Raw genomic sequence first — 144,179 nt, 5'->3', positions numbered from 1 at the left:
TTTGTTCTCCCAGAGCACCTAAACTGGAGGTCATCCACTTAATCACTTTAGCCTTCCAGGAAGAAAAATATTTAGATGAATCAATAACTCAATTCAAACATAGTACAGGTAATGTAAAATGTCACTAATTTTCCATGTTAGTTTATACAAGATTATTTTGGAGTTGTTCCTCAAAAGATGTTTACTCTTAAAACATGTTCCCTTTTTCAGAATTCTCAATGACTTTTGGTTATTGATGGTGAAGTTTTTTTTTTTTTTCTCATAAATTATTGATTGTGAATCCTTAGTCAGTATCAACCCTGATTGATTATTCTTTAATACTCTTTCGGGTGAGGTACTTTTTTTTTTTGTTTTCCACTTTATTTCCCACATGACTTTCAGAAAAGATGCTTGCCTTCTGGATTCCTCTCTCCAGAGTCGCTACAAGCTAGGTAGAACTGATTATTGCAGTATATATTCAAATACTTTCCTCTTTCCTTCAAATCAAAGGCATTGCAAAGTCTCCTCTAGGTCCATGTTTAGAAACTATGCTGATGTGAAAAAATAGAAATGTTATCTCAGATATGAAACATCTGGATAACTACTAAATTCATTTGAAGTCCTCTTTTAAATAGAAAGATTTCTCAATATTTATTTAATATATATTTTGAACTTAAATGTTAGGAATGTTTCTGGAATTAATTCTGTACTATTACTTGGTGCAGAGCATATGGAGGATAAACAGCCCAATTCTCAGAACTATTCAGATGAATTTAATAAAAAAAATTTCCTTTATTTTTTATTTTCAAAATACTGTATAGAGGAGTTACAATTACATGGGCAAGATAATGAGTACATTTCTTATCAAGCATTGTAGCTTCCTGCTTTTTTTCCCCTTCCCATCCTTTCGCATCCCCCCCACTCCTCTCCACCTAATTCTCCTCCCCTCCAACCAATGGTGTAAAGTTCATTTTCTACATAATGACTTGTACATCTCATTTTTACAATGAATCCACCTGTATCCCTATTTAAACGATTTGTTTTTCCCTAAATTTTTAATATAATTTTATTTTAAAAATGTATATTTTGTTTATTGAATTTTGTAGAGCATTTCTACTTTTTGGATCGCAGGTTGAATTATGAAGAAAAATGCCCAGGAAGCTACTGAAAATGTATAGTCATATAGTTTCTGTGCCTCGATAATGTCATTTTTTGAAAGTATACTTTGATACTTACCTGTGTGCTATTATTAACTGTTAGGAAACAGTTCTAAAAGTTTCATAGCAAAGACAAAGGTCTAAATTTGGAGACTTAATGGAATATTGGCCAGAAATTTAGAGAGCACGTCTACAATTATGTGATAAGAACAACATTGCAATTCATTGTGTAGTATCCGGGATTTCAATCAAAACTAGAGAATATGACAAGAGAATGAACGTGTAGGAAGACAACCAATGATATTCAGAAAATCTCTGAATATGAGTAATGTTCTGAAAACATTGTAGGATGGAATAGGAGAAACCCTAGGTCTGCTTGGCTCAGGCCGAAATTTTCTGAATAGAGACCCGGATACACAACAAATCAAAGAAAGGTTGGACAAATGGGATTGCATGAAGTTACAGAGCTTCTGCATGGCAAAGGAAATAGCTAGCAAGATCAATAGAAAGTCCACAGATTGGGAGATGATCTTCACTAGCCATACAACAGACAAGGGTTTCATATCTAAAATATACTTGGAACTCAAAAAATTAAATCCCCCAACAACAAATTCTCAAAGAAACAACTGCCCAATAAATAAGTGGGCTAAAGACTTAAAGAGAAACTTCTCTGAAGAAGAAAGAAGGAGGACCAATAGACACATGAAGAAATGCTCAACATCCCTAGCCATAAAAGAAATGCATATCAAAACAACATTGAGATACCACCTCACTCCAGTTAGAATGGCAAAAATCAAGAACTCTAACAACAACAGATGCTGGAGGGGATGTGGACAGAAGGGAACCTTACTTCATTGTTGGTGGGAACGTAAACTTGTTCAACTACTTTGGAAAGCAGTATGGAGGTTCCTCATAGAACTTCACATAGAACTCTCCTATGACCCAATAATTTCACTTTTGGGCATTTACCCAAATGTTTACAAACAAGACCACACTAAAGCTACCAGCACAACAATGTTTATTGCAGCATTATTTACCATAGCTAAGATATTGAACCAGCCCAGATGCCACTCAGTAGATGAATGGATCAAGAAAATGTGGTATATATACACAATGGAATTCTATGCCTCCATCAGAAAGAATGACATTGCCTCATTTGTTAGGAAATGGAAAAACTTAGAAAAAATTATATTAAGTGAAGTAAGCCAGGCCCAAAGAAACATACGTCCCATGGTTTCCTTTATTTGCAATATCTAGTGTATGTATGAGTCAAGCGGAAAAGGTCAGATAATGTGATGTTAGGAAAATGAACCCTTAGATATGTATTTTAATGTTTTTTTTTCCTTTGATGCATTTGTTTCTAACGCATTTATAAGATTATCTCTTTGTAGCTTTGTATGTCCCTCCCCCACACTATAACCCCTGCTTTCACTATATTTGATGTCAGTATAACTTGTGGAGGAGATGGGGAAAAACCAGTTGTTTAAGGATACAGGTGGACCTGTTGCAACAATGAGAAGTACAAGTTGTCGTGTTGAAAACGAGCTTTACAATGTTGGTGCAGGGTGGGGGGGAAGGCGAGGGGGTGGGATTCGGTTGAGGGGTGGGGGGGAGGCTGGGAAGGAATGTGAAGTGTAAACAAAGGAGGAGGCTGCAATGCTTGGTAAGAAATGTACGCATTATCCTGCCCATGTAATTGGAACCCCTCTGTACAGTATGTTCACAAATAAAATAAAATAAAATTTTAAAAAAAGGAACAAATGCCAAGTTTATAGATGAACTACCGAGCATATGGTGATTGTATTTCCTGAGGCAGGGAACACAAACAGGACAGTTTTAGGACAAGTTCAATTTCAGACATCTGATGTCACCTAGTTGTAGACACTCAGTAGACCTTAAATACCTAAGACTGTTGTGAATGGAAAAGAGTTGAACAAGGAAACAGATGATTTCTGGGTAACACTAAGGACTCAAATAAAACTGGAGGTCATAATGGTGGACCCAATCTTCACAGTAGCACACATTACCTCTTGTAATTCGTTCTTAACTTTGTGTGGCGTATCATTATTTTCTTCTCTGTTTTTTCTCTTACAAAGAAAAATGGCTCGTTCAAGAAATTTGCCTAATTTATAAGATGATTTCTTTGTTGCTTTGTATGTCCTTCCCTCACGGTATAACCCCTGCTTTCACTGTATTTAATGTTTGTATAATTTGTGGAGGGGAAGGGAAAAAACAAATCTTTTAAATAATGATACAGTTGGACCCATTGCAACAATGAGATGTTGAAAAATGAACTTCACAACTTTGGCCGGGTTGGCAGGGGGAGGGAAAGAGAGATGGAAAGGGATGGGAAGAGGAAACAAAGGAGGAGGCAACAAATCTTGATAAGAAATGTATTAATTATCTTGCCCATGTAATTGTAACTCCTTTGTATGATATTTTCATAATTAAAAAATACATTAAAAAATTTATCCGTGAAGGACTTACTGACAGCAGATATGAACCAATATACAATGGAATATTTGATAATAATGAGACACCAACAAGGGATTTGGAATTATATCTCTCCAGATAATGCAAAAGTTATATGACTGTTTTGTCCTGCAATGACAGGGACAAGAGTTACAGAAAAATTTCAAGGCAAATAGAAAAGAATCAGCTTTTTTCTGATTTAGGGGGAGTTAAATATCTTGACTATTTTACATAATGAATAATTGTGCCTAATGCCAGAACAGTCAATGAAACAAAATGTGGAACTGAAGGGCATAGAAGACAAAAGCACATCTTTCAGGGACACATTGGACATAGCGAAGTGCTCATTACTTAGCAATCCCAGGTTGTTGGGTGAAGAAAGATAACTGAGGAAAGTACTGTTTCCTAAGTTCTAAATATAAGTGGACCCATCACAATATTTATGTTTTTCTTGGAATAATATGTTCCATTTCACAAGTTATTGCTGTAGAATATAATAAAAATATAAGAAAAGTATACTTATGTTTGGTTCCTTATAAAAATTTCAGATCAACTTCTGTGTTCCAAACACAAGAATGGGTAGGGAAAGTTTATGGGTTTGTTAAACCATCTAATTTTGCAATGTTTTTCACAAGTCACAATATTCTAAATCTTCTGAATATTTTTCATGTGTTATGTAATTTGCAGATTTCTGTGACTTCTTCCCATTGTTTGTAGCAAAGAAAAAAGATTTTTGCAAGGGTGCATAAAATATCAACCAATTTTTTTTTTGGTTTTGGGGGGGCAATGTGTACTTTTTGAAGATACCATATTTTGTACAGAGGATCTGTGATTTATCAGATAAGAATACGTGTTTAATTTGAGAGTTTTCTGGTACATTTGTAATCTTTTGAAAAAAGATTAATCTGTAACTTTGGATTATAAATTCAAGACCAGTTCACAAAACCATATCCAATGAATGTTTGTTTTCAACTTGTGGGTAATTTGCCCCTCATATTTATGGGCCCACCACAACCATGTTATGGTTCATTTGGCATTCCTGGTCCACAGCATTCCTACTGATAAATGGAATAGCCTTTGAAATATATTTTAGGAAGATCTCTCTGGCCAAAAAATATTTATTAGTGGTTAGGATTCCTGTGTAATCAAAAAAGGTGAAATATTTGACTGCAGATGAGGAAATTTCACATGTGAGAATCTTGCTCACATTTATGATAGATGTGAAATTGTAAGGGTTTCTGATCTGAGCATATTTGAGCCTCAGGATTTCTCCAGGTTTGCAATTTCAAATGAGTATTGGGATTTGTACAGAAATATTTGAACAAAAATGATCTCAACATTCATTTGTCAACTTTGCCTTGCATCCTGGTGACAGGAAAACCTGTATCTTTTCTATGTTTTAGGAAAGTCAAGAGAACAAAACTATTTCCACAAGTGTGTGTATGTACTACAAACACATCGACTTAAGTTTCTATGTGTAAATTTATGAAAATTGTGGTGTATATATCAATACAGTTTTTTAAATAGAATCTTGTCAAGGTGATGTACAGAGAGAATAGTTTACATATGTAAGACAGTGAGTAAGTACTTTTCTCATTATATGTTCTTACTTTATTTTTCCTACACTGTTCTTCAGCATAACATCTCCATTTTTTCCCACTAAATGTAATGTGTATTTCCAAGGTATTATTTTGTTGGGATTGTTCTTAATTTGTTTCTCTCTCCTTTGTCTCATATTTTGACATTCCCTCTCCCATGCCTAATTCTGATTAACTTAAATGTAACACACAGTTTACCAAAACCAAATACAATGACAGCATTGTACAAAACATAGGAAAGTAAAGAAAAAAATGCAACTAAAAAGAAACAGATCCACAGATCCTTTTTTTAAAAAATGAAGAAAGAAAAACCAATTTATTTTGTATCTAAAATTCATTTTGCTTAGTCTAAGCTTCTATAGTCTTATGTATATTATATTTAAGCTATTATGATCCTCCTTTAGTACCAAAATGGACATATACCAGATTTTACAAAATAGAGAAACCATGGACGTTAGGTTTGTTTGTGTCTGCACTCCTTCAATTCACAGTTTTTGTTTTGTTTTGTTTTATTTTGTTTTGTTTAACTCTTTCCATTTCGTTACAAATGGGACTGTGCCATTCTTTCTAGTGGAAAATCGAATTCCATTGTATATCGAATTCCACATTTTCTTGCTCCATTTATCGACGCTCAGGCATCTAGGGTGATTCCTTATTTTCCCTATGGTAAATAATGTTAGAATTAACGTGACTTTTCCATTCTAATGTAATGCATTGCAATCTCGATGTTGACTTGATTTGCATTGTTGAGCATTTCCTCATAGTTCCTTTAGTCATTCTCCATTCCCTATCACTGAAATCTCTCTTTAAATATTTAGACTTCTTGCCATAGAGGGTCATTATCGATTGGATTTTTTTAGGGGGCAGGGAGCTTTAGCTGGTTGAATTTTCATTATATTTCAGCTCTAAAACCATTTTCTATTTCTTGGCTTCTGAAGATCTTCTCCCAGTCTTCTGGCTTTATATATCTTTCTAGATGTGTCCTTGGTCATGAAGCAGCTCTGCAGGTTCAATCAATTTTGTCTGGCTTTTCTTTGACTTAATGTATTTACGCATCTATAATCAGAAAGTTGCAACCTCTTCTATTGAGCCCTAGTATTTTTGTATTCCTTTCATTCACAATATTTTCCATTACCTCGACATCTTTGATTCATTTGGAACTTGATCTGAAGAGGGTGATATAACTTTTAAGTTTTTATAGGCCTTTAAACAGTATTACAAAAACATTATTGTTTATTTCTTTTTTAATTTTTCTGCATTTATCTTGCTTCCTAGTGAAGGGCCATAATTTTTTCTTTAGAAGTGACATTTAAAATATAGTTGCCCTGGTTTCTCTTCTTGTATTCATTGTTATATGTCCTGTTCCATCCTAGAAGAGTACTGAAAGATTTTAATTGCTTTGCCATATGAACAAGAAGATTAGGGTAAGCAAAATGAACACCAGCATACTGAAACAAGAGGTTTGTCATTGTTATTCTTTAATATATGATGAAAAACTATTTCTTTTTTCTTACTTTCTATTCCTTTTTTCTTACTTTGTATTCCTTTTTATAGGGATTCTCCCTTGTCATTATATTTTGTGACCCTGGAAGGACAAGTTTATTCTAACAATTACAGTTCTTTAAACAATCTCATAAATACTCAATAAGCTACAATACCTTTTGTAGTTACACATCTAATTTTGATTATCCTATCTAAACCATATCCAATGTGTTTTCATACTTTATTCGGGAATGGTAAATGTGATATCCATGTATGTATTGATGATTAAAAATAGCTCTAAATACATTTTATTAATATATATGTTTGCAAAGTGCAAATTGTAAGTCATCTCAAGAATATCCTGAAATAATGCAGGAAGACAATTCAAACCAGATAGTTATTTTTACAATAACAATCAATTTCAAAATGTGGACATGATACCCCCATGCAATTGTATACATTCTTCAATTACAAGTTGAAAGTATTCCCACTTACAATTTCATAATTGGTGAGATGAGTGAATCCTGAAACCATGAAAAGGGGGAGAAAGTATTGGTTAAAAAAAAAAAAAACTGCTATGGATGCATTCCCTGATTGAAATTGATTGTAAGTGAATGAGAAGATTTTTTTAGATAAGATAATTCTGATCTTCAGTAGTTTGGTTGATTAAATTTCTTTTTTTTGTTTGTTTGTTTGTTTTATTGTGAAAATACTGTACAGAGGAGTTACAATTACATGGGCAAGATAATGAGTACATTTCTTATCAAGCATTGTCGCCTCCTCTTTGTTTCCCCTTCCCATCCTTTCTCATCCTCCCCCATCCCCTTGCCCTATCCTCCCTGCCCCCCAACGCCCGCATGAAAGTTGTAAAGTTCGTTTTCGACATAAGGACTTGTACATCTCATTGTTGCAATGGGTCCACATGTATCCCTATTTAAACGATTTGTTTTTCCCTTTCTGCTCCACAAATTATACTGACATCAAATACAGTGAAAGCAGGAGTTATACTTTGGGGGTAGGACATACAAAGCAACAAAGAAATAATCTTATAAATGTGGTAGAAACAAGCGCTTGAAAGAAAAAAAAAAACATTTGAATACATATGTTAGGGTTGGTCTTAGTGAAACTATACTTCAGTTTTACCATCAAGTCACCAGGTCAAGGAGTAATCCAAAACTTCATTTGTAGTGAGCAAAATACATGTTTATGCAGACCAGAAAGTGTGTTATTCATTCATCCTATTTCTTTAACTTCAATTATTACAGAAAGTTATATATCATAAGAAAATCGCATTTTCTTTACCTGTTGTTTCCAAGGTTTTGATTGTGCCCGAAACAAAACTTGGGATATGATCTTCTAACAATTCTTCCAATGAGAGGAATACATTCTTGGTTGAGGAGTTAGACTAAATTGCCTTTAACCTTATCAATATAAAGAACAATAACAAAATTGACAGCATTATGAACCTTACAAGAAACATTTAGGTGAATTATAAACATTGAAAAGAACAAATTATTTTAGAAATATGTTAAAAGCAATAGCAAGAAAGAAATAAAAACGTATTTGTTTGACATGGCTTTTGATCATGTAGGACTGCATATCTCCATATATGTATTGATATTAGCATAGGAAACAAACAAAGTTGAACAAAGAATTTTAATTTTACACTTAAAGGAACAAATCATACATAAGCACCACATAAGTTGAGATTCAATCACGGAAAATTCAGAAAAATACAACAAACTCTTTAACTTTATCCTAGACTTCCTCTGAGATAACATACTGCCATGTATTTTCAGAACTCTGTTTTTTTTGCGGGGCTGGGGTGTTTCTGGTCGTGGGCCTGAACTCTGGGCCTGGGTGCTGTCCCTCAGCTCTTCAGGTCAAGGCCAGCGCTGCCACAGCGCCACTTTCGAATTATTTTTCTGCTTATGTGGTGCTGAGGAATCGAACCCAGGACCTCATGCATGTAAGGCCAGCACTCTATCACTGAAACTCCTTCCCAGCCCAGTACTCTTGCCTTGTTTCTGGTGCTAAGTTATGTTGACTACAAGCAAAGAGAAATCTACCATCAAAGTAGATTCGAGAGCAACTGGCCTACATTGATTGGGACTGTGTTTTAGATAGCAGATTTGCCTACATCATCTTCAAGAGAAGTTTTGTCTATACAAGTTGTAATATATTAACTGAGTTAATCTCACAGAACCAGGTGGCAAGCATTTAAGGGACAAGTAGCAGATTTAGAAGCAATATGAGAATCATTCTGTGTAACAAAAGTCCAAATGTGAAAAAAAAATATTCAAATTTTCCCTTTTTAGGTTTCTTTGGGCACGATGCCTTATGTGGGGCTTGACACCACGATATGGAAGATATGCTAGTACATTCTTTGGCAGAGGGTTAGATTTCTGCAATTTTAGCCATGGCATCTCTTCTCTCTGTTGTCATTTGATAGTCGAGTTAAGATTTTCAATGACTTCCCTTCCTAGGCTGGCATCAAAAAATAATACAGAGATCTCAATATCTCAGATTGATATGATTGCAATAGAAGGAATCAGTGCCAGGCTTCATAAAATTTTATTATGAACTTTAGAAACGTACATTTAACCAAATTTGGCCTTTATTGGTAAGTAACCTATAATATTGGTTACTTATGCACAATTTATAAACCCATAGAAAGGGTGATTGAAAATATATTTGAAAATATCCAAAATGGAGGCTCATCAAATGTCTGCTTTACAAACTCAACGCAGAAGCTTTGTTTCCCTTGCAGCTCTGGAAATTACTGTAGTAGTGTTACATTGAGAAAAAAAAAAGCTATTCTATCAAACTTCAAATATTGTGAAATTTTTGACCAAAATAAAAGAACAATTTTGTACTCAATATCCTAAATATAGATAAGAGACATAATACGTGTCTCATGTTAACAGTTGTTGAGCACGGTCTGAAAACTAAAGTATCCAAAATGAATTATAGGCCATATGATAATACAGCGTGTGTCTTAACAAAATGATTTATTGTTGAAGAATGACATTATTTTACATTTTGGCAATTATGATATGGGAAAGGAAAGGAAACCACCTCTAAAATTTGTGAAACATGGCATACACAGTTTGACCACACAAAACATTTTGCTTATGTTCTGCTTTAAATGGACATGTAGAAATCCAACTGGAGAAGTACAGAAGTTGGACTTCCATTGTCTTGCGTGCTGCGGAGATTTCAGAGGGAATACAAATATCTCTACATGACATTTCTGCCACACACATTCTCTCACATGTTTCACAAATATTTCCAACAATTTATCTTAAAAATAATCAAGTTTATCCATGAACTAAAAAATTATGGACTATCTACATGCTCCAATGAAACATTACCTTTCTACATTCCACCAGATGGTATGGGAAACTGCATGATCTGATTTTGTGATTTTTATCATAGGGACACTGCAATAACCTCTCTGGATCCACAAATTCCTGTGGAAATAAAAAATACCTCAGGAAAAATCAATATGTTGGGAGAAATACAAATCTTCCTTGTTATTTCTCTTAGGGATTATACCAAAACTCAGAAATCCCTGTTCAGAGAGTGAGATTCAAAATATGATGAAGAGTAATACTCTGGAATTTAATTTCTCATGTACTCTACTCTCAGTTCCTATTAGGTAGTCCATATTTTCACTATTATGAATAATATTCACTTTAGTTAAATAAATATTGTTTTGAGTCAGATGGAACTGTTAGCTTGTGTTATCTTCTGAGAGCACACATCCATTGAGGGGCACTGATTTATTTGCATTCTTACATTCCAATGTAGAAAATGCCCATAAGTTACACACTGTTTTACCTTTCAATCTACCATATGAAAAGTTCAAGTTGTAATTACCAGCAGGACTAAAACTTGAGATAATATCATGACAAATCCCACTATCATTTTCTCTCTATTCCTGTGAATAAATCTTCTCTGATTCCCTAAAAAAATGTTAACTAGACCATTTAAAATAATTTCCCAAAATAAATGAGTACACATGTTTCCCTTCCTCTACTGTGACAGGCAGGTAAATATCAACAAGTTCTCCATATAGAAAAATTCTCTGAGGGAAAACATAACTAAATTCTTCAAAATCACGTCTTATGTATGGTGATTTCCTCAGTTATATGACAAACAACCTGGTAGAAGGGATTCATCTCTAATACTTTTTGAGGCTAGGCAAATGTGAAATGAAAAACATTTATATCTCTGTATACTTCCAAGATTAGGGTCACTTATAGCAGTAGAAATGTATAGCTTTTGAACTCAACAAATTGCATATTCTCCAGGCATTAATTTCTCCGTCATATGAAACAATTAGCGGATGATGCATCATGACAATTTTTGAGCGAATTTGGAAGTTTTTTTAAATTATGGGAGTCTGGATTAACAATTTTCAAATCCTTTTTACAAATATGCAATACAGATTGAAAATATATAATGATCTTAAGGAGAATTTCCCACTCTTATATATATGTCTTGCTGTGTCTTCATATTATAAGGTGAGTAGGGATTATTTTCAGGAAACTGCTTCATAGAGAAGTTGTGCATTGCAGAGGAAAGGAATCATTGAGATTTTTGAGAATCAAAGTTCAAGATTGGGGCTTTGGTTCAATATTTATTAAATTTCAGTAGTCCAGTGTCTAATGGTCATGAACAAGAACCAGAAGACATTTAGCATATGATTGTTTTGACCAAATTAAAAGTGTCTTGTACATGTCATTGTTGCAGTAGGTCCACTTGCATCCCTATTTAAAGAATTTCTTTTTTCCCTTCACTTCCACTAATTATACCAACATCAAATACAGTGAAAACTGGGAAAATGCCACGGGGGAGTGACATACAAAGCAAAAATAACTCATGAATATATTAGAAATGAAAACAAGAAAAAAACACTTGAGGCCTTATATTGATGTCATTTCAAATAACAGCAACTTACCTGAACGTTTCTGCTTCTATCAAACATATACCAGTTATTGCAAATAAGGTAATCCATGGGACCTACGTTTCTTTGGGCCTGGCTTACTTCACCTAATATAAGTTTTTCCAAGTCTTTACATTCCTAACAAGTGGGACATAGAATGGATGGAGACATGGAATTCCATCGTGTATATATACCACATTTTCTTGATCCGTTCATCTACTGAGGGGCATCTGAGTTGGTTCCATATCTTAGCTATGATAAATAATGCTGCAATAAAGATAGTTGCGCAGGTAGATTTAGTATGGTCTTGTTTGTGATCATTTGGGTAAATGCCCAAAAGTGGGATTGCTGGGTCATAGGAGAGTTCTATGTGAAGTCTTTTGAGGAACCTACATACTACTTTCTAAAGTGGTTGAACAAGTTTACATTCAATGCATAAGGTTCCTTTTTATTCACATCCCCTCAAGCATCTGTTGTTATTAGATTTCTTTATTATACCATTCTAAATGGACTGAGGTGGTATCTCAAAATTTTTGTTGTTGTTGATTTGCATTTCTTTTATGGCTAGGGAGGTTCAACATTTCTTCCTATGCCTATTGTCCAACCTTCTTTCCTCTTCAGAGAAGTTTCTCTTTAATATGTTATTAATTGGCAGTTATTTCTTTGAAGATTTGTTGTTGTAGGATTTAGCATTTTGAGTTCCAGGTATAATTTAGATATGAGACCCTTGTCCATTTTATGGCTATTGAAGATCTTCTCCCAATCTGTGGGCATTCTATTGATCTTGCTAGCTATGTCCTTTGCCATGCAGAAGCCCTGCAAGTTTTTATTTGACCTTTTGTAATGGAGGAGAATTTACTTGGGTACAGTATTCTTGGTTGATAGTTGTTTATGTTTAAGGCATAGCATATGACATTCCAGGCTCTTCTTGATTTAATTTTCTCTGCTGAACAATCTGAGGTGATTTTAATTGGTTTCCCCTTTATAGTTGACTGATCTTATCTCCTAGACACATTAAAAAGGATCTTTTCATTGATCTGAATTGATCTTGTGCATATTATACTTTGATGGTTGGAGGTCCAGTTCTGCTCTATTTGGGGTTCTAAAAGCTTCTTGTATCTGAATGGGCCTGTCCTTTTGCATTTTGGAGAAGTTCTCTGCTAGGATCCTCTTAAATGTATTTCCTAGACCACTGTCTTCTCTCTAGGTGCTCCTCTACAACCATTATCCACAGACTAAGCCTTCTGATAGTGGCGTCCAAATATTGAATGTATCTATCATTTTTCTTGGATTTGTCTTGGATAGTTGTATATTCTTTCTCAACAATAGCTATGCTGTCTTCAATCCCCGAGTTTGATTTTCTGCATGGTCTAACCTACTGTCAAGGCTATGTTTTTTTTGTTTTTTTGTTTTTTTAATTTCTTTTCCTTCTAATTGGTGAGCTTTGATGGCTTCAAATTCTTTGTTGGATCTTTGATTTAGATTTTGTGTGAAATTCTTTACTTCCTTAATTTGGTGTTCAGTGTTTATTCTGAAATCACCTAGTTGATTCCTTCTGTTATGCTCCATTCCACATTCCATTTTTGTCTCCCTGAATTCTTTAGTGGTCTGTTTATGCATCCATGATTGCCTCTATTAATCTCATCCCACTCTCCCAATTCCTGTATTACTCTTGTATTACATTTCTCATGTTCACACCATTCATGTTTTTCTCTTTAAATTTCCTCAGCCTGCTCACTCATTTCCTCTGTTTCTCTTTGACTTTTCTCAACCTGATCATGCCATTCCTGTATTAATCTTTGAGTAGCTTCCTCAACAGCATGAGATTCCTGTATTAATTTTGGGTTGTCTCTTCTCGCTCCCTATTACACTCACACTGAGTCCTTTGCAGGTTTTCAATTTTTCATACAACATGTTTACCAATCGTGTTTGTAGAACTTTTTGGAAACTCTACTCTGGATTATTTATTAACTGTTCTGTCACCTGTTTATCAAGAATAGGAGTTGATATACCCAACTTGCAATTTTTCTTGTGTTTCTCCAGCTTTTTCAGCACATTTGGTATGAAAATAACACCAGTTTTGTGTTAGAGCATTATTTTAAAGCAAGCTTCAACCAGAATTCTGTAGTTGCACAGTAAAAATGGCTGCAGATAAAATCTAGTTCAATAGACACAATCTATTCAATGTCAAACAACTATGGATTAATGGGCTAAGAAAAGGAAAGAAGGATTTAGCAAGTCAGAAATTATTAGGTTAAGGGAGAAGGGTGGCGAAAAATAGGATTAGAGGGATGTGGAGAGGTAAAAGGAGAGTGAATTTAACCAAGTCCTAATGCCAGAGAGGGAAATGGATTGGACAGTATGATAGGAGAAAGATTTTTTAAAAAGAAAAAAAAATAGAAAAACAAAAAATTTAATTTAAAAAGTGAAATACGTAAAATAATGTAAGTCTAAAATAATTATATTGAAGGAAGAAAACGATGAGAGGAGGGGAGGGACACTAAGGAGACATGAAAAACTAAGAAATAAAATTGCTTAAAATTAGTTATTAATGATATTAATTATTATTAATTATATAGTTATAAAAAGATAATACTCTATTAAAGTAGTGAAGCCTAAGAGCTTGTGAATCAAGTAAAAAATTTCTGCATTACGTCTGTAAACAATGCAGGATAAGCTCTAATGTTCGAAGATGGGTGTATATCTCGAGATGAGCAAAACAGTAATTAAGTCATCCAGAAAAGAAAGAAAGAGAAAAACGTGAGAAGAATGAAAAGAAGGACCCAAATGTCAAAAAATAAAAATAAAAAAGTATGCACACACTCATATATAACCTAGAATAAAACTTTTGAAGGAAAAAAACAGATTAATAGAAAACACTTCTTAATTTAAATTTTAAAATGGTACAAAATGAGTTTTTTTTATATATTTTTTGTGGGGAGGGGATGGGAAGATCGTGTATCTCCCCTATGTTCATAAGCAGTCTCTTGGTAGGGTCTTGGTCTGCTTGTGGTGTTTGGTTTTCCTGTGGTTTAATGAGTTTCTTAAGTCAGTTTGTTTGAGCAGGCAGAAAAATGCTCTGCTTTACCCAGGATTTTGTGATCCTCTTCCCAGGCTACTTCAGTGGTAGGGAGATCGGCATTGAGTTTCACAAAAGAGGAAGATGGCTGTTTCCTCTAGTTTGAAAATGCTGTGAAGAGACTAGATTCTGAGTAGGGTTGAGGCCTTTCAGCAAACAGCTTTTTCCTGAGGGGCTATTTCCTGAGACACTCACAGAGCCCAGCCTGTTGTAAATCTCAGAGTTTATGTTTACTGAGTTTCAATTGTTTCTCTATGCTTCTGTAGAGAGGGGTAGTCTCTGGCTTTCTATACCCAGTGAATAAAGTCACTCCTCCAGGGGCAAAGCTATATATTCCTGGGCAGAGTGACTTTCCCCTGTGTGGTGCTGAGCCTGGCAGTCCAGGTTAGGTTCTTGTGTCCTGACTCTTGTTTTCTTCTAAGGCTTGAGTTTGAGCTAGATGCTCAGCTAGGCTTTTGTCAATATTAATGATGGAGTTCTCCGTGGTGGGGGAGGGGCGGCCTTCCCTCCTCTGCTTCCTGAGGAGTGAGGATGTCAGGGTTCTATGTATTCCAGATTCGTGGTTCCTGGGACATCTCTGGTCTGTGAACTGCAAGATGAAAATATCTGCTACTCATCAGTTCTTGCTGGAGTTGAGTAGAATCCACAACCCTGCTATGTCTGGCACCTTTGTCCTGAACTCTCTCTGTTGTATGTATGGAGGCTACAGCTGCCAATACTGCCACCACTGCCTCCACAGCTGGGGCTAACAGCAAGTGGTTCTATCTGTCTCCTTGCCTGGATTTTCCCTCTCTGGCCAAACTCTGTACTGTGATGGCACAATTTGGTGTGATTCTTTAGCCTAGGACTGCTCACTGGAACTCTAAATCTGCTTTCTATGCAAGAGCTTGTTTAGCCTCCAGCTTCTCCTCTGCCATCTTCCTCTCCCTCCGACGCAGTTGTTTCTTTGAGGATTTGTTCTTATACAATTGACATTTTCAAGTTTCAAATATATTTTATATAGGAGGCTGTTGTCCATTGTATAGCTAGTGAAGATCTTCTCCCAATCTGTGGGCTTTCCTCTGATCTTGCTAGCTATGTATACTTTGCCATGCAAAAGCTCTGCAGCTTCATGCAATTCCATTTGTCCATCTATTCTTTGATTTGTGGTGTTTCTGTGTCAAGGAGACCTAGGTTTTCTCCAATTGCTTGCTGTGATGCTTTCAGGGTGTCTGCTTTGACTTTGAGGTCTTTGATCCACTTGGAGGTGATTCTGGTGATTAACCAATTGTGCTAGCACCACTTACTGCAGAGGCTGTCTTTCATTCTATTCTTTTAGCTCCCTTATCAAAGATTAGCTGCTATTGGTCTTTGGATTCATTTCTTGGATTTCAATCTTATTCCATTGGTCCTTAGGTCTGTTCTTGTGCAAGTACCAAGATATTTTGATTCCTATAGGTTTGTAGTAGAGTTTAAAATTTGGTATTGATGTTCCTCCAGCACATTTCTTTCTCTTGAGGATTGTTTTTGCTATTCAGGGTGTTTTATTGTTCCATATAAATTTTTGGATTACTTATTCTACTTCATTGAAGAATGAAGTTGAATATTGATGATTTGCAATGAATTTATAGATAGCCAATGGAAGTGGTGTCATTTTCACTGTAGATCCTTCAAATCCAATAGCATGAGAGGTTTTCCAGTTCCTAAATTCACCTTTGATATGTTTTTCAAATAATCTGTTTTCATCGTAGAGATCCTGCACTTCTTTGGTTAAGTAAACTCGTAAGTATATTATTTTTTGTAACGGTATTACAAAAGGAGTAGCTTTACTGATTTCAGCAGCTCTCTTCTCATTGTTGGCATACAGAAAAGCCATTGCTTTCTGAAGGTTAATTTTATGCACTGCTACTTTGGCAAAATTTCAGATCAGCTTAAATAACTTGTGAGTAGAGTCCGTGAGATTCTTAAATATGATACCATGTCATCCACTGAGAGGGAGAGTTTTATTTTATCTGTCTCTGTTTGGGTCCCCTTTATATGTGCATCATCTTATTGATGTAGCAAGGCATTCTAATACTAAATTGAAGAGAAGTGGAGAGAGTTGACGTCCTTGACTTAATCCTGGTTTTAGAGGAAATGGCTTTAGTTTACACCATCTAGGTAAATGCTTGCTGTAGGTTTGTCTTATATAGCCTTTATTATATTGACGAATTTTGTATGGATTGCAAATTTTTCCAAAGTCTTCATCATAAAGTGGTGTTGGATCTTGCAAAATATTAAATCTACATATATTGAGAAAATCATTTGGCTCTTATCCTTGCTCTTCAGAAGTGATTATTTGTAATAATTGATTTGCATATATTGAACCAGCTTTTCATCCCTGAAGAGAATCCTGTTGTTGATTGTATCTGTGATATTTTTGGATTCTATTTTTTGGATTCAATTTTGATGTAATTTTAATTGTTTCCATCTACTATATTGAAGTTTAGTTTGCTGTTGTTTTTCAAGGAGGTTCAGATATCTCATTAAATTGATGGTTTCACATCTCTCCAAATTGTTGATGAAGGAACTCGGCGCTATAAACTTGCCTCTGAGTAATGCCTTTCCTGTGTCTCAGAGGAACTGGTAATTTTTGTGTTCATTTTTTGTTGAATATCATGAACATTTCAATTTCCTCTCTAATCTTTTACACGGGCCACTGGTGATTCAGCCATGTGTTGTTCAGCCTCCTTGGTTTAAAAGAGAATTTCTATGCTGGGTTTTGGTATTGAATTCTAGTTTTATTCCCCTAGGTATGAGAGAATGCAGGGCATAATTTCAATGTTTGTGAATATGGACAAGTTTGCTTTGTGACCTACAATGTGTTCTATTTTGGAAAATGTTTCATGTCCTCTGAGAAGACTGTGTATTCTGATGTTGCTGGGTGAAACATTCTGTTAAATCTAGTCTGTTAAATGTAGTTGGTCTATGCAGTTGTTTAGATCTGTGGTTTCTCTGCTCAATTTTTGCCAAGTTGAGCTAGCTAGGGGGGATAATGGTGTGTGTTAAAGTCCCCAACAATTAATGTCTTTGGATCTAAGTGAGATTTGAGGAAAAGTAGGTTTTCTTGAATAAATTTGGGTTCTCCGTTGTTTGGCGAATATATGTTTAGAATTTTAATATCCTCATGAAGGAGATATCCCATAACTTTTATGTAGGGACCTTTTTTATCTCTTATCATTAATTTTATTTTGAAATCTTTTTTATTTGATAGATTGCAACTCCTACTGGTATATGGGTACTGTTTACTCACTAGATTTTATTACAGCCTTTCAATTTCAGAATATCTTTGCTTTTATGGGCAAGTTGTTATTTTGAAAGCAGCAGATAGAAGGAGCTTGCTTTTTAATCCATCTAGAAAGACTATGTCCGTTAATTGGAGAGTTTAGTCCATTAATATTGAGTATTAGAACTGATGATCTTTGGTAGTTCCTGCCATGTAACTCACATTCTTGGGGGATGTGACAGCTGGGTTCTTCCTATGGTTCTTTGATTCTCAGTTTGGGTGTGGTTTCTTGGCCTTTATAATGCTCTTGTTGGTTTCCTATGTGTAGGACATCTTAAGTATCTTTTGTAGTGCTAGGTTTTTTTCCATATATTGTTTAAGTTTTTCTTTGCTATGGAAGGTTGCTTTTTTTTAATTCCATTACAAAGGAGAGTTTAGGTGGGTACAGGATTTTTGCTTGATAGTTTGTCTTTAGAGCATGCCATGTATCATTACAGGCTCTTCTATCTTTGCTTGACTCTGCTGTGAAATCTTCAGTTATTCTAAATATTTTTCCTTTTTGAATAATGTATATTTCTCCCTGACAGCTTTAAGGATTCTTTGCTTTCTCTGAATTGATCCTATGTGTATTATACTGTGTTGGTGGTAGGTCCTGTTCTTGTCTTATCTATTTGGGTTCTACAAAGCCTAGGTTTTTGCATGTTAGGTTAGTTTTCTGCCAGGATCCTGTGAAATAAATTTTGTAGAACACTAACTACTGTCTCTATTTGCTCTTCTACATGCATTTTCCTCACATTAGGCTTTCTGAAGGTGTTTTCAAAATATGCAATAGACCTATCATATGTCTTGGATATGTCTTGTATAGTTGTAGGTTCTTTCTCTGTGTTACCTTGGCTGTCTTCAATCCTAAAGATTCAGTCTTCTGCATGGTTAACCCACTGTCAAGACTTTCTATTTTGCCTTTTATTTCCTTTCTTCTAATTAGTCTCCTTTTATGACTTCAAATTCTGTTTTGGAGCTTTGTTTTCGATTTTGAATGGACTTCATTAATTCCTTAATTTGGATTTCATGAATGACTCCATTGAACTTTGTCTATTCTCATCCAGCTTGCACAATTCCTGTATTCCACTTTGATTAGCTTCCTCATGCTCAGGCAATTCCTGTGTTTCTCTTTGGGTATTCTCTGCCTACTCAGGCAATTCCTGTATTATTCTTTGATTAGTTCCCTCAAGGTCAGGAGATTCCAGTATTAATTTTTGTCAGCTTGATTATGCTCATGAAGTGATTGTGTCAATCTTTGGTTAGCCTCTTCTTCCTCCCTATCATGCTCACACTGAGTCCTTTGCAGACCTTCTATCTTATTATTCACCAATCTTATTATTCACCATGTTTCCCAGTGTTTCTAGAACTTCTGGGCAATTTTCTGGATTATTCATTAACTTTTCTGTCACCAGATATCATGAGTGGGAGTTGAGACACCTGGACTTGCCATTTTTCTTGTGTTTCTCTGGCTTGTTCTGCCCACTTGTTATGAACCAATTTACTGCCAGGACTATTTTAAGGCAAGCATCAACCACAGCCCTTTAGTTGTACAGATTGATTGATGCAGTCAATATGGCTGCAGATACAATCTATTTCAACACATACATTCTAATTCAACATCAAACTACTATGGATTATTGGGCTAAGAACATCAAGGGAAAGGGAGCTTTCATGAGAGAAAAGGAGGAGGATAAAAAGGGAGAAGTCTACAATGTTCCAGACTGAGCTTAAGGATACTAAGCAGGTGTTAAAAGAACTAGAGTCCCCTGATGTTCAGGGAAAACACTGAGCTAATTACATAGGTGGGTAGACCACACTAAAACTAGTAGATAACATTGAAAGAAGCAAAAACAGTGGTAACAGGGTATAAATAGGGAGACACATATGTTGTAGCAGAATTTCAATGTAATAAAGTGATAGAATGGTCACAATATCTGGCAGTGTGATATCACAATGGTCATGATGTCACGGTGGGATTTCTGATGTCACGTCATACCTGATATATGAGGTCCAGAACAGATTATGAGCTCAGAAAGATCCTAATATATCAAAATAAGAGCATATCAGTGATGATTTAAAGACAGGAGAGGTTTGTGATGTCTCAGTGGGTTAGTGATGTCCCAGTGGAAATGTGATGTCAGAAGGATTGTGATGTCACAATGTTTATGAGATTACAATGAGTTTCACAGATCAACAAACATGCCACATTTGAAATAGAATGGAATTACAGAATAGGCATTCACAATGGGTCTATGATCTCACAATGACATTGTGATATCCTAATTCTGATGTCATTGTGTTTGTGATATCACATTGAACTGATGTTGTCATATTGACAATGTGATTTTACACTGGTGATGATGTCACAAGGGATTTGTGACATTACAATAGCATGTCATCTCAATTGTCTTTTGTTAAGGAGGACATGGGTACACATGTGGTTTTTCAAAGTTGCTAAGAGGTTATAGTAGGATTGGGAAGTCATAATGTGATCATGATGTCAGAACAGCAATGCAAGTTCACAATAGCTTTTACACTGATGATGAGATTACAATGGGTTTTTAATGTAGATAAAAGTTTGTGATATCACAATGACATGTCTAGTTCATTTTCATCAGTGTCCAGTGCAGCTGATGGGCCCCTCTGATGTATGATCTTCCCAGTTTTCCTCTGATTTGGTGTATTCCTTCTAGTTTCCCTCAGAATTGCACATATATGCCATATAAGGGTCAGCAGAATTAGGAAATTATGTAACAATATAACAAGACGAGTGGAAGTCATTGGTTCTAGGGACCTGTTTATTGTCATATCTCCATGCATTTTGTATTTTACATTCACATGTCAGGGACATTAAACCATTTGTCTCTTTACTCTTGGCTTACCTCCATCAAAATAACTTTTTCTAAATTCCATGCATTTTCCTGCAAATTCCATTATTTTCTCCTTTCTAGTCTCTGTATAATATTCTATTGTATACAATTGAAACAATTTTGGGTCCATCCACCTGCACTGGGGCTTCTGGGGTTCTTTTTATATCTTGGCTATTGTGAACCGTGCGCCAATGAATGTGGAGATGCATGTGTCCCTGCATACTGCTTCCTATTGCTCAGGGTAGATTCTGAGGCATGGTATGGCTGGGTCAAAGGGGAAGTTTATATTTAGCTTTCAGAGGTATCGCCATACTGTTTTCAAAGTGTTTTATTAGTGTACATTCCCAACAGCAGTGCAGTAGGGTTCCTCTTTCTCTGCTTCCATTCCAGCATTTGTCATTGGCTGAATTTAGGCTGTGGACTATTCTGATTGGGTAAGGTGATATCTCAGGGTTGTTCTTATTTGCATTTCCTTTAGATAAGGAGGATGAACATTTCCTCATGTATTTCTTTGCTATTTTTATCTCTTCTAGAAGTCTGTATTGAGTTCCCTTGGTCATTTAGAAATTGGTTTGTTAGTATTTGGAAGGAGCATGTCCTTGAGTTCCCTGTATATACTGGATATATAATGGGTAAATTGTTTTCCCAATTAGTTGTCTGTCTTTCCAGTTTGACTTCTATGTCTTTAGCCGTGCAGAAACTTTTAAAGTAGTCCTATTTGTGGAATCTCTCTTCAAAATATTTTGACCCTGTGACTCTGTTCAGGAAATCCCTGCCTGTGCCTATAACTTCGTGTCTGTCCTTCTCTGTCCTGAAGTAATTTCAGAAATTCACATTTGTTGTTAAGGTCTTCAATTCATTTTGAGTTGATGTAGGGTCCATTTTTAGCTTTCTGCATGTGGATGCCAAGTTTCTCCAGCACCAGTAGTTGATGAAGCTACGGTTCTTCACTGCACGTCTTTGGCTTCTTTGTCTAATATCAGCTGACTGGAAAAATGTGGTTTTATTTCCGGATCTTCTAATCCATTCCAATGGACTTGGGGCCTGTTTTTTTTTTTGTTTTTTTTTTTTTTTGCCAGTACCAAGTTACTCTCTTTATTATCATGGCTCTATAGTATAGTTTGAAAACTGTATCATCATTTCTCCAGTGTTGTTGGGGTTTCTGCATAGAATTGTTTTGGCTATGAATTTTTGGACTGCTTTCTCGAGTTTAATATATTACGTCATTGGGATTTTAATGGGAATTGCATTGAATTTGTATATTAATTTAGGTAGTATGGTCATTTTCCTCATATTAAATCTGCCTATCTAAAAACAGGAAAGATCTTTCCATTTCCTGGATTCCCCTATGATTTCTTTCTTTAAGTTTTTATAGTTTTCATTAAATAGTTTCTTTACATCTCTGGTTAGGTTAATTCCTAAATATTTTATTTTTTTGAGGTTATTGTGAATGGGGATCTTTCCTTAATTTCCCTTCCTGCTTGTATGTTCTTAGAGTACAGAAAGGCAAATGATCTTGTGGGTTAATTTTGTATCCTGCCACATTGCCAAAGTGGTTTAGAAGTTCTAAAAGTTTGAGACTGGAGTTTTTGAGACCAATGAGGAATATTATCATGTCCTCTGCAAAAAGGGATAGTTTCAATTCCTCCTTTTCTATGCAGATCCCTTTAGTGTCATTTGCTTGCTTTACTACTCTAAGGATTCCAGAACTGTAATAAAGGGAAGTGAGGAGAGTGAACATCCTTACCTTCTTCCTGATTTTAGGAAATTTTTTTGTTGTTTTTCCCCATGAAATATAATAGTGGCTATTGGTCTGTCATATATAGATTTTAATGTTTCAAAGAATGTTTCAACTGTACCTATGCTTTCAAGATCTTTTAACATGAATGAATATTGTATTTTATCCAAGGACTTTTCCATGCCCATGGAAATAATTATGTCGTTCTTGAGCTCGGATCTGTTGGTGTGATGGAATACATTTATTGATTTACATATGTTCAACCATAGCAACATTTCTGGGATGAAGTGTACTTGATCATGATATATGGGTTTTTTTTATATGCTTCTGAATTCTGTTAGCTAATGTTTTTGAGGAGATTTACATCTATGCTCATCAAGGAGATTTTTCTGTAGTTCTCTATTTTGTTTGGTCTTTGCCTGGTTTGGGGATGAATGTGATATTTGCTTCATAGAATTCCTTCCATTTTTTTTTTTGTTGTTTTGTTTTGATTTCTGAAGAGTTGAGGTGTGTGAGTAATAGTTCCTGTTTAAAGGTTTTATCATATTCCTTTGGTCCTTGGCTTTTCCTTGTTTGAAGACATCTGATTGTTTCCTCTATATCATTGTAAGTTATTGGATTATTTTAATTGATGTATTTCTTCTATGTTGAGTATAGGAAATTTGTATTTCTGTAAAATTTCATCCATTTCTGCTAAGTTTTTTCTCCCTTACTGAGTTTAGATTCTGGAAATAATTCTTTAGAATTGAATGTCAGTTATTTGTTATACTTTTTCTCATGGAATCTGTGATCTTATTGATTTTGATTTCCTCTCTTTTTCTTTAATCTTGCCAGCGTTTTTTCAGGTGAACAGCTTTTTGTTTTTGCTAAATTTATTTATACTTTTCTTAGTCTCTATTTTGGTAATTTCAGCTCTTATTTTGATTTTTCTTACTCCATTTAGTAACTTTAGATTTATTTTGTTCATGCTTTGATGGAAGTTTTATTTGCAACATGACATTATTTACTTTCTCTGTCTCCACTTTTTCGATGTATGCACTAAGAGGAAGATTTTTGCCCCTCAACTCTTCTTTTGCCATGCTCCAAAGGTTTCTTTGTGATATGTATTCATTTTCATTGAATTTTAGAAACTTTTATTTTTTTCTTAATTTCTCCCGTTACACAGGTGTTCCTCAGAATTATGTGTTCAATTTCCATGTATTTCATTAATTCTATGGTGTGCTTTGATATTGAGAACTAGCTTGATTCCACTGTAACCAAACAGATGACAAGGGAATATATCCATCCACATTTACTTGCTTAAAGCCTTCTATGAACTCTGATATAGTCTATTTTGGAGAAAGTTCTTTGTCAAACCTGTCATTGGTAGATCTGTCCTTTGATGAGAGTGAAGAATTAACATGTCCCAGTATTATTGTATTTGGATCTATTTTATTCTGTAAGTCTGTGAGTATCTAACAAACACACTTGGGTGCATCAATGTTTAAGGAGTATAAGTTGATGAGGTTACTATCTTCTTCTTGAATTGTTCTCTGAATTAATATGTAGTGTTCTTCTTGGTCTTTTTTTATGTTGGTTCTCAGAGTACTGCAGCTAATTTTGTATGCATCTCCTGTTTGAAAATCCTTTATATCGTTTGATAATTCATTTTTTGTTCTTCAAATTTCTGATCTATGTCTTGCTTTAATAATTGAACATTATCTCTATAATCTCTTGGATGTACTATTTGTCTTCCATTTCTGTTTTACTTTCATTGGGTTAGGCTTTCTATCTTGGCACTTGATGAATTTTGTAATTTTTTGATGTGAATTTTGCAGGTGGTTTCAGGGATTATAGAGCACAATTGCAAATTCTGACTGCTTTGGTCAATAGCTGGCTGACTTTGCTTGGTTCTTCGTTGATTCCTGGACCAATTGAGGAAGCTCACTCTGAGCCTTGAGTTGGCTGAGTCTTTACCAGGTCTCAGTTCTGTTAGGAGAGAGGCCAAACTACAGATTATAATCTGATGCACATAGGACTCTCAGTTGTCTTCTGGAGATCACAGGCAGTTCCCATCTTCAACCAATGATTAAGCAACCTACACTGCTCCTGTTCCCTCCTATGGGTGCTCTTGGCTCCAGTTGCTGGAGTCCTCTAGGAATTCCTGAGTATAATAATGTGCTAATACCCTAAGCTGTCCAATCCCCCGCCCATGATATATAGGCCAGGTCCTGGTGAGATTTGTGCTTCTGGTTCTATCTCCCTGGATACTCAGGTTTTTTGCCATCACAGGGATGGTTCCTAGGTATGGATTTTCCCTTCTTTCCATCCTCTTCTGAGGCATGTATTCAGCTTTTCACTTCAATCATGACTGGTGGGTTGTGTGGCTCAAGAACCCTTTCCAAGTCCTGGCCCTGGCTCCTGGTCCCCAGACTGTGACACACTATTTGGGCTCAAGTAGGACCTGTTATGTTGGATTTCCCGCTTTGAGTAGGCAGTTCAGATTTCTTCTGCTGACTGTTGTCGCACATTGGTGCTGTTCCTGGCTTGAGCTTTTATGCTTCCTCCCCAGGGCACCCTTGGTCAAGGTTGGTGGGCTGTTTCTACTACACAACTAATGGGAAGCTTGCACATTTCCCAGTTTAATAGGGCCTGTAGTCTAGATGGTGGGCAGTGGGATCTGGATCAAGTTTGGGGGTTACCACCAGCGCTAGTCTCCCTTGGGGAAAAGGCTGTCCCTGTGGTGTGCTCACTTATCCAGGAGCAGGTTGGGAACTCTTCAGTACTGCTGTGGTCTATCTGTTTCTGTATGCTGTAGGACACTGTTTACTACCGTATTCTGAGATCCATTGAAATAATTGTGAACTGGGCCAGATGGTGGTGGTCGCTCAGGATCTGTGTTTTACAGCATCTCTGCCTCTGTTTATGCTGTGCAGGTCAGTGCCATAGGCTTGTTTTTTGATAGCATGGAACACTCTAGTTCTGGGGGTTGTTGGGTTTGGTGGGAAGGGGAGAAGCTGATCTGTTTGCAAGGAGTGGGTAGTGTCTTCATGTAGGTACTGAACTCCAAGGTTTCTTTCTCTGCACTGTCTGAGTTCATACTGGCATCTTGGTAATCTTCTGCACTGGCATTCTGTGGATAGACCTCTGTGTTTCTGGGATTTCACCACACAGCTGTGAGGCCCAATGGCTTTGGTGGAATTGAGCAGGGCTGCTTCACTGATGAAGTGTGTGGGAAAGGTCTTTGTACACTTTATAAGCTGCAACATTGTTCTGATTGAAACCATCAGGTCTTACACAGGCACCTTGGAAATCTGCTGCACTGGCATTTTGCAGACTACCCACTGTTGCTCTGGGGTCCCTGGCCACTCTAGACTGGACCATGCTAAAGCATGGCATGTAGTTGTGCCATCATCAGGGAATGGGGGAAGGTTTTTGGTGCATGTGCTCTGGACCAATAATTCTGTCTCTGTTTGCAGTCTCTGGGTTAGCACTGGCACTGTAGGAGTCCTCTGCACTGGTTTTCTGTGGTCAGACCCCTGTTTATCGGGGTTCCCCCCATGGCTGTCATGCCAATTGACTTAGTGGGATGGTTGGGAGCTGCTCTGCTAATGAGGGGTGTGCCAAGGGTCTTTGTTCCGGGGCCAAACTACAAGGATTCTCTGTTTATAATCACCGGGGTCACTACTTTGGGATTCTGCTGCATTGGCATTCTGCAGATTATCCACAGTTGCTTTGAGGACTCTGGCAACTCCAGACTGGGACAGGCCACAGTTTATCAAGGATGAGGGAAGGTCTTCATGCTTTTCTGTTCTGAAATATTATCCTTTTGTTTTTTACACCTCCTGTTTTTCTCTGGGTATTCATCATTTTTCTATGTAAACAGTAGGAACTTGAACTCTATTTGGTTGCAGAGAGCTGTGGTGATTCACAACTGTTCTGTTACCATCTGGGTCCTCCTTCCATAATAATATTTTGATGTCACAATTAGTTGGTGATGCAAAATTCGTGATGAGGTCACAGTTGATTTGTGATGTTGTAATGGTTTTATGATGTCAGAGAGACAAACCAAATCTCCATTATCATTAAATCAAAATGATTATATGAGTTCACAAAGGGAATAGGATGTCTTGAAACACAAAATGTGATGATGTCCTAACATTTTTGTGAGCTCCCAGTGTGACACAATGGTCATGATGTCAGGAAGTGTGATGGCATTGTGGTTATGATGTCACAGTTGATTTCTGATATCACATGCTATTCCTGAAATATTATGAGCTTGAAAAGAGGCTATGAGCTCACAAAAGGCCTAAGATACCATGATTATAGCATGCTACAATGTTATGAGAACAGGACCAATTTATGATGTTACACTCTGGTAGTGATATCACCATGGCTATGTGAAGTCACAAATGGATTGTGATGTCACAATGGTTATGAGGTCACAATGGGTTACCTCGATTGCTGTTATAGTCCCAGCTTGGGTTAGTCAAGGGAAAGGCTTATGCCAAGTGGACTAGGTCATCAGTGGGGGAATCATCAGATCCAAGGGTTGCTTCAAGGCAATGTTCCAGATTATTTCCCTTTCCCTTTTACAGGTAAAAAGCACCTGTAAAATTTGCTGACAATCATCCCAGGTGGGCTGAAAAATACTATCCCTAATAAGAAGATGATCACTGGAATTTTTTAGAAAAGGACACATTTTGTTGTTTCCAGTTATACAGCTCACTATTTGCAAAGGAAACATTCTTAGAAAAGGGGCCTTGTCACCATCTCCACCATGAACCCAACTCAAGGATAATAAGGGGACTGTAACACATTGTAGCACCTAAGGATGGTTCAAGGAACCACTGTTCGTTTGGGAGGTTCTTAACATTGGAGGTGCTGATGGATTGATCAGAACTAGAGGGAGAGTAAACTTGTTGGTCTTACTCTGGGAGATCCTGTAATACAGGGGGAGAAGATTTTTCAGTAAGAGAAATTTAGGATATTGTTCTCCAATCCTGGAAAAAGGGAATAAACAAGGATATATATGTAGGACATAGAACTATCAGCAAACACACAGAAAAAAAGCCACAAAATCCTTGTGTCCCAAATTTCTCAAAGATGACCTCTGGAGTTCCCAGATAACCTCTGGAGGAAGAATGTGATGGCCTGGCGATGAAGTCTCTAGTGACCTCTCAATGAGGTCCCAGATGGCTTCTCAAAGAAGCCCAAAACACCACCTGAGGAGTCCCAGATGGCCTCTCGAGGAAGGCCCAGAAGAACTCTGGAGGTGGTCCCAGATGGCAATTCAAGGACAGCCCGATGACCTCAGAAGTATGTCCCAGATAGCTTCTCAAGAAACACCAGATAACCTCTGGAGTAATTATCAGATGGCTGATTGAGGAACCCCAGATGACATCTGTAGGAGGACCCAGATGACCCCGAGATCTCTGGTGACCTCTTAAGGGATGACCTCCAGTGTAGGTCTCACACAGCTTCCAAAGAAGGTCCTAAATAACCTCTGAGGAAGGTCCCAGATGACCTTTCAAGGAGAATCAGCTGGCCTCGCAAGGAAGACCCAGATGACTTTCACAATAGGTCCCAAATGTCTTCTAAAAGAGGCCCAAGATGACCTCCAGAGAAGGTTCCAGATGGCCTCCTGAGGAGCCCATAGACAAGCCCTGATAGAGGCCCCAGATGACCTCCACAGTAAATCGAAAAGACTTTTGAGGAGGCCCCAAATGGCTTCTTTTGAATGAGGCCTCCAGAGGTCCAAGATGGCTTCTCAAAACATCCCCACATGATCTCGGAAAGAGATCCCACATGGCTTGCAAAGGAGGTCCCATATACAGGCTGTCAAACACATCTAGGTTCACCGCAATGGAGTTCCTCTATTACTCTTTTCCAAATGGGTCCTCAGGAAACAATCATTTGAGGGAAACACTCACCTATGAGGGGGTTTTCCAGGGTTCCAAGTCCCAATGCTATGCAGATGGATTACTTCACTGGGACATCCAAAAATTATGACCTCTAAAGCATAAATCTATCAAGGCATATTTAAGATAAAAATATTTACACTAGAATGGGGCCTGTGACTACCTTGTCTTGGGCTGTATACCCAAAGCCAAGTGCAGCCTGGACCAGTATGGTATCACCAACTAATTGTGACATCAAATCATTGTTATGACATGATATTGTGACATCACATAGCCATTGTGATATCACTGTCTCATTGTGTTTCCACAAACCTATTATGACCTTATAACATTTTTAAAAATTCATGGACTTAGGAAGTTCAATCTCTTTGGCGAACTTGTAACCTAATTCTGAAGTGGTAACAACGAATTGGACATGTTATTGTGATATTACAAATTCTTTGTGACATATCAAAACTATCATGGCACCATCACCACTGTAACATACGAATCCATATGTAACATTATATTGCCATTGTGACAACATGACCACATTGTGACATCCCAATCCTTCAATGACACCTTAGCAACTTTGAAAAAACACATGGCCTTTGTAACATCACCGTACTTTGAAGCACCCATATCTTTATTGTGAATGAAGAAAATTTGGATTAGAAATGCCTTTTTATATCATAAACCGTTTGTGATATCATCTCCTCTGTGATATCTCATTATCCTTATGAAATCATCAGCGCATGTGACATCACAAAAGGACAATGACATCATAGCGTTATGACATCACATTGGCATTGTGCTATCAGATACACATTGTGAATACATATTCTGTGATTTCCTTATATTTAAAATGTGGCATGCCAGTTGACACCAGAAACCCATTATCACCTCAAAACCTTTGTGACACCAAAAATCCCTTTGTGACAAAGCATTGTTAGTGTGATATCATAATTGTTAAATAATAATCCTGTCCTGTCCTCATAACTTTTGTGGTATGTTGCCATTGTGATAACTTAGGCATTTTGTGAGCTCATAATCTGTTTGTGAACAAGTAATATTTGAGGTATGACATGTGATGTAAGAAATCCACTGTGACATCATGACTATTATGACATCACACTGCCATCTGTCATGATCATCACATTGCTACATCACAAACCTGTTAGGACATCATAACATTTGTGACAATATATCACTTTGGAAAGTCACAGTCTCTTTATGAACTCATATACTCATTGTGAATTAATGACAATAGAGATCTAGATTGCTATCTTTACATTGTGAACCCATTGTGACATCACAAAAATATTGTGACGTCATTAATACTAAAGCCTCACAATATAACTGAAACATAAAACATTATGATATGATTCTGTAACATGACTTTGCTATTGTGATATTACAGTCCCTCCCTGTTTTCAAAAACAGTATGACTTTATAACTTTAGAAAAGTCATGGTCTTTGGGACTTCAAGCTCCTTCTTTGAACTTGTACTGTCATTATGAACTATTAGAAATTGAAATGGGACGTTATGATATTACAAACGTGTTGTGACAGCACAAACTCATTGTGACCCCATCACCACTGTGCCATCACATTCCCATTGTGACTACATGATTATATTGTGACCTCCCAAACCTATTATGACCTTTTCAGTACTTTAAAAAAACATGGCCTTTCTGACATCACATTCCGTTTGTGTACCCATATCCTCATTAAATACTGGCAATTGAGATCAGAGAGGCCATTCACTGTAACATCACAAACTTTTTTGCTATCAACACTGTGACTTCACATTATTGTTATGACACAATCAGCTCAGTATCACACCACAAAAAAATGACATTACATTATTATGACATTACATCATTCACGTGAAGGCATAGACATTGGAAATACCTATTCTGTGATTTCATTTTTTTTAATATGGCATGTGTGCAGATACCAGAAATCAATTGTGAACTCATGACTTTTATGCTGTCATAATTCCTTTTGATACCAATATCCACATTGTGAACAATTGGCCATTGATATCACAGATGATATTGCAACATCACCAAACTTTTGTGACATCATCCCCCAGTGTGACATCACATTGGAATTGTGACCCAATCGGCTCTTTGTGACATCACAAAATAGCAATGATATCATAGAATTATGATGTCACATTGAGACTTTGATGTCATATGCTCATTATGAATGGATATTCTATGATTTCATCCTATTTCAAATGTGGCATGTGGGTTAACATCAGACCCTGTTTGTAACCTCATAAATATTTTGACATCATAATTCCTTTGGAATATCACAATGCTATTGTAATGTCACTAACTCACACTGACATCATAGGCCTTTCCTGTCCTCCTAACGTTTGGACATACTGTAATTAACATATGATAGATCCTTTGTGAACTCAGAACCTGTTCCAACATGTCAGGTATGATATCAGAAATCCACTGTGACATCATGATAATGACACAATGGTACAGTGATATAACAATGCACAAGTATCAAAAAATTATATCCTAATAATGTTTCTTGTCAAAAATTAGTGGTAATGCCATAATGTTGAGGAGATCACAAAAGTTTTTGTGGCCACAATGGGTTCTTGATGTCACAATGACATGTAGTATTGTCATATCTCAATTGTCATTACCAAAGAATATTTCATTTCAGAGTGTAACTATGATGACTCCCAAGTCATGTGTTGGCATAAATGTGATGAAATATGAGTAGGTTTTGATATCACATTGTGACATATTGATCATGATATCTGGCAGTATGATGTCATATAGTTATGATATCACAGAGGATTTCTGATATCACATATCAGAAATATTATTAGTTCAAAAACATGTTATGATCTCACAAAGGGCCAAACACATAACAATGGCAGCATGTCACAAAACTTATGAGAACAGGACAGATTTGTGGATTGGTGATACCACAATGGTGATATTATGTCACAAAGGGATTTTGATGTCACACTGTTTATTAGGTCCCAATGGGTTTCTGATATCAATCCACATGCCACATGTGAAATAGAATTAAATCACAGAATAGTCAATCACAGTTACAATGCTACGACATCATTATTGTTTAGAGATATCACAATAATCTTATGGTGTAATATCGCAATGTGATGTCATAGTGGTGATGAGGTCAAAATAGTCCTGTGGTGATAGAATGGAATGTCTGACTTATAGCATATAGGTCCTTTTGTCTCAGAGAATGGAAGAACCCTAAATATGGCCTTCATTGCCCAGCTGGCATCCAGGCAGTAGAAGGAAGGTTCAAAATTAGCTTTTGAGGAAAATATGAGTGGGTAGCTGTGCCCAGATAGTGTTTGATAACACAGATACCCTCGAAGAAAACCAGGCAAAGATGGGGACAGGTATCAAGAAACCCTTGGCAAAGACAGTATAATTCATATGTAAATGGCAGTAGGGAACCTCTAGGACTAGATCAGTGAGATTATTGCAAGAAAAATGGGTAAAGGAATCTCTAAGAAGGACAAAGAAACAATGACAGGTTAAGTAAGCATGTTAGCCTATTGGATACTGTCTTCATATCTCTGGAAAAACATGAGGAGCTTCGGCCTCTGAAATCCACCTGTATTCAACTAAAAATTTAGTTCTGAACTTCACAACAAATGAGGCAAAGAAAAAAAATTACACATTTCTGTCTGAAACAGGATTTAAAAAGACTGAATCTCCAATACCTACCACTCAAATAGCAAGAGGTTAAAAACACATTGAACAGCATGCTAGAGAAAAACAAGAATTATGGAATGTGAATAAATGTTTTAAAGACATAAATCAGGAAGTTGTGAGAGTCGAAAGTGAGAACAAAATCCTCAAAATGAACCTGGAAAACATTCAAATTAATTCCAAGTACATCAACCTCGGTGAGCATTATGCAAAGATGGGGACCAAAGTTCAGAGGCTGAAGGAGGAACAGGATGCCACTACTACTATCACCATGGTTTTGTGATATCAAAATACATGCCACATATGAAATAGAAGGAAATCACAGAATAGGAATTCACAATGTGTATTTGAGGTCACATTGACATTGTGATGTCCTAATGAAATATTTTTGTGATTTCACAATGAGCTGATGGTGTCATAAGTACATTGTAATGTCACAGTGGTAATGTCACAAAGGGTTTGTGATATTACAATGGCATGTCTGAACTCAATTGTCATTAAAACAAGGATATGGTACACAAATAATTGTGATCTCACAAAGACCATGTGTTTCTTCAGAGCAACTCAGAGGTCCTAATAGTTTTGGGAAGTCACAACATGATCATGATGTCACAGTGGCAATGTGATGTTGAAATTAGTTGGTGATGGGGCTGGGAAGGTGGCTCAGTGGTAGAGTGCTTGCCTTGCATGCATGAGGCCCTGGGTTCGATTCCACAGTACCCCATAAACAAAAAGAAAAAACCTGGAAGTAGCGCTGTGGCTCAAGTTGAGCTGAAGAGCTAAAGGACAGCAACCAGGCCCAGAGTTCAGGCCCCGTGACCGGAACCCCCCCAAAAAATTAGTTGCGGATGCCATACTTCTGATGTGGTTACAATATGTTTGTGATGTCATAGTGTGTTAGCAATGTCAGAGCAAGTTTGTAATATTACAATGGCATGTCCAATTTCAATTGCTACTAATTCTAAATGAGGATATGAGTTCACAGGAGATGGAAGTCCCAAATGCATCAATTGTCTAACATGTCATGAGATCATACTAGGTTTGTGAAAACATGATGTGACAGTGATATAAAACGTTAGTATGATCATGAAGCCACATTGGCCATGTTATGTCACAATGCATTGGTGATGTCACAATGGTGATGAGTTTACATGGGATGAAACAGTCACAATGGGTTCGTGATGTCACAATGAGTTTGTAATATCACAATGACCTGTCCAGTTTGGATTCCTACTAATTTACAATGAGGTTACAAGTTCAAAGAAGGAGTTGAAAGTTCCAAATCCCATGAATTTTCTAAAATGTTAGGTGTTTATATTTTTTTTGTGAAAACACAATGGAACTGAGATATCACAATGGTAATGAATTGTTAGAATATCAGGTCACTTTTCCAAGCTGGGCTGAGGCATTCCTGACAAAAACTAAAACCACTCAGGTAACAGCCAAAAATTTATTCCATGAACCTATTTCCTCAATTTGACTCACTGACAGCAGTGGGGTCCTACAATGGGCAGGACTTCACAGCCCAGGTTGCTCAATTAGCTAAGGCCCTAGGGATAAATTGGAAATTACATTATATTATTGACCTCAGAGTTCATGACTGGTAGCAATTTAAGGAAACTTTAAATTAATTACAGAGACTAGCCATGACTGGGTAAACAGGCTACCGTTGGCTCTCTTTGAGCAGGAATCACCCCATAAATAAAGAATTCACTCCCTTTCAAATAATTTATGGTAGATAACTGCCTTTGGCTCCTAAATTTGGGAAAGCTATAGTAACATAAATGTCTAACCACAATCTTGTATAGTCCCTGCAGGTTTTGCAAGAAGTTCATTTATGTCCCTCTACTTTGGTAGCTAAGGCCTATCCTGAGTAAAACTCCACCAACCCTTTCTTGCCTGGACAGCTGGTATGGGTTAAAAGCTTTTGTGCTCCTGAATTGGAACCTATGTGTCAAGGACCTTACTCGATCATGGTAACTAAACCACTGCCTATTAAATATGCATGAAAACAGCTTTGGATCCATCACTATCAAGTAAAACAGGTAGTGGACCAATATCCAGAGAAGACTGCAAGATGGACAGTTCAAGACACTCAGGATCTGTTAAGGATAACACTTACCAAGTGTTAACTGTTCTTAGCTAGTGTGTTTCTATGGTTTCCTCCATGTTATCTGTTAAATTTGCATTTCAAGTCAGTTCAATGCAGGGAGAGAACGGACGCTTAGGTTTTGGTCTAGAATGATTCAAGGATTTGATTGGACATGAAAACCAGTGGAGAGTGTAATAACCAGTGGGGACCCAATAATTGATGGGACCTGAGAATCAGCATGGCCCCTTTGCAAACACATCTAAATGACATGATATCATAATGCTATGATGCTATTGTAATTTGGTGAGGTTACAATTAGCAGATGGTGTCATAAAAAAAACTGTGATGACACATTATAGATGATGGAACAAAGGGTTTGTGATGTTAAAACTGCATGTGTGATCTCATTTGACATTAGCTCAAAATAATGATATGGGTACACAGAGACTGTGATGCCAGAAAAGTGCTAAGAGTACATGAGTTTTCAAATGTCACAATGTGATCTTGATGTCAGAACAACAATATAATATCACAATTGGTTTGTCATGTTACAATGGTGATGAGGTGACATTGGGTGTGTGATGTCACAATGAGTTTGTAATATGGTATTTGCATTGCAATTGCTACTAGTTCACAATGAAGAGATGAGGTCACAGGAATTTAAAGTTCCAAAGACAATGAATTTTGTAAAATATTATCAGGTCAAAATATGTTTGTGAAAACACAATGGTATAGTGAAATCACAGTTTAAATATGATGTTACATCATGTCATAAGAATATTTTGATTTCACAATGAGTTGGTGATGACACACTGGAGATCAGGACACAATAGGTACGTGATGTCACAATGGATTGGTGGTGTAACAATCACATGCCAGATCTCAATTTTCATTACCTCACAATGAATATATGAGTTCTCAATGTGAGGTTGATGTCTCAAAAGGCATGTTTAGTCATAAATATGATGCAGTTTTAACAGATTTGTGCTGTCAAAATATGACACAAAGGTCAGGTGTCTGTATGTCACAGAGTATGTCACAGTGATCCTTATGTAACAATGGATTTCTGATATCACATACCATTCCTGACATATTATGAGGTGGAAAACAGACTATGAACTCACAAAGAGCCTAAGATATCACATTTGCAGTATTAATTGTCATTGGGACTTTAAGCTCCTCTGTGAATTCATATCATCATTGTGAACTACTAGCTATTGAAAATGGACATGAGATTGTGGTATTACAAACTTGTTGTAAAGTCACAAACCCATTGTGACCTCACTACACTTTGACATCACAAACCCATTGCACATCACATTGCCATTGAGACATCAGAACCACATTATGACATCCCAATCTTATGATGGCTTCTTATTACCTTTATAAAAACATGTAGCCATTGTAGCATCACATTTATGCATTGAACCAATATCCTCATTGTGAACTAATGACAGTTGAGATCAGACATTCCATTGTAACAACACAAAACCTTTTTTACATCATTACTATTAGGACATCACATTGTCCTTTTCACACCATCTGGCTAGCTATATCCTTTTCCCTGCAGAAACACTGCAATTTCATGCAATCCTATTTGTCCATTCTTAGATTTGTTTGTTTCTGGGACTTCATTAAAAAAATTTCAGCCTGTGCCAAGGAGCCCTAGAGTTTCTGCTGTTCCTTCCTGTAATGTCATGCAATCCCATTTGTCCAAACTATCTTTGATTTGATGCATTTATGGGTCTTTATTAAGAAAATTTTGGCCTGTGCCTACAAGCACTAGTTTTTTTCTCCTATTCCTTCCTGTAATGTTTCCAAGGTGTCTGCTTTGACTTTGAGGTCTTTGATCCATTTACAGTTGAGTCTGGTGCAAGGTGATATATATGGATCAATCTTCATTTTTCTGCGTAGTTTACCAATATTGCAAGCACTGTTTACTGAAGAGGATGCCTTTCTTCCATTCTATATTTTTTTGCTCTGTTATTGAGAATTAGGTGTTTTTAGGACTATGGGTTCATTTGTGGACCTTCAGTTTGGATACATCGATACTCAGGTCTGTTTTTGTGCCAGTACCAAGTTGTATTAATTACTATGACTTTGTAGTACAGTGTGAAGGTTTGTTTTGATATTATTCCAGTAATTTTCTCTCTGCTAAGAATTTTTTTTTGCTATTTGGGGTCTTTTGTTCCATATAAGGTTTTGGGTTGCTTCTTCTATTTCATTTTAGAGAGAGGTTCGAATATTGATGGGTATTGCATTGAAATTGTAGATAGACTTTGGCATTATTGCCATTTTCATGGTTAATCCTACCAACCCAGGATTATGGTAGATATTTTCACTTCCTCAGTTCTGTGTTAATGTCCTTTTTCAGGTTTCAAAAGTTTTTTTATCATAGAGGTCTTTCCCTTCTTAAGTTATTTTAGTTTTGTGTGGCTATTATAAAAGCAGTTGCTTTCCTGATTTCAGCCTTGCCTTTCTTTTTATTGGAATACAGAAAAGCCATTCATTTTTGAGGTTCAATTTTATATCCTCCTGCTTTGCTAAAGTTATGGATCAGCTACAGTAACTTGAGTGTGGAGTCCATGGAGTACTCTCTATACTAGATAATGTCATCTGCAAAGAGAGGTGAGTTTACTTCATCTTTCCTTTGGGATCTCCATTTCTTTTCATCTTGTCTTATTGCTCTAGTGAGGCACTCTAATTCTAAATTGAAAAGAAATGGAGAGAGTGGACATTCTTGTCTCATTCCTCAATTTAGAAGAAATGGCTTTAGCTTTGCACCATTAAGTATAATGCTGGCTCTAGGTTTGTCATACACATCCTTTAATATATTGAGGAATGTTTCATGGATTCCTTGATTTTGAGAGCTCTCATAATATAGGGAGGTTGTATGTAGGTAAATCTTTTCTATATCTATTGAGATAATCATGTGGTTCTTATCCTGGCTATTGTTTACATAGTTAATTGCATGCATTGACTTGCAAATATTGAACCAGCTTAGCGTCCCTGAAATGAATCCTGTTTGATCACGATGTATGTGTTTTTTGTTTTTTGTTTGTTTTTTTGCTGTTTTTGTAGTCCATTGGTTCAATTTTTTTTTGAGAAATTTTGCATCGATGTTTATCAACGAAAAAGGTCTCTTTCTTTGATGAGTTCCTCCTTGGTTTTGGAATAAGGGTGATTACAGCTTCAAAGAAATTCTTAGGTAGTGAATTTTCAATATCAATTTCATTGAAGAGTTGGAAAAGTATTGGGTGAATTCTGCTTTGAATGCCTTATGTAGTCCACAAGGAAATCCATCTTGTTCTGGACTTTCCTTGGGTTGGAGGTCTCTTATTGCTCTTTTTATTTTGATGCTTGATATGATTCTGATAGTTGCTTTAAATCATCTTGGTTTAGTTTGGGCATTACAAAATTTGCTAAAAAATCAACCATTTCCTTCTGATTCTCGAACTTATTAGCAGCAAGGTTTGAGAATTATTTCCTTAGAATGTTCTGAATCTTGTTTTTTTTGTTGTTGTTGTTTTATTTTCCTGTGGTGATGTTTCCATTGTCATCTGAGTTTGTTTATTTGGGTGTGTTCTCTTTTTCTGTTGTAAGATTTGCTAAGACTGTCAATTTTGTTATTTTTCCCTCCTAGAACCAACTGTTTTTTGATGATTCTTTCTATGTTCATTTTGGAACCTGATTCATTTAATTCTGATTTAATTTTGATTATTTTTTCTGTATAGTGGATTGGGGTTTATGTTATTGCACTTTTTCAAGAGTGTTAGGTATCTCATTAAATTTTGGTTTCAGATATCTCCAATTTGTTGTAATTGGAACTCAGAGCTATAACCTGCCTTTGCTGTATCCCAGAGGCGCTAGTAATTTGTGCGTTCATTTTTGTTAAATATCATGAACATCTGAGATTCCTTCCTAATGAATTCTAAGACATACTGGTGGTTCGATTGTGTGTTGTTCTGCCTCCATGTGATGCAGGATTTCTTTTTCTTTATTTTTTTGCATCCTATGGTGGGGCCTGAACTCTGGGCTTAGGCGCTGTCCCTCAGCTCTTCACCTCAAGGCTAGTCTTCTACCATTTGAGCCACAGTGTCACTTCTGGATTTTTTTTCTGCTTACGTGGTGCTGAGGAATCGAACCCAGGGCCTCATACATGCAAGGAAGGTGCTCTACCACTAAGCCACCTTCTCAGCACTGTGATACAGGATTTCTTTGATGGCTTTTGTCATTGAATTCCACTTTTATTATGCAAGGGATAATTTCAATGTTTCTGAACTTGCACATGTGGTTTATTTTGGAGAATGTTCCATGTGCTGCTGAGAAGTGTGTATTCTGCTCCTTGTAGGTGAAATATTGAGTAGATGTCAAGTCTACATGAACTATTTAGTTGTTTAGATGTGAGATTGCTTGAGTTTTTCCTGGGTTCATCTATCTAGCAAGGATAATGTTGTGTTAAAGTCTGCAACATTTAATATCTTTGTATTTATGTTATATTTAATGGAAAGTAATGTTTCTAGAATAAATATGTGTGCTCCGTTTTGGTAAATAGATATTTAAACTTGTAATATCCTCCTTAATTAGAGATCTCTTAATTAGTATGTAAGGATGTTCTTTATCTCTTCTCATTAACTTTAATTTAAAGTCTACTTTATCTGATATTACAATTGCAACTCACACCGGTTTATGGGGACTGTTTGCTTGGTAGAAATTATTCCAAAATTTCAGGATTCATTTGGTTTTGGGGGGCAAGAGCTGTCTCTTCAATGCAGCAGATAGAAGGATCTTCCTTTTTGAGCCAAGTAGAATATCTATGTCCCTTAATTGAAAAATAAAATCCATGAATATTTAGAGTAAAGAAAGAAGTTTTTTGGCAGTTTCTGCGATGTTACCCATGTTCCTGGGGGTTTTACCAACTGGCAACTACCTATAATTCTTGTGTTGTTTGAGTAGGGGACATTGTTAGGCCTTAATTTTGGTCGTGTTGGTTTTTAATGTGTAGGACATTTTTCACAATCTTTTGTAGTACTGGTTTGGTAGAGATATATTGGTTCAATTTTTCTTTGCTGTGGAATTTTTTATTTGGTCTGTTATGAAGAAAAGTTTAACTGGGTACAGTGTTCCTTGTTGATAATTATCATTACGGCATGACAAACATACTTCCAGACTCTTCTTGCTTTCATTGTTTCTGCTGAGCATGTGGAAGTTTTTCTGATAGGTTTCCTTTTATAAGTGATTGACTTTTTCTTTGGACAGCTTTAAGGATCCTTTCCTTTCTTTCCATTGATCTTTTTGGGATTACAATGTGATGGTGGGATGTCCTGTTATGCTCTGATCTCTTTGGAGTGATAATGGCTTCTTGTATCTCAATCGATCTATCTTTTTGCATGTTTGGGAAGTTCTCTGCTAGGATCCTGTTAAATTTCCCAAAGCTTTCACTTCTGTCTCTATTCCCTCTTCTATAACCCTCAGCTTTAAATTAGGCTTTCTGGTGGTGTCTTATAAGTGTTGAATAGATCTATCTTATTTCTTCGATTTGTCTTGAATACTTGTCTGTTCCTTCTCTCATGTCTAGACTGTGTTTAACCACAGAGATTGGATCTTCTTCATGGACTGACCTACTGTCAATGCTTTCAACTCTTCTTTTTCTTTCCTTTCATTCTAATTGGTCAGATTTGATGGCGTCAAATTCCTCGTTGCAGCTTTGTTTTAGGTATTCTATACACTTCTATAACTCCTCAATTTCTTTTCAGAATTAATGCTCAAATCTCTTAGTTGATTGGTTATAGTTTTTTGGACTGCCTTTCCTTCAGTTGGCTTCAATCAGCATTCCATTTGTGGCCTCCATACATTCCTGCAGCTTCCTGTTTGTGTGTTCCATGATTATCTATTATTTTTTTGTTTTTTTTTCATCTCTCACTCACCAATTCCTTTATTTATCTATCATTGGCCTTCTAATGATCATGAAATTCTTGAATTAATTTTTGGTTAGTCTCATCATGCTGATGCATATCCCTATCATGCTTATACCGAGTACTTTGCAGGCTTTCAATCTTCACTCAGCAAGCTTACCAGTGATATTTCTAGAGAATTTGGGAACTCTCCTCTGGATTATTCATTAACTGCTCTTTTGCCTGATTCCCATGTTTGGGAGTTGCCATTTTACTTGTGTTTCTCTGGCTTGTTCTGCCCATTCAGTCATAGAACACTATTTTAAGTCAGGCAAAATACAGATCCCTCTAGTTGCACAGATTGATGCAACCAAAATGAAAAGAGATATAATCTTATTCGACAGATAAAACCTAGTTCAACAAAAAACAACTAGGGATCCATGGACTAAGAAAATAAAAGCTAAGTCATCAGACAAGAAATTAATAGGTTTAGGGAGAATTGTGAGGAGAAAATATTAGAGGAATGTGGGGAGGGAAATGGAGAGAAGGAATATCTATATAATTGATGCTCTCCTCTACCTAGTTGCCAGATGTCAGAAGTAGGCAGCAACATTTCTGCCAACTTCAGTACAGATTAGAATGCAGGAGATATAAAGTAGCCATTTTAACCAGGTCATCCAATATATAATTTCGTACCCCAAACTCTTCAACTTGCCTTTTGCTCTCTAGTAGTTGTTTTTATGGGCCGGTCCTTCCCTGCCGCATGAGACTTGACTTCACCCAGACTTCATTGAAGGACTACCACCAAGGGACAGCTGTTGCCTTCTCCCCGAGGGGACCACATTTCAGCATTTTACCCCTGATGTCAATGCCTCTAGCCAGCAGAGAGAATCTGCACCCTTTCTCATAATTATCAAAAGGCTGGAATATAAGGTCTGCCCAAGGCCATGCAGTCCTCTGTGCAAACACTTCCTTAACTCTTGGATAAATGTCTGTCCTCCATTTCTGTTACATAGGTATCTGGAACACCTGGAAGTAGTCCACCTTGCCCTCTTTTTAGCTCACATCCTGGGTCACCCCAGCTCATGCCTCCCATCTGACAATAAGAATGTCCCTGTCCCTGAGGTCATATCCAGCTCCAGTGTGGCCACAACTTTTTGCTGCCTGGCACCCCCTCTTCCTTTACCTGGCCAAGATAACTCCATGTCCAATAGTAGTACTCCATTTGCTGCCATGGCTCTCCACCATGCAGGGTGGGGGCAACAGTTGGGTATATTCCCTGAGTAGCACATTTTCTTCATCAGGTACCTAAACAAACCTACCTACATAGTATACCTTAAAATCACAACTACATTGTGTTCTCATCACCCCTGTGACATCAAAACCCATTGTGACACCACATTCCCATTATTACATCATTATCATATTGGACATGCCTTTGTGATACCTTTGTGTACTCATATCCTCATTGTGAACTAAGGAAAATTGGGATCAGACATACCATTGTAACATCACAAACCCTTTCTGATGTAATCACCAGTATGACAGTACATTGTCATTATGATACCCTCAGCTCATAAAGACATCACCAAATTACAATGACATAATACAATTACATCACATTATCATTGTGATGTTATAGACACATTGTGAATGCATATCCTGTGATATATTTCTACTTCACATGTGTCATGTGAGTTGATACTAGAATCCCATTGTGTACTCATAACCATTATGACATCACGATCATTTTGTGACACCGCATTGCCATTGTGAAAACACTGTAATATTGTTTTTCACAAACCTATTGTAATTTCATAACATTTCATGGCTTCTGGGACATAAAGCTCCTTCTCTCAACTCCTATCCAAATCGTGTACTAGTAACACTTGAAATTGGACATGTGATTCCTATATTTCAAATTTGCCATAACGAAACTATTTTGACCTCATAACCACTGTGACATCTCAAACACATGAAATCACATTGCCGTTGTGACATCACATTCACATTCTAATACTCCAAATATAGCATGATCTAATATCACCTTTGAAAATGAATATGGCCTTTGTGACATCACTATCCCTGTGTGAACTAATGTCAATTATGATCAGACATACAATTTTAACATCACAAGGCCTTTGCCACATTATTACCAGTGTGGCATCAAACTATTTTGACACAATCAGCTCATTTTGATAACACAAAATTAAAATGACCTCATAGAATTATGACAGCACATTGTCATCATGCTCTCATAGAAACATTATGAATGCCTATTGTGTGAGTTCATTCTATTTCAAATGTGGCATGTTGGTTGATATATAAAAATTATGATATCCTCATAATGATAGTGATATCATATTTCAAAAGTGACATCACTCAAACATTGTGACATCACAAACCTGTCCTGTCCTCTTAAATTTTTTGACTTGCTGCAATTTTGATACCTTAGGTTTCTATGAGATCATAATCTGTTTTGGAACTCATAATATTTCTGTTATGATATGTGACACTGAAATCAACTGTGACTGTCAAGGAGAAAAGATCAATCAGCTCTAAAGGGAAACGAATTAAAATCACCTCAGAGTTTCAGGAGAGAAAAAGCAAGAAGAGTCTGGAATGATGTATGCCATGCCCGAAAGACAAACAACTATATACCCAGCTATATTCTTCTTTATAACTAAAGGTCAAATAAAAATCTTCCATAGCAAAGAAAAACTGAAACAATACTATCTCCATCAAACCAGCCCTATAAAAGATACTTAAAGATGTTCTATACAGAGAAAAGCAACAAGACCAGAATAAAGGCCAAGAAACAGCAGACAAATGGAGAATCCAAGAACCATCAGAAGAACCCAGTTGTCACAGCCCCCAAGAAGGTTGATATGGGAGGAACGACCAAAAACCTTTCAGTCCTAACTCTCAACATTAAGGAACTTACCTCTCCAATTAAGCGACATAGACTGTCTAGTTGGATTAAAAACGAAGTTCCTTATATCTGCTGCCTTCACGAGACACGCATTTCCCATGAAAACAAACACATTTTAAAAGTGAAAGGCTGGAATAAAATCTACCAAGTAAAGGACCCCACACAGAAAAAAGGGGTGTGAGTTGCAATCCTAATATCAGATAAATAGACTTCAGATTAAAATTAGTGAGAATAGATAAAGAAGGTAGCTACATACTAATTAAGGGATCTCTCCTTCAGGAAGATATTAAAATTCTAAATACCTATTCACCAAACAATGGAGCACACAAATTTATCCACGAAACTCTGCTTTCCCTCAAATCTCACTTAGATTCAAACACATTAATTGTTGGGCACTTTAATAAACCACTATCCCCACTAGATAGATCAATTTAGCAAAAACTCAACAGAGAAACCCTAGATCTACTACATAGGTCAAATAGATTTAACATAGATCTCTGGAAATTTCACCCAGATGTATCGCAATACATGTTTTTCTCAGCAGCATACGGAACATTTTCCAAAATAGACCACAATTTAGGTCACAAAGCAAACATCCAAATTCAGAAACATTGAATTTATACCTTGCATTCTCTCAGACCACAAGGGAATAAAATTAGAACTCAACACCAACAGCCACCAAAGAAAGTCTTGTAACATATGGAAGGTGAACAACACACTATTGAATCACCAGTGGGTCATGGAAGAGATTAGGAATGAAATTCAAATGTTCATGATATTCACCAAAAAGGACACACAATTTACCAGCTCCTCTGGGACACAGAAAAGGCAATACCCAGAGGCAAGTTTATATCTCTGAGTTCCTACATCAACAACTTGGAGAGATCTGAACACAACAATTTAATGAGATATCTGAACCTTTTTGAAAAAGAGCAACAAGATAAATCCCAATCCAGTAGACAGAAAGAAATAATGAAAATTAAATCAGAAATAAATAAACTAGAATCCAAAAAAACCACAGAATCAACAAAACAAGACTTGGTTTTTCATTCGCATTGTGACTTCTGAATCCTTTTGTGACATCACATTGTCATTGTGATATAATTAACCCACTGTGGCATCATAATCACTCTTTCCTCGTAACTATTTTGCTATGCTGCTATTATGATATCTTGGGCCTTTTGTGAACTCATAATCTGCTTTAAAACAAATATTGTTTAAGGTATGACATGTGATATCAGAAATCCACTGGAATTTCATAAGCATTGGGACATCAAACTGCCAGAGGTCAGGATCAACATGTCTCTGCTACATTAAAATGCTGTAGGGAATTCATCACATTTTTGACAACACATGCTTTGGAGACATCACAGTCCCATTTTGAAATCATATTCTCATTTGAACTACAGACAATTGAGAGCAGATGTGCCATTGTAACATCACAAATCCTTTGTGATATCATCACCAGTATAATATCTCATTGTGTTTATGACACCATGAGCTCATTGTGATGTCAGCAAAGTACATTGGCATTATAGCACTTTGACATTATATCATCATTGTGACATCATAGGTACATTTTGAATGCCTACGCTGTGATTTCATCTTAATTCAAATGTGGCCTGTGGGTTGATATAAGAAACCAATCGTCACCTTATAAACATTGTGATATCATATTTCCATTGTGATAAAAGTAACCCAATGTGACATCACAAGCCTCACATTTACTAATAATTGTGTGACATGTTGATATTTTGAAATAGGCCTTTTGTGAGCTCATAATTGTTCATCTTCTTAATATTGCAGATATGACATGTGATATTAGAAATCCACTGTGATTTCCTTATCATAGTAACATCACACGCCAGACATCTTGACCATTTTGTCACAATCTGATATCAAAAACCTGTTTGGACTTGATGACATTTGTCACAACACATGCATTGGAAAATATAGTGTCAACGACTAAGGGATTGGGATCCCTGGGTATGGTTCGTGAAATCACCAGGACACAGAGTATGCTGAGTGCAAACAGCAATTGCCACTGCATGCTGTGCTTTATTCCTTGTGGGTATTTAAAGACAAGCAAGCATTATCTTTGCCAAGATTTAGTCAGGAGACATTCACACAAAAAAATGTCAACAGATACATTTTTTCTTAAACTATGAGACAATATCTTTGTATATATTTATCTAAACTATTTTAGAGTAGTTCAATCCACTTCCTCGTACTCAGGAAAATGCTTGACTAGCTGTTCATCTATGTGACTAACTGTTTGTCAATGCTTAAGTAAGCAGAAAAGCTACTTCCTCAGCTCCCAAGAGTCTGTGACTAGTACTTTGAGATAGGTTCCCTCTCTAGCACCGCATGCCAAGAGCTTCCCACATACACAAACACAATCCTCAGATAATCCTGAGGCTGGAGTCTGCATCATTCTGGCCCTCCAACACAAACACTGAGTCTTCACAATTTCCTTCTCTTTTTTTGTTTTAAAAGTAAAAGTTTCCACAGGGTTATCATAGAAGCTTGAATTGGTTTCCTAAAAATGAAACATAACAGTCCAAGTATAAACAAAACAATAGCAATCATAATTCCCATACCACTAGCAGTATGTGAAATGCTTTGTAGTATTTCTTTTGGTTGCAACCCTTCCAACTGTTTAATAAATGCATCAGCAATATTAGAAGCATCATCATTTGCAAAGTGTTTACCAAAAATATCATGTACATTACATTGTAACTGAGCAATCAATTGAGCAGCAGTAGAATTTCCAAATAAATACTGCTGTATTACATTCCAATCACATATAGATTCATTATATTTTTCATTAGTAATGCCAAAGGTAGTAGAATTCCAATCACATTTCAATAATAACTGTTTTTCCACAACCAATAACTTTTTTTCCTAACCATCCCAACCATCTGTTTAACAACATTAATCTGTGTTTGTAACAGAGCATCGATTTCTACCAGTGAAACCCACAATTCATGTCAATCCCGGTGCCAATTTTCCAGTGTTTAGTTTGTAAGGAAGTATGTTGGGCAATTCCAACCACCGCAGCAACAGTGGTAATAGCAATTAAGCTTAAAATCACAGCTACAGTGGCTCCAATCATACGCTCTGTACATTTTAGCAGTTTGTTAAAAAATTGATTAACAAGAGTATCCAGGGGATTTGGGGACTATTCTCTTCCTAATTTAACAGGCAGCCAAATATGAGTTCTTTGTTGAAAACTCATAATAATATCACTGTCTTTAAGATCAAGAATAATTAACGCAATAATACAGGCGACAATTAAAACAAGAAAGAGTAGGAGAAAATGTAAAATTTCATACTAAAAATACTTAAGGCAGAGGTACACAAGCAGTTACATCATAAGATTTGTACAAAGTAAAATTATAAGTGGACGCAATGTTCGCCATTCCCGAAACCATCCTTTTGATAGCATCACGGGTTTCAGCGCTGCTGCGACCTTCCAAAAATCAGTCTAAACAGCAGTGGTGCAGCCATAAAAGCCAATTGAGCATCTGCAATGCCTCCATCTCCCCTGGCCATCAATTGAGCTCTGGTAAGTGATCCATTAATGGCATCAGGCATCCTAGTAACATTAGATAAATCACATCTAGTAATATTCCATTCTGAACATGTGTTCATAAACTGTCCAAAAGGTCCCCAATTAATAAAATTATACAACATTTCTCCAAATATTCATCTACACTCTTGCCACATAAAAGCCTGATATCTTAAATCAATATAAGTAAATCAGGGAACATAGGTAAGGATAACTCGCCATCCAAGGTGATGCTTTCCCAGCTACTATAAGTGGGCCAACTAGGTAACCACTACAGCTGTGTTCTAGAATTGGAAATGCCTTTCCCAGGTAAGACCCAATGTTGCCAATTAATAACTAAGCACAGAGGAGGTCCCAGACAAACAGGCAAGGAATGAGTAGAGTAAGTAAAACTTAAAAAGCTACCATCATCTTTATTGTTAAATGTCAAATTATTCCAAGGAGGAGATGAAACAGCAGAAAAGGTATTGACAGTTATATGCATGTCTCCCCAAACAACGGGTTCCAATAAAGGAGCGTTAGCAACAAAGGCCAAATAACTTACATTGACATGGGCAGAGTTTACAGAAAGAAGGATGCACATGGCCAGGAATAAGTTCTCGGCTGTGACAGGTATACTGGTGCATTCAACATCTTTTGTCCTTCTCCAGTCAACTTTGAAACCTGCCCCCGGTTGGGCAGCGGGGCAGCCCACTGACACTGATGGTGACGTCGTCCCAAAGCTTTAGTGAGCCATGGCCTGCACGGGGGATTTCTTCTTCCTCAACTGGTGGCCGATTCCTTGTAGGATACCGGGCTGTCCTCACTGTGCCGTGTCTGTATTCATCTGGCATGAAACCAGTATTGACTGCCATCCTGTGTAATTACAAAACCATATCCTCGCCCCTTATGCAATAATGTTCCTGGTTGTCATTCAGCATCCAATGTAATCTTAATCCATACAGTAACATTTAAATAAAGTTTTACTAATATTTGTTCAAAATGGCCCTTAGCTCTAATTAAAATACCTCCTTGTGATAAGTTTAAAAAGTTAAGAACAGAAAGAGTTCCGGGAAGATGGCAGAGGAGAAGCTGGAATCTGAACAAGCTCATGCATAGAAAGCAGTTTCAGAGTACCAGTGAACAGTCCCAAGCCAGAGAATCACACCAAGTGTGCCATCACAGGACAGAGAGTTAGTCAAGAGAGGGGAAGCCAAGCAGACACATCTGAGTGCTTGCCAGCAGCTGCTGCTGCGGTGGCAGGATCGCGGCGGTGACCACCGCGCGTATGACCACGGGGTCATACCTGAGACACAGTCCGGGACAAAGGAGCCAGACGCATCGGATGAGCAGATTCTACTCAACACCAGCAAGAACCTACAAGGAGTGGACATCTTCATCCTGCACTTTGCAGACCAGAGACGACCCAGGATCCAAGCCTGATGTCCTCACTCCTTCTCAGGGAGCAGAGGAGGGAAGGCCACCCCTCTCCCCCCCCAGCACCGGTGATCTCCATCTTGGATACAGACAAAGCTCGGAGGAGCTGCTAGCTCCAGCTCAGGCCTTGGAATAAAACGAGTCATTTAGCACGTCACAAGAACTTAACGGAGAAGTGACCTGCCAGACTCAGCTCCATCCAGGGAAAAGTCACCCAGCTCAGGCGCCAGCCATTGGATTGGCTCTCCTCACTGGGTAACCAGAGCCAGAGGCTGCCCCTCCTTCTAGCAGCCACCAAAATCAATTGAAAAACAGAAACCCTGAGAATGGCTCCAGGCTGGGTGCTGTGAGTTTTTTTTTCACAAAATAGCCCCAGGGAAAAGCTACTGTTTGTTGAAAGGCCTCAACTCTACCCAGAACCTAGCCTCATCACTGCATCCCCCTCTTTTGTGATTCTCAAAGCAGATCATCCTCCCATGAAACTAACCTGGGAGGGAGATCTCAAAATCTTGGGTAAAGCAGAGCATTTTTCTGCCTGTTGCAACAAACTGACTTAAGAAACCAATCAAGCCACAGGACCTCAAGCTGACCAGAGACTCCAACAAGACTCTGGTTACAGACAAAAGGGAGATACAGGATTCTTCCGACCCCTCCCCCCCCCCAAAAAAAATCAACGAACTTTTTTTTTCTTCTTTTCTTTTTTTGTTTTGTTTTTTTGTTTTTTGTTACCTTATATATATATATATAATTTTTTTCCTTTTCTAAAACTTTTATTAATCTTTAATTTTTGCCTCTTCTGAAAAAATAATTTTTTTCCAGTAAATTTTTTTTTCTCCTCTTATAATTTTTATTTTAGGAATACGTGAATGTGTGTTTTCCTTTCTTTTCTTGTCTTCTTTCTCTTTTTCTTTCATTCTTAATTATCTTTTTGTTTTTTGTCTAACTCTACTGAACTTCTGATCTTTTCTTCTCACTTTCCTATCCTTTCCACCTTTTCCTCTCTTTTGTTCTTCTTTATATGACTTAACTCTTGTCCTGCACATCCTCAGATAAACCCATAGTTAACTAGTAGACCATATCCCCCAATGTGTACACACTTAATCCCCAAACTTATTACTCAATTCAAAACCTCTGAGACTTAAATTCATTAATAGCAGTACTACCTCTTTATACCTATATAATATTTTAAGGATTTTTTAAAGTTTTTCATATCTCCTCTATGTCCCTCCCTTTCCCTCAATATATTCACATTCCTCTCTAAATAGATTGTCTTTTAATCTCTATAATAACATAAATGTTTAGGTTTCTATTTTTTTTTCTGGTCTCTTTTCATTCCCCTTTCCCTTTCTTCTTTCTCTCTCTCTCTCTACTTGCATCCTACCCAACCTATTTCCTGCAATGTGATTAGGACATAGTTACCTCTCCCTGTGCCTCCCCACAACAATCTATTCCTATTTTTTACCCACATCTCTCCCTAACCCTAATAATTTCTGGTTTTCCAAATTCTTCTCTGCAGTTCGAAGTCCTTTAACATATAGTTGTTTGATGTCGAATAGATGTATCTGTTGAACTAGATTGTATCTGTAGACTATTGACTGTACAAATGCAAACTTTGGTTGATGGTTGCCTTAAGATAGTGTTCTAGTACAAAACTGGCGCTATCTTCATCTCAAATGGGCAGAGTAAGCCGGAAAAACACAAGAAAAATGGCAAATTCGGGTATCTCAATTCCTAATCTTGATAATCAGGGGTTAGAACAGATAATGAATAATCCAGAGGAGAGTTCCCAAATAGCTCTACAAACACTGCTGGCAAACATGATAAATGAGAAGTTTGACAATGTACAAAGGACTCTGTATGAGCGTGATAGGGAGAGAGAGGAGGCATCCCAGAAGTTTATACAGGAATATCATAAGCGTCAGGAAGCTACTCAAAAACTGATACAGGATTTGCGTGAGCAACTTGAGAATACTCAAAGACAAAGGGAGGAATGGCATGAGCAGGCTGAGAACACTCAAAGAGAACTGCAGGAATCCCACTAACAGGAGGAAGCTAATCAAAGAGTAATACAGGAATTGAGAGACCAGGTAGAGAACACACAAAGATCACTAAAGGCATTCATGGAATCCATTAACAAAGAGCTGAAGGAAGTCAGGGAGACCGCAAAGGGAATGCTGAATGGAACCCAACAGAAGGAATGGGAGTCCAAAGAAACCATAACCAATCAACTAAGTGATTTGAGGACAAACACTGAACTCCAAATTAAGGAAGTAAAGAAATTCATACAAGACCTAAAACAGAGCTTCCACAAAGAACTTGAAGTCATCAAAGCTGACCAATTAGAAGGAAAAGAGATAAAAAACAAAGTAGAGAGTCTTGACAGCAGGTTAGACCATGCAGAAGATCGAATCTCAGGGATTGAAGACAGCCTAGATATTATAGAAAAAGAACATACAATCATCCACGACAAGTCCAAGAAATATGATAGATCTATCCAACACCTGGAAGACACCATCAGAAGGCCTAATCTAAGGATAATGGGTGTAGAGGAGCACTTAGAAACAGAGGTAATGGTCTAGGAAATTTGTTTAACAGGATCCTATCAGAGAACTTCCCAAACATACAAAAAGATAGGCCTGTTCATATACAAGAAGCCTTTAGAACCCCAAATAGACCAGACCAGAATAGGACATCCCACCGTCACATTATAATCCAACCAGGATCAACTCAGAACAAGGAAAAGATCCTTAAAGCTGTCAAGGAGAAAAGGGTAATCACCTATAAAAGGAAACCAATTAGAATCACCTCAGATTTCTCAGCAGAGACAATCAAAGCAAGAAGAGCCTGGAATGATGTATGCCAGGCCCTAAAATCAAACAACTATCAACCAAGAATACTGTACCCAGCTAAACTCTCCTTCATAACTGAAGGCCAAATAAAAACCTTCCATAGCAAAGAAAAATTGAAACAATACATCTCCACCAAACCAGCCCTACAAAAGATTCTTAAAGATGTCCTACACATAGAAAACCAACAAGACCGCAATAAAGGCCAAGAAACTGCACCCAAACTGAGAATCCTGGAACCATAGGAAGAACCCAGGTTTCACAGCCCCCAAGAAGGTAGATAACATGGCAGGAACTCCCAAATACCTCTCAGTCCTATCTCTTAACATTAACGGACTGAACTCTCCAATTAAGCGACATAGACTGTCTAGTTGTATTAAAAAACAAGACCCTTCTATCTGCTGCCTGCAGGAGTCACATCTTGCCGTAAAAACAAACACATTTTCAATGTTAAAGGCTGGAACAAAATCTACCAAGCAAACGGACCCCATAAACAGGCGGGAGTTGCAATCCTAATATCAGATAAAATAGACTTCAAATTAAAATTCGTGAGAAGAGATAAAGAAGGTCGCTACATACTAATTAAAGGATCTCTCCTTCTGGAGGATATTACATTTCTAAATATCTATTCGCCAAACAATGGAGCACCCAAATTTATCAAAGAAACACTACTTTCCCTCAAATCCCATATAGATCCAAAGACATTAATTGTTGGGGATTTTAACACACCACTCTCCCCACTAGATAGGTCAACTCGGCAAAAACTCAACAGAGAAACCGCAGATCTAAACAGCTTCATAGATCAACTAGACTTAACAGACATCTACCGAACATTTCACCTAGCAGCATCAGAATACACGTTTTTCTCAGCAGCACATGGAACGTTTTCTAAAATAGACCACATTTTAGGCCACAAAGAAAACTTGTCTAAATTCAGAAACATTGAATTCTCTCTGACCACAAGGGAATAAAATTAGAACTCAACACCAAAGCCACCAAAGAAAGTCCGTTATCACATGGACGCTGAACAACTCACTGCTGAATCATGAGTTTGTCATGGAAGAGATTAGAAAGGAAATTAAAATGTTCATGCTATTCAACAAAAATGAACACACAAATTACCAGCTCCTCTGGGACACAGTAAAGGCAGTACTCAAAGGCATGTTTATAGCTCTGAGCTCCTACATCAACAAATTGGAGAGATCTGAAACTAACGATTTAATGACACATCTAAACCTCCTTGAAAAAGAGTAGCAAGATAAACCCCAATCCAGTAGATGGAAAGAAAAAATCAAAATTAAATCAGAATTAAATGAATTAGAATCCAAAAAAACTATAGAAAAAATAAACAAAACAAAGAGTTGGTTCTTCGAAAAAGTCAGATAATGTGATGTTAGGAAAATGAACCCTCAAATATGTATTTTAATGTTTTTGTTTCTTTCATGCATGTGTTTCTAATGCATTTATAAGATTATTTCTTTGTTTCTTTGTATGTCCCTCCCCTACAGTTAACCCCCGCTTTCACTATATTTGATGTCAGTATAACATGTGGAGGAGATGGGGACAAACAAGTCGTTTAAGGATTCAGGTGGACCTGTTGCAACAATGAGAAGTACAAAATATCATGTCAAAACCAGCTTTACAATGTCGGTGTGAGGGTGAGTGGGGGGGTATGATTGGGTGGGGGGAGGGGGGAGGCTGGGAAGGGAGATGAAAGGTAAACAAAAGAAGAGGCTGCAATGCTTGGTAAGAAATGTATGCATTATCCTGCCCATGTAATTGTCACCCCTCTGTACATTATGTTCTCAAATAAAATAAAATAAAAAAAATTAATAAAAAGTTAAGAACATAATGAGCCTGATGTAAAATTATTTCAGGATTTTGCACGGAAAACGACAAAATATCCATACCTTTGTCCAACCTTTTCCTCCTTCTTAATTTTTTTTCAAAATTTGTTGTTTTAGTGTGCATGAACTCGTTCATCAAACGCTTGTCCATGGGGGTTATATTCTATTCCTGTAAAATGTACCACTTCATAAAGTTCACAAAATCTTTCAAATTTGATACGCTTATAGGCTGGTCCATTTTCAATCTTTATTTTGGCATGTACTCCCTTGATGGCAAAAGCTTCCAATAAGTGTTGTATTACATGGCTAACAGTATCTCCCATAACTGCAGAAGCCCAACAAATTTGGAATAAGTATCTATTGTAACATGTACAAAGGTAAAATAGCCAAAGGCTTGTACATAGGTAATATCTATTTGCCAATGTTCGTTAGGTTGTAATGCTCGAGGATTTACTCCAGCAGATAAAAGTCTCAGATGCATTGGTCTGAAAATAGGACATTTTTAAATAATTTGTTTAGCTTGAGAATAAGGTATTTTGTAATGTATATGTAAAAGGCCATCATTTGTATATAAATGAGTGTAATCCTGTTCAGCAGAAGCAAAACTAATATATCAACCTGATTATTGCCATACACAAGGTACCCAGGAAATGAAGAGTGAGCCCTAATGTGAGTTACAAATATTTTGGCATTACATTGTTGTAGTAATGCTTGTAATTGTTCATTGAATTTGTTTAGCTGGGGTTTAGATGAATATGTAACAGCAGTGACTCTATTAGTCACAACTCCTACAGCATAGGCAGAATCAGTAACAATATTAGTATCTCCCAAAAAAAATCGCACAACACCTTAATAATAACAAAAAGTTCATTTTGTTGAACTGATGTTAAAGTAGTACTTTGCACCCAATATGTATTTGTCGTCCAATAAGCACTCTGTGTTTTGAAGACATCTGTAAAAATGATAAGAGCGGTAGGAATAGAGTCCTTGGCAATTATATCATTAATGACAAATTGTTGTTTATGCAATCAATCCCACAATTTACCATTTCAAAAATGATAGGATAATTGCACAGTAAAATTTCCTAATGCTATTTGCAGCATTTCAGACATGTTTAACATATACTCTACTTGGTCTTTTGGTAAAGGAAAAATGATTTCAAAGAAATCATATCCCAATAGAGTATATACCCATTGCCTCGCCTGCTGAATAAAAATTGCCAACTGTTGTTCATAAGGCATTAATATTTTCTGTAAATCTATGCAACGTATAAATCCATTCTAATGGTAGCACATTTTGTCCTATAATTCCTGTTGGGAATTTCCAAAATGTATACAATTTATGGATTGATCCAGCATTACTCGATGTTAAAATATTTCTTTCATTCTCTGTTCAACAAATTGTAATTCTCTTTCAGCCTCCTTGAAGTTCTTTTGCTATGTAAATCAGGCTCCCCTTGTAACAATGGAAACAAATTATGCAATTGATAAGTAGGGATTTCTAGGGCTGGTTGCATCCAATTAATATCTCCTACTAAATTTTGAAAATCATTTAACGTATGTAATTGATCACATCATGAAGATATTTTTTGAGGTGCCACTGTTTGTCTAGAAAAAACATATCCTAAATATTTTACTACTGTATCTTTTTGCATTTTATCATGTGTATTATTAATGCAAAATCTTTAAATATACAGGGTAAGCACGTAACACCATTTCTAATTCTGCCATATTTGGTCCTGCAAATAAAATATCACCCATATGCTGAGAAATATAAATGTGAAGCCATTTTTGTCTAACAGGTTTTAAGGCGTTATCAACATATATCTGATACATGGTTGGAGTGTTCACCATTCCTTGGGGCAACACCTTCCATTGGAATCGCTGACAAAGGGCTAGATAACTTATTTGTGGTAAAGAGAAGGCAAATCTTTTACAATCTTTTGTATGTACAGGAATGATAAAAAAAAAAAAAAAAGCAATCTTGTAAATCTATTACTATTTTTGGCCAATTTTTAGGAAGCATGACAGGCAATGGTATACCATGTTGTAAAGCCCCCATAGGGTACATGGATGGATTAACTCCTTGTAAATCAGTCAGCAATCTCCATTTCCCTTACTTCTTTTTAATAACAAATGTTGGAGAATTCCATGGTGACATAGACGGCTCAATATGTCTTTTGGTTAACTGTTCTTCAACTAATTGGTAAGCTGCATCTAATTTCTCTTTTGATAAAGCCTATTGTTCAATCCAAAGAGGTTCCTCAGATTTCCATAATATCTTTATGGGCTCCATCTAAAAATGTTAAAATTGAATATGAGCTCCCCATTGTTCCTATACATCTCTACCAAGTATGTTAACACAAATTTCCATAATATAAGGTTTAAGGACAGCTGTCAGTCCATCTTCTGAGGTTATATTAACATACAACACCACTTGTCCTATGGAATTTATGGGAATATTGCTAACTCCTTTAATATTACATGGGATTATTTCATATAATAAATGATTAGGCCATTCATGAGTGTTGATAATTGTAACATCTGAGCCTGTATCTATTAGTCCTGTCAATATCTTTCCCTGAATATTAATTTTAATCTTAGGCTGCATTTTAGTAATAGGAATAGTCCAAAACACATTTTGTTGGTTAGTATTTCCAAATCCCCCAAAACAGGCTGTAAATGACTTTCCAATAGATATATATGGTAATAAGAAAATTTGAGCAATTCGTTCACCCTTTTTAAAGGAAATACATGCAGCAGCTGACATTAAATTTTTTATTTCTCCAATATAGTCAGCATTGATAATTCTTAATTGTACTAAAACTCCTGCATTAAGAGTGGATCTACCGGTCAATAGGCCAAATGTTCCTTCAGGTAAAGGCCCATAAATTCTGGTAGGAATTTTTTGTGGCCTATCACCAACTTTCAAAGTAAAATCTTCTAAGGTTGACATGTCCACTGCAGCGCTGTGGGCTGTGGCAGGGATGAGGGACAAAATGATTGGCTGTCCTTGGTTATTAATCCTGGGCCCCGGGGCTGGCCCAATGGAGAGTTTCCTTGCAAAGGGTAAGCCTTTTTTATAGGAATTCCATTATTGTCTATTTTTGATCTACACTCTCTTGCCCAGTGCTGTCCTTTTTTAGTGAAATTACTGGTTTCTCTTGTTAACATCAGTAACCTTTTTACAATTCTTCTTTATATGTCCCATTTGACCACATCCAGACCATTTTAGAGGCTTTGGTTTGTAAAGCATGCAAGGTAGTGGCCATAGTTTCAGCAAACAACTGCATACGCCAGGATTTGGATGTAATGTCTTTACACACCCTAAATATGGATTTACATACCCAGATTCTTTAATAAGCAATAAGGCTCGTTTACAGTCCTTATTAGCATTATCATAAGCCAACATGCACAACAGTTTTTGCCGTGCAGCCTCTCCCACAACGGTACCAAGGTATTTCAATCGTGCTAAAAATTCAAAATAGGGTTCATTAGGTTTTTTAATTACTTTAGTACAGGAGCCATAATGCTCTCCTACTGACCTAATCCTCTCCCATGCCTCAATATCTATGTCTGGTAACTGCTCAGGGATTTCTTTCGGAGAGTTCATTTGCATATGAGCATCTGCATATCTGTTCTGTTGTTCTGTTCCACTCAACATGGGAAAGGTTATGACCTGCAGGCGTGGAGTACTGCTCTGTGCATTTTGTCTAGCCCTTTCTGTACATAACAAAGTAAACCACATTTTTCATTGTAAGTATTCAGGTTCCTTAAGCAAGGCTTTACAATCCTTGGAAGCAAAATTATTGTAATGTCGGGCAAGCCCATTAAGCAATTCCTTAACATAATGAGACTGAGGACCATACAAAATCACTGCCTTCTTAAGTTTACCAATATCATCGACAGCACACCCTCATATCTGGCTGGTTGAGCTATAACATTCATAGGGGGAAGTCGAATTACAGGATAAGAAAAAATAGGCATTTCATCATCGGTCTCACTGTCTGAGCACTTGGTTTTGTGAGGGAGTGATGCTGTAAAAATTGCATCTGCAAGCTGAGGAGCCGAAGGCTGTTTTACTTTCACTTTCTCAGATTCTCCTTTCACTCTGCAACCTCTAACTCCATATGCTGTAATCTTGATAAAATCAATTCAATTTGCTCTGACATTCTATTTAGGCTTTCAGTTTGTTCCTTTTCAGCCTTTTTTACCTCTTGTTTTTTCTCCGTTAATTGCAATGCATCCTTATCTATTGCGTCCTTAACCTCAGAGTTCAAGTGTAAATCTACAATAGAAGGGGAGGCCTCTTTCTTTCAGTCTGCTGATAATCTTTCCTCATTTAAAGCTTTAAGAAGGGTATGTAAAATAACCCAAAGGAACCAAAATCTAATAAGAATCCTTTCCCCTCCTTGAACAGCTCTTTCTATATTATACTTTACTCATTTCCAGTTATCAACATTTAACGTCCCTTCCTCAGGGAATCAAGGATTCCATCCCCTAAATATATTAATGCACATTTCTATGTCAGAAGAAGTAGTTACACCATAGGCAGCAAGTAAATGTTTTAGCACATGTAAGTACGGAGTAAACTTAACTTGTCCCATCACTCTGTAATTAAAAATACTTACCTGAATATCCCTTCCTGAATTCAACACTGTAGGGTCCTGATACAGTCAGCAATTGTCAGCGTCTAAGTTGTTGGGGTCCCTGGGCAAGGGTTGGGAAATCACTAGGACACAGAGGATGCAGAGTGCAAACAGCAATTGCCACTGCATGCTGTGCTTTATTCCTTGTGAGTATTTAAAGACTAGAAAGCATTATCTTTGCCAAGATTTAGTCAGGATACATTCACACAAAGAATTTCAACAGATGCAATTTTGCTTAAACTATGAGACAATGTCTTTGTATATTTTTATCTAAACTATTTTAGAGCAAGCTCAAACCACTTGCTCTTACTCAGGAAAACGCTTGACTAGCTGTTCTTCTATGCTTAAGTAAGCAGAAGAGCTACTTCCTCATCTCCCAGGAGTCTGTGACGTGTGCTTTGAGATAGAGAGAGAGAAAATATTCCCTCTATAGCCCCGCTTGCCACGTGCTTTCCACATACATAAACACCATCCTCAGATAAGCCTCAGTCAAGTGCCTGGATCATTCTGCCCCTCCATCACAGATCCAGAGTGTTCACAACATAGTCTCTTTTTGAACTCATTTACTCATTTTGAATTAATGACAATTGACGTCTGGCCAGTCATTATGACCTGGCCAACCCATTTTTATTTCTATACCTATTGTGACCTCAACACTAGTATGGAATCACCAGGTATTTGTGATGACAATTTTTTTTGGTCAGTCATAGGACTTGAACTCTATGCCTGGACACTGTCCCTGAGCTCTTAAGCTCAAGGCTAGCCCTCTACCACTTCAGCCACAGAGCCACTTCTGTTTTTTTCTGTTTATGTGGTGATGAAGAATCAAACCCTGGGCCTCATGCATGCAAGGCAAGCATTCTACCACTGAGCCACTTCCCCAGCCCAACAAACAATATTATGACATATTTTCCCATCACATTGCCAATGTGATATCACTGTCTCATTCCATTTTCACAAACCTATTATACCCTCCTAACATTTTAGAAAATTCATGGCCTTTGGGACATGTGTACTCCTGTATTCATTGTTTACTAGGAGAATTGAAATTGGATATGTGGTTTTCATATTACAAACTCATGAAATCATAAGTCCATTTTGAACTCATTATCACAAACCCAAGCAACATCACATTTCTGTTGTGAAATCAAAACCACACTGTGACATCTCACACCTATTATGAAAAACCATATTGCCTTCGTGGCAAACTGTCCTTTAGTTTCCCCATATCCTCATTGTGAACTAATGACAGTTGAGATCAGATATGCCTCTGAAACATCACAAACACTTTGGGAAATCATCATCAGTATGATATCATATTGTCATTATACCATCAGCTCATTGTGATACAAAAATTGTGACATCAAAGCATTATTAAATCATATTGTGATTGTAACTTATAGACACATTCTGAATGCCTATTCTCTTATTTCATTCTATTTCAAATGTGGCCTGAGTTTTGATATCAGAAACTCATTATGACACCATAATCCCTTTGTTAAATCACATTGCCCTTGTAAAATTACTGACCCAGTGTGACATCATAAACCTCTCCTGTCCTCCATTATGTCACATGGTTTCATTGGGCTACCTTTTTTAGTTCAAAGTCTGTTTTTCAATATAACATTTCAGATATGACATGTGAATATAATATTTCACGTATAACATGTGACATCATGATCATTATGACATAACTCTGTCAGATATCATGACCATATATCATGTTGTGACATCACAAACAAGTCATGGCCTTTGTGACTTCATGCACATTTGTGTAAATTGTGACTTCATTTAAACTAGTAGCAATTGAAATAGGACATACATTTTGTGATATTACAAACTCGTAGTGAAATCAAAACCATTGTGACCTCATCAGTGCTGTGGCATCACCAACCCATTGTGAAATCACATTGCCATTATGACACCATGATCACTTTGTGATATCCCAAATCAATTAACACCTCAACATCTTTGAAATCCAAATGGCCTCTATGATATCATAGTCCCTTTGTGTACCCATATTCTCATCGTGAACTAAGTATGGGACAGGTTTTTGTTGTCACAGTGGGTTAGGGTTTTCACATTGGCAATGTGATGTCACAACCACATTGTGATGTCCCAATAGTTATGAGTTCACACTGGGTTTCTTATAATCTATATAAAACATATAAAATACTATGAAATCATAGAATATGCATTCACAGTGTGTCTATGATATCCCAATGGCAATGAGATGTCATGATTCTATGATGCCATTATAGTTTATGATGTAACAATGAGCTGATGGTATCATAATAAGAATGTGGTGACATTCTGATGATGATGTCATGTAGTGTTTGTGATGTTATACTGGCCTGTTTCAAATCAATTGTCATTAGTCCACAATGAGTATATGGGTATATATAGGGACTGTAATGTCATCAAGGCCATGTTTTTTCAAAGAATCTAAGAAGTCGTAATAGTTTGGGGATGTCAAAAGTTGATTGTGATATCACAGTAGCATTTGATATCACAATCATTTTGTGATGTCACAATGAAGATGTGGTGACAATGGTTTTGAGATGTCACAAAAAGATTGCAATAATAGAATGATCAGTTTTAATTGTTATTATTTCAAAATGAGAATACAAGTTCACAGAAAGAGCTTGAACACCCAAAGTCTAACAATTGTGGAAAATATTATGAGATCATTATAGGTCTGTGAAAACATAAATGGGCAGTGACATCACTATGGCAATGTGATGTAGGATATCACATAATAATAATGTTTTGATATCATAAATATTTGGGGATGCCATACTGGTGATGGGGTCAATAGGATTGAGATATCTCAATTGGGTTGGTGATATCACAAGTGCATGTGGGAGTCTCAAGTATTATTAATTTACAATGAGTATATGAGTACACAAAGGGACTTTGATTTCTCCAAAGTTCCATGTTGTCACAAATATGATGACCTCCTTATAGCTTTGTGATGTCACAATGTGACAAAATTGTCATGACCTCTGATAGTCTGATGTCACATTGGTTATGATTTAATAGTGAATTTCTTATATCACATTTTTTACCTTAAATATTATAAGGTGGAAAACAGATTATGAGCTCACAATGGGCCCAAGATATCACAATGGCAGCATGTCACAAACCATATGATGATGAGAAGTATGTGATATCAGAGTGGGTAAGTGATATCACAATGGCAATGTGATCTCACAAAGTGATCATGATGTCACAATGATTATGTGGTGTCAACTCATTTTTGATATTAATCCACCTGCCACATTTGACATAGAACGATATCACAAAATAGACATTAACATTGTGTCTATGAAATCACAATGATATGTTTCATAATGATATGTTGCCATTGTAGTTTGGGATGTCACTATATGCTGATGATGTCATAATAACAATGTGAAGTCACAGTGTTGATGAGGTCCCAAAGGTTTTGTGATATTACAATATCATATCTGTTCTCCAGCTGGAGGAAGGACAAAGGCCATTAAAATTTGGTGTGTATGCTCCTATTGGGAGTGGTGTGACAAGCAACACATAATGTACTGTCAAGAAGTCTTTGGGCAGTAGGTACTTTGGGGTGTGATAGTTGAGAATTGTTAGGGGTCATTGGAGTGGGGGAGGGAAGGGTCCTGTCTATACATAGGCAGAATGATTGGAGAAAAGAGGGGGAGAGAAAGAGAGGAATGACCTGGAAAGAAGGATGTGATGAGACAGCAGGGAGGAAAGATGCAGTAGAGGAAAATTAAAGGAAGGTAAGGATGGCAACTGGCCACCGGACTGCATCAGGGCAGGCTAGTAGAGAGTGAAGTGCCCTGAAGAGAAGGAAGTAGGGGGAAAAAAACGAGAAAGTCCTTGAAGAAAGGAATGGTTATGCAGAAGGAGGGAGGAATGAAAATGGAACAATGCCTTGCCTTTTGAAGTTTGGTGCTTTAGAGATAATAACTTTTTAGTTTGGTGGTTTGCAAACCAATTAACAAAGTGTGGGGCTGCACATTGGTGGTCTGAAGTTTGATGGTTGAGGCTGCTCATGGATCTGGGCATCCAGCCCAGGGAAAATTATTTGCAGGCTACTTTCCTCATAGGTGAGGGTGTCAGCCCTCAAGGGTTAGAGCCTCCTTCGAGGGTTTGTTTGCTGAGGACTAACAAAGACAAGAGTTATTTAGAACTCTGTAGGGTTAAGTCTGGGCAAGCTTTCCAGCATACTTTGGTGGCTCCTTTTGAAGTTCTTCTGAGATTTCCTTTGGAAGCCATCTGTACCTCCTCAAGATGTCATTTAGGGCTTTCTCATCTGAGACATCCCTGAGAAGTCACCCAGGTTTTCCTTGAAAAGGAATCTTGAACCTCTTTGGATGTGATCTCAGAGCGACCATCGGAGACTTCCTTAAGAGGTCATCTGGGACTTCCTTGAGTAGCCATCTGAGACCTCTTTGGGAAGTCATCTGGTACCTCTGAAGAAACCAGTTGTGACCTCCCTCAGGGGTCATATGGGGCTTCTTTGAGAATCTATCTGGGATTGCCATTGGAGATCATCTGTTACTTTTCTGAGGGACCATGTGTGATCCCCTCCAGAGGTCATCTGGATCTTCAATGAGAACCCACCCAGTAGTCCTTGAGAAGTATAATTGGGCCTCCTCCAAAGGCTATCTGGGACCTATTCTGTAGGTCATATGGGCCTCCATGAGAGACTATCTGGGAATTACTCCTCGGGTCAACTGGCTTACCTCCAGAGGTCATTGAGGAGAAGCTATCTGAGACCTTCTCTGCTGGTAACCTGGGACTCTCTCAAGAGGTTCATCTGTGACTTCCTGCAAAGGTCATCTGGGGCCTCATCTGAAGGTCATTTGGGGCTTCCACGGGAAGCCATCTGGGACCATTTTGAGAGGTCATGTGTGTCCTCTTCAAGAGGCTATCTGAGACTTCCTCCAGAGGTCATCTGGCAGTTCCTTGAGAGTGCATCTTTGATAGATGTGGGATATGTGTGTTAAGTGTCTGTGGCTATTGGTTTATGTGTGATGGTTGATATTTCTATCTGTTTACTTCTTTTTTTTGAGGATGGGAGAAAAATATAGTATAGTTCTCTTGAATGAAGATCATTTCCCCTGGTGTTAGCAACATTTACATATGCTGTACACATGGGAGGAAAGGAAGAAAATCCAGAGCAGTGCCTTGAAAGGGGTCCTTGGATGAGATGGTTCCCTGACAAAAGACCCAGTCTGGAGCAAGTCTTTCCCCAGAATAGTCCAGGCTGTGACTACAACAGTGATCGAAGTAAGGAGCCACTTACCAATTATTGCCAGACTCTGTTAGTAGGAATTGCAGCAGCAGCATTTAACTAAGGTAAGTGAGACTGTACAGCTCCCCATGAGTCCCGGATTGCTTTTGTGGAATGGTTCCTAGAGGCATATAGGAACTATATGCCTAAAGATGCTGAGGTCACTGAGAATCGAAGATCCTTAAGTATAAACTTCTTTTCACAGTCAGGCACATCTATTGGGAGAAAGCTTCAAAAGCTAGAAAGTTTTGAGGGAAAGGTGTTATCTGAAGTGGTAGAATTTGCCCAGCAGGTATTTGATATCAGAGATAACCTGGGAGAAAAAAAAAAACAGCCTAAGAAAGGGGTTGGAATTTTTTAGCAGCACCTGGACACGGATCAAAAAACCATCAGCAAAGACAGTATAATTCATTTGCAAATGGCAGTAGGGAACATATAGGGCTAGATCAGTGTACTTATTTATAGCAAAACAGACATTGGAAAAGGGAATTCCAAAAGAGGGGAAAGAGAGAAAATGACAGGTGATGTAAGAATGTTAGGCACTTGGAAACTGCATTCAGATGTCTTACGAATTATGGAAGTGAGCTCAGGGCTCTGAAATCCAAATATGTTCAACTTAAAATTCAGCCCGCTGTACTTAAAAACAAATGTGGTGAAGAAAATATTCACACACATACCTGAAAACACAGGCTTAAGAAGATCCGGAATATCCAATATGTAAAAAAAAAAAAAAAAAAAAAAAAAAAACACGAAGAGCTTAATACTGCATTGAACAGAATATGTAACAGACAGACAGGTTTTGGATGAAAAGAATAGCTTTGAAGTCATAACTCAGTAACTTGTGAGAGTCAAACAGAATAAAATATCAGAAATGAACCAAGAAAAACACTCAGAATCAAATAAAATTCAAGTATATCTGCCAGGGTGAGAATGAGGCACATATGGAGACCACTGGTCAGACCTGAAGGAGAGACAGGAGTCCAACACTGCCATTCTTGCTGACTAGAAGCTTGGCCAGGAGGAGATTCTGATGCAGGATGCAGAAATTAAGGTCCAGAAAAAGGACCTGGACATGTTATAAGGAGGTTTTAGGCTTCTGTACATGCTGATTATGAACATTGAAGAGAGTGTGAGCTGAAATTCAAAGCAACAGAGAAAGAACTGAAAGAGGAGTTAGTGAAACAGGCACAAAGTGCTTTGCATTGAAGAGGAGAACAAGAAAAGTAATCAGAAATATATCAGACTCAAGAGACATTGCTTTCATAGCATATATCTGGGAAAGCGAAAGAGCATTAGGCAAAAAACCACAAGATCTAAACAAATAGTTAAAAAGATCTGCCACAAAAATACAATGAAGTGAAAAATAAGAAAGGGAAGCTGCTACAAGAAAAGTCCAGACTGTTGAGATTCTCACCATAAATGTAATGCAGAGGGAGAATGTCCTAATGAAACAGCTGGAGGTGAAAAAAAAAAAAAAAAAACCCTCTCAGTATTACCATTGAGAACTTAAAGGAGAAACTGAATAGCAAGCAAAGGTTATGTGAGAAGAAACAGCAATTGGATAGTCAAAGGAACTCTCCTATGTCCCTGGTAGAACACTTGCTGGTTGAGGAGGACTTTAAGAAGGTGATTTGTATCATGAAAGCGAGCTTGAGGGAAAAGGAGGAGGATAAAAATGGAAGAACTCTCCAAGCTGCAGACTTAGGTTTTACTATACAGGAGTTAAAGAATCTAAAGGCCCTGAAGTTCATGAAAACAACCAAGCTGATCAGGTAGTTCAGGAGAGTACTGTAAAACCAATGGGGTGTCTAGAGCTACTAGTCATTAAAATTAATGGTAGAAGCAAAAACAAGTGTGCAAACGTGTAGAGTGAATTAAAGAAAATTGTTTACAGGCTTAAGCCTTTTGCCTGTATATATCTGATTATTTGGGGCCCTTGTAAACTGTCCCGGGCCACTGCATAAGTCTGTCTTGAAAACCCCTAGGGTCATGGCCTTACTATCTTATATAACATATATGGAAAATTTCCAAGAAGTAAATGCTGGAATGCTGAAACATATGGAAAGGGCACTTACACTTATGTGAGAAACCTCAATGTGTGAATTTTTGGAATTGGACTTCAATAAGGGAAAGTATGGGTATTACTGTTAGTATTATGTTAGTATTACTGTTAGTAATGTTCACTTTTTCAGGCAGGGTGACACAGTCAATGGACCAATCTCCAAAAAAGGCTGCAAGATGGACTGTTCAGACACACTCAGACGATCTATTGAGGATACAAGTACCAATTGTTAATTTGTGTTAAGTAGTATATTTCTATGGTTGTCTCATTTTCTGATAATTTTGTATATTAATTTGTGTATAAATTTGTGTACTAATTCTGTAGAATGGGTGGGGAGAGAGAAGCAATGTTTAGGATTTGTTCCAGAAGGAATAAAGGATTTGATTAGACATATAAATTAATGGAGAATATAATAACCAGGGGGCTCCAATAATCAGCAGGTCTGCTAATCAGTGTGTTCCCACGTCCAGTCTGCTGGAGTGGATAGGGTGCATGGTGCTGAATGGGGTGTGTCATGCTGCTGGAAGGGCTATCAAGAAGGTACTGGACAGTGGATAGTTTTGGAAATGATGGTTGAAAACTATGAGGCAGTAGACCCTTTGGAGTGGGGGAAGGATACAGAGGATATAAAAGCTGTGTGTTCAGAGCCATGGAAGAGGAGAGAAAGGAGAAAATCCTGGAAGGAAAGAAGTGGTGAGACAGCAGAGGGGGAAACCTGGGAAGAGAGGAACTTCAGGGAGAACAGGAGGGGAAGGTCAGCAACTGGCCACTGGGGCAGAGCAGAGCAGGCATTTGGAGATTGAAGAGGCCTGAAGAGAAGGAAGAAGTGGTGGAAGGGAAAAAGAGAAAGACCTGAAAGAACGGGCAGATTGTAGAGAAGGAGAGAGGAAGGGAAAAGAACTAAGCCTTTCCCTTTGAACTTTGTAACTTTGGAGAACATAACTTGGGGGTTGGTGATTTACAGACCATTTAACAAAGTGCTGGGCTGCCCACTGGTTGTCTGAGGTTTAGTAGTCGAAACTGCTGTTGGCTCTTGGTATCCAGCCTTGGACAAGGAAGATGTAGGCCCCTTTCTAGTGTAAATAATTTTGTTTATTATCATAACTTTACCTCAATGGAATGTCTTGTCTTTTATGGGTTATTCGTTTACAAGTTCAACCAAGAGCTTGATGTCCCAAAGGCCATACATTTTCCAAATTTTTTTGATGTCATATTAGGTTTGTGAAAACCCAATGGAACAGTGATATCACAATTGCAGTGTGATGTCACAATATCATGTCAGAATAATATTTATGATGTCATACTGGTGATGAGGTGACAATAGGTTTGTGATGTCACAATGGCTTGGTGATACAATAATGGCATGGTGGATATCAATTGTCATTAACCCTCTCTGAATGTGTGCATTCAAAAAGGGACTGTGATGTTCCCAAAGGTAGTGTGATGTCACAATGTTTACAAAGTGAAAATGGAGTTCTCTTATTACATGTCATATGTGAAATATTATGAATTTGAAAACAGATTATGAGCCCACAAGGGGTACAAGATATCATGGTAGCATTATGTCACAAAAGTTATCAAGACCAGAGGGGTTTTTGATAACACAGTGAGTTAGTGATATCACTATGTAAGTGTTATGTCACAAAGCCTTTATAATGTCACAATAGTTAAGAGTCTCAATGGGTTACTGATATCAACCCAAATGCTACAATGTAAATAGAATGAAATCATAGACTAGGCACTCACAATATGTCTATGATGTCACAATGACAATGTGATTTCATAATGCTATGAGGTCATTGTAGTTTTGTGATGTCATAATAAGCTGAATGACAATGGGATGTTTCACTGGTGATTATGTCACAAAAGTTTTGTGAGGTTACAATGGAAATATGTAATCTGAGTTGTCATTACCTCACAATGACGGTATGTGTATACAAAGAGGTTGTAATGTCAGAAAGGCATTTGTTTCAAAAGGGCTAAGTGGCTATAATAGGTTTTGGATGTTATTTTATCATTGTGATATCACTAGGGCAATGTGATGTCACAATGGTCATGATGTTACAGTGGATTTCTTATGTCACATATCATAACTGAAATATGAAGTCAGAAAGAGATTATGAATTCACAAAGGGACTAAGATATCACAATAGCAGGATGTCACAATACTCATGAGGATGGGACAGGTTTGTGATAGCCGAGTGGGTTTAGTCATATCACAATGGCAATTATGATGTCACAAATGTATTTCATGTCATTATGGTTATTAGATCCCAATGGGTTTCTGATGTGAACTCACATACCACATGTGACATAGAATGAAACAGCAAATAGGCTTTCAGATTGTGTCTTCAAAGTCACAATGGAAATGTGATGTCATAATTCTGTTGTGTTGTTTTAGTTGTGTAATGTCACACTGCTTTGATGGTGTCATGACAACAATGTGATGCAACACTGGAAACAAAATCAGAAATGGCATATGTTGTTACAATGGCAGATCTGATCTCAATTTTCATTAGTTCACAATGAGGATATGGGTACAAAAAGGACTATTTTTTTCAAAGTTTATAAGAGGTCATAAGATTTGGGATATGACATGATTTCATGATGTCATAATGGCAATGTGATGTCTCAATGGGTTTTTGATGTAATAGCGGTGATGAGGTCACAATGGATTTGTATTGTCACAATGGGTTGTTATATTACAAGAACAAGTACAATTTCAATTGCTGGTATTTCACAATGATGATACGAGTTCACAGAGGGAACTGGTCCTAAATGCCATGAATTATCTAAAATATAATGAGGTCATAAGAGGTTTTTGAAAACACAGAGACAATGGTATCACTATGGCATTGTGATGCCACAACTTCATGTCATTAATAATGTTTTGATATCATGATTAGTTGATGAGGTCAAAATAACATGCCAGATCTCAATTGTCAATAGCTCATAATAAGTATAAGAGGTCTCAATTGGAGTGTATTTTTTTTTTTTATCCAAAGGGATGAGTTATAACAAAATTGATTAAATCCTATGAGGTTTGTGATGTCACAATATGATACAATTATCATGACATCTGGCTGTGTGATCATGATGCCACATCATATTTCTGATATGACAATCATACTTGAAATATTATGAGTTTAAAAACACATTATGAACTAACAAAGGGAGTAAGATATCTCAATGGCAGTATGTGACAAAAGTTTATGAGGAACAGCATAGTTTGAGATTTCACACTGGATTACTTATATTACAATGCAAATATAATATCACATATGAATTGTGATGGTACAGTGGCAATTATGACACAATGTGTTTCTGATATCAACACACTGGCCACATTTGAAATAGAATTAAATCAAAGTATACTCTTTCAAAATGGAACTATGATGTCAAATTAACAATGTGATGTCATTAATTCTCTTGTGTCATTGCCGTTTTGTGATGTCACAATAAACTGATAATGTCAAAATGACAATATGATGTCATATTGGTGATGATATCACAAAGGGTTTTTGATGTTACAATGGCATTTATTTGATCTCAATTGTCATTACTTCACAAAAAGGACATAGGTATACAAAATGTGATGTAACAAAGACCTCGTGTTTTTTCACATGTGCTGAGAGGCCATTAGATGTTTAGGATGAGACAATGTAATGGTGAAGTTGCAATTGCAATGTGATTTCAAAATTGATTTGTGTAGTCACAGTGGTGATGAGGTCACATTGTGTTAGTGTTGTCAAAACAGATTGTAATATCACGATCACATATCCAGAGTATGAGCTCTAAAGGCCTAAGATATCACAATGGCAGCATGTCACTAAAGTTATGTGGATAGGACAAGTTTGTGATATCACAATGCTTTAGTGATATCAAATGGCAATGTGATATCTCAATGGTTATGAATTTTCTTTAGGTTTCTGATATCCACACACATGCCACATTTTAAATAGAATGAAATCATGGAGTAGACACTTACAAGGTGACCATGATGTCACCGTGGAAATGTGATGTCATAATGTTATGATGTAGTTCAGTGAGGTCCCAATGAGATTATGGTGTCATTATGAGTATATGATGTCACACTGGAGAATGTCATGAAGTGTATGTGATGTTGAAAAGATCATGAGGTCAAAATGGGTTCGATATCCACATAAGCTACATATGAAATAGAATGCAATTACAGAATAGGCTTTCACTAAGTGTCTATGACATCACAAAGGCAATGTGATGTCATAATGCTATGAAGTTATAGTAATTTGGTGATGTAGTAATGAGCTGTCATAATGACAATGTGATGTCACATAATGATGATGTCACAAAGGGTATGTGATGGTAAAATGTCATGTCTGATCTTGTGTGCTTAGTAAACAAGAATGATATGGTTACACAATGGGACTGTGACATCACAAAGGACATGTGATTTTTCATAGGTGCTAAGTGGTCACAATGTGGTCATGATATCACAAAGGCAATGAGATGTTAAAATGGGCTAGTGCTGTCAGAGTGGTGTTGAGGTCCCAAAAGATTTGTGACTTCACAATGAGTTTGTAATACCACAATTATATGTACAATTTCAATTGATTCTAGTTCACAATGATGATAGGAGTTCATAGATGGAGCTTGAAGTCCAAAAGGCTGTGAATTTTCTAAAAAGTTATCAGATCATAATAGGTTTGTGAAGAAGAAAACAATGGAACAGTGATAGCACAATGGCAATGTGATGTCAAAATAATAGGTCATAATCGAGTTTTGCTGTCACAATTAATTGGTGATGCCATTCTGGTGAGGAGGTAATAGGTTTGAGATGGTTTGGTGATTGCAAAATGGTCTGCCAGACCACAAATGACATTAATTCACTGTGAGTATAAGAGTTCAAATAAGGACTGTGATGTATCCAAAGGCATGTGTTCTCACAAATGTGATGAAGTCTTAAAAGAATTGTAATCACAACAAAACACATGGTCATGATGTCTGGCAGTGATGTTACAGTGGTCATGATGTCACAGTCATTTCTGATATCACATATCTGAAATCTTATGGGGCCAAAAACACATTATGAGGTTTAAAAAGCCCTAAGTTATCACGATGGCAGCATGCTACAAATGTTGTGAGGAGAGGACAGGATTGTGATGTCACAGTGTGAAGATGATATCACAATAGCAATGTTATTTCACAAAGGTATTGAAATGACACAACTGTTTCAATGTAAGTCAATGAAAATTGAGATCTGGCATGCCATTGTAATATCTCCAATGTGTTGTGACATCACAAACCTATTGAGACATCAGCAGCAGTATGACCTTATCAACTAATTGTGACACCAAATCATTATGATACCATATTGTGACATCACATTGCCATGGTGATATCACTAGCCTGCTGTGACACTGAAAACCATTCCTGTCCTCAAAACATTTGTGACATGCTTATAATCTGTTTTAGGTCTCATATTTTAGGTTTGATATGTGCTGTGGAAATACACTGTGAACTTATAATTTTGACCTCACACTCAAGATATCATGACCATTGGGTCACATTGTGACATCACAAAATTTTTAGGACTTCACATATGTGCCAACTCATGACTATGGAGACCTCAAAATCCTTTTCCGAACTCATATCCTCCTGAGGAAATAAAGGTGAAGGTCTGACATCACCAACTGATTGTGATATCACAAAAATATTGTGACCTCAGCACCCTTATGACAACACCAACTAATTGTTACAACCAAACATTATTATGACATGGTATTGTGGCATCACATTGCCATTATGATATCACTGTCCCATTGGTTTTTCACAAACCTATCATGAGCTCATGACATTTTAGATAATTGATGAACTTGGGGTCTTCTAGCTCCTTCTGTAAACATGAATACTTATGACCTATGAAGCAGAAGGCAATCCATTGAGACTTATCTAAGACAATAAACAAAATTATTTACTAGAGAAAGGTTCCTTCAAATAACTTGTTCTGGGCTGGATACTCAGAGTGAGCCAAGAGCTGCACTGACCACCAAACTTCAGAGCTGCCATGGATGGTCTCAAGCTTTGTTAATTTGTCTGCAAACCACCATCGCAAAATTTATGAACTTCCAAGGACAAGGCTTTGTCCTTTTCCCTTCCTCCGTCCTTCTCTACAGACATGTCCTTCTTTCCAGGTTTTTCCCATTTTCCCTTCCACCACTTCCTTCTTCTCTTCTGGCCTCTCCACTCTTCACAGGCCTATCCTGTTTTATCCTGGTAGACAGTTGCCATCATTGCACTCCAGTTCTCCCTCAAATTCCTCTCCTCTGAAGTTTTTTCCCCTTCTGCTGTCTCTGCAATTCCTTCTACATGTTTCCCCTCTTTCTTTCCCCTTCTGTTGCTCTGAATATGCAGGTTATATATAGACTGTACCCCTTCATCACTTCAAAGGGTCTCCTGCCTAACAGGTTTCAACCAACATGTCCCAAACTTCCCACTGCTCAATCATGTCTTGAGAGCTCACATGTGGGGCATGATACCTCAACCTCTCCAGCAGCATGTCCATCCCCCTTCAGTGGCTTTCCCCATGCTCTCCAGGGCCATGGGGTCATGGTAATTATTGGGCCCCTGCTTGCTATTACATTCACCACTGATTTTCATACCAATAAAATCCTTTATCCCTTCTTGTCCAAACACTAAACGTTCCCTTCCCATCCCTATATTGCACAGGCTTGAAATGCAAATTTAACATATATCAAGGAGGAAACCATAGAAAGACACTAGTTAACACCAATTAACACTTGATAATTGTTATCTGTAACAGATCCTCTGAGTGTGTTTGAACATTCCATCTTGCAGCCTTCCCTGGATATTGTTCCACTGTTGATTCCACTTGAGAGTGATGGACTCAAAGCTGTTTTCCTGCCACGTTAATAGCCAATGGTGTAGTTAGCACAACTGAGTAAGGTCTTTGTCACTTGGTTTCCAGTTCAGAAGCATGTTGCCTTTTTATCCACATCAGCTGTGCAGACAAAATAGAATTGGTGGAGTTTTTCTCAGGAAGCCACTGGGCCTCAGCTACCAAAGGAGAGACACCTCCAAGAACATGTTGCAAAGCCTTCAGGGACTGTATAAGATTGTGGTTAAACATTCTTGTTAATATAGTTTACCAAGTTTAGGAACCAAAGATGGTGTTTTATAATAAATTATTTTGAAAGGAGTGAATCCTTTAACATAAGGTGTATATCTTTCTTGAAAGAGAGCAATAGGGTGGAGGCTTAGCCAGTCATGGCCAGTCTCTGTAATTAATTTAAGTTTCTTTAAGGTTCTATTCATTCTTTCTATCTGCCATGAACTCTGAGACCAATAAATACAATGGAACTTCCAAATTATTCCTAGTACCTTAGCAAATAATTGAATAATTGGGCCATGAATACTGGGCTATTGCTAATGGTAAACCAAATCGAGGATTTATTTCATGGAGTAATTTTATAGCTGTTACTAAGTGGTTTTGGTTTTTGTGTGGAAAGCCTCAGCCCAGCCTGAAAAAAGTGTCCACTAAAACTAACAGATACTTATACCTCTGCTCTCCATGCTTTAACTCTGTGAAGTCCACTTCCCAAAATTCATCAGGTGAGGATCCTTGCATAAGAGACTTCTCCACCTATTCCAGCTTTCCAGTATTTACCTATTGGTAACCTTCTACAGACATTACATAGACTTGTCAGGCTGAGGCCTCACTGGTTTTAAACACAGATTTAGGCAGTGGTACAGGGTAATTTTACCATAGTGCCAAATATCCGATTATAAACAGTCAGAAGGCTTGAGCCTGTATCCATTTTTCACATCTTTACTCTCCACCTTTGCACACTTGTTACCACTGTTGTGCCTTCTTCCTTTAATCTTAATGACCAGCAGCTCTATAAACCCCACTGCTTTTAGAGTGGTTTCCCCTGCTAGATGATCAGTTTGGTTTGTACTGAACTTCAGGGTCTCTAGTTTCTTTAAATCCTGTTTACTACTCTGAACCTCAGTCTTAAGCTTGGAGACATCTTCTATTTCATCCTCATCCTTTAATCTCATGCTCAATTTCAAAATTCCAAGATTCTTCAAATAATGCCTATTCTGTGATTACATTCTATTGCACATGTTGCATGTGGGTTGATATAAGAAACCCATTTTGACCTCAAATAAATGTGGCATCACAATGACTTTGTGTACATAATCCTCATCCTAATGACAATTGAGGTCAGGCATGCCACTGGAACATCACAGACTATTTGTTATCTAATCTCCAGTGTGGCATAACGTTTCTGTTATGACACTATCAGCCCACTCTGACATTACAATTCCTGTGAGATATCACATTGCTATAGAGATATCAATAATCTCAAACCTCTCCTGTCATAAATTTATTTAGTTTTTATTTTTTTCATTATGAAAATATCATACAGAGGGGTTACATTGCATGGGCAAGATGATAAGTACATTTCTTAACAAATATTGTTTCCTCCTCCTTTTTTCCTTTTCCTATTCCTTTCCATCCCCTGCCATCCCCATACTACCCTTTATGTCCCCCCACCCCGCCCCGACCAAGTCCCATGGTTTCCCTTATTTGCAATAACTAGTATATGTCTAAGACAAGCAGAAATGATCAGATAAGTTGATGTTAGATGAAATGAACCCCAAGATAAGTAATCAAATTTTTTTTTTTCCTTTCATGTGATTGTTTCTAACATATATATAGATGATTTCTTTGTTGCTTTGTATGTCCCTCCCCAACGGTTTAACCCCTGCTTTCACTGTATGTGATGTTGGTACAATTTGTGGAGAAGGGAAAAAAATTGTTTAAATTGGGATGGTGGTGGACCCATTGCAGCAATGAGATGTACACGTCATTATGTCCTAATAAATTTTGTGAAATATAATCATTGCAATACTTTAGGTCATTTGTGAGCTCATAATTTGTTTTCAACCTCATAGTATTTCAGATATGACACGTGTTACAAGAAAACCATTGGGATAACACATTGTGACATCACAAACGCATTGGGACATCATAAACCAATTGTCACCTCCTCATCATGCTGGAATTATCAAATATTTGTGACACCAATACATTATTATGACAAGATATTATGAAATTACATTGTCATTGTGTTAGCACTGTTTTATAGTGTTTTCACAAACCTAGTATGACCTCATAATGCTTAAGAAAATCCCTCGCCTTTAAAGCTCTCTCTGTGAACATCTATCCTCACTGTGAATTAGTAGTAATTGAAATTGGACATTATCATGATAATACAAACTCATTGCCCCATCACTAAACTATTGTTTCCTCATCACCCTGTGACAGCACAAACATAATGAGACTTCACATTGCCGTTTTGACATCATGATCACATTGTGACATCCCAGACCTATTTTTAAATATCATGGTCTTTGTGACATCACAGTCCCTTTGTGGACCATATCCTCATTGTAACTAATGACAATTGAGATCAGACGACATTGTAACACCACAAACACCTTGTGACTGTCACCAGTGTGACAGAACATTGTCATTATGACACCATCAGATCACTGTGACATCACAAATCTGTAATGACATCAAATATTATGACATCAAATTATTGTGACATCACTGACACATTGTGAAAGGCCTATGCTGTGATTTCAATATATTTCAAATATGCCATGTGGGTTCATATCAGATGTCACATTGCTATTGTGGTATTTCTAACCCACTGTGATACCCAAAGTGTCCTGTCATAAATTTTATGATATGATGCATTCAGATATCTTAGGTCCTTTCTGAGCTCATATTTCAGGTGAAGCAAGTGATATTAAAAATGCACTGTGACATCATGACCACTCTGGCATCACACTTCCAGACATTATGAAAATTTGCACTCATGTGACATCACAAGCCTGTTAGGAGTTCATCACATCTGTGACAATACAAGCATTTGGAACCATCAAACTCCCTTTGTGAACACATCCCTTCATTGTTAATAAATGATATTTGAAATCTGGCATGCAATTGTAACATCATCAATCTATTATCAGATCACAACTCTATTGTGACCTCATCACCAGTATGGTATCACCAAATAATTTTGACATCAAAACATTATTAGGATATGATATTGTGACATTATGTTGCCCTTGTATTATCACTGTTACTTTATGTTTTCTTAAACTTATTGCAACCTCATAACATTCTAGATAATTCATGGACTGGGGAGTCATGTTCCTTTTGTGAACCTCTATCCTCAATGTGAAATACTAGCAATTGAAATTGGACCCATGGCTTTGCTATTGCAAGCTCCTTGTAACACTACACACCCTTTATGACTTCAGTACCACTGTGACATCACAAACCCATTATGACATCATATTTCCATTGACACATCATGATCACATTGTGACATTCAAAACCTGCTATATATTCTTAGCACCTTTGAAATATCACATGGCCTTTGTAACACCACAGTCATTTTGTGAGCCCATACCATAACTGACAGCTGAGATTAGACAAGTCATTGAATATCAGTTTTTGTGCCAATTTCACCAGTGTGATATCACATTGTTGTTATGACATCAGTTCATTGTGACATCACAAAACTACAATGACAACATACCCTTATAGCATAACATTGTAGTTATGACATCATAGATGCATTGTGAGTGCATATTTTGTGGTTCTATTCTATTTAAAAGCTGGCATGAGTTTCGATTCAGAAAAGCATATGTACTCATTACCATTGTAACATCCAAACCCTGTGGGACATCAGCAGCAGTGCGACATCACATTGTTTCTATAGTACCACAGTTCACTGTGACATCAGAAAATGACAATATCATCATAGCATTATGATATCACATTGTCATTGTGACATCATAGACACATTGTGAATTCTTTTATGGGATTGCACTCTGAAATAAAATATCAGAAACAAATTATGACTTCATAACCATTGTTACATTACAATCACATTGTTACATTACTTCACATCGCTACCACACTGTAACATCATAAACTTACCCTGTACGTTTGTGACATGCTGCTTTTGTGATATCTAAGGCCTTGTGTGAGCTCAGAATCTCTTTTCAAAATCATAATTTTTCAAGTATGATTTACTGTAAAAGATATTCAGTGGAACATCAGGACCATGGTGACATCAGACTGGCAGATGTCATGACCATTGTGTCACGTGGTAACATCATAAACTTGTTAGGAATGCATAAATTTATGACAACACATGCCTTTGAAGACATCACAATCCCATTGTGAACTCATAACTCATTCTGAGTTAATGATAATTGAGATCCGGCATGCCATTATGACATCACAAACCTATTGTGACTTCATCACCATTATGACATCACCAACAAATTGTGACATCACAACATTATTATGACATGATATTTTGACATCACATTGTGATTTCACTGTGCCACTGTGTTTTCAGAAACCTAGAAAAATTCATGGCCTACATGAATTGAAGGTCCTTCTGTGAAATTGTAAATCACTATGAATGAATATTAATTGATATTGGACATGCAATTGTAATATTACATAATCTTGACATCATAAACTCTGTGATCTCATCACCTGTGACATCAAAAATCCATTGTGTCATCACATTGCCATTGAGACATCATGATAACATCATGACATTCCATAGCTATTATGATTTCATAATACTTTTGAAAAAAACATGGCCCTTTTGAGCTTACAGTCCTTTTGTGTACCCATATCCTCATTGTGAACAAATGAAAATTGGTATCAGACATGCCATTCAATATCAAAAAATCTCTGTGATATAAACACCAGTGTGACATCACAATGTCATGTCAGTGTGACATCACAATGTAATGTCATTGTGACATCATAGACACATTGTGAATGTGTATTCCAACATTTGATTCTATTTCAAATGTGGCCTGTGTCCTCACAAGCATTGTTACATCACAATGCATTTGTGACCCAATATTGCCATTGTAATATTACTAACACACTGTGACATCACAAACGTCCTTCCCTTAGTTCATAGTGAGGATATTGGTACACAAAGGGACTGTGATGTCACAGAGGTCATGTGTTTTATCAAAGGAGCTAAAGTGTCGAATGTCACAATGGTTTTGTGATATCACAGATGTGATGAGGTCAAAACTGGTTAGTGATGTCATGTGTTTGTAATATTACATGACATATCCAATGAGAAGTGCTACTAGTTCACAATGAGTATACAAGTTCACAGAAGGAGTTTGAAGTCCCAAAGGCCATAAATCTCTCAAATGATTTCTGGTCATATTAGGTTTGTGAAAACACAATGGAACAATGATATCATAATGGCAATATGATGTCACTATATCAAATCATAATATTTTGATGTCACATGTAGTTGTTGATGCCATTCTGCTGATGGGGTCACAATAAGTATGCGATATCGCAATGGATTGAAAATATCAAAGTGACATTTTAGATTTCAATTTTCATTAATCCATAATGAGTAGATGAGCTCACAAAGGGACTGTGTTGTCTCTGAAGGCATAAATTATAACAAGCATAAAGATTCCAAACAGGTTTCTGATGTAACAATGTGAAAATATGGTCATGGTATTTGAAAAGTTGATGTCACACTGGTTATGAGATCACAGTGTATGTCTTATGTCAGATATTATATGTGAAATATGACGAGTTCAAAAACAGATTATGAGCTCACAAAGGGCCTAATATATCACAATGGCAGCATATCACAGAGGTTCTGAGGAGAGGACAGGTTTGTGATAGAACAGTGGGTTTATATCAAAATGGCAACGTGATTTCACAATTGGTAGGAGGTTGCAATGGGTTTCTAATATAAACATACATGCCTTATTGAAATAGAATGAAAGCATAGAATTGGTATTCTGAAATTGTCTATCACTTCATAATGACAATGTGTTGTCATAATGCTATGATGCCATTGCAGATTTGTGATATCGCAATGAGTTGATGCTGCCTGAAGGACAATGGGATATCACATTTTGGAGGATGTTAAAAAGAATTTGTTATGTTACAATTGCATATCTCATCTGCAGTGTCGTTTGGTCACAATAAGGTATGGGAAGGAATTGGGTGCTATTAGTTTACAACTGTAACCCTAGTCACTCAGGAGACTAAGATCTGGGGATCGCGGCTCAAAGCCAGCCTGGGCAGCAAAGTCTCTTATCTCCAATCAGCCAGCAGAAAAGGGGATTTGGTGCTGTAGCTCAAGTGGTAGAGCACTTGCATTGTGCTGAAGATCTCAAGGACAACACCCAGGCCCAGAGTTCAAACCCCATAACCAGAAAATAAAGATATGGGTAAACAAAATTTCTGTGATGTCAGAAAAGCCAAGTGTATTGTCAAATGTGCTAATAGGTCATAGCAAGTTTGGGATGGTACAATGTGATGGTGATAGCACCATAGGTTTTTGATGTCACAATGGTAATGAGGCCACAATGGGTTTGTAATGTCAGTACAATTTTGCAATATCACAATAACATGTCCAAGTTCTATTGGGACTAGTTTACAGTGAGGATAAAATTCACAGGAAGAGACTGGAAGCCCAATGACCATGAATTTTCTACAATATTATGAGATAATGCCACATTTGTGAAAACACAATGGAACAGTGTGATCACAATGGCCATGTGATGCCACCATATCATGTATTTAATTTTCTTTAAAATATTTATTGTGATTGACCTAAATTTCACAGAATTGTGAGATAGTGATAGTTAAATTCTCAAGCACATTCTAACACTCATGAATCACATTGTAGTCCATAGTTTGAGAATTAATTCAGCTGAGAAAATAAAGCTATTTCTTCCATAACAAATGATATGTACATTTCTTTCCTTTTGCTTACTGTCAGCTTTTCCGGTTAGCTAATTCTCTCCCTCCCATCACTGCCCTTGAGTTGCTTAGTTCATTCTCATTAATGTGTAATGCACAATTTTAGTGGAACCTGTAGTCCAAGTTGTAGGGGGAAGGGTATGGGTCAAGCTATGGAGTTTACTGCACTCACTAGTCTCTCTTGGAAAGGTGTAAGGCTGTTCCTGTTGGGGTACTTAGCTAGAACTGGTTGAAAGCTGTTGAATGGTGCTGGCACAGATCATTGTCTCTGTTCACTGTAGATTGCAGGTTGCTACCAGGGTTAGCATTGTATTGAGATGACTGTGGGCTGGGCTGGGTGATGATGGTGGCTCAGGGCCTGTGCTTTATGCCATCACTGATTCTGTTTATGCTGTCCTGGTAAGCAGCATGGGTGTTTTTGCATTGGCTTCCTATGGGTCACTGTGGTTCTAGGGGTCCAGGAGTTTTGACTGGATGGCATTGAACCACTTTGCTAAAGAGGTGTCTAATAGGATCTTTCTGCATATTCTGAGCTCCGATGTTTTGGTATCGATTTGCAATGTCCATATCAGCACAGGCACCTGGGAGTCTCCTGCACTGGCCTTCTGTGGATGGACCCCTGTAGTTCTTTGCTTACCACCACTGTTGTGAGGCCTGGGGAATTTGGTAAGATTATGCAAGGTTGCTCTACCGATGAGGGGTTGGTGAAGGGTCTTTGTGAATGTTCCAAGCTCTGAGGTTCCTCTTTTAACAATCACTGATTCTGGCACCAGCACTTTGGGTATGTTCTTCGTGGGCATTCTTCACATAGCCTACTGTGGTTCTGGGGGCTCTGGGCTGGGCTCTGGTTTGTCACAGATTTACAAGGACATCAATGGTTGGGGAAGGGTCTTCATGTTTTTCCCATTGTAAGTTTTTTCCTTTACTTTTTTTGCAACTCTTTTTATCTGGGTGGTCATCTTTTCAGTCATGGGTCTTTTGGGGAACTTGACCTTTGGAACTCTCTTTGTTTGTTTAGAGAGAGCTGTGGTGTTTCTCTACTGTTTCGGCACCATATTGGTCCCCCCTTCCATAATTATGTTTGATGTCAAAATTAGTTGGTTATACCATAGTGTTGAGGAGCTCACAATAGATTTGTAATATCACTATGAGTTGATGATGTCACAATGGCATGGTGAATCTCAATTGTCATTAACTTACAATGATTATGAGTTCTCAAAGGACTGTGATGTCTCCAAAGGTATGTGTTGTCCCAATAGTTGACAGGCTTGTGATGTCACAATGTAACACATTGGTCAATGACATCTAGCTGTGTGATGTCACTGTGACCATGATGTCAGAGTGGATATCTGAAACCATACATTCATGAAATTCTATCATGTGAAAAACAGATTATGAACTTACCTAGAATCTAAGACGTCGAAATGGCAACATGTCACAAAAATTAATAGGACCGGACCAATTTGTGATGTCATAATGGGTTAATGATATCACAATAACAATGTGAGGTCACAAAGGGATTGTCATGTCACAATGGTTATGAAGTCAAAATGGGTTTCTGATATCAACCACATGCCTCATTTGAAAGAAAGAAATAATAACATAGGCATTCACGATGTGTCTATAATGTCACATTGACTATATGAATCCGTAATAGTTAATGTCATTTTACTTTTGTGATATCAAAATAAGGCAATAGTGTCAAAATGACAATTATGTTGTCATAATGGTTTGTGGTATTACACTGGCATATCTGTTGCAGTAGTCATTAGTTCACAATGAAAATATAGATAAAAATTAGGATTGTGATATCACAAAAATGATGTGCTTTTTCAAAGGAGCTCAGAGGACAAAATAGGTATGAGATGTCACAATTTGATTTTGATGTCACAATAGCAATTCAATGTCACTCTAGGGCTGTGCTGTCACCGATGTAATGAGGTGATTTCATAATATTAGTAATATTGATTACATATTCCATTTCAATTGCTCTTAGTTAGAAATAAGGATAGGGGTTCACAGAAGGAGCTTGAAGTCACAAAGGCCATGATTTTGAAAAATGTAATGAAGTTATATTAGTTTTTTGAAAACACAATGGTAGTTATATACCAACTATGATATGCTGTCACACTGGTTACTGCATCATAAGGGTTTCTGCTATCAACCCAGAGTCCACATTTGAAATAGAATGAAATCAGAGAATAGACATTCACAATCTGCCTATGACATCTCAATGACAATGTGAAGTAATAATGCTATGGTGACATGGTAGGTTGGTGATGTCACAATGATCAATGTGATGTTACACTGGTTGTGATCTCAGAAAGGCTTTGTGATGATACAATGGCATATATGATCTCAATTGTCATAGTACATAATGAGGATAGGGGTACACAAAGGGATTGTGATGTCATGAAATCCATGTGTTTTTTCAATGATTGTAAGAAGTCATAATAGGTTTGTGATGTCACAATATGAACGTGGCTAAATGCATGAGTGATGTCATATTGATGATGAGGTCACAATTGTTTGATGCTGTCATAATGAGTTTGTAATATCAATTTCAATTGGTACTTGTTATCAATGAGGATGCTGAAATAAGCACCTGGGCCCCAATCATTTGAGGGACCAAATCATCATCATTCCCCTATAGCTTGGCCTATGGGAGAGGGTGGTTTATGCTTCTGAAGGGGCTGAGCTGTCATGTAACACACGGAGATATGTCAAGATGGGATTGGGCTTTGTGCAGTTTGAGAAGTGATAATTGAAAACTTAGCCAAGAGATCTGTTGGAGTGCTGGAGGTGTACAGCCCTTATATAGGCTGTGTTCATATCAAACGAAGGGGAGAGAAAGAGTGGAAATAACTGGAGGGAAGAAAGTGGTGAGATAGCAGGAGGGCAAGACCTGACAAGAGAAGAAATTGAGTGAGAGTAGGAAGGTAAGGATGGCAACTCATCAATGGGGCACAGTCCTTTGGAAAATAGAAAGGCCTAAAAAGAAGAAGGAACTGGTGGAAGAGGAATAGGGAAAGACCTGGAAGAAATGACAGATCTGTAGAGGAGTGAGGAAGGGAAAAGGAAAACCTTGTCTTTTGAACTTTGGAGCTTTGGAGATCATAATTTTGGTATTGGTGGTTTGCAGATGAATTAACAAAGGGCATTGCTGCCCATTGGATGTCTGAGGTTTGGTGCTCAATGCTGCTCTTGGCCTGAATATCCAGCCTAGGACAAGATAAACACAAGCCCCTTTGTAGTGTAAATAACTTTATTATCTTAATCGTACCTTGATGGATTATTTCATGCTTTACAGGACTTAACATTTGGAGGCCATAGAGATAATCCATTATGGATGGAACTGGTCCTTGGAACCTGGGAAAACCTCGTTGTATGTGAGTTTCTCATCCCTCAGGGGTGAAAGCCTCCCTAGAGTTGTTGTTTCCTGTGGACCAACAGGGATAAGAGTCATTTCAGGGCTAGGAAGGTACTCAGTGCTAGAGTGCTTGCCTTGAATGCCTGAGGCCTTGGGTTCCATTCCTCAAAACCACATAAGCAGAAAAAGCTAGAAGTGTCACTGTGGCTCAAGTGATAGAGAGCTAGCCTTGAGCAGATGAGCTGAGGGACAGGGCCCAGGCCCAGAGTTCAGGCACCATGACCAGCCCCCCCCCCAAAAAAAAAACACCACAAAACAGACAACAAGAGTCATTTCAGACTCATGAAGGAGTGAGAGACTCGGCAAACTTGTCAGCCTGATTTTGAAACCTCTTCTGAAGCTAATCTCTGGCATTCTCAAGAGACCATTTGGACTTCCTCTGAAGCATATTTTGGGTAATCTCAAGAGGCCATCCTTGAGAGGCCATCTGGGGCCTTCTTGAGAGTTCATCTTGGGCTTCCTTTAGAAGCCATCTGTGACCTAATCTCAAGGTTATCTTAGCCTGCCTCGGGGTCCTCATCTAGGTCTTCCTCCAGTCATCTGGGGTTTTATTGGTAGGATATCTGAGACTGACTCCAGTGGAAATTTGGGGCTTCTGTGTGAGGCTATTTGGGACCTCTTCTACAGTTTACCTCGTAATTCCTCTGAAGGTCATTTGGGGTCCCTAAAGAGGCCAATTGGGAATTCCTCCACTGGTCATCTGGGCACTAAAGTGAGAAGGCATCTGGGACCTCTTCCAGGGGTCAGGTTAGGCCTTCTCAACAGGTCATATCAGAAGTCTTCAGTACAATAGTTGGAAACTCATCATGAGACTATCTGGGACCTCCTCTGGAGGTCAACTGGAGACTTCCAGAGGTCATCTGGAGAATCCTTTAAAGCCATCTGAGACCTCCTTGAGTGGTCTTTTGTAGCCTCCTTGAAAGGCCATCTGGGACCTTCTCCAGAGGTCATCTAGGATCTCCTCAGTAGCCCTTATGGGATCTCCTCCAGAGGTCGTCTCATACCTCCTCAAGAGGGCATCACTGAGAGATATGGGACATGTGGGTTTAGGGTTTATGGCTATTTGTGTGTGCTGATAGTTCTGTTTCCTGTATACACCTCTGCTTACTCCTTTTTTTTCCAGGATGGGAGTACAATATGTTAAAGTTCCTGTAACTGAAATATCTTCTTTCTGGTGTTACAGGATCTCCCAGAAGAAGACACGTCCTCCTAATCTGTACCATCAGCATCTCTGATGTTCAGTCCTTCCATACCAGAATTAGTTTCTTGAACCAGCCTGAGGTGGTACGCAACAGGCACATTGGGGAGATGGTGGGTTCATTTTGCCTAACATCAACTTATCTGACCGTTTCTGCTTGTTTCAAACATATACTAGTTATTGCAAATAAGGAAAACCATGAGACCTATTTTTCTTTGAGCCTGGCTTGCTTCACTTAATATAATTTTTTTCATGTTCTTCTATATCCTAACAAATGGGGCAATGGCATTCTTTCTGAGGGAGGCAGAGAATTCCTTTTAGTCTATATACCACATTTTCTTGATCCATTCATCTATTAAGTGGCATCTGAGGTGGTTCCATATCTTAGTTTTCATAAATAATGCTGTAATAAAAATAGTTGTGCTGGTAGCTTTAATATGGTCCTGGTCTTGTTTGTGATTCTTCAGGTAAATGCCCAAAAGTGGGATTGCTGGGTCAAGGGGAGGTCTATATGGAGTCTTTTGAGGAATCTCCAATACTACTTTCCAAATTGGTTGAACAAATTTACAAGACAAGCTCTCAAGTATTTTTTTCTAACATATGTTTTTATTTTTTTGTTGAGTTGCACGCCCCTACCAATGAATAACCCCTGTTTTCATTGTATTTGTGCAGGGGAAGGCAAAAACCAATTTTCTAAATAGGAATAGAGGTGGACCCATAGCAACAATGAGATGTACAAGGCTTATTGTCGAAAAATGAACTTTTCAATATTCATGCAGAAGTGGTAGTGGGATGGGAAGATATGGGAAGATGAAACAAAGGAGGAGGCAATAATGATTGATAACAAATATACTCATTAATTGCTTAGGTAATTGTAACCCCTCTGTATAGTATTTTCACAATAAAAATAATATAATAAATAAATATAACAATCCAGAAGAGATTTCCCAAAATCCTCTACAAACACTACTGGTACATATGTTAAATGAAAAGTTTGAAAGCCTGCAAGAGACTCTGTGTGAATGTGATAGGGAAATACAAGAGCATGATTAGGCCAAGGATAGATTAATACAGGAATTAATGAGCCTGAGAGGCTGATCAAAGAGTAATTGAGGAATTGCATGAGCAAGATGAGAAAAAAATGATTAACACATGCATTAATGGAATCTATAAACAGAAAGCTTGGGCAATCCCTAGAGGCTATAAAGGAAATGCTGGGTGAAGCCCAATGAAAGGAAAGTTTGTCCAATTAACTTATAACCAATCAAGAGATTTTAGAATACATACTGAAAACCATATTAAGAAGGTAAAGAAGTTCATACAAGACGTAAAAGAAAGCTCCAACAAAGAATCTGAAGCCATCAAATCTGACCAATTAGAAGGAAAGGAAATAAGAACACAATAGAAAGCCTTGAAAGTAGGTTAGTCTGTGTAGGGGATCCAGTCTCTGGGACTACAGACGGCCTTGACAGTATAAAGAATGTTCAAATCTAAGAAATATGAGATTTATTCAATAGTTAGAAGAGACCACCAAAAGGCCTAATTTAAGGCTAATGGTTGTAGAGGAAGGCTAAGAGAAGTGAAATGTCTAGGACATTTATTTAACAGGATCCTAGCAGAGAACTTCCCAAACATGCAAAATGATAGGTCCATTCAGATACAAGAAGACTTTAGAACACCAGATAGAACAGACAAGAATAGAATATCCCATTGTTACATTGTAATCCACACAACATCAATTGAGACAAAGGTAAGGCTGATTAAAGCTTTCGGGGAGAAAAAGTAATCACCTGTAAAGGGAAACGAATCAGAATAATTTCAGAATTCTCAGCAGAGTCAATGAAAGTAAAAGGGCCTGGAATGGGCTGGAAAGGTGGCTCAGACCCTGGGTTTGATTCCTCAGCACCACATAAGCAAAAAGAAAAAAGCCGGAAGTGGCTCTGTGGCTCAAGTGGTAGAGCACTAGCCTTCAGCTGAATAGCTGAGGGACAGCGCCCAGGCCCAGGCCCCACCACTGCCCCCCCCCCCCGAAAAGGGCTTGGAATGATGCATGCCAAATACTAAAGACAAACAACTATTAACTAAGAATACTCATTCAGCTAAATTCTCCTGCATAACATCAGGACAAATACAAATCTTTCAGAAAAAAACAAACACTTAAACCACATATCTCCACCAAATAGCATTATAAATGACATGTAAATGTATCCTACACATAGAAAACTAGCAAGAACACAAGAAAAGCCAAGAAGCAGCCCCCGAACAGATTGTCTAATAATCATAGGAAGAATCCAGTGTGCACAGTCCCAAACAAGATGCAGCAATTACCAAACATCTCAATCCTAATTCTCAGTTTTAAATGGAATCAACTCTCCAATTAAGCGACATAGATTATCTACTTGGATAAAAAAATCTGCCTTCAATAAACTTACCTTGTCCACACAAACAAATGTCTTGTGAAAATAGAAGGATGGAGTAAACTCTAGGAAGCAAAAACCACCATAAACAGGTGGGAGTTGAAATCCAAATGTCAGATACAATGGACTTCAAGTTCAAATTAGCAAGAAGAGATAAAGAATATCATTACATAATCATCAAGGGATCTCTCCTTGAGAAGTATATTACAATTTTAAATACCTGTTCACCAAAAAACAGAGGACCCAAATTAATCAGAGGAACACTACTTGCCCTAAAATCTCATATAGATTGAAAGACATTAATTGTTGGGAACTTTAAATCACCACTATCCTAGCTGGATAGAACAACACAACAAAACTCAAGAGAGAAACTTCAGATATAAAGAACTGCATAGATCAACCAGAATTAAATGACATGTACAGAATATAACATCCATCAGTATCTGAATACATATTCTTCTCAGCAGCTCATGGAACATTCTACAAAATAGATCACATTTTAGGTCACAAAGAAAATTTGTCAACATTAAGTATAATTCTGGCTGTAGGTTTGTCATATACAGACTTTATTGTATTGAGGAATGTTCCATGGATTCCTAATTTTTCCAAAATCTTCATCATAAAGGGTGTTGGATCTTGTCCAATGCTTTTTCTGCATCTATTGAGATAACCATGTGGTTCGTATCCTTGCTCCTGTTGATGTGATGAACAATATTAAGTGATTTGCATATATTGAATCAGCTTTGCATCCCTGAAATGAATCCTGTTTGATCGAGGTGTATGATTTTTTGGATAAATTGTTGAAGTCGATTGTCCAAAATTTTGTTGAGAAGTTTTGCATCAATGTTCATCAAAGAAATGGGTCTATAGTTGTATTTCGTTGATGAGTGCCTGCCTGGTTTTGGATGAGGGTTATGATGGCTTTATAAAATGTGTTCAGTAGTGAACTTTCTCTTTCAATTTCATTGCAGAATTGATGGAGTATTGGTGTGAGCTCTGCTTTGATTGCCTTGTAGAATTCCACTCTAAAACCATTTGGTCCTTGACTTTTCTTAGCTGGGGGGTCTCTTATTGCTGTTTCTATTTCAATGCTTGATATGGGCCTTTTAAGATGGTTTAACTCATCTTGGTTTAGGATGTCCACTCTCTCCACTTCCCTTCAATCTAGTATTAGAATGCTTAGCTACAGCAATAAGGCAAGATGCAAACATAAAGGGAATCCAAATAGAGAAAGAAGAAAAAAAACTCTCCCTTTTTGCAGATGACATGATCTTGTATTTAAAGAATCACATAGACTCCACTCCCAAATTACTCAAGCTGATTCAAAATTTTGGCAAAGTAGCAGGGTATGAAATTAATCCCCCAAAATCAATGGCTTTTCTGTATGCCAACAATGAGAAAAGTGTGGCTGAAATTAGGAAAGTAACTCCATTTGTAATAGCCCCTCAAAAAATAAAATAACTAGGAATTAACTTAACCAAAAGTGTGAAGGACCTCTATGATGAAAACTTTAAAATCTTGAAAAAGGAAATCAAAACAGAACTTAGAAAATGGCAAAAAGCCCCCATGGAGGTTGAACAACAACTTGTTGAACCACCAGTGGGTCATGGAACACATTAGAATGGACACTCAAATGCTCATGATATTTAACAAAAATGAACACACAAATTACCAGCTCCTCTGGAATACAGCAAAGTTAGTACTCAGATGCAACTTAATAGCTGAGTCCATATACCAACAAATTGGAGAGATTTGAAAACCAATAAGTTGACAATTCTGCCAAGGGATATCTACAAATTTAATGCAATACCTATCAAAATTTCAATCTCATTCATCAATGAAACAGAAGAAGCAACCCCCAAATTCACATGCAACACTGAATATCAAAAGCAATCTTTAGCAGGAAGAACAGTACTGGGAGAATATCAATACAAAATTTCAAATTCCAATACAAAGCTATAGTAATCAAAGCAGCTTTTTCCTGGCACAAGAATAGACCTGAGGTATATATAACATATATATAGTTGTATATGTATATATTATATTTTATAGTAATAATTCTTAATAGACAGTGTACTCATTATTTTACTCATGTAACTGAAAGATTTTTGGTTCATTGTTTTGGGGGGGTTAGAAAGAATGTCAATGCCCCGTTTGTTAGGAAATAGAAAGATTTAGAATAAATTATATAAAGTAAAGTAAGCCAGGACCAAAAATCATAGGTCCTATGGTTTCCCTTATGTGCAATAACAAGTATATTTCTAAGAGAATCAGAAACGGTCAAATAAGTTGATGTTAGGTGAAATGACGTGCAAGATAAGGACCCAAATGTTTTTTTTCTCTTTTTTGCGATTGTTTCTAACACATTTATAAGATGATTTTTTTTTGCTTTGAATGTCCCTCCCCCATGACATCACCCCTGTTTTAATAGTATTTGTTGTTGGTATACTTTGTGGAGGAGAAAGGAAAAAATGTTTAAATAGGAATACAGGTGGAAGCATTGCAATGAGATTTGCAAGATGTTATGTCGAAAATGAACTTTAATTTTGGCCAAGAGTGGGGGTGAAGGTGGGGGAAGGAAGGGGTAAGCGAGGCAGGAGAGCAGAGTCAGAGACAGGGGATGAGAAGTGGGAAGGGATGGGAAGCTGAAACAAAGAGGAAGCAACAAAGATTGATAAGAAACGTACTCATTACCTTGCCCATGTAATTGGAACTCCTGTGTATAGAATTTTCACAGTAAATAAATAAATAAATAGAATAGAATAGAATAGAATAAATCTCTTTGGACAGTATCTTTACAATGAAGTATGTAATGAAATAAGTTCGGACTTCATAACTTTGCTTACAACCCATGACTTTGGAGACATCACAGCCATTTTGTGAACATTTGTGCATTAATGACAATTGAGTTCTGGCATTCCATTGTGAAATCACCAACCAATTGTGGCTTCACAAATGTATTGTGATTTCAACATGCTTGTGGCACCACCAACTAATTGTGACATTAAAGCATTATTACATCATATTTTTACATCACATTGCCATTATGATATAACTGCTCATTGTGTTTTCACAAACCTAGTATGTTCTCATAATATTTTAGAAAATTCCTGGCTTTTGGCACTCCCACCTCTTTCCCTGAACTCCTGTACTCCTGTACTAGGAGCAAATAAAATCGAAGAAGTACCTGTGTTATTTCAATCTCACTTTTTTTAATCACAAACACAATTTGACCTAATCATCCCACTCAAATAACAAACCCATTATGATGTTACATTGCCAGTTTGAAATCATGATCACATTGTGACGATTATAGGTTTCTGCAAACCCCATGGGACAGTAATATCACCCAGACAATGTGATGTCACAATATCATGTCATGATTACTTCTTAGCATATGAATATTTCTTAGCTCCTTGGAATAAAACAAGTCCATTGTGACATCACAATCCCTTTTTCTACCCATATTCTCATTGTGAATTAGTGACAATTGAGATCAGATATGCCATGGTAATATCACAAACCCCTTGTTACATCATCACTTTTTGGACATCACATTCCTGGTATGACACCATCAGCTCATTTTGGCCTCACAATAATACAATTTTATAACAGTATTATGATATTACACATGCATTATTACATCATACATCCAATATGGATGTGTATCATATGAAATCCTTTTATTTCAAATGTGAGATATATCTTGTTATCAGAAACCCATTGTGACTACCTAACCATTGTGGTATCAATAATCCATTGTCACATCACAAACTCCTGTTCTCATAATTTTGGTAAAATGTTACCTTTGTGATATCTTAGGCCACTTGTGAGCTCATTATCTGTTTTCGACTTCCTAATATTTCATGTAAGACATGTCACAGAAAACCACTGTGACAACATGACTGCTGTAACATCACACTGCCAGATGCCATGAACATTGGGTCACATAGCAACATCACAAACATCTTTGGACTTCATCGCATTTGTGTTGAGACCTGCATTTGGAGATATCCCATTCCCTTTTTGAACTTATGTATTTATTTACAATAAATGACAATAGAGAACTACCATGACATTTTGATTTCAGCATCCCATTGTGACCTTAGAAACCTGCTGTGACCTCATCACAATTATGGCATTAACAACTATTTATGACATCAAAACATTATGTCATGGTATGGTGACATCACATTTGCTTTATGATATCATTGTCCCATTTTGTTTTCACAAACCTATTTTAACTCCATCACATGTAAGAAAACTGATGTGCTTTGGGACTTCTAACTTCTTCCTTGAAAGCAGATACTCATTGGAAAACAGTAGCAATTGAAATCAGACCTGTGATTGAAATATTACAAGTGTGGTCACATCATTATTCTATTGCTGATGTCATAACCATTGTGATATCACAAAAACATTGTGACACCACATTGCTGTTGTGACATGATTATCACATTGAGACATCCCAACCTGTTATGACCTCTCAGAACTATTGAAAAAAACACAAGGCCTCCTTTGTGACATCAAAATCCCTTTATTTACTTATATCCTCATTGTGGATTAAGGACAACACACCTTCCATTGCAACATCAGAAACCTATAGTGACCTCATCACCAGTATCACATCACAAGCTTGTCCCCTCATCATAACTTTTGGAATACTGCCAGTGTGATAATTAGGCCCTTTGTGAGCTCATATTCTGTTTTCAAGCACATAATATTTATGACATGTGATATTATAAAAACACTGTGACATCATGAAAATTGTGACATAACATTGTCATTGGTCATGACCACTTTGCAACATTAGGACCATCATAAGCTTGTTAGGAATTCATCCCATTCCTGCCAACACATGCATTTGGAGACCTCACAATGACTTTCTGAGCTCATATAATCATTGGCAGTTAGACAACCCATAGGGACAACACAAAATTCTTGTGACATCGTCAATATTATGTCATAAAAAATAATTGTGACATTACATAATCATGACATATCATATTGCCATTGTGATACTTCTGTTCCATTGGGTTTTCACAAACATTACAACTTTATAACATTTTAGAAAATTCACAGGCTTTGGGATTTTAAGCCCCATATGAACTTGTATATTATGACCCATAAAATCAAGACAATGCTTTGAGACACATTTAAGATAACAAATAAATTTATTTACAATAGAAAAGGACCTGCAACTACCTTGTACTGGACTATATACCCAGAGACATGAGCAGCCTCGACCACCTCACACCACTGGCAGCCCTGTCCTTTATTAATTGGTCTCCAAAACAAGAGCCACCCAAATTAAAATCTCCAAAGCTCCAAACTTCAAAGGGCAAGGCTTTTTCCATTTCCCTGCCTCCAAACTTTTCTACACACATCTCCTATCTTCCAGGTTCTTCTCCTTTCCCCTTCCAGCACTTCCTTCTCTTCAGGCCCCTCCACCCTCGACACGATTGACTTGCTCTACCCTAGTTGCCAATTGTCATGCTTCCCCTCCTACTCTCTCTCAACTCCTTATCCTCCCAGGGCTTTCCCATCCTATCTTGTCACGACTATCTTCCTTCCAGGATTTTCTCCTCTTTCTCTCCTGGTCTATTGTTCTGAACACACAGCCTATAGATAGATTGTACCCCTCTCTCACATCAATGGCTCTCCTGCCGTACAATTTTAAACCATCTCATACTGCACACTGCCTAGTCACTACGTGATAGCTCACCATGTTGCTGAGCTATCCCCTCCAGCACTATCCCCTCCAGCAGCATGCTCTGTCCCATTTGGTGGAAAGCTTTGTCCACTCTAGGATATCAAGCCAACGGGCTACACTGATTATTGGGCCGTGTTGACCATTGGCGCCCCACTGGTTAGTATATTCCCCACCGGTTTTCATGTACAATCTAATCATTCATACCTTCCGGAACAAATCTTAAACTTTCCATTCTCTCCCCTGCTGTCAACAGATTTAAAATACAATTATAACAAATAATTAGGAGGAAACCATAAAAACACACTAGTTAGCACTAACAAACACTTGGTAAACCTTTCCCGAATGGATTCTTTGAATTTCTCTGAACTGTACATTGTGCAGCCTTCTCTGGATATTGTTCCACTTGAGAATGATGGATCCAGTACTGGTTTCCTGCAGCATTAATAGCCGATGATGTAATTAGCAACAACCAATAAGTTTCGTTCCAAATGGGCTCAAGTTTAGGAGCACAATGTCTATTTAACCAGACCAGCTCTCTTGCAGGCAAGAAAGAGTGGGTGGAGTTTTTCTCAGGAGGCCAGCAGATAAGCCAAAGAACATGTTGCAAAGACTGCAGGGGCTGTACAGATTGTGGTTAGACATTTCTGTTGATACAGCTTTCCCAAGTTTAGGAACAAAGGGGGACCACATATCAGAGGCTGAAGAAGGAAAAGGATGCAATGCTGCCATCCTTGCTCACTACAAATAGGGCAGGAGAATATCCTGACACTCTACATGGAAATCAAGGCCCAGAGAAAGGAGCTGACATAATGCACAAATATATTAGGATGAAGTACATAGTAATTATAAGCTATGAAGCATGTGAGCTGAAATTCAACAAAGAAAGAATAGAAAGAGCAGCTGATGGGGCTGACTAGAGGTGCCATGTCATAGAAGATGAGGCCATGAAAACTGAGCAGCAAAATATCAGAATCAAGAAAGAAAATGTTATTCTTCAGAAAGAGTTAAAGGACAGGCATGTTTTGATGGGGAATGTCCAGGAAAGGGAAAGAGCATTAGGCAGAAAAACAGAACAGTTAAACAGTTAAAAGGTCTGTCACAAAATACACTAAAGGGAAAAGAAATAGAAGCTATTAGAGGAAAAGGCCAAAGAGACTTTTGAGATCTCACCAAAAATATAATGCAGAAGAAGCAGGTCTCAATGGAACAGTTGAAGGTGGAAAAAAAAGTCTTAATAGCACCATTTCAAACTTAAAGGAGGAACTGAAGACCAGTTAGAGGTGTTGTGAGAAGGAGCAGCAGTTGGAGAGTGGAAGGAATTGTATGCTCCTGGAAGAACACTTGCAGCATAAGGAGGACTTTGACATGGAGAATGGGATCGTGAAAGCTAGCTTCAAAGAAAAGGAGGAGGATAAAAGTGAAGAGGATTCCAAGTTCCAGAATACAGTCTGAGTACGAAATAGGAGTTAAAGAAAATAGAGATCCCTGAGGTTCAGAGAAACAGCTGAGATTATCAGGTAGCTCAGGAGACCACTCTAAACACAGTGGAGTGTCTACAGCTACTAATCATTATGATTGAAAGGAGGAGGAAAAATAGTGATATCAAGTGTGCAAGTGTGGACACTAAATTTCTGTAAAATGGTTATAGTTTCAAGCCTTCTGTCTGTTTATAGCTGGTTATCAGGCCCCCTGGTAAATTGTCTCAGGCAAATGCCTAAAACAGTTTGTCCTCAGCCTTACAAGCATATGCAATGTACGTAGAAATTTCACAACAGGTAAATACTGGAAAGGTTGAACTCATGGAGAGAGTGTTTATGCAAGTCAACTCACATGATTAATTTGGAGAAGTGGATTCATAGAGGTAAAGCCTGAAGTATGGGTATCAATATGATAATGTGATGTCAAGATGGTACGAATTCATTATAGTTTGGTGATATCACTGTAAGCTGATAGTTTCATAATGACAATGTGATGTCACACTGGTGATGACCCAAAGTGTATGTGATGTTAAAAGGCATGTCTGATATAAATTGTCCTAGGATCACATCAGGATATGATAAACAAAGTGACTGTGATGTCACAAAGGCTCTGAGTTGTGTAGAAGGTGATAAGAGGTAAAACTAGGTTTGGGATATCACAACATGATAGTGATATCACAATGGCAATATGATGTCACAGTGGGTTCCTAATGTCACAGTGGTAATTAGGTCACGATGTGAGAGTGATGTCACCATGAGTTTGGAATATGATCATCTCATGTCGATATCATTTGAGAATGTTTCACAATGAGGATACTAGTTCGTAGAAAGGGCTTGAAATCCAAGGAACATGGATTTTGTAAAATGTTATGAAGTCAAAATAGAATTGTGAAAACACATTAGGACAATAATATCCTAATGGAAATATGATGTCAAAATATCATGTCATAGAAATGTTTTGATGACACAATTGGTGATCCATAAGGGTGATACTGTCACAGTCATTTTGGGAGATCACAGTGAGTTGGTGATGTCACAATGGCATGGAGTATATCAATTATCCTTAACTCTAAATGAGTACATGTGTTCAAAAAGGGATGGTTATGTCCCAAAGGCATGTGCTGTCACAAATGGGAGGAAGTCCTAACAGGTTTGTGATGTCACAATGTGACAAAAATGTCATAATGTCTGGCAGTGTGATATCATAGTGGTCATAATGACACTGTAGATTTCTCCTATCACATCATACCTAACATATGACAAGGTCAAAAACAGATCATGAGTCCAAAACTGGCATAAGAAATCACAATGGCAGCGTGTCACATAAGTGATGAGGACAGGGCAGGTTATGATATCACAGTGATATCATAATGTCAAAATGATGTCACAAAGCATTGTAATTTCACAATGGTTATGAAATCATAATGGGTTTCTCATTTCAACACACATTCCACATTTGAAACGGAATGAACTCACAGAAAAGAAATTCTGAATGTATGATGTCATTTTAGTTTAGTGATGTTACAATGAGTTGATGGTATAAAAATGACAATATGATCTCAAAATGGTGTTGTCACAAAGGAAAGGTGAGCTTACAATGGAATGTATAATCTCATTTCAATAGTTTACATTTAGACTAAGGAGATGCAAACAGACTGTGATGTCACAAAGGATATTTGTGTATTTACAGGTGCTAATAGGTTTAGGATATCACAATGGGATCATGAAGGACCTTGAAGTCCCAATGATGAATTTTCTAAAAGATTATAAGATCATAATTCATGAAATCTCAAAGGGACAGTGATATCATGATGGCAAGTTGTCAAAATATCATTTTATAATAATGTTTTTATGTCACAATGAGTTGGTAATGCCTAATGGTGATGAAGTTACGATAGGTTTGTGATGTAACAATGTGTTGATGTCACAATGGCATTCTGGATCTCAATTTTCATTAATTCACCATTAGTATATGGGTTCAAAAATGAACTCTGATGTCTCCAAAGACATGTTTTGTTACAAATGTGATGAAGTCCTAACAAGTGTGTGATGCACTAGGTGGCACAGTGATGATGTCTGACAGTGTGGAGTCACAGTGGGCATGATGTTACAGTGGATTTCTGAAATCACATGTCATATCAGGAATATTATGAGGGTGAAAACAGATTGTGAGCTCACAAAGTCCTAAGATAGCATAGTGGAACCATGTCAACAAAGATATGGGGACAGGCTAGGTTTATTACGTCACAGTGCATTAGTGATATCACAATGGCTTGTAATATCACAAAGAGATTTTGATGTCACAAAGGTTATGAGGTCACAATGGGTTTCTAATATCAACCAATATGCATTACATTTAAAACAAAATGAAATTACAGAATAGGTATTCACAATTAGTCTATGATCTCACAATGACAACTAGATGTCATAATGGTATGATCTTATTACAGTTTGACGATGTCACAATGAGTTGATGATGTCATAATGACAATGCAATTTGGAACTGATAATGATGTCACAAAAGTTTTGTGATATTACAATGGCATGTCCTTAGTTCACCATGAATATATGGGTAAACAAAGTTACTATGATATCAAAAAGAACATGTGTTTTTTTCAAAGTTGCTAAGAGATCATATAAAGTTTGGAGTGTCACAATTTAGTCGTGGTGTCACAAAGGCAAAGTGATTTCAAAATGGGTTTATGAGGTCAGTTTGGTGAGGTGTTAATGTGTTAGTCACAACTAGTGATATTACAAACTTTTTATGACAAGTTTGTAATATCACAATGACATGTCCAAATTCAATACCTTCTAGTTCAAAACAAGGCCACCATGATAACCAAGGGAGTATCTAAATTCTGCAGAAACTGAAAATCATCATGGCCCTTTGCTCTAGCTGTCTGGAGGGGGCAGGACATGTTGCTACATGCAGATGGGCATTCTGCTTGAAAGGGTGGGATATCAAGCTCCACATGTTTAGCAATCAGGTAGGGATTGGGCAGTGGGCAGTTTGGGAAAGGAGACTAATTGGTGTTGGGTAGGTGTACAGGCTATGTGTTCTGAGCAACTGAATAGGAGTAAATGCGCGAAAATACCTGGAAGGAAGGACATGGGGATACAGCAGGAGGGGAAAGACCTGGGAGGAGAGGAATTGAAGGAAAGCTGTAGGGCAAAAATGGCAACTGGCCACTGGGGCCAAAGGGCAATCTTGTGGAATGTGGAAAGTCCTAAAGAGAAGAAGGAAGTGGTAGATAGGAAAAATGTAAAGACCTTGGAAGTAAGGACAAGTCAGTAATGAGGGAGGGAGGAAGAGTAAAAAGCCTTGCCTTTTGAAGTATGGAGATTTGCAAATCATAATTGTTGGGGGGGGTGATTTGCAGACCAATAAACAAAGGGTGGGGCTGCCCATTGGAGGTCAGAGGTTTGTTGGTTAAGGATGCTTTTGTCTCTGGATATCCAGCCCACAATCAGGCATTCTCAGGTCCTTTTTTGTGTAAATAATTTGTTCATTTTCTTAAATGTGCCTCTATGCACTGTTTTGTGCTTTAGAGGTTATTATTTTTGGAGGCTCCAGTGAGATGGCTGTGGGCTTGGATTCAAGGAAACCCCTCTTAGGTGAGTTTCTCAGGCCTTAGAACTGAAAATCTACCTTGCGTTTTTGTTTCCCAAGGACCAACAAAGTTGAGACTCATTTAGAAATCCTTTAGTGTTGAGTCTTGGTAAGCATGAGAGCCTGTTTTGCGGATCTTTCTGGAGTTAATTTGTGGCTTCCTGGAGATGACATCTGGGACCTCGTTGAGAGGTCATTTGGGCTTCCTTGAGAAGTGATTGGGGTCCTCCTAGAGAATTTATCTGTCATGTCATCTCTCACCTCCTCTGGAGGTCATCTGGTGCTTCCTTGAGAAGCCATCTCTGTGATATCTTAGGACTTTCATCAGCTCATAATCGGATTATCTGTTTTACGCCTTATAATGTTTGTTATAACATTGTTTGTGATATTGATATTGGAAATGTCATTGTGATATTACAAACTCATGGAGACATCACTAACCCAATGTGAGCTCACCGTCATTTACAAAACCACTGTGAAATCACACTGACATTGTGACATCATGATCACATTGTGACACACCAAACTTATTTTGACCTCCTAGCACTTTTGAAAAACCACATGGTCTTTGTGACTTCATTGTCTGTGTATCCATATCTTCATTTTGACCGGACTTCAGATCACATTTTAAAAGGTATCATCACAAACCCTTTATGACATCATCTCCAGAGTGACATCAAATTGTTAATATGCTATCAACAGGTTATTGTTACATCACTGAACTATTGTGACAGCATTATCACATCATTTTTTTGTTGTGATATGATAGGCACATTTTGAATGCATATTCTGTGAAATCATTCCATTTCACATTTCAATGTGGGTTGATAGCAGAAACGCATTGTGTTCCCATAATCATTGTCACATCACAATTTCTTTTTGATGTCCTCTTTGCATCAGCACTGTAACATTTCAAACACATTGTGAAATCACATTGCCATTGTGCTTTCACAATCACATTGTGACATTGCAATGGTACTATGAACTGTTAGCTTCTTTGAAAAAACACACTGCCTTTGCGACATCACAATCCCTATCTTTATCATTATCCTCTTTGTGATCTAATGATAATTGAGATGTCATGTCATGCCATGGTAACATCACAACCCATTTGTATCATCATCACCAGTATAGCATCACATTTTTGTTATGACCAAATCAACTCATTGGGACATCAAAAAGCTATAGTGACATCATTGCATTCTCACAACCCAGTGTCATTATGATGCCATCAACACATTGGGCATGCCTATTCTGTGATTTCTTTCTATTTCTATGTGGCATGTGTTTTGATATCAGAAATTCAGTGTGACATCACAACTATTGTGATATCACAGAGCAAATATGTTACAACTAACACACTGTGACATCACAATCCTGTCTCTCCTCATAACTTTTATGATTTACTGCCTATGTGATATCAGAAATCCACTGAGATGTCATGACCACACTGACATTACACTGCCAGATTTCATAACCATTGTATCACATGGTGACATCACAAACCTCATAAGACTTCATCACAGTTGTGACAACACATGTATTTTAAGACATCATGGTCCCTGTATGAATTCATATACTTATTGATACTACAAATACATTGTGACCTCACAGACATTGTCACTGCATCATCACTGTGGTATGACAAACCCATTGTGACATCACATTGCCATTGTTATATCAGAAGCACATTGTGACATCATAAACCTCGTATGACCTCTTAGAGACACAATATTTCCCCAAAAAGATCTATGTGATTTTTTAAAATTAAATTACTTTCAAGTCTTTTCATTATTTTTATTGAACTTTTGAATTTTTTTTACTTTATTTCCTATTAGTACTTTTTGTTTTTTTTGCATTACATAATTGCTGTTCTATTCATTCCCAAATAAACATACATCCTATGTAAGACCATTTCCTTCATTGTCTATGAATGATTAATTCAGATATCAATTACTCAATTCACAAACCCTCAGCCATGACTCCTTTAACTGTAGCATTATTTCCTTATACTTACATAATATTTTCATGTTCCAATGTCGTTACTTTTTTTTATTAATAAGATTTTCTTAATTGTGAAAATACAGAGTGTTACAATTACATGAACAAGGTAAGGACTCATATGTTTTCCTTTCTAGCTATTGTTTAACAATTTATATAACATTTTGTTTCACTTTTATATTTTTTATTTTTCCATTTTGCTTTGTCTGTATCTCTCTTCTTTCATTCTATCCTTTGCCTCTCTCTGTATATATCTTGGTTACAGTCCCTCTCTCCCATTCCATCTCCACACTCGTCTAATCTTATTTCCTTCACACAATTCTCCCTAAACCTATCAATTTCTGGTCTGCTGATTCCTTCTTTGATTTTCTTAGTCCCTACTTATTTGTTGTTGAACTAGATGTATCTACTGAACTTGAATATACATGCATTCATTTTGACTGTTTCAAAAAATCTGTGCCACTAGAGAACTCTGATTGACGATTACCTTAAAATAGTGTCCTTGAACAGTATTGGTTTTGTTTTAATACCCGAAGCGGAAGAAAAAGTGGAGAAACACAAGAAAAATGGCAACTCCAGGTATCTCAACTCCCACTCATGATAATCAGGCAATAGAGCAGTTAATAATCCAAGAGGAGTTCCACAAATTTTCTACAACACTGATAAAAACTAATGAAAATGCTAAATAAAAAAGATTGAACACCTTCAAAAGTCTCTGTATAAAGGTGATAGGAAAAGGTGTGAGTGTGATAGGAAAATTCATGAGCATGATGAGGCTAACCAAAGATTAATTGAGGAATTGTTCAGGTGGGATGGGAATAAATACAAATTAATAGAGCATTCATGGAGTCCACAATCAGAAATCTGGAAGAATCTGAGGCCAGAAAAGGTATGCTGAATGAAACCCAGCAGATGGAGAGTCCAATGAAAGTATAACCCATCCTTGCATTCACGTGGTAATCGTCAGACATATTTGCAGATCATCAACAATCCATGCAATATAGGCGTATTTATAAAAGCTCAAGCGATACTTCATCAGAAAATACTCATTGATAGTGCTATTGACTATAGTATTTCACCAAATCTGAAATTGACAACTATTGGAAATCCACATAGAACATCAAATTGCAATCATTTTGAGGAGACAAATTTAAAAGGTATTTGAATAAATGCATATTCTGCATATTCTGCTAAATGCTTTCATATAACGGCTTGCTCTATCATGTCTTTCTTGATCCATCAAGATTCCTTTATTTCATGGAACAGTACACTGAGATGGAAAAAGCTAGTTAACTGGCAATTATAAGAGGGCCAAGAATAGAACTTAGGTTTGTAGAACCACTAAAATCAAGTGTTTTACATTGGTAGGGGTGGGCAAGTGTAAGAATCATGGCTAGAAAGAGGTGGCTTCTTTTTTTAAGCAACTCTAAATTCTATTGCTTGTATAATAATGAAAGGGCTATGTTTCATAAAACCTGATACATCTCAATCAGTGTAGATTTTAACTCTTGGCAGCCAGCTCCCATGAATGTCAGAGATAATTTGCTCAAATTATATGACTTTTTATGCAATGCTCTGAATATTCTTTTCCCTCTTTCAGAAACAACACCTGTCATTTCCTGTTTGGATTCTTTTATTAAGAGGTTAATTTTCTTGACCAGAAATCTGCAAATAGTAGTCTATGATCTTTATATCGTGCTTTGATCTGGAGCTAAGAATATTTTTCTACGGTTTTAAGTGATGGAAAAAATAGACAAATAACTGAAAGTACTAATTATTGTAAACTATAGGGAATCTGTATCTTTTAATACATTTTATCATACCCAGCTTTATTCTCTTTCAGGTTGTCTGTAGCTGCTTTAACACCACAATGTTCTAGACTGAGGTGCAGGTAAGAGACTATGTGGCCTGCCATCCCTAGATTTTTTACAATCTGCATCCTCTATAAAAAGTTCATTGCCTCTGCAATCTGTTCTCTTCTCTTTTCACATAATGCAATTTCAGAATAACCACTTGAAGTAGGTTCTTGTCTCTATGTATATAATTACTTGTTTTCACTTTGAACCTTCACCAACAGAAGTCCAGAATAGATCGTCTTTGCTAAAGCCTTTTTCACATAATTCAAAAAAAATGACTTTTGAAATAACTTTCCAATTTAGTAAAAATTCTTTTAATATCTCATTTAAAATATAGTAGTTATTTTGTAAGTAAAACATGTTCCCCCCAAAAAAATTATGCCGTTATATTGTATTGTTGAAAAATCTGTGTTGGTCTGGGAACTGACTTGATCATCTCCTATTCTAACTTTGCTCACATATGCTATTTCTTAACACGCTTCTTAGCATGGATAAACAATTAATTGGTTATTGCTGACACCTAATATAAACCACATTCAAAATTATTGGTAAGCTTCCTGCTGTTGCCTTCCCTGTCTAAAATAACTCAGGAAATTCCTCTAGCAATTTTTAGACACAAAGAGGGAAATTGATTAATGGGAAAACCCTGAATCAAGCTTTCAAAAACGTTGCTTGTTCTTAAATGGGGAAGCTTAATTAATGTCTGAACTTTCCTCTATTAATTTCATTCGTTCCAATACTGCCCAAATTAATCAAATTTAGGAATTGAAAGACGTAAACATAAGATACTTAAAAATTTTATTGATTATAAATTTGATATTTCCATTCATAAATTTACAAAAAAGCCCTTAATAGGTTAAAGACTTCTGGTTATCTAAAAGAAACAACACAATAAAAAATCCAAAATGGGAAATTATGTTATGACATACTCAAGACATAAACCAAAAACAGAAATGGACATGTTTTAGATATAAGAGAGGATATTATTTATGTCAATGTAACTCTTTATTATAAATCCAATTTGTACCAGAGTTTGGGGGTTCCTGAAAATAAAATCAGTCACAAGTTAGTCTGGGCTTTCAGAGGCTTTACAGTTATTAAGAAATCCCATAAACTGATTATTGTTTTGAATTTGTTATTGATCAAATGGGTATGGATAAAGACAGAGACAGAGAGAAAGACAAAGAAAAGGGAGATAATCGAGGAAAAATTGACACAGACGATAGTAAGACAACAATTGAGAAGGAGAGGTAGAGAGATTCTACTACTTTGGGGAAAATTAGAAATTTGTTCAATTCAAATATGGCTTTTTTTGGGGGGGGGGTCTGGTTGTGGGGCTTAAACTCTGGGCCTGGGCCCTGTCCCTCAGCTCTTCAGCTCAAGGCTAGCGCTCTATCACTTGAGCCACAGCACCACTTCTGGCTTTTTTTTTTTTTTTTGCGTATGTGGTGCTGAGGAATCGAACCCAGGGCCTCATGTATTGCAAGGCAAGCACTCTACTACTGAGCCACTTTCGCAGCCCTAAATATGGCTTTTGTTTAACTCACATAAAGTTACCAAAAAGCTTACTAAAAATTACCACAAGTAGTATGATTGAAGAAAAAGATGCAAATTTATTAATTCATTCTGAAGTGGAGAGAGTAGGCCTGGCCAGAGACATCTTGGCCACGTGGTGGATGGGAGGGTCTGGCTTCTCGTCTTCATGGTGAAGGAAGGAGAAGCCCCTACCTCCTTCATGATGTGCATCCTTGAATTCCTTGAGGCAGGGGCTGGGACCTGAATGATAGTTACTTAACCTGTCAGGCCTAGTTCCTGGAACTGGGAGTTTCCTGTGACTCTGCTCCTTGACCTGGACCAGCTCAGGTGCCTTTATTTCATTCCATGTGCTTCGGTGTTTGTGTCCTGGTTCCTGGCTCCATGCATTCTCTGGTCACCCTGGAGTCCCAAATCAGCTCCCAGTGGGATCCTGAATTGGTTTGATGGTATTGTTTTTGTTCTTTTGTTCCTCTCCAGCCTTCAAGGCTCAGTGTTAAGTACATTTGCTTCCTGCTGGTCTTTGACACATTAGTCCACCATTCAACCACTGGCCTTTTAATAGAGACTGAGATTTAACATCTCAAAATATGGCTTCTCAGTTTTCTCACCTTCGTTCCTAAGAAGGAGTAGGCATTCAGTCTTTATATGTGATTCAGCAAATGAAAAATTAGGAAGCCCAGTCAATCTAAAGATGAGGGAAAGAAATCACTAGCTGGGATATTTTGCTTTGGAAATCAACACTGGCTAATTCAAACTCATGTCCGAAGGATTCATTGGAGTCAGTACTTAAAAGCATCTTCTGATTAGTAGAGATGCATGAGGGAAAGTTGTGAGATGCCAGAAAGGCATGTCACTTATTTCTTACTTTTTCCTTACACTGAATGAGAATATAAAGTCATGGTAAATGTATTATGTAAATTTCAAAATCATGAGTTTATATTAAAAATTGTCTTAGTTATGCTATTATTGAAAGGAAATAAGACAATGTAAAAAATTTAAAACTTTAAGTATTTTAAAACTGTTTGATTGAGCCACCATAAAGAACTCACTCCACAAGCACTATAGTATAGCTTAGTTCAGGCCCTCTACAATGTTCTCCTTAGACACAAAAAAGAAGGAAAAAAGAGAGAAAGAAAAAGACAGAGGGGGAGAGAGATGAAGAAAGGAAAATAGACAGGAAGGGGGAGGGAGATAGAAAAGACAAAAACAATGTATCTCTGTTAATTGTGTATTAAAAGGATATGATATATAGAGTTCAGATGGAAATGTCTTCCAGAAAATGTATGTTGTTATTTGGGAATATTTTTCTAGTTTCAATTTTTCTCCAGACTTCATGAATCATATTCTTCTGTCTTCCCTCAATCATTATTTGCTTTTACTCTTTGTGACAGAAGTTTCCATTTTAACTCTAATACCTCCATTTCCTTCCTAGGAGCTTCCACTCATGTATATTCTTATTTTCCATGATAGGCTGCATCTCTGAAAGGATCAATTTTAGTTGTTTGTTAGTTCCTTTATTCTCAGCTTAGCTATTCCCCCACATTCTCACACTTGTATCTACAACTTGCAGGAAGGCACATCTGTGTTATTTGTAACTGTTTCATCAATTCCTACCAAATTTACCTCTATGAAGTTTTCTCAGCTCAATCCCTGTGTCAAAGTGATTTGAAAAATATCTGCGACTTTTATCGTTTAATCTTCATAGTATAGTTATTTACAAGAAAAGCATCTTCAGTGATCAAATAAATGCACATTGAAAATAAAATAACATGACAAAACATGTATGATAATTCACATAATATAACAGTGACCATGTTAAATGCAAGAAACAGACAAACTGGATGCTGGCAGGAATGTCAGATAGGAAACATACATCTGAAACCAGTTTGATAGGGTCCTAGAATATGAAATATGCAACCACCTTATACCACAGGAATTGAGCTCTTCAGGCTTCTCTCATATAAATAAAATGTAACATTCAGCAAAAGGCCAAAACAGGTTTATAAACAGGTTTATATAGCATTATTTCCTCTAGACAAAGAAATGGAAGTCAATTCAGGCTTTCTTCAGCTGAATGGGAAGTGAATTGTGCTACACTCCCTAATAACAGAACCAAAAAGCAACTCAAGTTGCCTTAAGGCATACAACTGAGAATAATCTCTCATAGATTTGAAAGCAATCCTAAAAACTTATTTAGTGCATGACCTAGAAGTTGAAGAAAAGCAATAGTTTGCCAGGACGAAATAAGTTTTAGAGGGACCAAGAGAAGAAATGGTTTAATTATAAAAGAGGAGCACGAGAGAGACTTATTTTGGGGGAAAATAAAGTATCTGAAAAATGTAGAGTTGATACAAAATTATATAGGACTTAATATGTGCACAAAATAAAACAACTGGAGTCTGCATAGGTACTTGTGAAATATTAATGTCCTCTTTGTGATATCATACTATAAACATTTAAAGAAACTGGAAAAAAATATTCAAGGGATTTCTCTATGCTATTCTGCTAACATCAGAAAAATGCAGACTAACCTCAATAGAATTTAAGGATATCTAGAAAACAGAAGTCAATATTGAATGTTTCATTGAAAAATAGTCTGGGTCCAAGCTTGAGAGGAAATATGCCTTTTTAATTAGAAGGCATAGATTTAGAAGACTGGAATCCAGAGCCAGTTCTGACAAAAAATAGTGAGAAACTATATAACAGAGAGAGTTAGATTTTGTGTAATTTCCCTGTTATCTCACATTGTGGAAGCCATAGGTAAGAGATTATTAAGGGAGGCTTGGCCAAAAAGTAAGACCTCATATGAAAAATATTCTAAAGTAGTCAGAGCCTTAGCAACTTCAAGCACCAATAATGACAAAGGAAAGAAAGAAAGAAGTAAACAAAAAAGGAAAAGAAAAAATGGAAAAGGCAAACTCTTTCCTCTACATTCTTGCAGATTCATGTCATTGGGTACATGAGTTGATATTATTTTGTTTACTGTTTGAGGATTCAGTCCTCTCTAATATGAAAGCACCTATTCCAATTAATTATTTTATTTACTCTTACTATTTATTAACTGATTATTTGGCTTTCTTTGGAATTGAACCCATGGCTTTGTACATATTAGATAATTCTACAACTAAGCTTCAACCCAGCTCTTGGTATAGTTTTGGAAATTGATAATGAATTCTTCAATAGTTACCAGTCCTACCTTTCATCATTTCTCTCCCACAATTTCCTATTGGTATTTTAGTTCATGTGTTGAAGTTTCCTCAATTTTATCTATTAAACTTATAAGTTTGCTTTTGAATTTACATGGAGTCTGCTTATTTTCATTAACTCTTTAAAAATTATATATTGATATATGTATTTTACATGTATGATTGATTCTTAGAGTTCATTGCAATAACTATGATTTTATATGGTCATATGCACATAGCTATTGAGCTATTGTGATCCTCTCCTAAGAATAGTTTCCCTTGTTCTCAACATGTGAATGCTTAGAGTGCTGTAGTTAATCATGACCAATTGTATTTGTCTTTTAGTAACTACTGGATTAAGGTGTAGATTTATGAGCATATTCTAGTCATTACAAGTGAGGAAAACCATGCAGTATACATTTCTTTGGCTGTGGCTTATTCATTTGATTTTTTTTTCAAGTCTTTCCATTTCCTCAGGAATGGGGTAATACCATTCTTTCTGATGGAAGCACAGAATTCTACCAATGAAACAGAACTGAAGACCCAGAAATGAATTCACTCCTGTATGCACATAATCTTTGAAAAGGGAGCCAAAAAGAAAGGATGGAAGGAACAGCCTCTTCAAAAATTGTGTTGGTGAAATTGGCTTTATGCAGAAACCTGGCATTAGAACCTTAAACATTCCCCTGCACAGAAAATTCCAAGTGAATCAAAGACCTTAATTTCAGCCTTGACAATTTTACAGGAATTGTTAGGAGAAGCACGAGGGCTTCCTTTAACATGTCAAAACTTCCAAAAATCCTGAATCACAAAACTCGGACTAAATCGGGATAAATGAGATTACATCAAACCAAAGCAATCAGTGTTTATACTCCAGAGCTATGGAGAAAAAAAAGTGATGCGTAGATCTGGAAAGGCCCAGGCTGGAAAGTCCATGAGATTCTTATCACCAATGAACCACCAAAATTCTGGTAGTGGCGTAAATGGTAGAGCACTAGCCTTGAGCTGAAAAGCTGAGGGAGAGCATCCAGTCACAGATTTCAAGCCCCATGACTAAAAAAATTAAAATTAAACAATTAAAAATAAACTAGTATTTTAACATGAATGTTAAAACATATATTCTAAAAAATTTAAATCCTCACTAGATATACTAGTGTATATAAATGTAGAGATGTATTTTCCAGTTTTAGTTGTCAGTAAATTGTGTAAATCAAACAATTCTCACTCAATTCATATTTATATGTTTATATGCCATAAGTATAATTGTTAAGTGATAGGCAATGCTGTTTTAGGAATCTCCCTTGGCTTTCTAACATAAACCCTTCTAAGCTAAAATCGATATGCCCTCCAACCTTGTCAGGGTTTTCATTGACAGTAGTCACTCATCTCATTGGAGTAGGAAACCATAAGCCAACATCATTGTTTGGAACAACTGTCACATTTTACATGCTTTTCACTTCGTTTAAGATCTAAAACATTGAAGTCATCTTAACCATGCCAGTAATAGCAAAATGTCTTCTGAGCCTTTCAATCTCTTAAGAGATGAAAATCTTTAGTTAGACATGTATTTTTTATCCTCGCTAACATCCTATTTCTTAGGATAATCTTTTTATTTAACCCGTTCCTGATTAGAAGACTGGAACAAAGGCAATAATGAAAATAGCCAAGGAAATACTTGAAACAAATTAAAAAGCAATCACAGGCCCACCTGATTTCACTAACAATATATGGTAAAATATGACAATTTTGTTATCATTTAAAGAACAACAAATAAACTTTAATTAGCAGTGAAGAAGTGAAAAGAAAACATTTGAAGTCAGTATGACTTTAAAAATTTTAACAAAAGCATAATAAATTTATCTTGCTCTTCTATGTTGTTGCCAACATAATAGAGAGCAACACCCAAAGGGAGGAAAGCACCTAAATCACAGCAGTAAAATTTTGTCTATAAAATAAATGTGAGGGTGTGACTCTTTCAAAGATCAGGCTTACAAAGAGGAAAAGTGTATTTGCTTTAATTTAAACAACAAAATATAAAAATCATTTATTAATGTTTTACATATCTTCACTAGGATTTCTCATGTTGGAGAAGAGGAAAGATATGAAAAAGTTCAGTATTTTTTTTTACTATTTCCCAAGATCATTCTTATTTATCAGCTATAGCAATAGAAGTAGTCTTGGTTACTCTTAGTATCGTGCTTGTTTACATCTAGAAACATTATTTGTTGCTGGGGTACAGGATGCAAACACTTGCATATTAATAAAGAGTCATTTCCTTAGGAAGGAAAGTTGTGTAAAGAAATCTAAAAGATAAAACACAGCATAATGTTCTAGCAATATCTGTCTGTATGTGTAGATTTTTTTTCCCATAGTTTCAAGGGTCCCATTTTTGTTATCTTCCATTTCTCCATCTGGTGATCATATAATATCTAATAGCATCTTGGGATTGTTGTATATTTACTGGATTCTCTCATTTCTGTTGGAACGGCCAGAAGGATAAAAAATTGAATTTCTGTTTTGATTTTACCTTTTTTTTAAAATTATTTTAGGAACTGTCACTCAAAATGACATATAATATCAGGAGACAGATTTCATTTACATATGCCTACCTGAGTCTTTGGTACTTTGTGATCCACAAATGTGAAAATAAAGATAGTGAGCTGCTTATTTAAATATTCTTCAGAATTTCAATACTTCATTAATGCAAAGCCATTAGTATGTACTTCATACATGTGTACAAAACAGGTGACAATTTTTACTTATTCTCAGAAACTATGGGTATGTGGTGTCCCTGTACTTGCATCAGGAAAGCTGTGTAGTTGAGTTTAGTTAACCAAGACTGTTGTAACAAATTTCTTCAAGTTTAATGGATTGCATTATCCATACTAATAATTTTACAGTTCTAAAAGACAGATATCTAAAAGAAGTCTCACTAGATTAAAATCTAGCCACAAACAGAGATGAAAGATTTTCAGATGATTCTGGGGGAAAAGGCATTCATTTTTTTTCTTTTTTTTTTAATTGTGAGAATACCATACAGAGGAGTTACAATTACATGGGCAAGATAACGAGTAGATTTCTTATCAAGCATTGTTGGCTCCTCTTTGTTTCCCCTTCCTATCCCTTCCCAGACTCTCCCTATGTCCCTACACTCGGTCCTAACCCCGATACCAAAGTTATAGTTGATGTTGGTATAATTTGTGGAGGGGAAGGGCAAAAACAAATCATTTAACTAGGGATGCAGGTGGACTGTTTGCAACAATGACATGTACAAGTCGTAATGTCGAAAAACGAACTTTACAAAGTGTTTACTTTCTGTTCTACTTTCCAGAAATTTCACAATATGGTTGTTTCCTTTTCCTTTATTTTCGATTTCACAATCTGGTTGGTTTGTTTTCTTTTATGTTCAAATGTACCATCTTTACACCTTTCTTATGGTTAGGCCCCAATTATTGCCCTTACCAACTAAATCTGGGACATTTAAGTACCCATTTGAATATAGTTCCTCCATGGGCTAATTATTCAAATTTGCATTCCTTGGGTAAGGAAAGGTGATTATTTTAGTGAAACCCAAATCTACATTTGAGGGATTACATATTTGGGGACAATAGATGTTTTGGGAAGGTATTTTTCTGCCTACCACAGTGATTGTGCAGCATTCTTTCTACTATGTCCTGTTTTACTTTCATTAGATTTGAACAACGTATTTCTTCAATGAAATATAACTAAAAAAAATTAAAATTATTACCTGAAAGTAAGACTGATTAAAACATTGTCACCTCTTAGAAACGTTAAATCCCAGAGTGCAGCTCTTGAAACAATTCTGGCACTGTCACTTTTTATAAGCTCTGTTTAAAAAGTTTCTCTTTTCAAGAGCATTCTACTGTTATTTTTGGTAATATGGTTTATATTTATTTGACTGCTATTTTTAAAGAATGCATCACCCAATACTTGTTCTCTTTTTCTACCTTTATTGTGCCTAATCTATTTCTGAAAGAAACAACCATTTGAGTTATTTTAACTGCTTATTGAAGTTGAATCAGTATGGAGAGGAAAAGAAAAAAAATGTCTCTTTGTATATGTCACGTTCAAAATGTACCTACAAGCTATTTATCTTAAAATCATCTATTTTTCATTATGTTTAGATTCTGATAAAATTAAGCCTCTCAACACATAATTTTATTGCAACATTATTTTAGGTCTTTCAAAAACAAACAAAAAATTCCTATTTATTCCTTTTGAAAGCTAAGCCAAAGCAAATGGTTTATTAGATATTTAGAGTCATGTTCAGACACTATGGTGGAAACCAGAAAAGGAAAGAAAATCAGGTTTTTATTCTTCTATGAGCCACTGTGATTTATTTAAGCAATTTATGAAAGAATGAAATTCTTGCATGGATGCCTTTTGCTTAATATCCACAATGAGTCATTCATCCTTTATTAATAGGAGATTTTTGGAGAAAGGATGAAAATTCATATTAGAAAAAGGAGAAGGTGAATATGAAGGAGAAATGTAGGCTTTATGTTTCTCCACATCTCAATCACAATGTCTGGGTAATGATTGTGGATATTAGATAGCATGCTCAAGAGTGATTAAACTCATCTATAGAAAAGATAACCCCACATGCAAATGACCACATGGAGAATGCTTATTAATAGGAAAAAATGTAATAGCATCAAGCAGGAAATTTTATCTATTTGTTTACTTCTTGTTTAGAATTTGTTAAATTCTGGTGTTCTATAGTCAATTTTTTTGAAGGTATACAAGCATGGTAAGAAACTAACATCTTAATATTATGTTCTAATATTAGCTTAGTTTTTGCTTTGTTATATCAGGCTGCATTTGAGTTTTGTCTTTATTTCACATGCTTTTGTATTCCAGAATATAATTTGAAGGAAGACTCCCTGTGGAAATACGCAACTTTTATTTGCTTTTTTTTTTTTTTTTTAATTTTCGGTCGGGCCGTGGGCCTGAACTCTGAGCCTGGCGCTGCCCTTCAGCTCTTCAGCTCAAGGCTAGCACTGTGCCACTTGAGCCACAAAATATGCTACTTTTATAGATATGGGGAAACAATCATCTGTTAGGAACAGACAATGGGAAAAAATCTTCCTCTAGAAATAGTTTTTCAGCGCTTGCTTCTGATTCAATTTTGTAAGCTGAAGTAGGTCCCATGACCTATCTTGACATTCCAGATTAGAGGGAAATCTCAGTTACAGGAAGCTGATGTAGGTCATAGAGTTATTTGTAAAGATATGTAACACTTGAGAAAAAGAGGAAAAAATAAGTATATTATAATACAATCAACAATATTTTCCATCACATGTTTCTACAGGAAGGAAGTTATTACGTACCTTTTTTATGAAAGTATTAGAATTTCAATTCATGTTTTCATGCCTTGGATGTTAAAGGAATTGGAGAATATTGTGATACTGAGTTAATAAAATCGCAAAGAAACCTGGAGCAATCTTTTCAATACTAGGAGAAGAACTTTGTAGTATAATATCTTTTCTTTTTTATATAAATATACTTTGTTAACTATATGTGACTATCCACAAGAATAAATTTCTGCATTTATCTGTGTCTTGTGCAGAGAGCATAGTCAATCAGATAAAAATGGGAGTTAATCAGTAGCAGTTTTTAAAATGCGAAAAAGTGGAAAGTAAACTAATACACATATTTTTCCACTATTGCCTACCACCTCCTCGTCCTTCCTTACTAGAAAACACTCCCAACCAAAAAAAAGGGCTTAGGTGTTTGGCTCTTGACCTTAAAAGTGGAAGAAGAATGGAATGGATGTTGGAGTTGACTGTTTGTGCTGTTTTACATAATAATGCTACATGCAAAAATTCTATGAGTCCTGCAGGTTTTAAATGTACTTTCTTTTTTTTTTTAAATTTTAATTTAATTTAATTTTTTTTTGAACATACTGTACAGAGGGGTTACAATTACATGGGCAGGATAATGCATACATTTCTTATCAAGCATTGAAGCCCCCTCCTTTGTTTACCCTTCACATCCCTTCCCTACCCGCGCCTTCCCCACTCCCCCAACCAACATTGTAAAGCTCGTTTTCGACATGACCTAGTACATCTCATTGTTGCATCAGGTCCACCTGTATCCTTAAACAACTTGTTTTTCCCCATCTCCTCCACAAGTTATACTGACATCAAATATAGTGAAAGCAGGGGTTATACGGGGGTGGAGGGACAAACAAAGCAACAAAGAGATAATCTTATAACTGCATTATAAAAAATGCATGAAACAAAAAAGCATTAAAATCCATATCTAAGGGTTCATTTTCCTAACATCACATTATCTGACCTTTTCCGGTTGACTCATACATATATGAGATATTGCAAATAAGGGAAACCATGGGACCTATGTTTCTTTGGGCCTGGCTTACTTCACTTAATATAATTTTTTCCAAGTTTTTCCATTTACTAACAAATGGGGCAGTGTCATTCATTCTGATAGAGGCATAGAATTCCATTGTGTGTATATACCACATTTTCTTGATCCATTCATCTATTGAGTGGCATCTGTGCTGGTTCAATATCTTAGCTATGGTAAATAATGCTGCTATAAACATAGGTGTGCTGGTAGGTTTAGTGTGGTCTTGTTTGTAAACATTTGGGTAAGGCCCAAAAGTGGGACTGCTGGGTCATCGGGGAGTTCTATGTGAAGTCTTTTCAGGAACCTCCATACTGCTTTCCAAAGTGGTTGAACAAGTTTACACTCCTACCAACAATGAAGTAAGGTTCCCTTCTGTCCACATCCCTTCCAGGATCTGTTGTTGTTAGAGTTCTTGATTTTTGCCATTCTAACTGGAGTGAGGTGGTATCTCAATGTTGTTTTGATTTGCATTTCCTTTATGGCTAGGGATGTTGAGCATTTCTTCATGTGTCTATTGGCCATCCTTCTTTCTTCTTCAGAGAAGTTTCTCTTTAAGTCTTTAGCCCAATTATTTTGGGGCAATTGTTTCTTTGAGGATTTGTTTTTGGGGGATTTAATTTTTTGAGTTACAAGTATATTTTAGATATGAGACCCTTGTCTGTTTTATGGACATGAAGATCTTCTCCTAATTCGTGTGCTTTCTATTGATCTTCCTACCTATGTCCTTTGCCATGCAGAAGCTCTGCAACTTCATGCAATCCCATTTGTCCAATCTTCATTGATTTGTTGTGTTTCCAGGTCTCTATTCAGAAAATTTCAGCTGGAGCCAAGGAGACCTAGGGTTTCTCCTATTCCATCCTGTAATGTTTTCAGAGTGTCTGCTTTGAATTCGAGGTCTTGATCCATTTGGAGTTGATTCTGGTGCAGGGTGATATATAAGGATCTAGCTTTAGTTTTCTACAAGTAGTTAACCAATTTTACCAGCACCATTTACTGAAGAGGCTGTCTTTCTTCCATTATATTGTTTTAGCTCCCTTTTTGAAGATTAGATGGGTCTGTGGGTTTATTTCTGGGTTTTCAATTCTATTCCATTGGTCCTGAGGTCTGTTCTTATGCCAATACCAAGTTGTTTTGATTATTATGGCTTTATAGTAGAGTTTGAAATTTGGTATTGATATTCCTCCAGCAGTGTTCTTTCCATTTAGGAGCGTTTTTGCTATTCGGGGTCTTTTATTGTTCCATATGAATTTTTGGATTGCCTTTTCTATTTCCTTGAAGAATGAGGTTGGAATTTGCATAGGTATCGCGTTGAATTTGTAGATAGCCTTGGGAAGTATTGCCATTTTCATGATGTTAATCTTTCCAATCTAGGAGCATGGGAGATTTTGCCATTTTTTAAGTTCTGTGTTGATTTCCTTTTTCAAGATTTTAAAGTTTTCATCATAGAGGCCCTTCACTTCTTTGGTTAAGTTAATTCCTAGGTATTTTATTTTTTGGGGGCTATTACAAATGGAGTTGCTTACCTAATTTCAGCCACACTTTTCTCATTGTTGGCATATAGAAAAGCCATTGATTTTGTGTGGTTAATTTTATACCCTGCTACTTTGCCAAAGTTTTGAATCAGCTTGAGTAATTTGGGAGTTGAGTCATGGGATTCTTTAAATATAAGATCATGTCATTTGCAAAGGGGGAGAGTTTTATTTCTTCTTTCCCTATTTGGATCCCATTTACGTCTTCATCTTGTCTTAGTGCTGTAGCTAGACCTTCTAGTACTAGATTGAAGAGAAGTGGAGAGAGTGGCCATCTTTGTCTTGTTCCTGAGTTAAGAGGAAATGGCTTTAGTTTTTCACCATTGAGTATAATGCTGGCTGTAGGTTTGTCATATACAGCCTTTATTGTATTGAGGAATGTTCCATGGATTCCTAATTTTTCCAAAACCTTCATCAAGAAGGGTGTTGGATCTTGTCGAATGTTTTTTCTGCATGTATTGAGATAACCATGTGGTTCTTATTCTTGCTCCTGTTGATGTGATGAATAATATTAATTGATTTGCGTATAATGAAGCAGCTTTGTATCCCTGAAATGAATCCTGTTTGATCGTGGTGTATGATTTTTTGGATGAATTGTTGAAGTCGATTGGCCAAAATTTTGTTGAGAAGTTTTGCATCAATGTTCATCAAAGAAATGGGTCTATTGTTTTCTTTCTTTGATGAGTCCTGCCTGGTTTTGGGATGAGAGTTATACTGGCTTCATAGATTGGGCTTGGTAGTGAAATTTCTCTTTCAATTTCATTGAATTGTTGGAGGAGTATTGGTGTGAGCTCTGCTTCGAAGGCCTTGTAAAATCCCGCTGTGAAAACATCTGGTCCTTGACTTTTCTTAGCTAGGAGGTCTCTTATTGCTGTTTCTATTTCAGTGCTTGATACGGGCCTGTTAAGGTGGTTTAACTCATCTTGGTTTAGTTTTGGCATGTCAATATTTGCTAGGAATAGGTCCATTTCTATCAAGTTCTCAAACTTATTAGCATAAAGTTTTGAGAAGTATTCCCTTAAAATGTTCTGAATCTTGGTTGTTTCCGTGGTAATGTTTCCATTCTCATCTCTGAGTTTATTAATTTGGGTGTGTTCTCTTCTTTTTCTGATAAGATTTGCTTAGAGTCTGTCAATTTTGTTAATTGTTTCAAAGAACCAACTCTTTGTTCTGTTGATTCTTTCTATAGTTTTTTTGGATTCTAATTCATTTAATTCCGATTTAATTTTAATTATTTATTTCTGTCTACTAGATTGGGGTTTATCTTGCTGCTCTTTTTCAAGGAGGTTTAGCTGTATCATTAAATTGTTGGTTTCAGATCTCTCCAATTTGTTGATGTAGGAGCTCAGAGCTATAAACTTGCCTCTGAGTACTGCCTTTGCTGTGTCCCAGAGGCGCTGTACATTTGTGTGCTCATTTTTGTTGAATAGCATGAACATTTGAATTTCCTTTCTAATCTCTTCCATGACCCACTCGTGATTCAGCAGTGGGTTGTTTAGCCTCCATGTGATACCGGACTTTCTTTGGTGGCTTTTGGTGGTCAGAGACAGTGCAAGGTATATCTTCAATGTTTCTAAATTTAGACAAATTTGTTTTGTGGCTCAAAATGAGGTCTATTTTAGAAAATGTTCCATGTGCTGCTGAGAATGACGTTTATTCTGATGCTCCTGGGTGAAATATTTGGTAGATGTCTGTAAAATCTAATTGATCTATGCAGCTGTTTAGATCTGCGGTTCCTCTGTTGAGTTTTTGCTGGGTTGATCTATCTAGTGGGGAAAGTGGTGTGTTAAAATCCCCAACAATTAAAGTCTTTGGATCTATATGGTATTTGAGGGAAAATAGTGTTTCTTGGATAAATTTGGGTGCTCCATTGTTTGGGGAATGGATATTTAGGGTCGTAATATCCTACATACTAATTAAGATACCTTAATTAGTATGTAGCGACCTTCTTTATCTCTTCTCATGAATTTTAATTTGAAGTCTATTTTATCTGATATTAGGATTGCAACTCCCGCCTGTTTATGGGAACCGTTTGCTTGGTAGATATTGCTCCAGCCTTTCACATTGAAAATGTGTTTGTTTTTACTGGCAAGATGTGACTCCTGAAAGCAGCAGAGAGAAGGATCTTGTTTTTTAATTCAACTAGACAGTCTATGTCGCTTAATTGGAGAGTTAAGTCCCTTAATGTTAAGAGATAGGACTGAGAGATATTTGGGAGTTCCTGCCATGTTTTCCACCTTCTTGGGGGTTTCGAAAACTGGGTTCTTTCTATGGTTCTTGGATTCTCAGTTTGGGTGCTGTTTCTTGGCCTTTATTGTATTCTTGTTGGTTTTCTGTGTGTAGGACATCTTTAAGAATCTTTTGTAGTGCTGGTTTGGTGGAGATGTATTGTTTCAATTTTTCTTTGCTATGGAAGGTTTTTATTTGGCCATCAGTTATGAAGGAGAGTTTAGCTGTGTACAGTATTCCTGGTTGATAGTTGTTTGTTTTCAGGGCATGTCATACATCATTCCAGGCTCTTCTTGCTTTGATTATCTCTGATGAGAAATCTGAGGTGATTCTAATTGCTTTCCCTTTATAGGTGATTAATCTTTTCTCCTTGACAGCTTTAAGGATCTTTTCATTGGTCTGAGTAGATCCTGTGTGGATTATAATGTGACTGTGGGATGTCCTGTTCTGGTCTGGTCTATTTGGGGTTCTAAAAGCTTCTTGTATCTGAATAGGCCTATCTTTTTGCATATTTGGGAAGTTCTCTGATAGGATCCTATTGAACAAATTTCCTAGACAATTAACTTATGTTTCTATGTGCTTCTCTACACCCATTATCTTTAGATTAGGCCTTCTGATGGTGTCTTCCAGGTGTTGGATAGATGTATCATATTTCTTGGACTTGTCTTGGATGGTTGTATGTTCTTTCTCTATAATATCTAGGCTGTCTTCAATCCCTGAGATTCGATCTTCTTCATGGTCTAACCCGCTGTCAAGACTTTCTACTTTGTTTTTTATCTCTTTTCCTTCTAATTGGTCAGCTTTAATGGCTTCAAATTCTTTGTTGAAGCTTTGTTTTAGATCTTGTATGAACTTCTTTATTTCCTTAATTTGGTGTTCAGTGTTTATTATCAAATCACTTATTTTATTGGTTATAGTTTCTTTGGACTCCCATTCCTTCTGTTAGGTTACATTAGGCATTCCCTTTGTGGTCTCCCTGACTTCCTTCAGCTCTTTGTTAATGGATTCTATGTATGCCTTTAGTGAACTTTGTGTATTCTCTTCCTGCTCTCTCAATTCCTGTATTACTCTTTGATTAGCTTCCTCCTGTTTGTGGAATTTCTGTAGTTCTATTTTAGTGTTCTCAACCTCCTTACGCCATTCCTACCTTTCTCTTTGAGTATTTTCAAGCTTCTCATGCCAATCCTGTATCAGTTTTTGAGTAGCTTCCTCATGCTTCTGATATTCCTGTATAAACTTTTGGATTGCCTCCTCTCTCTCCCTATCATGGTCATACAGAGTCCTTTGTATGTTTTCCATCTTTTCATTTATCATGTTTGCCAGTAGTGTTTGTAGAACTATTTGGGAACTTTCCTCTGGATTATTCATTATCTGTTCTGTCCCCTGATTATCAAGATTGGGAATTGAGATACCTGGATTTGTCATTTTTCTTGTGTTTTTCCGGCTTACTCTACCCATTTGAGATGAAAATTGCACCAGTTTTGTGCTAGAACACTATCTTTAGGCAAGCATCAATGAAAGTCTGCATTGGCACAGTCAATAATCTACAGATACAAACTAGTTCAACAGATACATCTATTCAACATCAAACAACTATATGTTAATGGGCTATGAACCGCAAAGAAGAATTTGGAAAACCGGAAATTATTAGGGTTATGGCGAGTTGTGGGTAAAAAATAGGAATAGATTGATGTCGGGAGTTTCAGGGAGAGTTAACTATGTCCTAATCTCAAAGCAGGAAATAGGTTGGGTAGGATGAAAGTAGAGGGAGAGAAAAAAAGAAGAAAGGAAAAGGGAAAAGAAAAGAGACCAGAAAAAATAGAAAAATAAAAATTAATAATATTATATAGATTGAAAAACAATTTATTTAGAGAAGAACATGAATATATTGAGAGAAGGGGAGGGATATAAAGGAGATGTGAAAAACTTAACAATAAAAATGCTTAAAATATAATATAGATATAAAGAGGTAGTACTGCTATTAAGGAATTTAAGTCTCAGAGGTTTTGAATTGAGTAATCAATTTGTGGATTGTGTGTACACAATGTGGCATAGGAACTAATAGTCAACTGCAGGTTTATCTGATTGTATGCAGGACAAGAATTAAGTCACATAAAGAAGAACAAAAGAGAGGAAAAGGTGAAAAGGATAAGAAAGGAAGAAAAAAAGTTCAGACGTTCAGTAGAGCTAAACAAAAAACAAAAAGGCAATTAAAAAAGAAAAAAAAGAGAAAGAAAACAGAAAAAGAAAGAAAAACTCACACTCAGGTATCCCTAAAATAAAAATTATAAGAGGAAAAAAAAGTTACTGGAAAACTTTTTTTTTCAAAAAAGGCAAAAATTAAAGATTAAAAAAAGTTTCAGAAAAAAAAAAAAATTATATAAGGTACCAAAAAAAAAAAAAAAAAAAAGAAGAAGAAGAAGTAGAAGAAAAAAGAAGTTGTTTGATTTTTTTTTGGGAGGTGTGGGAAAAATCCTGTATGTCCCTTGTGTCTATAACGAGCCTCTTGTTGGAGTCTCTGCTCTGCTTCTGGTCCTGTGGCTTGGTTGGTTTCTTAAGTCAGTTTGTTCGAACAGGCAGAAAAATGCTCTGCTTTACCCAGGATTTTGTGATCCTCCTCCCAGGCTAGTTCAATGGGAGGCAGATCTGCTTTGAGTATCAACAAAGAGGGGGATGCAGTGATGAGGCTAAGTTCTGGGTAGAGTTGAGGCCTTTCAACAAACAGTAGCTTTTCCTGGGGGCTAGTTTGTCACAGAGCCCAGCCTGGAGCCATTCTCAGGGTTTCCGTTTACTGAATTTCAATTGATTGGCGAGGCTGCTAGAGCGAGGGGCAGCCTCTGGCTCTGATTACCCAGTGAAGAAAGCCACTCCTATGGCTGGCGCCCGAGCTGGGTGACTTTTCCCTGGGTGGACCTGAGTCTGGCAGGTCACACCACCGTTAAGTTCTTGTGACCTGATAAATGACTCGTTTTATTCCAAGTCTTTAGTTTGAGCTAGCAGCTCAGCCAAGCTTTGTTGGTATCCAAGATGGAGATCTCTGCTACTGGGGGGGGGGGAAGGGTGGCCTTCCCTCCTGTGCTTCCTGAGAAGGAGTGAGGATGTCAGGCTTTTACTCACGCCGTGTCTTGGTTCCTGGGTTGTCTCTGGTTTGTGAACTGCAGGATAAAGATGTCCGCTCCTTGTCGGTTCTTGCTGGTGTTGAGTAGAATCTGCTCGCCCGCTGCATCTGGCTCCTTCATCCTGGACTGTCTGTGGCTCAGTTATGGCTGCGGCCGCCACTGCCGCAGACACCACTGCCACCACTGCGGTGGCTACTGGCAAGAGCTCAGATGTGTCTCCTTGCCTGGATTTTCCCTCTCTGGCCTGACTCTCTATCCTGTGATGGCACACTTGTTGTGATTCTATGCCTTAGGACTGCTCACTGGAATTCTAAAACTGCTTTCCATGTGAGAGCTTGTTTAGATTCCAACTTCTCCTCCGCCATCTTCCTGGAACTCCTAACTGCTTTCTTAGTGATGTAACTGGACTTAGTATTGTTTTCTACATCCTTTTCAGCACCTGGCCAAAATTGTGAAATCATGTGATGGAATGAAAATGTAATACCATCTTAAGAAAGTCATTTAGGGCTCTGGAAATGTGGCTTCATGGTACAGTGATTGTCTAGCATGCGTGGAACCCTGAATTCAATTCCTCAGTACCACATAAACAGAAAAAGAAACACTGGAAGTGGTGCTGTGGCTCAAGATGGAGATTGCTAGCCTTGAGGGGGAAAAAAAGCCTTGAATTCAAACCCCAAGTCTGGCAGAAAAAGGTCATTTAATTTGTAAATGCAAAATAAAGAACCCATACTTGGAATATATAATTGCTCCATCCATACTGATACCTGAAAAGAGTCCCTAATTCATGTGCTTACCTATATTAGGATATTGTGTTGAAAAAAAAGTATTGTTCATTAGGTCATGGCAATTAATGTCAGGAATGTGCTTAGATAATAGGTTAAGATTAATCCTAGAAATCCAAATATTCCAGGTTTTTGAGTGTTCACTCCTAATTACAATGAAAATGTTAATCGCAGTGAGATTTAGAAATCTTTTTGGTCAGGCACAGCACCAAAAACTCAGAGGATAGTTAATAGTTATGACAAAAGAGAAGGAATAATTCCAGATGGAAGGAATAAATGATAGTAAGTAAGGTATACCAGAAACTGTTCCATGGAGCCATTTTTGGATATTGAAGAATTAGTCTTATTTATCTAGGCTTATTCCTCATTACATTTAGCATTCTAAATCTCTTATGCTAGTTCATAACCTCTGTGTACCAACTTATATCTCCTTCCATGCTGATCTTTCATACCCGATCTCCTTTGCTTTCTAAAAATCTCAGTCTTTCTCTATTTCTCTATGAACATTTTCTGATATAAAGTCCACCTATCTAGTGGGAAGAGGATGATAATATAAGGGTCCCATAGCTAATCAGTCATTAAGGTAACACTGAAAAAGAGCACATATTTATTGCTATTTCAATTATTCTAAATAGATGCAATGTCATTATTTCATTCAAATTTCCATGATTTGTTTACACAGTGTCATTAAATGCACAAAAATGCAAATATGAGCAGGGTGACAGTGATTCATGTCTGTAATCCTAGCTAATCAGGAGGCTGAGACCAGAGAATTGGGGTTCAAAGTCTCCCTGGGAAGGAAATTCCATTAGAACCTTATCTTCAATTAAGTAAGCACCAGAAAACTGGAAACAGTGAGGTACATAAAGTGATAGAGCAATCATCTTGAGCTGAAGATTTGAGGGATAATACCCAGGACAAGAGTTCAAGCCTCAAGATCAAAAATTTCAAAAACAAAATATGACCTTGGGTATCCCCAAGAGAAACTATGATGTCAATAGGAATCTTCCCAAGTGGAAAAAAAATCATTTAGTGCACCTAATTTTGTGGAGGTAAAGCTGTGATTTCTTTGCTGGACATATTCTCTTTCACAAATTGTCAAATATTAGCTTTATAATAACTTTCTACTAATATTTCTCAGTTCAAAACAGAACTCTTGATGCAATTGGTGTCATTTGTCTTACTTATTATCTCATTTCACAGCCAACCCAGGATGGAGAGCCTGTCAAACTCATACTTGTATTTAAAACCAAAAAATTATAAGTGGAGTTGTGGCTCAAGCAGTAGAGTACTAGCTTTGGGGGCAGGTGGATCGAGAAGTCAACTGTTCCAGGACAAGGTCCAGAGTTTTAGTTTAAGCCCCAGAAACAGCACAAACTAAACAATCAAACAAAAACAAAAACAAAAAAACCCACCAGATATATCTTTGTAACCCTTCTTAAAGCAGCACTAGTCTGAGAAGAGTCTTATTTTGCTAATTATATTCACTGGATCCTGCTTTTTTGGAATCCTTGTTGCTGTGGAGAACCCAGGGCCAAACTATAGGAATTAATAACTGATTCCTGCCACAAGAGAATCATTTCAGGAGTGAAATATCCACCCAAAAGGCACTTTATTTCTTTTTTTTTATTTTGAAAATATCATACAGAGGTTTTACACTTACATGAGCAAAATAGCGAGTATATTTCTGATCAAGCATTGTTGCCTACTCCTTTGTTTACCCTTCCCATCCCTTCCCTATACCATGGGGAAGGTACATACAAAGCAACAAAGAAATCATCTTATAAATATGTTAGAACAAATAGCATGAAAAAAAAAAAACATAACATTTGAATCCTTATCTTGGCGTTCATTTCGCCTAACATCAACTTGCCTGACAGTTTCTGTTTGTCTCAGACATATACCAGTGATTGCAAATAAGGGAAACATGGGACCTATGTTTCTTTGGGCCTGGCTTACTTCACTTCATATAACTTTTTTCCAAGCCTTTCCATTTCCTAACAAATAGGGTGATGTCATTCTTTCTGATGGAGGCATAGAATTCCTTTATGTATATATACCACATTTTCTTCGTCCATTTATCTACTGAAGGGAATCTGGGTTGGTTCCCTATCTTAGCTATGATAAATAATGCTGCAATAAACAAAGTTGTGCTGGTAGCTTTAGTATGTTCTTGTTTGTGATCATTTGGGTAAATACCCAAAAGTGGGATTATTGGGTCATAGGGGAGCTCTATGTAGAGTCTTTTGAGGAACCTGCATACTACTTTCCAAAGTGGTTGAACAAGTTTACACTCCTACCAACAATGTGGGAAGGTTCCCTTCTGTCCACATCCCCTCCAGCATCTGTTATTAGAGTTCTTGATTCTAGACATTCTAACTGGGATGAGGTGGTATCTCAATGTTGTTTAGATTTTCATTTCTTTATGGCGAGGGAGGTTGAGCATTTCTTCATGTGTCTATTGGCCATCCTTCTTTCTTTTTCAGAGAAGTTTCTTTTTAAATCATTAGCCCACTTATTCATTTTACAATTGTTTCTTTGAAGATTTGTTGTTGGGGGATTTAATTTTTTGGGTTCCAGGTATATTTTAGATATGAGACCCTTGTCCATTGTATGGCTAGTGAAGATCTTCTCCCAATCTGTGGGCTTTCTATTGATCTTGCTAGCTATGTAGTTTGCCATGTGGAAGCTCGGCAATTTCATGCAATCCCATTTGTCCAACCTTTCTTTGATTTGTTGTGTTTTTGGTTATCTATTAAGAAAATTTTGGCCTTTGCCAAGGAGACCTATGGTTTCTCCTCTTCCATCATGTAATGTTTTCAGAGTGTCTGCTTTGACTCTGAGGTCTTTGATCCATTTGGAGTTGATTCTGGTGCAGGGTGATATATAAGGATCTTGCTTTAGTTTTCTATAAGTGATTAACCAGTTTTGCCAGCACCATTTACTGAAGAGGCTGTCTTTCTTCCATTCTATTTTTTTAGCTCCTTTATTGAAGATTAGATGGCTATAGGTATTTAGGTTCATTTCTGGGTTTTCAATTTTTTTTCATTGGTCCTGACGTCTATTCTTGTGCCAGTACAAAGCTGTTTTGATTACTATGGCTTTGCAGTACAGTTTGAAATTCGGTATTGATATTCCTCCAGCACTGTTCTTTCTGTTGGTATTTGGGGTCTTTTATTGTTCCATATTAATTTTTGGGTTGCCTCTTCTATTTCCTTGAAGAATGACGTTGGAATATTGGTAGGTATCACATTGAATTTGTAGATAGCCTTAGGAAGTATTGCCATTTTCATGGTGCTGATTTTTCCAATCCAGGAGCATAGGAATTCTTTTTTTTTTTGCCACTTTCTAAATTCTGTTTTGATTTCCTTTATCAAGTTTTATTTTCTTTCTTTTTTTATTGTGAAAATACTGTACATATGTGTTACAATTACATGGGCGAGATAGTGAGTTCATTTCTTGTCAAGAAATTGTAGCCTCCTCCTTTGTTTACCTTTCAAATCCCTTCCCATCCTCCCTCCCCGCCATTCACTCCTCCCCCCCCAAGTTGTAAAGTTCGTTTTCGACATGACAACTTGTACTTCTCATTGTTGCAACAGGTTCACCTGTATCCTTAAATGACTTGTTTTTCCGCATCTCCTCCACAAATTATAGCAACATCAAATATAGTGAAAGCAGGGGTTGTACTGTGGGGAAGGGACATACAAAGCAACAAAGAAATAATCTTATAAATGCATTAGACACAAATGCATGAAAGAAAAATACCTTTAAATACATATCTAAGGATTCATTTTCGTAGCATCACATTATCTGACATTTTCTGCTTGACTCATACATATACTAGATATTGCAAAAAACTTTATGCTAATAAGTTTGAGAATTTGACAGCAATGGACCTTTTCCTAACAAATATTGACATGCCAAAACTAAACCAAGATGAATTAAATCATCTTAACAGGCCCATATCAAGCATTGAAATAGAAACAGCAATAAGAAATAGGTGATATTTTTATCTCTCTAGTATGGAATGTGGAGAATTTGAAAATAAGTAGTTAGTAGTTAAAGGAATTTTGAAGAAAACATATAATCTGTCCTCTTAACAAATTATCTACATTTTACAGTTTTGAATTTCCAAAGAATTAAACTATTTTCTGGTTTACAATGAGAAAATACTAAAATAATCATTTTTTCAAAATAATGTCAAATGTGAAATTATTGTGAAAATATTGTATAGTTTGATACAATTCAAGTTGATGAGCCTCTGATAAAGAAGGGGTGATTAATTCAAATTAGATGGCAAATGGTATTAATTTTTAATAGGTAATACACTTAGAATAATATTTACTAAACCAATAGAGTGAAATTATATTTTATGTACCTAATTTTTTTACTTTAATTTTATTGTCAAGGTGATGTACGGAGGGGTTACAGTAAGAAAGTTTGTGAATACATAACTTTTTAAATTTGTTACCCCCATCGTCATTTTTCACACTTTTCCTTCACCCTAAGACACCTCACAATTTCTATAGTAAATTTCCAACATATTGTCTTCTGAATATTGTTATTGCATTACTTTCCCCTTTTTCCTTTTTTCACCATTTTGTTGTTCTTCTTCCCTTCTCTAATTAAGATCAATGCATATACCATACACAGTGTACCAAAATCACATACAGCAGAGGAAAAAGGAAAGGAGGAAAACACACACACACACACACACACACACACACACACACACAATCACATATTACACCAAAAACAGCAGCAAAGAAAAACCTCGGTTAACCTATCTGGGAGTTCATTTTGCTCAGCATCATCTTATTGCATCATATATACATAGGTATGGACCCATTCTGCTCATCTGCTAGGCTCTCTTAAACATTTCCTAATTAATACAAATGAGGAATACCATGCAGTCTGTTTCTTTGTGTCTCGCTTGTTTTATTCAATAGGATTTTTTCCATGTCTTTCCATTTCCTTATGAATGGTGTGATATCATTCTTTCTGATGGAAGCATAGAATTCCACTGTGAATATATATACCACATTTTCTCGATTCATCCATTGAGAGGCAGATTAGTTTTAAAGATGGTTACGTGAAAATATCACTTAGGAAAATCAAAAATGACAGATGCCACTTTCACAAACATTCTAAAAATATGATTTCTAAGTAAGATAGGATTATGTGGTGGTAGAATCATTGAGATATCTGAATGATTCTAATGTATATGTTGCACTGACTTACACAAGAAGATATCCTATATAATATAGGATAAAAATTGAAGTGATAAAATATTCACTTGAGAAAGATATAGGAGGCTGCCAAAAGGATAAAGTTCATATGATATTGAAGAATTTAGAAATGAAAGCTCAACTATGTCTCTTTAAATAAAAATTATGTAAATGAAAGGGCAAAAGTAGAGGAGGAGAAGAAAATAATTGACAGCACATCATTGACCCTAATTAGAGTATAAAAAAATAAACATAATCTATAGCTTCCAGGTTAAAAAGAGACCAATATAATATGTCCCCCTTAATTTAGGTACGTGTGAAATATAAAATATAAAATTTAAAATATAAAATAAATGAAGACATAAAAGTCATGAATAGGGCTGGAATGGTGGCTCAGTGGTAGAGTGCTTACCTTGCATGCCTGAGGACCTGGGTTCGATTCCCAAGCACCAAATAAGCAAAAAGAAAAAAGTCCAGAAGTGGCGCTGTGGCTCAAGTGGTAGAGCACTAGACTTGAGCTGAAGAGCTGAGGGACAGTGGACTGGCCCAGAGTTCAGGCCCCACGATGGGACCCCAAGAAAATGTAATAAATGAAGACAGAAAACTAATTTTTTTCCAAATCTTTCCATTTCCAAATGAATGGAGCAATGTCATAGAAGTCATTAGAATTCCATTGCGTATATATAGCATATTTTCTTGATCCAGTCATCTACTGAGGGGCATCTGGGTTGGTTCCATGTCTTAGCTCTGGTAAATAAAGCTGCAATGAACATAGTTGTGCTGGTAGATTTAGTCTGGTCTTGTTTGTGAACATTTGGGTAAATATCCAAAAGTAGGATTGCTGCATCATAGGGGAGCTTTATCTGTCTTCTGAAGAAATTCCATACTGCTTTCCAAAGTGGTTGAACAAGTTTACAATCCCACCAACAAGGCAGTGAGTTCCCTTCTCTCCAAATCCACTCCAGCCGCTGTTTTTCTTAGAGTTCTTGATTTTAATCATTCTAACTGGTTGTTTTGATTTGTATTTCTTTTATGGCTAGAGAGGTTGAGCATTTTTTCATGTGTCTATTGGCCATCCTTCTTTCCTCTTCAAAGAAGTTTCTCTTTAAGTCTTTAGACTACTTATATATTGGGCAGTTGTTTCTTTGAAGATTTGTTCTTGGGGGCTTTTAATTTTTTGGGTTCCAGGTATATTTTAGATATAAGACCCTTGTTTGTTTTATGGCTAGTGAAGTTCTTCTCCGAATCCGTGCGCTTTCTATTGATCTTACTAGGTATGTCTTTTGCCATGCAGAAGCTCTGCAATTTCATGCAATCCCATTTGTCCAACTTTCTTTGATTTGTTGTATTTCTGGGACTCTATTAAGAAAATTTTGTGCTATGCCAAGGAGACGTGGGCTTTCTCCTATTCCATTCTGTAAAGTTTTCAGAGTGTCTGCTTTGAGTCTGAGGTCTTTAATCCATTTGGAGTTGATTCTGATGCAGGGTGATGCATAAGAATCTAGCTATAGTTTTCTACAAGTAGTTAACTAATTTTGCCAGCAACACTTACTGAAGAGGCTGTCTTTTCTCCATTCTATATTTTAGCTTCCTTATTGAAGATTAGATGTCCATAAGTCTTTATGTTCATTTTGGGTTTTATATAGAACAATATAAGGCCCCAAATAGCCAAAAACTATCCGTAACAGAAAGAACAGTCCTGGAGGAATAACTATACCAAATTTCAAACTCTACTGTAAAGCCATAGTAATCAAAACAGCTTGGTACTGGCAAAAGAACCGACCCCAGTACCATTTTTTAAACAATTTTACTTTAAAAAATTTTAATGTCTCTTTCTATCCCTCCCCTACTCTCATCCAATCCCTGCTTTTCTCTCAATTTCATCTTTAAAATTAGAAAATTTTTGTTTCATTTTTTAAATTTAAATTTTTGTGTTTCCATTTTTTTCTTGTCTCTTTTCTTCTCTCTCTCTATCATTCTGTCCAATCCATTTCCCTCTTTGAGATTAGGACTTGGTTAATTTCACACTCCTTTTACCTTTCCACATTGCTCTAATCCTATTTTTCCGATTTCTCCCTGACCTAATAATTTCTGGTTTGCTCAATTCTTCTTTGTTGTTCCTAGCCCATTAATATATAGTTGTCTGATGTTGAATAGAATGCTATCTGTTGAACTAGATTGTATCTGCAGCCTTTAACTGTGTAACTACAGGACTTTGGTTGAAACTTGCTTTAAAATAGTTTGCTAGCAAAAACTGGTGTTAGTTTCATACCCAATGGACAAAACAAGCTGGAAAAATACAAGAAAAATGGCAAGTAAGGGTATCTCAACTCCAACTCATGATAATCATGGGACAGAACAGATAATGAATAACCCATAGGAGAGTTCCCACAAAGCTCTACAAACACTAATGGTAAACATGGTGAATGAAAAGATTGAAAACCGATAAAGGACTCAATGTGAATGTGATAGGGAGAGCGACGAGGCAAACCAAAGGTCAATACAAGAATATCTTGAGTGTGAGGAAGCTTCTCAAAGTTTGATACAGGAATTGTTTGAGGAGGTTTAGAAGACTCAAAGAGAACTAAAGGAATTGCATGAGCAGTCTGATAACAGACAAAGAGCTAGACCAGAAATAAGTGAGCAGCCTGAGAACAGACATAGAGAATTTCAGGAATGGCATGAGCAGGCTGAGAACAGTCAAGGACAAATACAGGAATTGGGTGAACGTGAGGAAGCTAATCAAAGAGTAATACAGGATCTGCAAGAGCAGGATGAGAATAGGCAAGATCAATAGAGACTTTCATGGGATCCATAAACAGACAGATGAAAGAATTCAGGGAGACCACAAAGGAAATACTGAATGGAGCCCGACAGAACAAATGAGAGTCCAAAGAAACAATAACCAATCAACTAAGTGATTTTAGAATAAACATTGAACACCAAATTAAGGAAGTATAGACGTTCACAAAAGATTTAAAACAAAGTTACAAAAAAATGAAGCCATCAAAGCTGACCAATTAGAATGAAAAGAAAAAAAAAAACACAAAGTTTATAGTCTTGACAGTAGGTTAGACCATGCAGAAAATCAAATCTTGGGGATTGAAAACAGTCTACATATTATAGAGGAAGAACATACAGCTGTCCAAAACAAATTCAAGAAATATGATAGATCTATTCAACATTTGGAAGACACCATCAGAAGGCATAATCTGAGAATAATTGGTGTACAGGAGCACCTAGAGACCGAAGTCAATGGTCTAGGAAGATCATTTAGCAGGATCCTAGTTGAGAACTTCCCAAGCATGCAAAAAGATAGGCCTATTCAGATACAAGAAGCTTTTGGGAACCCAAAGAGACCAGACCAGAAGAGGACATCCCACTGTCACATTATAAAGATCAATTCAGACCAAGGAAAAGATGCTTAAAGATATCAGTGAGAGAAGACCAATCACATAGAAAGGGAAACCAATTTTAATCACCTCATATTTCTCAGCAGAGACAATTAAGTGCCTGGAATGATGTATAGAATGCTCTAAAGACAAACAACTATAAACAAAGAATAATGTACCCAGCTCAACTCTCCTTCAAAACCAAAGGTAAAATAAAAACCTTCCATAGCAAAGAAAAAGTGAAACCACATATCTAAAGCAAACATCCTACAAAAGATATACAGATGTCCTACATACACATAGAAAACCAGCAATATCACAATAAAGGCCAAGAAATCACACTCAAACTGAGAATCCAAGAACCATAGGAAGAAGCCAGTTGCCACAGCCCCAAGAAAGTGGATAAAATGATGGAACTTCCAAATACTTCTCAGTCCTATCTCTCAAAATAAACAGACAACTCTCCAATTAAACGACATAGACTGTCTAGTTGGATTAAAAACCAGATCCTTCAATCTGCTGCATTCAGGAGTCACATCTTGCCCACAAAAACAAACACAGTTTGAAAGTGAAAGGTAAGAACAAAATCAATCAAGGCCCCATAAACAGGCAATAAGAGACCTCCCAGCTAAGAAAAGTCCAGGACCAGATGGTTTTACAGTGGAATATTACAAGGCCTTCAAAGCAGAGCTCACACCAATACTCATCCAACTCTTCAATGAAATTGAAAGAGAAAGTTCACTACTGAACACATTCTATGAAGCCATCATAACACTCATCCCAAAACCAGGCAGGGACACATCAAAGAAAGAGAACTATAGACCCATTTCTTTGATGAACATTGATGGAGCCTATGTTTGTTTGGGTCTGAGCCACTTTATTTCTTATGATTTTTTCCAAGTCTTTTCATTTCCCTTACCAATTAAATGGTGTCATCCCCCCCCCCCCACTTGGAAACCTATAATTCCATTATGCATTTATCCGACATTTTCTTGATCCATTAATCTACCTCAATTACCTGGAGTGTTTCTATATTTTCCTGTGGTATATAATGCTGCAATGAACATTACTTTGCATTCTAATATGATATGTGGAATTTCAATGTTGACTTTATATGCATTGATTTTATTGTCAGAGATATTGATAATTTCTTCATAGGTCCTTTGGCCCTTCTCAGTTCCACATCAGTGAAGTCTCTCTTTAAATATTTAGCCTTCTTATAGGGTGGTATATTGTTTGGAATTGGGGGATGGGATTTAACTTTTAAAGTTTTCATTGTATTTCAGCTCTATGTCCCTTTTCTGTTTCATGGTTAGTGAAAATATTTTTCCAGTCTGTTGGATTTCTATTTACCTGCTTAGCTATGTCTTTCATCATGCAGAAGCTATGCAGATTCCCCAAACCCCATTTATTTGACTTGCATTCATGCGTCTATAATAACAAAGTATCATTTGTTTCTAGGAACCATAATATGCCTCCTATTATTTCCACTAATAATCTTAGCCTATCTTCTTTTACCCCAGCGACCTTGATTTATTTGGTATTGATTATGGTACATGGTGATATATAATTATCTATCTTATTTTTAATTGGTGTTTCACTAATTTTGTCAGCACTGTTAATTGAATATTGCTTCTTCACATTTCTGCACTTTTTCTGTTTATTTTCAGCTGATCTAGGGATGTCGTATAAATTTTCCTCTAGAAGTGTCATTTCAAATGTAGGTACCATGGCTTTCCTTAGTGTAATAATTGGTATATATCCAGTTTCACCCTGGAAGAGGAATGCAATAGCTTAAGGTTGCAATAGTTTAATAGCTATGGATATATGTGCATAGAAGATTAGGCTAAGCAAAATGATCTCCAAGATATAGAAAGAAAAGTATTATCAATGTTGGATATTTTCCTTACAATACTATGAAAAGCTGTTTGTTGTTTTCTTGCTTTCTTCCTTTATTTTCCTATGGTCTCTCCCTTTATGTCAACGTATTTGATTTTGTTAGCCTGTGGATTATACAATCCACGTTAATCTATTTTTGGCAGGGAACAGGAACCAAATATCTTGGGACAGAGGACATTGAGTGAACCAATGCCACAACATTCCTTACAAGACAATATATAGGAAATGAAATTGACGTCTGAGCAGGGATGTGAGGCAGAAAAATGAGGAATAGTACAACTTGTGATAAAAAAATAAACTCACTGCGTTATATGCATAATAATAATCATTTGGTACATCAACTTAAAAATAAGATTAAACTAAAAATGAGAGTATTGATACTTACCCTTATCCTATGTTTTATAAGTTTACACATGGATTTGTAGGTAGATTGATTTTTACACCTTACATCCCTACATGATTAGAAAAGAGGGTTTCCATGAGTCTACTTGTTCCAAAACATCCTTTACAAGTTAATATTGATTTAAATCCTGCAGGAAAGCCAAAACTATTTGAAATTACAAACTATGATGAACCTGCTGCACTAATACGTCCATAATCAGAAACTCTCCTATTTTAACACTATTAATTAATATGAGTAACATTCTCACATCCTTAACTTCCTCACCAATATAATTCAAAACATTTGATTGCTTAGGAATTCTACCAATAATTTTGGATATGTTGGATTTATGTAAAATATGATTCAAACTCTATTCCAATTTTCATCAGGATTATTGTGGACCACAGTGCCAAATCAACTATTAATATGTGGGGGCATTTATATGTGCGGCAAATTACACACAACAGTAAACAATGATAGAATCATGTAATATAGTTTACTGAAAGTGTCTTTTGTTACATTTGACAGAGTACAATCTTCTTTCAACATTACAGAATACATACTGAGAAGTTATTAAACGATGCATATCCTCTTACCCCACAAATATCAGGTTCTCAGCAGAAAACAATGCTATCTTCACAAAATGCATGTTTTCCAAAAATAGTTTTTGATAATATTTTGTCTACATACAAAACCTGCTTTTTCTCTGCTAGCAGTGTAGCAAAGAAGTCAGTGTCTTTCAACAGATGAGGTTACATATGAAAATTATTGAGATGGGTGAGAAAATTGCTTAGTGTGAACTATATTTCAGAATTCTTGGTTGAAACAAACCGTCAAAATTTGCATGGCCATTCTTTATGGAACAAATAAGTTGATGTAAAATTTGTTAGGAGTCCAATATCATTTCACTTTTTTTTTTTTTTTACTGTTTGCATTTTTTTTTAATTTTATTTTATTTTATTTGAGAACATACTGTACAGAGGGGTTACAATTACATGGGCAGGATAATGCATACATTTCTTACCAAGCATTGCAGCCTCCTCCTTTGTTTACCCTTCAGCTCCCTTCCCAGCCTCCCCCCTCCCTCCCAACCAATCATACCCCCCCTCCCCCCCCCACTGACATTGTAAAGCTGGTTTTGACATGACATTTTGTACTTCTCATTGTTGCAACAGGTCCACCTGAATCCTTAAACGACTTGTTTGTCCCCGTCTCCTCCACATGTTATACTGACATCAAATATAGTGAAAGCGGGGGTTACACTGTGGGGGAGGGACATACAAAGCAACAAAGAAATAATCTTATAAATGCGTTAGAAACACATGCATGAAAGAAACGAAAACATTAAAATACATATTTGAGGTTTTGTTTTCCTAACATCACATTATCTGACTTTTTCCGCTTGACTCATACCTATACTAGATATTGCAAATAAGGGAAACCATGGGACCTATGTTTCTTTGGGCCTGGCTTACTTCACTTAATATAATTTTTTCCAAGCCTTTCCATTTCCTAACAAATGGGGAAATGTCATTCTTTCTGATGGAGGCATAGAATTCCATTGTGTATATATACCACATCTTCTTGATCCATTCATCTACTGAGGGGCATCTGGGTTGGTTCCATGTCTTAGCTATGGTAAATAATGCTGCAATAAACATAGTTGTGCTGGTAGCTTTAGTGTGGCCTTGTTTGTGATCATTTGGGTAAATGCCCAAAAGTGGGATTGCTGGGTCGTTGGGGAGCTCTATGTGGAGTCTTTTGAGGAACCTCCATACTGCTTTCCAAAGTGGTTGAACAAGTTTACATTCCCACCAACAATGAAGTAAGGTTCCTTTCTGTCCACATCCCCTCCAGCATCTGTCGTTGTTAGAGTTCTTGATTTTTGCTGTTCTAACTGGAGTGAGGTGATATCTCAATGTTGTTTTGATTTGCATTTCTTTTATGGCTAGGGATGTTGAACATTTCTTCATGTGTCTATTGGCCATCCTTCTTTCTTCTTCAGAGAAGCTTCTCTTTAAGTCTTTGGCCCACTTACTTATTGGGCAGTTGTTTCTTTGAGGATTTGTTGTTGGGGGGTTTACTTTTGTTACATATTTATTTCGCTCTACAAGTATAAGAAGAAATGAAATGGAATATGATATTCACAGGAAGACTAGTACAATGATATATGTAGTGTAATTTGTTCTCTATAGGGAAACATACGCACATTTTGATTTGATGATTGAGGTTTCTGTACTCCAAATTTACTACATGTATATAGAAAAGGACATGGTGAATCCCAATAAAGATATAAAACATGAGTTTATTTCTGCATTTAAAGGAAACCATGTATAATCTAATAAAATCAGATAGGGTCATTTGGCAGTAGAAATAAAAATAAATTCATTTGGTTTATCCAGAGTCACAATATATTTATTAATGTAAGATATAATCGAAATGATAACAAATACTTTGAACTCACGTTGTGTCAACTGAATGGTTCCTGTAAAGAAATAAGAGGAAACACTTGCATATATATTGTGGAAAATATCTGGAACTATATTTCTGAATTCTGCCTATGATCAACAAGAAACTTTACTGGTTGTCCAAGAGATAATGAAAAATTAATAATAGCTATTGCAAGTGATTTTGAAGAAATTTCATTCCTGCTTCAACTTTCTCCTCCATTGAACCTTGCTGATTGTCTACATACCTACTCACAAATTATGCTTGGACACTCTCACCACATTAAATGCATTGAACATGGTGATATAAAAGAAATGCAAATCAAAACAACATTGAGATACTACCTCACTCCAGTTAGAATGGCAAAAATCAAGAACTCTAACAACAACAGATGTTGGAGGGGATGTGGACAGAAGGGAACCTTACTTCATTTTTGGTGGGAATGTAAACTTGTTCAACCACTTTGGAAAGCAATATGGAGGTTCCTCAAAAGACTTCACATAGAGCTCCCCTATGACTCAGCAATCCCACTTTTGGGCATTTACCCAAATGGTTACACACAAGACCAAACTAAAGGTACCAGCACAACTATGTTTATTGCAGCATTATTTACCATAGCTAAGATATGGAACCAACCCAGATGCCCCTCAGTAGATGAATGGATCAAGAAAATGTAGTATATATACACAATGGAAGTCTATGCCTCCATCAGAAAGAATGACATTGCTCCATTTGTTAGGAAATGGAAAAACTTGGAAAAAATTATATGAAGTGAAGTAAGCTAGGCCCAAAGAAACATAGGTCCCATGGTTTCCCTTATTTGCAATATCTAGTATATGTATGAGTCAAGTGGAAAAGGTCAGATAATGTGATGTTAGGAAAATCCACCCTTAGATATGTTTTTTTTTTTCCTTTCATGCATGTGTTTCTAACGCATTTATAAGATTATTTCTTTGTTGCTTTGTATGTCCCTCCCCCACATTATAACCCCTGCTTTCACTATATTTGATGTCAGTATAACTTGTGGAGGAGATGGGGAAAAACAAGTCGTTTAAGGATACAGGTGGACCTGTTGCAACAAGGAGAAGTACAAGTTGTCATGTCGAAAATGAGCTTTACAACGTTGGTGCGGGGAGGGGGGGGAGACGATGGTTGGGGGTGAGAGGCTGGAAAGGGATGTGAAGGGTAAACAAATGAGGAGGCTACAATGCTTGATAAGAAATGTACGCATTATCCTGCCCATGTAATTGTAATCCCTCTGTACAATTTGTTCACCAAAAAAAAATAATGAATAAAATAAAATAAATAAATGCATTGAACATTTGAAATCTTACCCTAGTCACTCTATTAATATAAGGATAATAGCCCAATTATTCAAACCTTAATGTCTTACACAATATTCATTGATATCTATCTATCTACCTATCTACCTATCTATCCTATCTATCTATCTATCTATTTATCTATCTATCTATCTATCTATCTATCTTTGCATGTCTATAGAAATATATATCTCTATATAGATATAGATATATCTATATACCTATATATAGGTATATATATACCTATATATAGGTATATCTATGTTTACATAGATATACATATATAACTATAAATATACCTATATATAGGTATACAGATATATAGCTATATATATATATATCCAGGAAAATAAAAAAAATATTTTTCACGTGGTTATTTAAAAAGAAAAACTATAACGGATTTACTACATGTTATTGTTATTAACTTAATACAACATAGTTTTGATCTCCATTTCAGTTTGTGAAAGAATGCATCAAAGCAAGGCACAACGATTGATTATGTCATGAGAGGTATCCTACTAAAGGATACATGCATAATGTAATGCATGAAGAAGGCTTGAAGAGATAGGTACAATTAAGAGGAATGTGCCATGGCCCTTTATGTGCATAAGCTCCAACAAAACACTGCTTATCCATTCTTAAGTGTGGACAAAACAAATGCCATAATGAAGTGACAATTACATTATGAAGTGATATCTAGTCAATATATTCAGGAATCAGGAAATAAAATTAACATTTAAGATACATGCATATCACTCTCTGTATAAACACTAATATATTGGATTTTAATAGGAACATTGAAAAGACTACCGTTAACGTAGGTAGCATTTCCTTGTTAATACTACTTTCACAAATATACATGTCTCGGAGAATTCTGTTCAATAGGCACACCAACATTGGGAATACATGACTGAGCTCAAGCCCAGCGTAAGAGGTTTGGATATGAATGGCACCATCATGGTATCAAACCTCCTGACCAAGAGAAAAAAAATATAACAAATAAAATTCAGAAAAACCTGTGAGAAAAAATTATTAAAATTGAACTAAATCAGGAATTTAAGAAAAGCAAAATATCACCTCAATTTTGAATCGAAAAACACAGTAATGTGCCCTGACGCACTGTATGGATGTTGGAACAGAGTAGGGAAAAATTGAAACATAATTTCAGTTCGTTCACACCCACACAAACAATTACTGCCTCTACAAATGGACCGATAACAGAAATATATAATTAGACATACAAAACTGCTCACATCTGTAAAATGATAAAGATACGGTTTGCAAAATATTAGCCAACTATAAGAGACAAATCAGGAAAGAATAGCATGTGTCCTAAATTGTCACAATTATCTAATCAATTCACAAGTTCTCTAGAACCATCCTCTTCTCAGAAGACAGAATATTATGATTCCATAAGTAAGACATATTAGCAAAAGGGACCATGATTCATATCACCATGAGGTCATATTAAGTGATTTAACATTTGGAATTAGGGAAATATCACATATCACATTACTCTGTAGATGTCAAAGAGAAAATGCAAGAAGTTCCATACAGGGAGTGAATAACAACTTAAAGGCTCTTATGTGGGCAGAAATAATTAAGACACTTTTTCTAAAGTAAGTATACCAGTGAGTATTGTGCATTGTTGACGAACATTATATTACTTTTGTGTCTATTTTTCCAGTTGTTTTGGTCATTGGCCTAAATCTCAGATCTTGGTGCAGTCCCTGAGTTCTTCAGCTCAAGGATAATTCTTTACCACTTGAACAATAGGGCCACTTTGAATTCTGAGGTTCTTAATTGGCCATGAGGGACTCATAGAGACTCCTGCCGGGCTTCCTTGAAATCTGATCCTCAGATCTCAGCCTCCTGAGTTGGTAGGATTGCAGGTTTCTAAGCCACCCGCATTAGACTTTTTTTTTTCTGTTTTTCCTTGTTGTGTTGATAGATTTTTGTGTTTGTTTTTTAGACTTTCATCCACAACGCAGTTCTATGATGTATCTATGATTTTTCTCAAGGATAAGACTGTACAGTGTTGAATTTTGTGGGGATTCATTCTAGAAATGAATTTCAGAGAAAAAACCCTCCAGTTTATGAATCTGTATGGAGATCCTCATAGGTTAAAAGCCTGAGATACTCGGATTACCATCAAGATCATCTGGCCTGGCTCAAGTGGGGTTTCCAAACTCAAAAGTCCCATGTCCTATTCATTTTCTTCTTCATGGAGGTTGAGAAACTCCTAACCACAAGGATAAACATATAATATTGATTGAATTTTGTATTGACCTTACAATTTGAAAGCAGTATGGGTTTTAGTCTTACCTATAATCTTCATGAATGATAAAATTAGTTATAGGCTGGAAAGGTGAAGTTCCCATTCCCATTAGTCCTCCTCAGTAAGCACATTCTTCACTATATAAATGGCAAATTCATCATTTACATAGCATTGAAATACTTTTGACATGAAACAGAGAATTGTATTCAATTTTTCTAGTATGTATATTACTTTACAGGGATAGTATACATGAAGCCCAACTGCAGCGACAGGCTAACGTAAGTACATCATAGTCTGAAGTAGAAAAAGCTTGTGGTTTGCAGCATTGATCTGAAAAGAAAATAATTGAATGAATAATAAATGAATCTAGAATGGGTTGTCTTGCTCAGGAGAATGTTGAGGGCCAATATTGAAAAGCAACAGAAATTTCATGATTACAAATGGTGTAAATGCTTATAAGAAATTGCTAGGATGTCCAATTTGCTGTTCATTGTTGTTGTATTTGCCATCTTCCTATTTCAGTAAGAGAGACTTTTGTTTGGTCATTCCATTAACTAAAAAGTACAATTAATTTTGTGAGCCTAGATGGAGAAATTCATTATAGCAGTTACAATCCTTTGAATAATTTCCTAAGTACTCTAATTGAGATGCAGTAACTTTTTCAGTTTCATATCTTCTTTTGATTGTTCTATCTTCATCTTATTAAATGCATTTCATATTTTATTCAGAAATGTGTAATTTGAAATCTATGTATGTATAGCTGGTTAAAAATAAACTCTAAATGCATTTCATTAATAGAGATATTCAAAGATTTATTTCACTATATATTTTTGTTTTTGTCGGTGTGGGGCTTGAATTCTGAGCTTGGGCACTGTCCCTATTCTCTTCAATGCAAGGCGAGCACTGTATCACTTGATCCATAGCACCACTTCCGATTTTCTAGTGTTATTCCTGCCCAAGCTGTCTTTGAACCGTGATCCTCAGTTCTCAGAGTCCTGAGTAGGTAGGATTACAGACAGGAGCCAACAGCGCCTGGCTTCATCAAATATTTTTATAAAAATGCCATGATAGAATTCAGCCAATTAGTTATATATGCAATATTTCATTAATCACTTTGAGAATGATGGTACCCATCACAAGTGTATATATTGATCAATTACCAGGAAAAGATTCTTTAATTCACATTTCACTATTTATGAGATGAGTGAATGTGAAATGACGAAATGGGCATAAACATTTTTATCCAAAATAACATTGTCATTTATTCCTTCCCAGAAATGAAATTGAGAGTAAGAGAATGAGAACATTCAGGTAAGATAATTCTAATTTCACATATTTTGGGTGTGGAAGTTTCTTATTTTTACCTAGTGAAGCCACACCAATCAAAGTGTTGCTAGGTCAGAAAGCAATTCCAAACCTCCTTTGCAGTGGGGAAAATATATGGGTATGTAGACCAGAAAGTTGGTTGTTCATTTATCCTATTTCTTTACTTTCAATTTTGAAAGATAATAGCATGTCATTGGAAAACAGCATTTTCTTTACCCGTTGCCAGAGGATTTGATTGTGGGATAGGATGTTCCAAAAATTTTGACAAAGGGAGAAATACATGCTTGGTTGAGGTGCTAGATTAGAGTGGCATTAACCTTATACATGGATTTAAAAAAAACAGGAATATTGACCATTGTGAGAGTGATTCAGGAGTTTGTGTTCAGTGCTTGTGCATAGTTTTTCTGTGAGCTAGTCTTCTAAGAATTTGGCCCTACCACCTCTTATACCTTTTTATTTGATAATGGAGATAAGAGTCTCTGTGACTCTTAAGCCCTGGCTGGTGGCAAAATCTTTTACTCAGATCTTAAACTCTTGCATTGATACAATATCTTACATGAAGAACAAGTGCTGGGCTCTATAAATGTATTTTATCAAAGTTTAAAAACTTGCATGTATTCGAAAATTTGGCCTCCGTTTACTAAAATACTGAATCCTCATACATAATTGATCAATGAATATAAAGGATGATTGAAAGGATATTTGAATCATACGGAATGTCAGGTCATCGTATCTGTCTTCTTCACAAAATATAAAAGCCGAACTATATGTCGTACAGCACTAAAACTTACATTGGATTAAATTAAGAGACACTTAATTTTCTACCCACAATTCTGTCCACCTTCAAATATTGTTAAGTTTTCCATCAAACTAAGAGGAACAATTTTGTTATCAGTACCCTGTGTATAGAAAAAGGACACATTGAATCTCTTCATCTTATCAGTTTATTACCACAGCAATAAAGTTAAAAGATTCAAGCTGAATTCCAAGTCATATAATAATACAGTGGATGTCTTAATATATTAATTTAACATTTAAGAATACAATTAATTTACATTTTGGCCATTAAGTAATGGTGAGTAAAAAGAAACCTCTAGTGTTTGGGAAGTATGGTACACACAGTGTGACATAATTACCCATACAAAACATCTTGCGTATGCTCTTGTTGGAATAAAACTCTAGAAATACACTAGTTGAAATTTCACTACCATATTTTCCAATACATGCTGCTGAGATTCCAAAAGAAATACAAAAATCTGTCCATGACTTTTCTGCCCACACCACTGTCACATCATTTGAATATATTTCCAAAAATTTACCTTAGCAACAATACAGAAATTAATCATGAATAACAGAAGTTTTGTACTGCCAACATTTTCTAAGGAAACATAGGTTTCTGTATTTCACCATAGGTATGGCAACTTGCACTATATGATCTTGTGATTTTTATCATAAAGACACTGCATAACCTCTCAGGATCCATAGAATTCTCTAAAAAATATCTCTGGAACAAGCAATATACTTGGGAATATATAAATCTTTACTGTTCTTCCTTTATGATCTATATATTACCTTACGAATCTCTCTTGGGAGAATGAAGACACAAAATGTGAGAGTTTTACTGTGGAAAATACCTTCTGAAATATACCCTATTCTCATTAGATAGTTCTTTTTAGTATTATGAAAAAAAATGTTTATTCTAGTTAAAGAATTTCTTCTTTTCATCCACCGTTATCTTCGGAGATGATACATCCTTTGAAGTTCTGCTTTCTTACATTTCAATCTAGAAAGCTTTCTTATATTTCAATCTAGAAAGCGTCCATAATTTACTTGCTTGCTTACATCTCAATCTAGCATATCTAAACTCAGAGGATGGGAAGGTAGTTCAGTAGTAGTTGGATTAACTAACTTGTATGAGGCTCTGAGTAGCATTCCTCAGCAACCCATGTAAAAATTTCGGAAGTGCCACTAAGGCTCAAGTGGTTCAGCATGAGCTATGATGTGTCGAGCAGAGAGAAAGCACCAGTCCCAGATTTGAGGCCCGAAAAACATATACCACCACCACCACCAGAACAACAGCAACAATTACTCCTGACAACATGAAATAAGACCAGTTGACATAATTTCTGAAAGCAAAGATGGAAAGATGTGTACTTCTTTTCATTGTGACAGGCAGGTAAATGTCAGTATTCCTGTTTGGAGAAAAATTTTCATGGAGAAAAGATCATTAAGTATTTCAAAATTAGACATCATAAATGTTGTGATTTTCCAATGAAAGGAAGAACAACCATGTAGAACATATTAATCTCTAACTTTTTTTTTTGTACCTAGACACAGTGAATTGAAATACATTGACTTCTCTAATTCACAGTTTAGGGTAATTTATAGAAACTTGTAGAAGCATCTTTGGGTGTATGGAGATTTCAGTATTGACATTGGATTTGTGTAATATTCAGTGGAAGTTGCTTTGTTGAAATATCTCATGCATATGAACAAAGTATGGGATATCACATTAATAAGGAGATATCACATTCATAAGGAGAGGGAAAGGTGGGTTCTCAAATTTCCCTTATTAGTATTACTGAGGAGTTGAAGCACACAATAATGCTCTGGGTAGAAAAAGCAGACATGTTTTGAGACAATTTTAACAAGACCAACATGGGAGGGAAGAATTAGAAGGCCATGAACTGTCTATAAATGGAAAAACTGACATCTCAGTCTTACAAAGAACTTGGACACTTAGGTACTGAGAGGATGTTATGGGAGTGTTTGATGTCTTAAGAAGTTAATCAGACACACCAAAGCAGAGCTGGAACCCTGTCTGAAGTATATAGAAATGATGGCCATCAGAAGGCTTCTCAGAAGCAATGATCAGGTCTTGTGTGGGAATGATTATCATTTCTTTGATTGCACAAATAGAGCTCAATTAAGTCAAACTGGAGGACAGTATCCAACTACCTATATTTAAATGAACCATATTTCATTTCAATTTTACTAAAATTCATTACATTTGATCCCTAGATGGTATTCCCTGTTACTGAACAACATGTAGCTTCATCCTTATTCCCATCCTTTCTGATTAACCACTGGTGTTCTCTATTACTTGCATTGTTTGCCAGTATTCTATGACATGCAAATGACTTTTGTTAACAACATTTTTCAATACAACCAATAGAGATAAATATAGATACCAGGTTTGAAAGAATTAAGCACATTGGCCAGATGAAGAATACTTCGATAGCTTTTCTTCATAGTTGCTGCATAATGATAACGACAATTACAAATAGTGCACATTGTATGCATTGGAAAATTAGCACTTGATATGATAGGGTGATGTGTTAAATTCTCCAGGAATTAATGTCTTTGGATCTATATGAGACTTGAGGGAAAGTAGAGTTTCTCAGATGAATTTGGGTGCTCTGTTTCTTGGTGAAGAGATATTAAGAATTGTAGTATCCCTCTGAAGGGTAGATTCATTAATTCTTTGTAACTTCTTGGTTATTTTACTTTGAAATCTATTTTATTTTGTATTTAGTATTGCAACTCTGTCCTTTTTATTCCAGTCTTTTACTTTTTGAATACGTTTGTTTTTGTGGAAGGGAGTGTCTCTTGAAGACAGCAGATAGAAGCATCTTGTTTTTTGATCTAACTAGACAATCAATGTTACTTATTTGGACAGTTCAGTCCACTAATATTGAGAATTAGAACTGGGAGTTTTTGGTAGTTCCTGCCATGTTAGATAAGTTGATGTTAGAGGAATGATCCCCAAGATAAGTATTCAAATGGTTTTTTTATATTTTCTTTCCTCAAATGCAATTCTTTGTAATATATTTATAAAATGATTTCTGTGTTTCTTTGTATGTCCCTCCCCCATGTTATAGCCTATGGTTTCACTGCATTTGTGGAGGGGAAGGGAAAAAAACAAATTATTTAACTAGGGATACAGGTGGACCCATTACAATAATGAGATGTACAAGTCGTTATGTTGAAAAACAAACTTACAACTTTGGTGGAGGGGGAGGATCGAGTGGGGGGAGTGGGGGAGTATGTGAAGGTATGGGAAGGGGAAACAAAGAGGAGGCAACAATACTTGGTAAGAAATGTACTCGTTATCTTGCCGATGTAATTGTAACTCTTCTGTAAGTTATTCTCAAGAAAAAATCTAATAACAATATGTACGGGAGGGCATGTAGCCACAAAGGAATCCTACAGCATTATTGTTTTGAGTAAGCTTGTACAACCACTTAGGAAAACATTATTGAGATTTCTCAAAAGATTAAACATAGAGTTCCCGTATGACCCTGCAATCACACTTTTGGGCATTTAACCAAATGCACACAAACAATGATATACTAAAGCTTACAAAATTATGTTATCACAGTACCATTTACCATACCTAAGATATGGAACCAACCTAGATTCCCCTAAGTAAATGAATAGATCAAGCAAATCTGATATAATATATATATATATATACATATATATATATATATTATATACATTACACGCACACACACACTCACATTATATTTCTGCCTCCATTACTAAGAATGGCAATGCTCCATTTCTTAGAAAATGGAAATTCTTAGGAAAAAAATATATGAAATTAAGTAAGCCAGGAACAAAGATACATAGGTCCCATGGTGTCCTTTGTTTTCAATAGCCAGTATGTCTAGGAAATGCAAAAAAACTCAAAAGCTAAGTACATATAACAATATAGGATGATGTTAAGAAATGAACCCCAAAAGACGGACAGAAGTGATATTTTTTTCTTTTGATTTTCTAATAGATTTATTATAAACTATGTGATTTTTGTGTCTTTTGTATATTCTTCCCCTGTCGTATAAGTCCACTTTTCAGTGAATTTGATGCAGGTGCCCTGCAACTTGTATATATATATAGATAGATAGATAGATAGATAGATATAGATAGATAGATATAGATATAGATATATGTATCCTTATTGAAGAAATTTGTTATTTGCTTTCTCCTCCCTAAATTAGAAATTATATATATATATATATTTCTATATCTATCTATCTATTGAGAAATATATGGATATATATGCATATATTTCTAATATATCATTTCTATATATAGATCTATATAGATATCTATATATATACAGATATATAGAAATATATATATATATATATATTTCTAATTTGGGGAGGAGAAAGCAAATAACAAATAGCTTCAATAATGATACATATTGATCCATTGTAACAATGATATGTAAAATACACTATGTTGTAAGGGACTTTCCAACTTCTGGGAGAAGGAAGTAGTTGTGCAAGTGGTGTGGGGAAGGAAATGTAGGAGAAAAACAAAGGAGGAGGTAACAACGGTCAATAGGAATCGTACTTATTACCTTACTCATGTAACTGTAACCTCTCTGTACAGATTTTTTTATAATATATATGTGTGTGTGTATATATATATATATATATATATATATATATATATATAATTGAAAGAGGGGTTTGTACTTGGCTAATCATACTCAGCAACTCTATTTGTACATCAGATTTTTTTGTATAGTGTGGTGTGTGTGATGGATTACCTTACCACTAGCTGAAACAGGCTGTGGCAGGAGGTTTGCAAGTTCAGAGACAGACTGGAGTATATCAAAGGTTAAAAGGAGGGAAGGAAGGGAGGAAGGAGGAAAGATAGGAAGGGAGGGAGGGAAGGAGGGACAGAGGGAGTGAGGGAGGAAAGTAAGGAGGAAGGGAAGAAGGAAGGATGGAAGCAATTAAGGGAGAAATTAGATAGGAAGAAAGAAAAGAAGCAAGGAGATCCACATCCAGATAATGATGGCTTACAAATATGTTATGTGAAATTTAAAATAACAACAAACAACCATGAATAGTGGAGATTTCTATAATCCAAGCTTTTGGGAATTAGGCAGGAGAATACTGGGTTTAAGTGAATCTGGGCTACTGGAAAAGTTCAAGATGAACCTGGCATATGAGGTGAAGCGATTGTTACCCCAAAGTTATAACTGAATATCCCTGACTGTTACCTATAATCCAAGTTTCTTTGAAGGCATAGAATGGAAGAAGCAAAGTTCAACGCCATTTCAGACAGAAATGTCCTTGAAACACTGTCTTGACCAAGGGAAACTAGAAGTGATGACCTGTGCCTGTCATCCCAGCCAAAAAAGGATGCCCATAAAATATAAAATTGTAGTCTCTAGGTGTTTGTTTGGATAGCAAACAGAATCCTCTCAAAAATAAGTAGGAAAGTATAGAGTGAGATCTACTTCAAAAACAACCATTGGAAAAGAGGCTGAAGTCGTGACTGAACACATACCTATTAAGGGAAAGTGGTAGAGAACTTGTCAATTAAATGTGAGGATATAAATTCACATACAGAAGCATCAAAAGAAAACAAAAGAAAGCTGAAACAGGCTGCAGAATATTTCATAAAATTGATGAATTTCTCAATGGAGTAGAATTTTTTGTATTGCTAGTTTCAATGGAGTTTTGAACAATCATGTTTTAAAATGTTCAGCAGACGTTTCCTCTTCATGTAGGTCCTTCAATACGAGTAAGTACTGGAAAGTAAATGTTTCATACCTACTTGAGTCACTTTACTCAATAATCACCTCTTAGAATGATTCTGTCACAACTCTGTACAGCAGTGTGTTCATGTCTAAAAATTTTCTTGAAAGTGCTCACTCAATTGTCCTTGTGCACCTTGTGCATGGAGCATATAGACCTGTATAACAGTTCTATATGATACCAA

Source organism: Dipodomys spectabilis, unplaced genomic scaffold (assembly GCF_019054845.1).
Source record: "Dipodomys spectabilis isolate Male_0828 unplaced genomic scaffold, ASM1905484v1 ptg000028l, whole genome shotgun sequence".
Lineage (NCBI taxonomy): Eukaryota > Metazoa > Chordata > Mammalia > Rodentia > Heteromyidae > Dipodomys > Dipodomys spectabilis.
Note: the sequence above shows the minus strand (reverse complement) of the source record.